Source organism: Mytilus galloprovincialis, chromosome 9, assembly GCF_965363235.1.
Source record: "Mytilus galloprovincialis chromosome 9, xbMytGall1.hap1.1, whole genome shotgun sequence".
NCBI classification, from domain to species: domain Eukaryota; kingdom Metazoa; phylum Mollusca; class Bivalvia; order Mytilida; family Mytilidae; genus Mytilus; species Mytilus galloprovincialis.
The window spans coordinates 16,950,139-17,052,422 of NC_134846.1; the positions used below are offsets into that span (position 1 = coordinate 16,950,139).

At 32.7% G+C, this 102,284-nt stretch overlaps 4 protein-coding genes across 5 annotated transcripts; 1 reads left to right on the forward strand and 3 right to left on the reverse strand.

The window, feature by feature from the left end:
* Positions 1-18,079: 18,079 nt before the first annotated feature.
* LOC143044521 (uncharacterized) lies at positions 18,080-89,786 on the reverse strand. 2 transcript variants are annotated; one of them, XM_076216576.1, is made up of 7 exons: positions 89,709-89,786; positions 83,711-83,770; positions 81,272-81,404; positions 77,648-78,357; positions 68,719-68,948; positions 68,106-68,202; positions 18,080-21,028 (listed from the first exon to the last, which is right to left on the reverse strand). In XM_076216576.1, the coding sequence occupies exons 4-7, from the start codon at positions 77,874-77,876 to the stop codon at positions 18,333-18,335; spliced, it is 3,252 nt and encodes a 1,083-aa protein (XP_076072691.1). In that variant the 5' UTR covers positions 77,877-78,357; positions 81,272-81,404; positions 83,711-83,770; positions 89,709-89,786; the 3' UTR covers positions 18,080-18,332. The 2 variants fall into 2 exon arrangements, with proteins under 2 accessions (XP_076072691.1, XP_076072692.1); XM_076216577.1 differs by lacking the exons at positions 81,272-81,404; positions 89,709-89,786 and having other exon boundaries at positions 83,711-83,764.
* Positions 23,403-27,100, reverse strand: LOC143046429 (E3 ubiquitin-protein ligase DZIP3-like). The gene is made up of 3 exons (XM_076219592.1): positions 26,862-27,100; positions 24,427-24,656; positions 23,403-23,525 (listed from the first exon to the last, which is right to left on the reverse strand). Exons 1-3 carry the CDS (start codon positions 27,088-27,090, stop codon positions 23,403-23,405), a joined length of 582 nt encoding a protein of 193 aa, XP_076075707.1. The 5' UTR covers positions 27,091-27,100.
* Positions 87,299-89,213, reverse strand: LOC143046660 (P2X purinoceptor 7-like). The gene is made up of 3 exons (XM_076219778.1): positions 88,608-89,213; positions 87,982-88,019; positions 87,299-87,819 (listed from the first exon to the last, which is right to left on the reverse strand). Exons 1-3 carry the CDS (start codon positions 88,955-88,957, stop codon positions 87,668-87,670), a joined length of 540 nt encoding a protein of 179 aa, XP_076075893.1. The 5' UTR covers positions 88,958-89,213; the 3' UTR covers positions 87,299-87,667.
* Positions 89,787-92,646: 2,860 nt separating the features above from the next.
* On the forward strand, positions 92,647-94,564 carry LOC143046661 (P2X purinoceptor 7-like). The gene is made up of 3 exons (XM_076219779.1): positions 92,647-93,252; positions 93,844-93,877; positions 94,040-94,564. The coding sequence occupies exons 1-3, from the start codon at positions 92,903-92,905 to the stop codon at positions 94,193-94,195; spliced, it is 540 nt and encodes a 179-aa protein (XP_076075894.1). The 5' UTR covers positions 92,647-92,902; the 3' UTR covers positions 94,196-94,564.
* Positions 94,565-102,284: the final 7,720 nt, after the last annotated feature.

Below are 102,284 nucleotides of genomic sequence, written 5' to 3' on the forward strand. Positions count from 1 at the left end.
CAACAGCGTTTTTTTCTTTATATTTTGTACAAATAATCAGTACAAAAAGAACGTGTCATTATGATTTGATTTAATGAAAACCTTGTGTATAGTTAAATAGTAATCAAAGGTAATTGTTTAAGTTCAAATTCCTTTCAATCATACATTTCTGTTCTATATATGATAAAAATACATAACGTCAAGATTAAGCTGTGTCTCTTCACTCCAGTATTATTCAAATATATAAACACTGAATTGTTTCATTTTGTTTTATGTTATTTTTTGTTTTTGTTTAAATTAATCAAAATTTTATTGCTCTTTTGCTGTTAACAATTTACTCAATCTTCAGCTTCAATTAAGTATCCCTTAAATTGATTATTGAATGTCTAGGGAAAAATATTCAATAAAGTATCTCTATAAAGTTAGTTATGTTTATTAAATACATTAGAGCAGTTCTACAGAGTACACTTTTATACCGGAATTGTTCCAGTTCTTATACATACTTGGCTTTTAAATATTCGCATTTGAGCGTTCCCGATGAAGGTCAATTCATTAAAGCGTTCTAAACTGTAGTCATAAGATGTTTTCACATGTAACAAAACTAACTGACATTAAAACTTTTTATAATTAAGAGTTTTGCAGATTTTAAAGACAGTTTTATATCAACAACCTGTCTCTCAAATTTCCTGGATAATTCGATTCAAGCCAATGAAATTAAAGAAAAAACATTTGGAAAACTAAAATAGGCATTTAAAACTTAGTATAGATGTATTATATATGATTCAGCAATTTAATGTATGATGTCATTATATGAATTTGGGAGCATGCATTTATAACGTGTTGTCCTTCATTTTTGATAAGGCTGTAAAGTGTTTACCTATTCCAGTTGATAGTGTAAAATTTCTTTCGAGCATTTGTTCACATGTATGCCTTGCAATCGATCTGATAGCCTTTGACTGAACCGGCTGTCTTTTTATTCTATACTTTGAAATACGCCATGGATTTTACAAGTAATTAACGACAGCGGTGAAGAATAAAATGTAATTTGAGCTATAATATATTCATTTGTGTGTTTATAAGTATCAGTGAAAACGAATTATCCAACAGCATATTTGTTTCTTTAATTTTGTACAAATCATAAGTGTAAAAAGAACTTATTAAGATTTGTTTCAATGAAAACCTCTGTGTTATCGTCTAGGTTCAAGATCCTTTTAAATATACATTTCTGTGTTATATATGAGAGTTGTAATGGGGGTAACCTCATGACGAATAACAGGTAATTTTTAGTGCATGAGGATAAAATATAAACTTTCTTTACGACGAAAAATAAATCGACTGATTTTGACAATCACGTTATTTTTTTCCAAAAAATAAGGGGATAACGTTAATGTTTTAAGACCTCTGACTAAATTGTTTCAGTTCTTATAAATACTTGGCCTTCAATTATTTGTTTTTTTGGCGTTTTCGATGAAGGTATTTACAGAAAAGAGCTTTTAACTGTAGTCAATGTCGATTAGTGATTAAAATCATTGGTTATAAGTGTAAGGAGCCAAAATTAAATAAGAGATTGGAAATAAAACAAATCAGAATTTTCAATGTTTATAAAGGAACATAGCTCATGAACGGTAAAAGTGAAAATCAGCATCCTAATGCAATTATTGTGTATCAATGGTTCTGATTGGAAGGCAGTTAGCGTAAAATTCTCTATCTCCTTGTCTGTAACTAAGGAAACCGATATTTTCAATTGCTGAATGTATTGGCATGTAATTTCTATAATAATAAGCCCAAAAAACTCACATGTTGCACCTAAAAATCTTCTTTATATCAAATTTTACTACATTCTGAAGCGGCACAGAAGCCAGAAAACGCCCGGTGTTTATGTTTGACGCCTGATGCATACCTATGACGCCACTTAGTGTAGGGACCAAAGACGATAACATCTTTTCGTGGAATTTTCTTTAAAGAATATTTAACACTGAAATAATGGTTGAAATTTAATTATGAACTTGTTTTGCATTAGAATAGAGATAACTGTATTGTATTTGAAGCTTTGCGGACGTCCATCGATAGTTTTACTGTCGCAAATACCCGTTTACCTGTCTCCTCTACGCGTCGCCAGGTAAACTAAATTTGCGACAGTAAAACTACCGATGGACGTCCTAAAAGCTTTAAATACAATAAGTTATCTCTTAGTTAACCACCGCCTTAGACCCTTGCTACGGTAAATGTTGCAACAAGCATGGCGAGCAGTTCTACACAACATTAAAACATTGCTAGCATCAATGGCGAGAGGTGTATCAGTATTTAAAAGGGAGACGAGGTCATACAAAGTACTTACTTTAATGACATCAGACGTTACTCTTATTGTGATAATTTGATTTATCTCGAAATAATTGACTGGCCTATTCTCAAACAAACATTTTGAGTGAATATCTTTACTATAAGATGAAAAAAACACTTTTCTACGAATCGGACGATTTCGGCTTTACAATAGTGACGTTGGAAGCTGAAATTATTACTTTGTAAATTACACGGACGCCATCGAGAGTTGGTTCACCGTTATGGAATATCTGACAAAAAGTTGATATCGGATATGTTCCTTATGTCATTACTACAATCTCGTTCCCTTTTCACGAATGTGAGCTACCGATTTATACTTTTTACCTTTATTTGCGACATTGTTACCGATTGTGACTGTTTGTTTTGTTCACGCATCATGATACCAATATTATCTAAATGGACGTGACTGTCGTACAAGAGAGAGGTCAAGCGCGGTGAAACCAGGTTCAATCCACCAGTTTCTACATTTGAAAATGTCTGTACCAAGTCAGGGATATGACAGTTGTTGTCCATTCGTTTTTTATGTTTTTCTGTCATTTGATTTTGCCATGTCATTCTCTCCGATTTTATTTTCCTCTGAATTCAGTACTTTTTGTGGTTTTACTTTCTAGTAATTCAATTCAAAATACATGTATTGATAATTTTTAAAAATACATTAGTAGTATACTATTTGTTTCTTTTTGAAGAGGGTATATTTGGGTTATGAAACATTCTGTGAGTGTTACGTGCTTTTAGTGGTTCCTTCAATGATATTGCTAATAATGAATTTCCGGTACTTTTAAACAATTGTATGAAATAGATGTTTTTGAATAAGATTTATTGGCCTTAAATGTCCAAAACGTTTTGACAATAAAGTTCATCGACAGGTTGTAGGTGTGAGCTCCAATTGCACTCTGTGAATAGTCAACACGTTAAATAAATATATATTGACTTGATTTTGCATGGATGGTGCTGCATGCATGCATAGCAGCAGACTCTATACCGATCGACTCCCAAGGTCTCTCTTTTTTTGGGTTCGTGTGATTACTCTGTTTTTTCTTGTTTCACTTATATCTTCTGAATCACGATACAAAACTTTAGTTCACTACTTTCACCTCTATCAGTAGATATCTTCAGTTGCAGGAACAATTCAGGCTGTTGAGTTTTGCTTTTTAATCTATTTCAATTGTTCAGGCTGAAAACGTTTATAGATAGCTATACGGTTACAGTTTTGCTCATTGTTGTAGGCACTACGGTGAACTATAGCTGATTACGTTCTCCGATCTCTCGTGGAAAAATCGTTCTGTTGACAGTTATACTTCTGTTTTTTTAATCTATAAATAATTCAACAAAGACAATTTGGCATCTTTTCATTGAAATGGATTTGTCACCTCTTCTTAATTTTAAAATGGTTTTGTTCAAAGAGTATACCAAATATATAATACTAGATGAGCATTAATATGCTTTTCATTCCTCCGCTACCATCGTCATATACGACAAAAAATGTTTGAAATTATAATTTGAAACTTTTGCTTGCTGTTTAAAATCCAAACACTCAAACATTTTTTAAAAAGTTTAGTCGACGAGTAGTAAAAAATAAAATAGAGAATGGAAATGGGGAATGTGTCAACATGACAACAACCAAAAAAAGGAACAGACAACAACAGAAGGTCACAACAGGTCATCAATGCAGCGAAATATTCCCGCACCCGAAAGGCGTCCTTCAGCTTGCCCCTAAACAAATATATTTACTAGTTCAGTGATAATGAACGCCATACTAAACTCCAAATTGTACACCAGAAACTCAAATTAAAAATAATACAAGACTTACAAAGGCCAGAGGCTCCTGACTTGGGACAGGCGAAAAATGCGGTGGGGTTAAATCCCTTTACTGATTGTTGTGTCAGGAATTGTAATTGATCAAACTGGCCCAGAATATTGGTCACTAGGATATGGTGGTGCAATGTGCTTTCCTAATCGGTTTCCTTCAAATGTAGCTTTGTTTTCCGGGCCCGTAGTTTTGGCAGTGGGAATATATTTTGTTTGTCTAACATACATTATTTCCCAGATTTGTAGGGTACGATTGGAGCTGAGACGTATACGTAAATTAAATTTATACAGAGATGCGCAGATTTACCTCAGAATTGTTGCCTTGTCGGGAGTTTTTTGGACAACCGGAATCATTTCTACAATCTATGAGATACAGTGGTTAGACATATTGTTTACAATTCTTTGTGGACTGCAAGGGTTCTTTGTTGCTGTTGCTAATTTAAACACAAGTCGTGTACAAAGTCTGAAGTCGGAACCAAAACAAAGTAAAACAACTGATTCAAAGTAGTACGCTTTATTGTTGGTGATATTTTTTATTTACAACAGTAACTGAGAAAAGAATAATAATTGATTGTAATATTTTAATAAATCTCATTTCGTGAAAAATCTTCATTTCTTGTGCCAAAGAAGGGACTTGACAAGAACGTTAGCTTATAAAGGAACGAGCATTTGATATGTAGTATAAGTGTGGGGTGAGGATGCGGGGCAGAAGAGTTGATTTTGCAGATAAACTATTCATATTCATCGGATGCTATACATTTGTTTTTTTTATATATCAATTCATATAAAAATAAATGGTCCACCATTTTCTACATTTGAAAATGCCTGTACCAAGTCAGGAATATGACAGTTGTCCATTCGTTTGATGTGTTTTATCATTTGATTTTGCTATTTGATTAGGGACTCTCCGTTTTGAATTTTCCTCGGTGTTCAGTATTTTTGTGATTTTAATTTCCATTAAGGAAACGACCATTTAACATTAAAGAGGCGGTGGTATAGAGTTTCCTAAAAATATTCGGATCCCCAATTTGATGGAAAAAAAAAAGAATATGCTGTCCAAGCAGATGACAAAAAAAAAAGAAATCTTACTCCAGATTTCCCCATCTAAACCTTATAGTATCAAGTTTTGAAAATAATAGTATGATGGATAACGTCGAAAAACTAAATAAAGATGTTGGCGCGAAAGAAATACTGACTCATAAAAAACCCTCCTACCCCTTTTAAGTGTATTGGTTGCTCCCAAAGTGTCATTATATACCTTTTGTCAATTTTTGGGGTTTCTAAAAAGTGTATTTTCAACGTTATAAGTTACAAAACACGTTGTCGACATCGACTGTATGCTAAATCAATATTCCACAACCTCTATGTACCTTTAGTAGTAGAACATTATGAAAAAAGAGGGCGAAAGATATCAGAGTGGCAGTCAAACTCATAGATCGAAATAAACTGACAACGCCATAGCTAAAAATGAAAAAAAACAAACAGACAAATAATAGTACACATGACACACAACATAGAAAACTGAAGACTAAACAACAACACGAACCCCACTAACAACTGGAGGTGACCTCAGGTGCTCCGGAAGGGTAAGCAGATCTTGCTTAACATGTGGCAGCTACGACAATATTGCTTCAAATATTACTTGTATTTTCAAAGTCACTAGGAGACAGTTCATTGACAGTATATTACGCTGATGAAATGATATGTTATCAGCTTCATTAAAGGCCTGTCCATTTTTAAAAGAACCATGCACAATATATTTCGCTTCAAAGAAATCCAAATACTTTGTTAATAGTGAATTCGTGAACAGCGAACTATTAAATGGTTTTAGAAGCAATTGGTGTATGGAATCTGTGCTCTGTGGAATATTTATGCCGTAAGATATTAGGCGATGTTTTTAATTTTACTTCGAGAAACTTCATGTTATATAAAGAGAAGTACGTATGAATAAGAATGTGACTCTAAAATTGGCGCACAGACAACTTCAAATATGTCAACAGGAGATTTTGGGATTGATGTTCGTCTATGATAGTAGTCTAACATTTCTTATAGTGAATTTGACAATATCAATATACAAATAAATAATTAAAAGACCGAACTCTGAAATATTTACGAAAAATCGTCAATGGGGTAAATGAATTGACGAAACGACTGAAAAACAACTGTTGTATTCTGAACTTTGAACATGCATTATCTGAGGAGAATGATCGGTTGAACACTCGGAAGGCCTCTTCAATACATACTTCATTGATAGGAGTTGGGTTCTGTAGCCGCATCCTTTTCATACGCTTTAGAATTTAGAAATGTAACCTTCTTCCATATTAGTGGGGTTTTGTGTAGCGTTTAAAAAGTTTAAAAAAATCCGTACAAAACAATACATTTCAAACATATGAAAACGAGTGTATATTTCGAATAACATAAATCTTCATAGGACATTGCAGAAAAAGTGTAGTTCACTTCCCTTACCTCCTACTTCGTAAAATGTCGGGGATTTGTTAAAATGCATGACTCCATTGGCTTGTCATCTACCTGGTAGCCTTTGACTGAACCGGTTGTGTTTTTATTAGGGATGTCAACGAGTAATCGAGTATCGCTCGGTAGTACCGAGTATCGATTACCAAAATGATACTCGACTAATCGGTTTCCTGTTAAAATGTTGTTACTTCTTAACTTTAAACAAAAATATGTTCATCGAGAGAGCCGATAAATTATATGATATATATCAAAATTAATAAGAACTGAAATATAATTCGAATGTTTGCTTTTAACTGTCATTTAAAATTTTCTCCAAACAGCTGTACAGTCATGTAGGACATATGAACACGAGCATTTTTCCAATTGCCTGAAACTTTAAACTATTAATAATCCTAGCAAAGAATTGTTTATTTAAATCTAATATATACAATTCCTTAATCCTAGTGACTCCCCCATCTGTATCGTCAGAGCATATATTTTCAACAGCAGAACTCTTAGTTACCTATTGAATTTGAGAAATCGATACGTCCCGGGAAAAAAAGTGGGCAAGATAATGTAATTCAAATAAGAACATATTTTTTATCCTGTATCAGCACTCAGAAAATTATTAATGACATCTAGTCATTCCCCTCTTTGTTGATCATTAAATGTTTTTTTTTATGGTTCCCAACTACTGTCACAAACAATATTTGAGTAATAATTTTTCTATAGATAATAGTTAATTACCAGTTTAAATAATTAGTACAAGTAGTAAATTAGCTATTAAGGTTCAAAATTCCTTTGTGATAATGTTGGGGTTTTTACTATCATTAGGCATCGGCACACAATACATAAAAGGGACATAATTTTGTGTTTTCCTTTTGTAAATGTTTTACCGAGCTAGTACTCGAATATCGCTCGGTAAATCCAACGAGTAATCGAGTAGTAAATTTCCACCAAGTTGACATCCCTAGTGTTTATCCTATACTTTGAAATAGGTCATGGATTTTACATGTATTCAATGACAAGCGTGAAGAATAACAGAGAGACAATTTAAGCTATAATGCATTATTGGTGTGGTTATCAGTAGCAGTGAAAATAATATATCCAAAAGCGACCTGGTAGCCTTTACCTGAACCGGCTGTCTTTTTATTCTATACTTTGAAATACGACATGGGTCTTTCAAGCTTTTTAACGACAGCGGTGTAGAATAAATGTATGCCTTGCCATCGACCCGATGGCCCTTGACTAAACCGTCAGTCTTTTTATTCTATACTTTGAAACACCATTGGGTTATTTAACGACAGCTGTGTAGAAAAACAGAGAGAGATAAATTGAGCTATAATGAATTCATTTGTCTATTTATCAGTAGCAGTGAAAATAATTTATCCAACAGCGTTTTTTTCTTTATATTTTGTACAAATAATCAGTACAAAAAGAACGTGTCATTATGATTTGATTAAATGAAAACCTTGTGTATAGTTAAATAGTAATCAAAGATAATTGTTTAAGTTCAAATTCCTTTCAATCATACATTTCTGTTCTTTATATGATAAAAATACATAACATCAAGATTAAGCTGTGTCTCTTCACTCCAGTATTATTCAAATATATAAACACTGAATTGTTTCATTTTTTTTTATGTTATTTTTTGTTTTTGTTTAAATTAATCAAAATTTTAATGCTCTTTTGCTGTTAACAATTTACTCAATCTTCAGCTTCAATTAAGTATCCCTTAAATTAGTTATTGAATGTCTAGGGGAAAATATTCAATAAAGTATCTCTATAAAGTTAGTTATGTTTATTAAATACATTAGAGCAGTTCTACATAGTACACTTTTATACCGGAATTGTTCCAGTTCTTATACATACTTGGCTTTTAAATATTCGCCTTTGAGCGTTCCCGATGAAGGTCAATTCATTAAAGCGTTCTAAACTGTAGTCAAAAGATGTTTTCACATGTAAAAAAACCTAACTGACATTAAAAACTCTTTATAATTAAGAGTTTTTCAGAATTCAAAGACAGCTTTTTATCCACAATTTGTCTCTCAAATTTCCTGGATTATTCGATTAAAGCCAAAACAAATAAAGAAAAAAAATGATAATTAATTTGAATGACTAAAATAGGCATTGTTTCTCTTTTCTATATAGATTAGACCGTCGGTTTTCCCGTTTGACTGGTTCAACACTAGTAGTTTTTGGGACCCTTTATAGCTTGCTGTTCGGCGTGAGCCAAGGCTCCATGTTGAAGACCGTACCTTGACCTAAATAAAAGCAACAGTAGTATACCGCTGTTCGAAACTCATAAATCTATAGAAAAAAAACAAATCCGGGTTACAAACTAAAACTGAGGAAAACGCATTAAAATGGTTTACTTTTATAAATTGTTTCTTGGATAGAGAGTTGTCTCATTGCCACTCATAGAACATCTCCCTATATCTATTTAAGTCTTAGTATAGATGTATTATATATCATTCATCAATTTAATGTATAAAGTCAATATTCATTTCTGCACGAATGCAATTAATTAACATGTTGTCTTCATTATTGAGAAGGCTGCAAATTTTTTACTTATTTCACATAATAGTGGAAAATTTCAGTTTGAGTATTTGTTCAAATTTATGTATTTCCATCGACCTGATAGCCTTTGACTGAACTAGCTGTCTTTTTATTCTTATACTTTGAAATACTCCATGGGATTTACAAGTATTTAACGACAGCGGTGTAGAATAGCAGAGAGATACATTAAGCTATAATGAATTCATTTGTGTGTCTATCAGTATCTTTGGAAATAATCTAACCGCGTTATTTTTCTCTTTATTTTTGTACAAATTATAAGTGTTAAAAGGACGTATTATGATTTGTTTAAATGAAAACCTCTATGTAATCGTCTAAGTTCAAGATTCTTTTAAATATATATTTCTGTTTTATATAAGGGTTGTAATGGGGATACCTTCATGACGAATAACGGTATAACAAATTGACGTAAACGATATTTTTAAGTGCATGACGATAAAATTTAAACTTTCTCTAAAGGGCACTAGCTGTCAAATTCATGGTCACCGATTTCACTCAAATTCTCATATTTGATTTATAACAATGTAAAACATTCATCAAAATTATAAAAGATCTAAAATAAACAATTTACATGGCATCGTCTCGATGTAGCTTCGACACAGTCATCTCAGTACCAGAATCTATGACAAACGAGACGATTTTAATTGTGAAATTGTAAATTTCCCCCACCTTAGTAGCAATATACTAACTTCACCTGCATATGGGATATATATATTTTTTCCCAACTTTTTCGATATTCAAGAGCATGCAGCTCCTACTCAGACTTTGTAAAACGTCATCAGTGTCTGAGTAGAAAGTTGATGAACCAGGGGTATGTCCAAGAACGTCGCGTCCTTTTTCTAAAAAAAAGTTCATCGGAAGGTGCCAAGACCTTGTTGATAAATAGTCCGTATCAACTTCACAAATAATACATGATGGTCTTGATGTATAGATTCTGCGTAGTGATGCTGTTTGTCATCTTAACAACGGGTTTTATTGTTCTTTCATTTGTCTTTGTTCTATTATTAATATTACTTTTAATGTTGGATTGTTTTATGTGATATTCATTTGGCGTGGCTCGGTCCTTAAACATCCCGTCAATGTGTTTGTATTGTCTGGTGTGTTTTGTATATGCGACCTTTTTTATTTCTTTTGTTCTTATAACGTGACTCTGTACTTTTTAATATCCCGTCAGTATGATATTGTTCTGTTTTATGTCATTATGATATATTTCTATTATAATTACAAAGTGCGTTGAACCACAAACGTCAAGATTATTCAATCGCGTAGTGGAATGAACTCTTTGTGAATTCTTATAAATTCTATAATAACTTTTGGACTGTTTTAAATCTCGGTCTATTTCTGAAATTAATTTTTACATACTTTTGATATTTTTAAACCTGTATGCTAGCATTGCCTATGTGTAATTTTAAAATTGTGTGTATAAACTTTGAACGACACATATCTGTGTCCTCCAAGTTCAGTTTTTTTGTGATTTTACTTTTTCGTATGCATTGTAGTCTAGACGCCATCTAATTAACTATCGAGACCCAGAAAACCACGGACTGTCAAATAACACGATATAAACATAAACGTAAATATAAATAGATATATGGACCTCGTGCAAATGGATTTTTCTATGTCGGTTTGATTTCAATATAAAGGTTAAAGAAATAAGTTTATTTTCGATTTTACCTGTATAACAATGTTTTTTGTGGGTCGAATCAGTCTATTAAATGATTAACCTTTGCATCACTTTCAAGGTTGACATTCTTTTCTTTTAATAGTCTAACACGCATCAATGATGCCAAAAGGCTAAATTGAAGTTCACATGAATACGGATTCAATAATGTCGAAATATTCATCATCGATGTTTCTTAGCTTATTTTGACAACATTGAATCATACTGGCTGCTAATAACGAATTAGTTCACTATTTCACGTTCATTAATGATTGAACAAAAAACAAAATCATGATCCTAATTGTTTGTGTATCTCGTAGCTAGTGCCCCTTTATAAAGACGATAAATAAATCGACTTATTTTGATGAATTAAATTTTCCAAAAATGAAGGTAGCGATAATTATTTGAGACGAATCATGAGAAGGACAGTTTGACGAATCATAATAACATTTTAACAAACTTGACGCTAATCGTTTGATGCCTGACGTTAAAAAAAGTCATTCTTATTCGCCAATAAATGATAAAAAAAAAAACAACAAAAAAACAACTTGTAAATACATAGCATCAAGAGTAACAGAGGGACGATAGATACCAGAGGGACAGTCAAACTCATAAATCGAAAACAAACTGACAACGCCTGGCTAAAAATGAAAGAAAACAAACAGACAAACAATAGAACACATGACACAGCAAAGAAAACTAAAGAATAAGCAACACGAACCCTACCAAAAACTAGGGGTGATCTCAGGTGCTCCAGAAGGGTACGCAGATCCCGCTCCACATGTGGCACCCGTCGTGTTGCTTATGTTATAACAAATCCGGTAAATAGTCTAATTCGGTAGGTCACATTGATGAAAGGGAAGGGGATTGTAGTTACGACGTAAGGAACATATTCGAAATCATTTGTGAAACGATTATTCCAAAACGGTCAACCAACTCGTAATGGCGTCCGTAAAATTAACAAAGGGATTTACAGTTAACTGTACAATGTATTATTCGAATTTAACTGTTGTCATATGATGTTTTTCACCTGTAAACAAAATAACTGACATTATGGTTTTTGTCGAGCCTGCAACTTTTGTTGCAGAAAGCTTGACATAGGGATAGTGATCCGGCGGCGGCGGCGGCTACGGCGGTTAAGTTTTGGTGGTCAAGTCCATATCTCAGATACTATAAGCAATAGGGCTAGTATATTCGGTGTATGGAAGGACTGTAAGGTGTACATGTCTAACTGGCAGGTGTCATCTGACCTTGACCTCATTTTCATGGTTCAGTGGTTATAGTTAAATTTTTGTGTTTTGGTCTGTTTTTCTCATACTATATGCAATAGGTCTACAATATTTGTTGTATGGAATGATTGTAAGGTGTACATATCTAGCGGGCAGATGTCATGTGACCCTGACCTCATTTTCATGGTTCAGTGGTCAAAGTTAAGTTTTTGAGTTTTGGGCTTTTTATCTAATACTATATGCCATAGGTCAACTATATTTGGTGTATGGAAATATATTATGATCTTTATGTCAGTCACGCAGGTTTTATTTGATCCTGACCTCATTTTCACGGTCCATTGCACAGTGTTAAGTTTTTGTGTTTTGGTCTATTTTTCTTAAACTATAAGTAATGGGTCAACTATATATGTTGTATAGAAGCATTGTTAGCTGTACATGTCTGCCTGGCATGTTCAAGGTTCATTGGTCTTTGTTTAGTTATCTTGGTTAATGTTAAGTTTATGTGACAGTTGTAATAAAGCTTAGCTTTATACCTAGGACTATCAACATAATATCAATGATTAGTATAGAAGGCGAGACATTTCAGCGTGTGTACTCTTGTTATAATTAAGAGTAGTTCGAATTTTATAAACAGTTTTATATTAACAATTAGTCTCTCAAGTTTCCTGGATAATTCGATTAAAGCCAAAAAAGTTAAAGAAAAAAATAATCATTTGAAAGATTAAAATAGGCATTTAAGACTTAGTATAGATGTATTATATAGTATTCATCTTTTTAGTGTATAAAGTAATTGTTTAAATCTGGACGCATTACATTTATAACGTGTTGTTTTATTTTTGTACATTGTACCTATCCGTGTTTATCATTCAAAATTTTAACGATGTGGCATCATTTTTAACGCTTATTTAATACGTCTAAGAATATGTGTTTATCGGTTTTAGTTAGGACCCAAAGTGGAGGATATGTTAATCAAGGATATTCCGCTCTTTAAGTTTTTTATAAACTTAAAACAAAATAGTGATAACACCTTTTATTTTATTCTAAACCAAAGCAGGATGAGTGCACATATTGTTTGTCTTAACTCACAAGAACAAACCAATCGCGTTAAAACTATGCTTTTACTTAGGATAATCAAATTATTATAATTATGAATTGATTGGTTGATTGTTGGAGCTTTAACGCAAATTTTAGATGCTACATTTGGGCTTCTTTTTGTGGCGTTAGTTTTTATTGGTGGAGGAAGTGGGAGTGTCGGATAAACCACCGACCTTCGATGAGAAAACTGACAATCCTAGTCAATAAAGATTGGAGTCGAGTGGAGCGGTGTTCGAACTCATTGTTGACTGGCTAGTGATTACAGTAATAGAACGAACTACCTAGACCACTTGGCCACCAATGCCCCCTTATTATAAATTAACTGAAAACAAAACGTTGAATACATTGAAATACTAAGCCTTTATACATTAGGAATAGATAATCTTACTAGTATTTGGCAATTTCTTTAGGAATTTTTAGTTCTTAATGCTCTACAACTTCGTACTTTATTTCAACTTTTTAACTTTTTTGATTCGAGCGTCACTGATGGGTCTACTGTAGACGAGACGCGCGTCTGGAGCAAATATAAAATTACAATCTTGGTATATATTAGTGTTGTCAACGAAAAACCGGTTTATCAGTCGAACGATTATCCGAGTAACTGGTTATACAATAGTGTACGATTTGACAACACTAGTATCTATGATAAACTTATTATTAACCGGTCGAACGACCGAATACCAAATACCAAAAAATCTAACTGGTTAACAGGACATTTTCTTTCAATTTTAATAGATTTGATATAAATTTGTATTGAAATCATTAAATAGTTATGTTTTATTTAAAAATTGTCGTCGTGGTAATTAATTTGACAGATCAATTGTCCAGTCTATTGATTGCTATTGTTAATCCGAAAAACATCAAATTAGTTAGAACTTGCCGCTCAGCTTGGGGCAAGATCTTGATGAAACATAATCAGTATGCATGCAATTTTAACAGTAACTTTAAATCAGTAATACGATTAAATTTTAAGATTTACTTCATTAATTATTTTTTTAATCTAATAGCGTGTAGACCTACTTTTAAATTGCAACCTCCGTCGTCTAAGGCTTTGATAAACTTTTAACGAAATGTTAACTAAAATATTGTGAAATGCAAACCATTGCAGCACTCCACATTAATTTCGGAGACAAGAGAAAAGGAAAAAATAATCTGTTTCAGACATATTCGCTTCTACGAGATCAAGAAGTTTTTTTTTATTTTTCAATCTGAAGTTGAAACAAACGCCATAGTTGATACGGTGTATCTGAATATTAAAAGTCAAACTTCGCAAGGAATCCTCACAGACAAGCCTTATAATGCTTAAGGATAAATTTCTTTTCAAAAACTTAAATTTATGACTTGGATGGAAGGTTGTCTCATTGACACTCATACCACATCGTATAGCTATGTGTAGGGTACTAAAGATATAAGGCTTTCAAACACCAACTTAAACTACCAGTTAACCTGTTAATCGGTCGAACGATTATCCGAATAACTGGTTAGACAATAGTGTACGATTTGACAACACTAGTATCTATGATAAGTTTATTATTAACAACTAATTGAAAATACTCTAGTGTATTTCAATGAGTGATTTATAAAAAGAAAGTTTCCACTACAAAGCAATGATCAAATAAGATGAGAAAATGTGATTTCTAGGGAAATAATTTCCCATAAGATTTTCTTTGGTTGTATTTCAGCATTTCAGTAGCGAACACCTTTTTCTGCATTCGAAAGATTAATATACAATGTAGTTTTCAGAATCGATATGTACGAAAGTTGAATAGTTGTCTCATCTGTAAATTAAGTTATTGTGTGCTATAACCGATGTGTCATTTTGACCGAGTGTGGATTCGCGTGTGATATAGCAAGAGTCGCTTAACCTGTCGATGTACCCGGTCTCTTTTAGTTCTTGCGATTCCATCAGTGGTTTGTGTGTCATCGTGTATAGTAAATAAACAGTTTACACAGAGATACCTCTAGCTTGTTAACTATTAACGTACTATAATCTTCTATGTCTCCTTTTTTATATAGATAAAGAACTTTTCACCAAAGTTCGTGTAAATTTTAAATATATTTTATTTGCAAAAATAGCAATAGGGATAAGACACTAGTTATAACAGCATTGGTGGCGTCCTCTCCCTAATGTTTGAAATAAAGCATATAACAAATACATATGCAGGATTCACGTAGTCAATGCCGATAATTTTTATGTGATTATAATAATTGTGTAAACGTTTCAATACATTTGTTGAAAGTTAGAGAACAAAAGGGAAAGCATTAGCATGTTTTCCATTTCCGAAAAAGGAATAATTCAAGAACGAAAAACGTGACGCCACTCAATTTCAATCCATTTGGAAAAGGCAAAATAAAGTGAAATAAGGCAAACAAAAAAATCATTATTTTTATGTTTATAAAGGGACATGAATCATGAACAGTCAAAGGTGACTCCACCCAATTTTGAACATGATCTGAGATTAATATAATTACGCATTAACCAACGCCTCAGCCGTTCATCATGTACGGCAAATTTTGCAACATGCATGTCGAGCAATTCCACAAAACATAAGAACATGGTTAGCATCCATGAAGAGGAGATGTGTTGCAGTCTTAGTAGTGAGAAGAGGTTATACACAGTACTAACTTCAATTGCACCGGACGTACCTCTAATTGTGATGATTTGTCTAATCTCGAAGGAATGGACTTTTCGTGGCCCTTTCAATTATATTGTCATAAATGTATTTTCGGCACTTTTGCACAATCGTATGAAATAGATGTTTTTATATGTGATTTATTAGCATTAAATAACGTTTTGACAATAAAGTTTGTCGTAATTATAGGCCAAGAGTCATTATAACGTTATGTTACGTAATTCTTTCCAGTACTTTCGTGCACACTATTGTTGTAACGTAACGCTATTGTTACGTATCTATTTATCTTACGATCATAAAGCATCCCAACTAGCAACACGTTATTTTCCTCAACACGTATAACAAAGTTAATAACCCTGCAGCTATTGGTGCCGTGACAAAAACCACAACTTAAGATAAGTACGAAAATCAGAACAGTACGAGCAGCACATGGACGAGCAGTAATGAAGTTATCTTCGGTGATGTAGTTCAACTAGAAAGTGAATCTGCACGACTAGATTAGGAACAATAGAAGACGTCATCAAAGTAGGATGGACTTATTTGGGCAGCAAAAGTACGGACTTCTAAAGGACTAGTTACCATACGACCAATTGTGAAGTTATATCCGTTAGATGTTTACACTTTGAGAAGCGAATAATCTTTGGCTACTTTATTTAAATATTGTGTAAAAACGTTAATTATGAGCTATGAAAGTCAAGTGGCTCTAGCATTTTACTGAGGAAGTTTTAAAAAAATGCAAAGAAATATTTTAACAGTGGGTTAGATTTCATTAGTCTTTACTATCTATAGATTAACAACTTTTGGTTATATTTGTAATTTAGAATCATCATTGAAGGTGGAGCGCGATTGCACAGTTAATTAATCATATTGATGTGCCATTTGTATGCAAGAGTGACATTCCGTTGTATTATGTGCCAATTCGAAAAAGTTATGCGAGTATTGTCTCCTTTTAACAGGTTCATTATTTTATAATTAAGTTTAGGTTTCTGATATAAATTTGAATAGTTACAAAATGTAGCAATTCAATATATTTCAGTTTTTGTTATTGGTGTATCAAAAACATTGATGTACGAATATAATTTCATAAATTTGAAACGTTTAAAATGATTAATAAAATTGAGAATGGAAATGGGGAATGTGTCAAAGAGACAACAACCCGACCAAATAAAAAACAACAGCAGAGGGTCACCAACAGGTCTTCAATGTAGCGAGAAATTCCCGCACCCGGAGGCGTCCTTCAGCTGGCCCCTAAACAAATATATACTAGTCCAGTGATAATGAACGCCATACTAATTTCCAAATTGTACACAAGAAACTAAAATTAAAATAATACAAGACTAACAAAGGCCAGAGGCTCCTGACTTGGGACAGGCGCAAAAATGCGGCGGGGTTAAACATGTTTGTGAGATCTCAACCCTCCCCCTATACCTCTAACCAATGTAGAAAAGTAAACGCATAACAATACGCACATTAAAATCAGTTTAAGAGAAGTCCGAGTCTGATGTCAGAAGATGTAACCAAAGAAAATAAACAAAATGACAATGATACATAAATAACAACAGACTACTAGCAGTTAACTGACATGCCAGCTCCAGACTTCAATTAAACTGACTGAAAGATTATGATTTCAACATATGAACATCAGGCACAATCCTTCCCGTTAGGGGTTTAGTATCATACAATCATAACATATATGAGAAGAACATAACCCGTGTCATGCCAACAACTGTTTTTAGAATAAATGTGTTTAGTTCTGATGCAAAGACCAATATAAAGAACCGTTCATCATTTTGGAAAAAGACTATGATTGAAATTCGTATTAATTATCTTCCCTTATGATAGATAGATTGGGAAATGAACCAAAGTTCTCTACAGGTAATCACAGAGAGGGACTAGAAAGCAATTTTTAATTGTAGCTTATTTAACGTTAAAACAACTTTCCACTATAAACAAATGTTAGTTTATACAAATATAAGGACCTTGTTAGCTAAATCTACAAATTTTATTAGATATTATGAATTTTTATTACAATAGATTAATATGCTAACTCAAGCACTCATACAAAACCCGTTTGTCTAGATCATGAGTGTTCTTATTGTTCTTAACGCATTTGTAACGGAAGCTATAATAAAATGGAACTATTATTATGCTACTGCTTCCTATATAAAATGATTTTGTGCGAAAGTCGCTTTATCAATGTAAACTTTTTATCTCCAATTCATTTGAGTGATCAGAGAGATGTACCAACACTAGTTTATTTCTTGTAACCTACTTCCTTTTTAATAACTCTTTGAATATATTCTTGTGACCATAAACAGACGTGTGACAATATGTAAGGATTCTCTATTTTAAATGCACTTATTTATGTCAGCCTCGTTGTCTAGTAACATCTGTACTCTGTTCAGACCTCCTCCAAGACAAGCAATAAAAAATGTTTAATTTTCCATCCTGATCATATTTATTAACGTCTGCCTTATATTCCAGTAATATATTAACTCAATCAACACGAGTGTTTTGAGCAACAAAACACAGGGGAGATACGTCATCAGTGTTACTTTAAAAAAGATCTGCATTGTTTTTAAGTAACATCTTAACTATTTCAATATTATTAAGATGACAAGCTATACGCAGAGGAGATAATTCATCTTCATAACATTTATTAACGTCTGCCTTGTATTGAAGTAACATGTTTACTATTTCAATATTATTCTTCTGACAAGCTATAAGCAATGGAGATATTTCATTCTTACTACATTTATTAACATCTGCCTTGAATTCAAGTAATATCTTAACTACATCTACATGATTCTTCTGACAAGCCATAAACAGGGGAGATAATTCATCAACATCACATTTGTTAACGTCTGCCTTGTATTCAAGAAGCATCTTAACTACTTCAACATGATTCTCCTGACAAGCTATAAACAGGGGAGATCCTTCCTCTTTATTACATTTATTAACGTCTCCCTTGTATTCAAGTAATATCTTAACTATATCAATATGATTCTTCTGACAAGCCATAAACAGGGGAGATACTTTAACCTCATTACATTTATTAATATCTGCTTTGTATTCAAGTAGCATTTTAACTATATCAACATGATCCTCCTGACAAGCTATAAATAGGGGATATACTCCATCAGTTGCACATTTATTAACGTCTGCCTTGTATTCAAGTAGCATCTTAACTACTTCAACATGATTTCTCTGACAAGCCATAAACAGGAGAGATTCGTTATTAGCTCTACAGTTATTAACATCTGCCTTGTATTCAAGTAACATCTTAACTACTTCAACTTGATTATTATGACAAGCCATAAACAGGGGAGATACTTCATCATCTTTACATTTATTAACGTCTGCCTTGTATTCAAGTAACATCTTAACTACTTCAACATGATTATTATGACAAGCCATAACCAGGGGAAATACTTCATCATCTGTACATTTATCAACGTCTGCCTGGTATTCAAGTAACATCTTAACTATTTCAACATGATTCTCCTGACAAGCCATAAACAGGGGAGATACCCCATCATCTTTACATTTATTAACATCTGCCTTGTATTCAAGTAGCATCTTAACTACTTCAACATGATTCTTTTGACAAGCTATAAACAAGGGAGGTACTTCATCATCATTACATTTATCGACATCTGCCTTGTATTCAAGTAACATTTTAACTATATCAACATGATTCTCCTGACAAGCCACAAACAGGGGAGATGCTTCAACCTCATTACATTTATTAATATCTGCTTTGTATTCAAGTAGCATCTCAACTATTTCAACTTGATTCGTTTGACAAGCCATAAACAGGGGAGATACTTCATCATCAACGCATTTAGAAACATCTGCCTTGTATTCAAGTAACAGCTTCACTGCTTCAGTATCACCTTCCTGTGATGAAACAAATACAGGACTTACACCATCAAATCTACATTGGTTAACATCTGCACCATGATAACAACACCACTGAATTAAGGAAAAGTCACAGATAAAACAACAATCCAATAATGCATTATGTTTGCATTCGATATCATTAGTTTGGGCTAACTGTTTTTGGAATGATAAATCAAGTGTTTCCACAAAATTTAGAAATCTCTTTCTGAAATCTGGTTTGACCATATTTTTGTTGTTGAACACTAGCATAACCCTACCATTAGACCAGTCATCAACCATTCTTTGAATGTACATTTGATGGTATTGTGGTGGTACAACGATGATAAACTGTTCCATATCTTCTTCTCTTTTGAATAAAAATCGTTCCCTGATAAACATACTTTGTGAATTCTTAATCAAACACTGAATTATCATTTTCCCAAAATAATAAGATAAAAAGTCAAATAGTTTATCATGTATTGTTCTGTAAACGCCATCTTCTTTTTTCAAAAAAGTATGTTCGAGTGTATCAAGTTCATCCAATAACAATAATCTTGATGTACGTCTTTCTAACCTACAAGCCTCACACGTGTTCTTTATGATCCTGTTTGTTTCTTTATCTATCTCTTCTTTTAACACTTCCTCCTTTAACTCGTTATTGAACATGACACACAATGCCAAAGCACAGTATTTTCCAGAAATTTCTTTTGTCTTGAGCTGTTCGATTTCTGCTTCATACACTGAAAATGGATTCTTGAAAAATGCTGTAATATTGGGTTCAGTGTTAACACGATAAAGTTTACATAGAAGCGGAAAACAGTCATATAAATGACTGTATTGGATAATCTCAGCAGCCTCTGTTGCAAGGTACATTTCTGCTATTAACGTCTTTTCAGCCTGTGACAAGCATAAATATTCTGATAACAAGTTACATACATTGGTTTTGAAAATATGCAGCGCTTCAAATTTGTTATCTTTGTATACTTGTATCCTACAGGCAACAATAATTTTTATGAGTGATTTATGAACTAGCTCTTCAATACGCTTCATAACTGGTTCCCAATTGTATAGATCAGACTTGTTAATAGAATATGTTCCACAAAAGTCATCAATAACAAACAATGTTTTCTGATTTGGATTATAAAACTCAATAATGTTCTGTGGATTGGTTACAAGAAGTACATCATACCCTTCTTCTGCCATTTTCAAAGCCACATGTTGTAGGGTTGCTGTCTTGCCAACACCAGAACTAGCAGTTATGGTGACACAACTATTTTTTTGGATACATTTTAGCACATGTTTTGCAGCTTTAGTCTCGACAAAGTATTCATCATTTTTCTGCCACTGATCCAATATTTGAAGGATTTGTACTAAAGATAAATAAATCAATATTATTGGTTGTTGATACAGTGAAAAAAAATATTTCCAAGTTGGTATTTAAATTATTTCTTACATTCTATCTAACGAATCATGTAAAGTCATATTGAACAACCAAAAGGAGATATGATAAATCAAAATACGGGAGTAACATGGACTGCAGATGCATTTAAAACAATGAGCTATAAAAGAAGATGTGGTATAATTGCCAATGAGACAACCGTCCACAAGAGACCAAAATGACACAGAAATGAATAACTATAGGTAACCGTACGGCCTTCAACGAAGAGCAAAGCCCATACCGCATAGTCAGCTATAAAAGTCCCCGAAATGACAATGTAAAACAATTCAAACGAGAAAACTAACGACCTTATTTAAATAAAGAAAAATGAACGAAAAACAAATATGTAACACATAAACAAACGACAACTTCTGAATTACAGGCTCCTGACTTGGGACAGGTACTTGCATATATAATGTGTTTGTTTCTAAGGGAAGATGCTTTAGAACCTATATCAAAATTCCATGTAAAATGTGAATCCTACAAAATGATTCATGTGTGCATTAATCATTTAACAAAATTATGCATATATTTTCATATTATATTTAAATAATCATTTCTAAATGACAAGTGATTGGTTTCAGAATTGCAATACATCCTATCTAAATTTAATTGAAACTTTCGAAAGTTTAAATATAGACTTAACTTCCGGACGTTTTTATGGTATTGTATTTAATGTCCACCAATATATGTCATAAAGTCATTTCAAGCAAGTATAATGTTCAAGAAATGAATGTATCTAATCTAATCATTCATACTAAATTTAGGTATTAATTCAACAGTTGTTGACACAAGTTCAAATGTCAATAATACATTAGAAAGACAAATAAAGGATACAAGAAAGAACCAACGTTATTCATGAAAAAACAAAAGGAGCAAAACGAATGCTAAAAGAAAACTGTGATGAAAAATGTAACACATGCAAAAAGAAGATAGTATGAAATAACTCTGAAATAAACTATGTCCTCTGTACTTGTTTTTTTTTACACTTGTTTATGAATCAATAACGTATAAATTGCAATTATTATTTCAATTGGTGATTTTGCCCAAATATTTTGAATGCTACTTATCTTTGCGGATGACTATCGTCTCAGGATTGGTAGAACTGTTGTTGAGATTAAATTCCAGCTAAGCTTGATCAGCAAGCAATTTAGAACATAACAAAAAAAAAATACCAACTGCATTTCATGGTTCGTAATTGTTTTGCATATTATCAGTTCAAATAGTTTATGGTTCTCAGATTTATTATGTATTTCTAAGGATTTACCTTCAGGATGTACTTAGGTAAAATAAAAAAATCTGCAATTTAAAATTGATAGTATAAATAAACACAACAGTAGTATGCCAGTTCGCTAGGATCATAAATCGATTGAGAGATAAAACATCCGGGTTCCAAACTAAAACCAAGGGAAACACATCAACTATAAGTGGAATACTAACGAACAACAGGAGCACCGAAGTGCATTAGATAAAAAAAAAAACGGTCACATATATAGAAACAAACTTTTTGATAACAACCGCAATATTTTAGGACACTTTAAGAAACATATGTGGGTTGAACCTGGTTTAATAGTTAGCTAGGTTTCTCGCTTCATAACAATGTTAAAAAATATCGGCGAAATGACAACTCCTATACAGCATAAACACACATAAGAACAGTAATCACAGAGAAATGCACAAACAAATAATATAATAGTTGAAACAATATGCAAACTGCAGAACAACAACGAACATATTCCATTTACGACAAACCCTACAGGATAAAAAAAAAACAGTGACGCGCTTAGGTAACTCACATGCAATCTCAAACTTTATAGAATAATTTTCATAATACTTGTCCAAGAATTTTCATGACAATAATGTTATGGAAAAGCAATTGTGAAATTATATTGGCTACAAACGATAAAACACAACAGATTATCCACCCAAAACCATAACAGAAACATAAAAAATGAATACATGAATGTTGAATGTACAAAATACTATGTCTTTTTAATCAAAAGAATATTACTTAAGAAAACAATTACATGTAGCAGAGAATATTGATGGACTATAGAGCTACTTTTCGATGTATTTATTTTTTTAAAAGGCTCGAGTTTATACTTATGTTTCCGATGTTTTATTTGGGTCTCAAATCGAAAGAAAATGAATCTAAAACCTGCTTAAGTTTTGGTAAATGACTTTTAAAGAGCAATTAAAAATGGGTGTCATGGGGCAAAAAATTGAAATGTCCGAACTATGACCATTATTCCTAAATCTCACATCCTCAGGTATATGATGATAGTTTTTATCACTAACACTACATGCTAAAGTTTTTTGTCCAATGTGTTACCTCTTATATTCCAAGGTACTGTTGATTGGTCTAAATGTTTTGCTCTTAGCTCTTTACATTCTTCCTCCATATCCAGACCACCAAGTCTCTTCACGGCCTATGAAAATTGATAAAAATAAAGGTATAAATCATATATTCGAATCCAACAGTCTAAAAACAAAAAGATGCCATTATAATTATAACGAGATTAAAAAAAAACTGAATATAAATTTGAACATTCAAACTGTAAATTAATAACTGTGGTTAATTCTTTATATTAGTAGTAGAAGATCGATCACTATAGATGATACATCATTTTGAAACCAAAACGACTGTTTTGGAATTTTGGTCAGATTTTCAGAATTCTCTGGTTTTATCCATTTGAATGCCATAACAAATTATTTCCCGGTGACCCACATTTTTCTTTTTATAATTCTTGTACATGTATAATGATAAACTGTCTGTTAAAGGCTTATAAAATTTAATTATTTTTTAATAGTTTTTAAGGATTTGAACTTGTCAATGACAAATCTATAAAAAGTCAAGAGAGAACATTTTCCCGCCAAAATTTCAACGTCTAATATCTCGAAAACAAGCATGGTGACCTATATATTTGTTTTGCTCTTTTGATTCCTTTATTAATCCCATATAATATATATGCTTGTGTTTTGAAAAGTGATTAATTTGAAACTGAGAAGCCAACTCCCTTAAATTTCAAGACTTTTTTGAAATCTGAACATTGAATTATGAAGTCAGGTTCAGTGTGCAAATCAATATTCATAATTATCTACATGCACTGTGATAAGTTTGTACTGTTCATGCAATTTGTGTATTCGAGTAGTCGTTGACATGACTGAATTAAGGGGTATCCCTCCATTGATATGACAAACAATAAAACAGAGAAAACTAGATAAGTAATTACAAGGAAAAATTTGTTTTTGGTATTTTCCTTCTAACTGTTTTATTAAAATCTGATTAAAATATCAAGGAGTGAAAAAAAGGTGAAAAGGTATTCTTACTCCACTGATATCTTCCCATGCAGTAACAAAGACTGAAGATTTGATCTTTCCGTTTTCAAAATGAGCTAGGCTATTTCTATAGTGTTTGATTCTTGCCAGGTCAGCCGTAGGTGTGGTATCTGAACTAAATGGTAGTTTGTCATATCCACCTGTAGGCGGAGGTAAATTTGTCAAATTCCTGAGTAATACCACCATTAATGTGACATCGAAAGTGTTAGAGTCGGGCACACCTGTAACACAAATATAGGTAAAGTCTATTAAATGAATCAATCAAAACTAATATAATTTTTCAATTAATTAAAATTAGAAGTTCTATAGGTAAATATTAAAAACGAACCGAACCCTTTCATATAAAGAGAAAATAGAAGCGGAAGATATTGTTACGGTGTAGGGAGTAAGCTGTAGGTTTGTTCATGCGAATCTTTAGGGCAACTTTAGTCCAATAATTATGACGTCTGGCAAGGCTATTCTAATTTTTTTCCGGGACGCCTTCCTACGACTTCATAACGCTGAAGCCATTTTTTACGGCTGGAGTTTAAGAGCAAATTTTGGGGGAAATTTGACACCTAATTTTGACATGAAATTTCCATTGCGTTTACGTAGTTACAAAGTCCTACCTTTTTGTGCTTAATGATGTAAAATATTTCCAGAAATATCCAAAAGAAATGATAAAATAAACTGCGATTCCATTTGAGGTGGGCAAATATTTATTTGTTTCAAGATGTTTTCCCACAATTACAAATGAAACGTCACTTGCGATGAATATAAAATTTAAAAAACGGTAAAATTTAATGGACCCGAAATTCCGGAACGTTCGATTTACATTATCCTAAAATTCGGGTCCGTCAAATTTTACCAATTTTAAAATTTAATATTTAAATCGACTACATGCTCATTTCAACTTTGTACTTAATATGGCTTTTTTACTTTTTTGGATTCGAGCGTCACTGATGAGTCTTTTGAAGACAAAACGTGCGTCTGGCGTATATACAAAATTTGGTCCTGGTTTCTATGATGAGTTTATATGCATTGAGATGTACGATCTCACCAGATCGCTGCAGTCATTTAAAAAGTAGAATTCCAGAGTAAAAAGGTTACCTTCAAGTGCCAGTTTGATTTCAAAAATTGACAATAAGCTACATGTAACTCCGTTCTTCAAAAGGTCGCTCCCGATGTCAATAACCTCCTCAGATATATCAAGATTAAAACGGTACGCCTGCCATTCTTTCAAACAGTTATTGCCATTCCCGTTTCAAAAACTGAAAAGTTGGGGATCTGTTCATTTATATTTATTACACGGAGCATGGTCGCTAGGATGTAGCATATTAGAACAAATAATTGTGTGGATACAGTTCAGTACATGTTTACATGGTAAGAAAAATATGTGTTTTGTATTAATGGTATTTTTACAGAATATGCAACATTCAAAAAGTAAAATCACAAAAAAACTGAACTCCGAGGAAAATTCAAAAAGAAAAGTCCATAATCAAATGGCTAAATTAAAGCTTAAACACATCAAACAAATGGATAACAACTGTCATATTCCGGACTAGGTAGAGTTATATCTTATGTAGAAAAAGGCGTATTAAATACAATTTTGAAGATAACTCTCACTAGTAAGACCATTGCATCAAATTCCATTATATTGACAACGATGTGTAAACACACCAAACAGACACAATAGGTTAAATGGTTAAATAGAGGTACAGCAGTCAAAATTCTGTACCAAGACAGGAATATGACAGTTGTTTTTCATTCGCTTGATGTGTTTGAGCATTTGTTTTTGCCATTTGGACTTTTCGTTTAATATTTTCCTAGAAGTTCAGTATTTTTGATTGTTACTTTTATGTAAAAAAAAAAAAGATGCAAAAAATGGCATACAGACCAAACATATTAGCAAAAATTAAAGACAACAATGCACATATTTACCATAGTACAATACCACAATGACGGGATGTATGAATACAGAGCCACGTCATATATGTATCAAAGAAACGTTAAAGGCATATATACAAAACACATAAACGAAAAATGAAAGACAACAATACAAAAATGTTTTACAATAGCACAATAAACTTTCCCATTCTCTTCCAAAATCCATGGTTGTATCAGTCCTTTATAACATTCACTTCTTTATAAGGCCTCCACAATATCTTGTTATTCATTTTTTATGTGCGCAATGTGTTTTAATTTTTCCTTAGTACATCAAAGGACAGTCTATGAAAACAAGAGCTTTGATTGATAGAAAAAAAACACATTTATTCCATGTTTCCTGCAACATTTGAAGTTATTAAAAGTCAGTTCAATGTTTCAAAAATTTCAAAGGCAGTAACTTCTATCAGAAATAAATGAATATCAGAAATATTAATGCACAAGTTGCAGACTTTAATCTTGAGTCACCCGAAATAAAAGTATCTTAAACATGTTATACATACCAACATGAGGAAACAGTAATCTCCATTGAGCTTTGTTTATAATATGTTTATTTTTCAAGTCAATTAGCTTCCCAGTTTTCTTTTTAATTGTAGCATCTACGCAGACAGGAGAAAACTCTTTGTCAAATAAAACTCGTACAGCTCTTGAAGAAATTCCAGTCATCAATAAATGCATTCTTAAATAGTTCTCTTCTTCCTCTGAAACATGTGGTATTTTGGCAGTTGACATCTTGTTGTGTTTTTTTTCTAGATCTAGAAGTTTTAATGATTGTCTTCCTGATTGCGTCGTTAAGGCAGCAATAACTGATAATAAGTATCCTTTTCTATAAATAAAGTCTAGCATATAATGATTCCTACTCTTGCATGCGTTTGATTCCCGATTTTTTCTGATATTTACGACGAATTATCATCAATCTTTCCATAAACTGAGGATTATTTTGCCTGTTGTCTGAATTGTTCAAATGTTTACTTGATCACTGGAGTATCTTTTTCGTTGTAATGAAGAATTTTCCTGAATCAATGAATAAGGTCTTGAACCAAATTCATGCAGGTTTACATGTTAAAACATTGTGCCTGATAGTTCCAATGGAAATTATTTCTCAGAACTGTCTTATCTGCTCTCTTGCTTACCCAGTTAAAATGATGGTCAAAATCGACTCCTTACTTATTGGTACTGCTATTTAGATTTATCTCACATGCTGATTTGTAATTCCACAATAAACTGTAAATTAAAAAGGTAATGTTAAAGATTGACACGTATACAAAAGAAGATATAGTATGGTTACCAGCAGATGTCGTTTGTATTCATGTATGTGTTACATATTTGTTTTTCGTGATTTTTTTGTGCATAAATAAGGCCGTTAGTTTTCTCGTTTGAACAGCATGGAAGCGTTCCACGAGCTCGCGTAAAAACAAACTGTAGCTTCGAAATATGAAGATCACAGACCATGAAATTATGCTACCATGTTAATATAGTATTTTGAATTGTTAATCTAACGTCCTTTAGACATTTATAATTCCAGAAACAATTATTTTCAACAATCTAGTACGGAAAGCCCCATACAACTCTGAAAAAATGGCTGGCATTCGTCACATCGAAATTATAAACAAACTCTCAGAAAGTGATTTGAATTTGACAAGTGTTTATTCAGACTATCCAATATCATGTGTACCTACAAAACTCGCGTTACCATCATCTGCAAAGGGTAAGCGTGCATTATTTGAAAATATTGATTAAAACTTGTATGAGGAGGGTGCGCACATGGTTGCATTTCGAACATCTGTCAACAAACTGGTCCAATGGATAAAATTCTTACAACTGTTATATTATGAACATTATGGGAAATTGTCTAACTATACAGTATATTGGTTTGATAAACCAGACAGTTGGTCGAGTAAAATGTCTGGAAATAGAAAAAAATTGCATTGAGTTATCAACTAAAGCAGACACAATGAACCCTTTTCTATACAAAATCACTGTTTTTGTAAACCTTAATAAAACAAAAGTTTTAATTTTGAACAAACCCGGAAAACATGTTGATTGCCCAGTGTATTTTAATGGGCAACAGCTTGAAAGTGTAAGATGTTAAAGTACCTAGGAATTACTTTTGTATCTAGTAGTAAATTTACACAGTGTAAAGATGAGCTATACAAGAAATCTATTAAAGCTTGTTTTGGATTACAACAATGTCTAGCATCATCAAATCCTAGTGTCTCAACTTTAATGCACCTTTATGACCATGAAATTTAACCTATTTTAATGTATGGCAGTGAAATATGGGGAATGTTTTCAACCACTTCAGTGGAATGTAAGAAGAATAATGATTATATTCTAGAAAAGGTTTATTCAAAAGACATATCTGAAAAGTCGCACACAAAATTCATGAAATATATTCTTGGGGTTAACAGAAAAGCAAGTAATTTTGCTGTTATGTCTGAATTAGGAAGATTTCCTGTATATTTTTCGATTTTATTGGCAATGTTAAATTATGCTCCTAGGTCAGAGAACACACAGGATGGTTTATCACATGATGCATATATTAGTCCGGCGGCTACAAGAATATTTCAGACGAATTGTGCACAACCTGCTACAAGCATGAAATTTGGCATAGACCTTCCTCAACTATTACTCTTTTCTTTCAGATAGGGAGGCATTTGAAAAAAATGTCGCACTTCCGGTAAAATCCAAAATGGCGGACTTCATACTTAAATCAGCCCAATATCAAATGCTAGTATCTGAAAAGGTGTTATTATCATGCTACAACCATAATATTTGGTACAAATCTTTGTTTTGTACTACTTTTGGATATATGATATTGTTTAGATGTCTGCAAAACTCCTACTTCCGGTAAATTCCAACATGGCGGACATTGTACTAAAATAAGCTTATTTTTTAGGGAGGGTAATTGAAATGTGTTTAAACGTATTGTTACTATCATTACATTGTGCAGGAACCTTTCTTTGGTGCTTCTAATGGATACAATGTATCAAAAATCTGTCTTTAAAAACCCTACTTCCGGTAATATTCAAAATTTTGGGCATAGAAATATCAATTCATTATTTAAATATTCAACTTTTTTTCAAAATGTAAAGAAAATGTTGTTTTTTGTGCTGGTCATTACTATTTTGGCTTTAAGTTATCCTCAAAACCCCTTATTCACATTAACAACGACCGAGACATCATTTCTTACATCCACAATGTACAAGCTTTTGATAAAATGATGAGGCCTCAGAGAGTGTTTTTTAAAAGGGATCCTCTTTGTCCCTTTGCCATCTATTAGCGCCTGGACTGGGTAGCATAAAAGCCAATCCAATGCTCGTCCCCCAAAACACCTCCCAAGTATATTGCACGTTTTACATGCTGGAAAAGAGTTGACCAAGTTGAGAAAATAGCCTCAATTAGCCTTCCCCTTTTTGCAAATAGTTATTTTCCTGCTTCGTTAACCAAGTTAGCCCCATCTGATAAGTTTTTGCGATCTTACAGTAAAACCCCGGTAAATTCGGTTGATCAATCATCATTCTTTATGTTAAAGTCAAATCTTCAAATGCAATCAATGACTCCCATGCAGTCTTTTTTCTTTCCAAACAAAGAGAGACCGTATAACAACCGGTAAAGGCATGGATCACAATAAGTGTGTGTGATCACTTATTGCCTAGTACATTTGAAAGACCATTGATAGATAGGAATTCAAAGTGTTTTGCCTTCCCAAACACAATCCATAGTTCGTCTACTCCTATGTCACGGAATAGCGAAACAGTTATGACAACATCATCAGTAACGACTGTTCGAAACTCGTTTAAGTTCGTGTTTCACTGCATCAGAAACATGCACCATGATTGTAGTGTCAGTCTCTTAATGTGAACATGGTGCTAAATTTGAAATACATCACGTGGTGGATAACACTGAAAATCCTGAGCATTTGTTGCTACAACTGCCATACTAATAAAAAATTTCAGCCACTCTTGTTACAGTTTCAAGGTATTTTATCAAGGTAAGGACATAAAAATCTGCATACTCGTTAGGAAACACCTTGAAACTGTAACAATAGTGGATGTAGTCTCGGATACGTACATAGAAAATACTGGTAGTTTGAAGGCTGCTTCAAGAATCAAGAGCTACATTTTGGGGAAAGAGAATATACAGACGAATCCAGGGTCAAAACAAATTCCTCAAAATTGGCAAAGTGTTCTGAGAGATGACGACAACAAGAAAGAAATTTTTAGTTTTCATTCACAGCAGCTTGCTCAATACGATTTTGAGGAAAAGGTAGTTGTAGCAACAAATGCTCAGGGTGTTCAGTGTTATCCACCACTTGATGATGTTTCAAGTTTAGCACCATCGAAACGTCGATACTGATGTCATTGCTGTATCGCTATTCCGTGACATAGGGGCAGACGAACTTTGGTTTGCATTTGGAAGAGGGAAACACTTTCGATATATATCTATTATTGACCTTTCAAATGCACTTGGCATTGAGAGATTACACGTTTGCCGTTGGTGACATGGATGGCGTTTGAAGATATGACCTAAGCATTTAGAACGAGTACAAAGCAAGAAAACATGCGTTTTTGGGAGAGGAATGACTTATTGAGGCTTTTCCAACGATTCGGTCTAGTCTTTTTCAGCATGTAAAGCGTGCAATATACCATGGCGGCTATTAATGAGTAACAAGCTTGAAATTGGTTCCTATGCTAACTAGTCAAGACGCTTATGTATGGCAAAGGAACAAATATCATCCATGGGAACCCTTTTGAACTCTTAGTGAGGCCTCTTCATCTTATCAGGAGCTTGTACATTATGGATGTAAGAAACAATACCAGTCTTTGTAAATGTGGAAAATCAGCTCTCCGATTGTGAATAAACATGTATTTGCGGGCTAACGAGTATGCTGATTGGGTATTATGTCCTTACCTCAATAAAATATCTTGAAACTGTAACACAAGTGGATGAATTCTCGGATGCGTATGGTAGTTGTAGCAACAAATGTTCACGATATTCTATCTTATCCACCACGTTATGTATTTCAAGTTTAGCACTATGTTCACATTAAGAGGCAGACACCAGAATCATGGTGCATGTATCTGATGCAGTGAAACACTTAAACGAGTCATGATTCGAACAGTCGTTACTGATGATGCTGTCATTACTGTTTCGCTTCTCCGTGACATAGGGGTAGACGAACTATGGATTGTTTTTGGGAGGGCAAAAAACTTTGAATTAATATCTATCAATGACCTTTCAAATGCACTAGGCAATGAGTAATCACACACACTTATTGTGACCCATACCTTTACCAGTTGTGATACAGTTCTATCCTTGCTTGAAAAGAAAAAAAGACTGCGTGTGAGAGATTGATGGCATTTGAAAATGTGACTTTAACATAAAGAATGATGCTTGATCAACCTAAATCACCGGGGTTTTACTATAAGATCGAACCACAAATTTAACAGATTGGGTTAACATGGCTAAAGAAGCAAGAAAATAAATATTTGCGCAAAGGGAAGGCTAATTGAGGCTGTTCCCTCAACTTGATCTAGTCTTTTCCAGCATGTAAAACGTGCAATATACTAAGACAGGTATTTAGGGGGACGAGCTTGGAATTGGCTCTTATGCTACCCAGTCCAGGCGCTAATGGATGGCGAAGGGACAAAAAGGATCCCTTTAAAAAAACTCTTTCTTAGGCCTCATCATTTTGTCAGAAGCTTGTACATGTAAGAAAGGATGATGTAAAAAGTGTCTCCCGTAGACTGCCTTGTGTGCATGAGGTGGTGATCGTGAATGAACATGTCTTTTTGGCCGAATTGGAGTAGTAGTTTTAAAAATGTTTTAGTACTTAAGTAATTTTATTTTGTTTTAATCAATCTATCAAGAACTCTACATCGAAGATATGGATTGAGGACTCATATTTGAAATTTACGCCAGATTATTTATTTTTTTACAAGAAGGGATAACTTTGTATTTAAACATTTACAGCAGAATAGAATAAGTGGTTTTGAGGATAACTTAAAGCCAGCACAATAAACAACATTTTCTTTACATTTTGAAAAAAGTTGAATATATAAATAATGAATTGATATTTCAGTGTCCGCCATTTTGGATATTATCGGAAGTAAGGGTTTTAAAGAAATATGTCTTATACATTGTATCCATGAGAAGCACCAAAGAAATGGTTCCTGCACAATGTAATGATAATAGCAATATCTTTAAACATATTTCAATTACCCTCCCTAAAAAATAAGCTTATTTTAGTACAATGTCCGCCATATTAGATTTTACCGGAAGTAGGGTTTTCAAGACATATAATCTATATAATATATCCAAAAGTAGTAAAAAACAAAGGTTTGTACCAAATATTATGATAGTAGCATGAATATAACACCTTTTCACATACTAGCCTTCGATATTGGGCTGATTTAAGTATGTAGTCTGCCATTTTGGATTTTACCAGAAGTGCGACATTTTTTTCAAATGCCTCCCTATCTGAAATAAAAGAGTAATAGATGAGGAAGGTCTATGTCAAATTTCATGCTTGTAGCAGGATGTGCATAATTTTTCACAAAGCCGCCGTACTATCGATGCTGTTCGACTTTGTGCTTGTTTCGGCTTTCAAACTTTTGTATCTGGGCATCACTAGTACATCTTGTGTGGATCAAATGCACTTCTGGCGTATTAAAATTTTCAACTTGTTGCCATTTGTTGGCTGTTGTTCGTATGTTTCTTTGTCAATTGTATTCTCCAATTTATTTATATTGCAGTCCTGTGGTGTTGAGTTATATGGCTATAAAAGGGGAGATTTGGCATGCCACAAAACCAGGTTCAACCCGCCATTTTTTTTCCTTTAAAAATGTCCTGTACCAAGTCAGAAATATGGCCATTGTTATATTATAGTTCGTTTCTGTATGTGTTACATTTTAACGTTGCGGCGTTTGTTTTCTCTTATTTTTGAGTGTAAATTCACATTGCGATAAGACGTGTCACGGTACTTGTCTATCCCAAATTCATGTATTTGGTTTTGATGTTATATTTGTTATTCTCTTGGGATTTTGTCTTTTGCTGAGTCCGTTTCGGTGTGTGTTACATTGTCGTGTCGTTGTTCTCCTCTTATATTTTATGCGTTTCCCTCAGTTTTAGTTTGTTAGCCCGATTTTGTTTTTTGTCCATGGATTTATGAGTTTGAACAGCGGTATACTACTGTTGCCTTTATTTGATGAAAAAGAAAATAAGGGCAATAACTCTTATGTATTTCAGATGAACCAGGGTTGCTTCAGACTAAAAAACTAAATATTTAAGCCCAAAAACATAAATGGTCAACATTTAAAGTTAAAAGAACTTAGTATTAACAATTATGAGTATCACCAAAATACGCTTTAATGAAATACAAGAGAGTTATAAATCCCATACATGCTCATTCACATTTAAGATGTACGATCTCACCAGATCGCTGCGGTCAATCAAAAAGTAAAATTCTCGGGTAAAAAGGTTACCTTCAAGTGCCAGTTTGATAAACTTTGTTGAAGATTTCATGAAATCAGGCAGCTTCCCAAGTACGGCTGTATGGAACAGATATATTTCCACTTCCATAGCGAATTTCGAAAACAACAGATGGCAACAAAGAATATCAGTTGACAGTGACTTTGTATTTTCTGTACAATTCACAAACACATTGTACCACACAGAGCTTGGGTTATTGCTAAAAGAAATCCTTCCTTCAGAGAAGGAGCTAAATATTTTGTTGACCTATGTTTCGTCATCCGACCAGAAGAGTCGCCTCTCTTATGCAATGAATGTGGACAGTTTTTTTATAACGTCATTGAACATATCATGTGTATGTGCGATTGTCTATCAGACTTAAGAGCAAGGACTTAATTAATATTAATCCGATTGTTTTCAGTGTATATCTAGACAATCTAACGTCATCCACATTCACAGCAACACTTTTGTCATGTTATACGAAATATGATCTGAATAATGATTATTTCTCAAAAACTTGTATTACACATGTTAAACGAATTTGCAGCGTCATTTATAACAGTTAACTTACCTTCAGAAATATTATCATTTACTTTAAAGTGACATTCGACTGATTCAATCACTCTAATTAATATGTGACATTTAAATCATTCAACCACTCTGATCTCTTGATCAATATGTTAATATTATCATTGTACAAGCATTGTTTAATGTAAGCAAAATCTTCGATAAGAAGGAAATAAAGTTAATATATATCTAGTACACTGTCCATGGTCGCTAGGATATAGCATACTAGAACAAATAAGTGTGTGGATCCCATTAATAGCATGCTAACACAATGAGAAAATATGTGTTTTGTATTATTGGTATTTTTAGGAACAAGCAACATCCAAAAGGTAAAATCACAACAATACTGTATTCAGAGGAAAATTCGAAAAGGAAAGTTCCTAATCAAATGGCTGAATCAAAGCTCAAACACATCAAACGAATGGATAACAACTGTCATATTGCTGACTTGGTACGTATACAGGCGTTTCCTATGTAGAAAATGGTGGATTAATCCTGGTTTTGAAGATAGCTAAACCTCTCACTTGTATGACAGTGGCAACAAATTATATTATATTGACAGTGATGTGTGATCAAAACAAACAGACATAATAGGTAAAAATGTTAAAAATAGGGGTACATCAGTCAACATTGTGTTATAATCTTAATCCCTATAAAACAAACAAATATGTCTTACTTTGAACGACAAAATTATTTTATATCTACCTGTGTGGCATTTAAATGCTGATAATTAATGAACGTCAAACGAGCGATTCTACGTCAGAGTTAATGATAACCTAACATGTGCCTGTCAGGGGAAGGATTTGGTCCCAGTTCTTAAAATCTTTCAATTCTTTATACCTCACGACCTATACATCCCGTCATTTTGCATTCTGTTCTTTCGTTGTTGCTATTATGCTTTGTTTATGCGCCTTTTAGTGTTGCTTGATTACAATGGTACTGTGCTTATACCTCTCGTCATTAATTTATGATAAGTTTTGTATTCTTGTTTTTTATTTTTGCTGATGTGCTTTGCTTGCCTTTTAATATCTCTTTTTTTGCATGTGACGTGGCTCTGTACTTCAACATCCCGTCATTGTGGTATTTTGCAATGGTAAATGTTTATGTATATATACGTTTATTTTTGAAGTGATTAAGAGAAAAACATAATGTTTACTGCTGTTCCTCTATTTTTGACATTTTTACTTAGTGTGTTGTTTTGTTTTGTTCACGCATCAATGTCAATATAATGGAATTTGATGCGGCTGTTAAGTGAGAAGTTTAGTAAGCGTTATAACCATATCTAATCCACCATTTATTTTCTACATATGAACATGTCTGTACCAAGTCAGAAATATGACAGTTGTTATCAATTCGTTTCAATGTTTTTGAGCTTTTGGTTTTGCCATTGGGACTTTCCGTTTTGAATTTTCTTCGAAGTTTAGTATTTTTGTGATTTTATTTTCTATGTAAAAAAGAAGCATACAATGGCATAAAGACCAAACATATTAGCAAACAATTAAAGACAACAATACATTAATTTACCATAGGACAATAACACAATGACGGGATGTTTGAGTACTGAGCAACGTCGTATATGTATCAAAGAAACCTTAAAGGCATATAGACAAAGCACATAAGCGAAAAATGAAAGACAACGATACAAAAATGTTTTACAATAGCACAATAAACTTTCCCATTTTCTTCCAAAATTCATGCTTTATTGTCCCTTTATAACATTCACTTTTTTGTGGGGCCGACACATTAATGTTTCATTCATTTTTTATGTGTGCATTGTGTTTTAATTTTTCCTTAATACACCAAAGGACAGTCTATGAAGACAAGAGCTTTGATTGATTACATTTATTCCATGTTGTCTGCAACATTTGAAGTCAGTTCGATATTTTGAAAATTTCAACGGCAATAACTCCTATCAGAAATAAAAGAATATCAGAAATATTAATGCAGACTAGAATATTGAGTCACCCGAATCAAAAATATCTTATACATGTTATACATACCAACACAGGAAACAGTAATTCCCATTGAGCTCCGTTAATAATACGTTTATTTTTCAAGTCAATTAGCTTACCAGTTTCCTTTTTAATTGTAGCATCTAAGCAGACAGGAGAAAACTCTTTGTCAAATAAAACTCGTACAGCTCTTGAAGAAATTCCAGTCATCAATAAATGCATTCTTAAAAAGTTCTCTTCTTCTTCTGAAACATGTGGTATTTTGGTAGTTGACATCTTGTTGATTTATTTTCTAGATCTATAAGCTGTGATGGTTGCCTTCCTTATTTCCTCGTTACGGCAGCAAATAACGAATGTTAAGTATCCTTTGGTATAATCAAAGTATAGCATATAATGATTCCTACTCTTGCATGCGTTTGCTCCCTGTTTTTTTCTGATATTTTCGAGGAATTATCATCAATCTTTCCATAAACTGAGGATTGTTTTACCTGTTGTCCAATTGTTCAAATGTTTACTTGTTAGGAGTATCTTTCCCGGTGTATTAAAATTAAAGTATTTCCTGAATCAATGAATTAAGTCTTGAATCGAATTTCTGAAGGCTTACATACTTATACATTTTGTCTGATAGTTCCAATGGAAGTTATTCCTCATAATTGTTTTATCTGCTCTCTTGCTAATCCAGTTAAAATGATGTTTAGAACCGACTCCTTACTTATTGGTACTGCTTTTTAGAATTTTCTCACATACTGCTTTGTAATTCCACGATAAACTGTAAATTAGAAAGATAATGATAAAGAATGACACATTTTCAAAAGAAAATATGGTATGATTGCCAGTGGATGTCGTTTGTTTATGTGTTACATATTTATTTTTCCTTCATTTTTGTACGTATACGTAAATAAGGTCGTTAGTTTTCTCGTTTGAATTGTATTACATTGTCATTTCGGAGCCTTTTATAGCTGACTATAATGTATGGGCCTTGCTCATTGTTGGAGGCCGAACAGTGACCTACAGTTGTTAATGGCTGTGTCATTTTGGTCTCTTGTGGACAGTTGTCTCATTGGCAATTATACCACATCTTTTTTTTTATAATTTATGTTGTCTTTTTAACGTTTTTGTTTCGAGCTTCAGTGATGATATTATTGTACACGTACAAAATGATCCTGGTATCTATGATAAGTTGTTTATTCCTGCAAAAACATATGTTCCCAAGTTTTGATAATTTATAATGTTAACTACAAAGTCAAATATTTTTTGTTTGTCTTTATTAATATTTTACTGTTAAATCTATTTGATGCATATGACGTAGCTCCGTACTTATACATGCCGTCGTTGTGTTATTGTTATATGATATTTTTTTCTTGTCTTTCATTTTTGCTAATGTGCTTTGTCTATATGCCTTTTATGTATTTCTCTGATACATTTGACCTGGCTGTGTACTTATACATCCCGTCATTGTGTTATTGTGCTATGGTAAATTTTTTAATTTTTGTCTTTACTTTATCTTATGTGCTTTGTCTATATGCCTTCTTTGTTAAAAAGCTTTGTTTTTATAAGGATTAATATTTTAACACAATGTTTACTGTTGTACCCTTATTTTGAAATTTTTACCTTTTATGGCTGTGTGTTTTGTTCACACATCGTTGTCAATATAATTGAATTTGATGCAACTGTCATACAAGTGAGAGGTTAACTAGCTATAAAATCAGGTTCAATCCATCTTTTTCTACAAAAGAAATTGCCTGTACCAAGTCAAGAATGTAACAGTTGTTATCAATTCGTTTGATGTGTTTGAGCTTTTGATTGCCATATGATTTGGGACTTTCATTTTTGAATTTTCATTCGGAGTTCATTATTTTGGGATTGTACTATTCAAAATACTAGTAAATAAATAAATATATATGAATAAGTTTGACTTAGAATGTCATTTTGTGTTCAAAGTACATGCATTGATTTGGAAGCATTAGAATGGTAAAAGTTTCTATTATACCATGGGTTTTTCACTTTTAAGTGATAAAATGTAAGTCATCCCTCTGCACATCACGAATTGGTAGATCGTTACAGAACACCTGTAACCAAATAGAAATTGAAATTTTCCTATCAGGAACAAACAGATGCAATGATATTAAATCAATCCATATTGTTAAAAGTTCTTAAAAGATATTTACTAGCCGGAGTTACTTTGGACCAAATTAATAACTTAATAAGGTTACAAAGGGCGTTTAAGGGTGAAATTGGTCAGTATTCTAACAAATCATCTCTTTAAAGTCTGTTGATTACTTGTAAATGTGATTGATATGTTCGTAATTGAGGGTCCTAAACAAGCTATGGTATTTAGTAGATAGAAGCTTATTGTATACACTTAATGTATAACCAAACCATAAACAAACTTCATTGGGACTCACACCACGTCTTCCTATATCTAATTATCATTTTCTTTCTTCCATTCATATTGATCGAAAATAAATGAATCATCAGTGACATTATAAACAGGGGTTATTAACTGTATTTGGCAAAACTTTTTTTAGGAATTTTTGGTCCTGAATGCTCTTCAACTGCGTACTTTATTTTGTCTATTTAACATTTTTTTATTCGAGCGTCACTGTTGAATCTTTTTTTTTAGACGAAACGCGCGTTTGGCGTCAATATAAAATTTCAATCCTGTTATATATGATGAGTTTATTTAATTCAACTTTAATGGTTTGATACTTGATTATGGGAGTATCCGTGTATTCCAGTTCATTTCGTTTGACTGAATTTCATGCATGAAGAGACAGTATTGCCAGGAAAACTCTATTAAACTCTATTAAACTATATCTACCCTATCTACCCCATAAGTTAAAAATGAATGGAAGTGTAATGAATGTGACTTTGTTAATTCCCCTTAATTTGAACATATCAGTTAATCATTTAATTAAATTTTTTTTTAAGTTTACTTTGATTTAAAACATGTTAAGATACTAGTAATGATTACTTTTACTGTTTTATTATTTAACTTTGATATTTCAATATTGTTTTTAGAATATTCATTTATTTTACTTTTCTTTAATACTATTTCTGTAAATGTTATCCTGATAAATGACAAGATTTAGGATTTTGATTAATATTCAGTCGGAGTCGGTCTTGCACAAGCCTCCAAAAACACCGTCGGGTTGAAATTCATCCCACTCGAGAAAAGAGTTAGTCACCACTTCAGGTGCAGTTCGTCAGAGATAGTCACCTTTTTTGGTGCAAGTTTTACTACAGTACTGAAATTACTACGCGAAGCACATTTACTTTACTTAAGACTAACTGTGGAAATATTTTATTTTTCATTTTATATTTGAAATTCCCTGTTTTTGAACTTCATGTTAGAAAGTTTCATCTTCTTGTTACATGCATTTATTGTACATTTGTGAACAAATTAATATAGTTTTATTTGATTTATTGTTTGTTGTTCAATCATTGGCTGATATCAGGCATGCAGATAGTCAAATAGGGACGAAGAACTCGTCACTACACGTTCCGTGAGTTGTCGTCACCAACACCCTCCCGTTACAAAAGTAAAGAAAAACATGAATTTCCCTCATAGCCCCTTTTGGAAGCCTGCCTTATAAAATATTTGAAACCTACGTTTTGCGAATTAGCATTGAAAAGTAAACCTATTAAGATATACGTACCTCCTTGTTTAACATACCCACTCAGATCTGTTTATGACAACCACTATTTACATTTAATTTCGCATTATGGTAACCTACACTGAGTTGGTCACCCGTTTTTATCTGATCAAGGTTAAAGTTTAATTACATTGTTAGTTTTTGTTTTAACTGTGACGAATAACCTGTTAATCATGATATCTATTCATTGTTATATTACCTTTTAACAGCGATTTAAATTCTATAGAAAGTCATGAATACGTTATACATAAAAAACGTGATTTGATGTTTATCCTGAACAATGTAAAGTCATGCTTTTTAACCTCATTGTCCTATAAATAATTCCAAATCCTACAACTTCTGTATGTTTATTTTAGAATTTCAGTTCAAGAGTAAAATCATTATACAACAGCTGTTTACACTTTCATAAATATTATTGAATACAGACAAACTTATGCAGTTTGAAACGTTTTAAGGTCTAAACATTAAAGTACAGTTTATGTTGTGCTTAAATTTTTTTTTATTTGATAATGAAGGATTTTTTTCTACAGAATACGTAAAAATTTAATAAGATAGATTGAATCTATTGGAAAAATCAAAACGACAAAGTCCTTTATCAAATGACAAAATCAAACGCTCAAACACATCAAACCAAAGTAAAACAACTGTCATACTCCTGACTTGGTACGGGCATTTCTTTATGTAGAAAATGATGCATTCAACATGGTTAATACCTAGTTACCTCTCACGTGTATGAAAGTCGTAATTTCACTAAAGTAACAACAATGTGTGAGAGAAACAAACAGACATATCTGTTTGAAAGTTTTGTTGTTTTGTTGAAAACATATGTTGTAAGGGATATAAGTAGATAACAGTCCATTTTGTAAAATATTGGACAGGTCTGTGGCCGCAGGTAGGAAAATTGATTTTTCTAATACACTTTTCGTACATTAAAATATATCCTACATGTTGACCCCTAAAAAAAACCCTATATTTACAAGTAGCATATTAACTATATAAACTTGATTCTCCTGACAAGCCACAAACAAAGGAGATACTTCATCCTTATTACATTTATTAACGTCTGCCTTGTTTTCAAGTAGCATCATAACTATATCAACATGATTCTTCTGACAAGCCATAAACAAAGCATCCCATTTATTAACGTCTGCCTTGTTTTCAAGAAGCATCTTAACTATATCAACATGATACTTCTGACAAGTTATCAACAAAGGAGAAACTTCATTCTTATTACATTTATTAACGTCTGCCTTGTTTTCAAGAAGCATCTTAACTATATCAACATGATACTTCTGACAAGCCATCAACAAAGGAGATACTTCATTCTTATTACATTTATTAACATCTGCCTTGTATTCAAGTAGAATCTTAACTATATCAACTTGATTCTCCTGACAAGCAATAAACAAAGGAGATACTTCATCCTCATCACATTTATTAACATCTGCCTTGTATTCAAGTAGCATCTTAACTATATCAACATGATCCTTCTGACACGCTATAAACAGGGGAGATACTTCTTCAGCTTTACATTTATTAACTTCTGCCTTGTATTCAAGTAGCATCTTAACTATATCAAGTTGATTCTCCTGACAAGCCATAAACAAAGGAGATACTTCCTCGTCATCACATTTATTAACATCTGCCTTGTAGTCAAGTAGCATCTTAACTATATCAACATGATCCTTCTGACACGCTATAAACAGGGGAGATACTTCTTCAGCTTTACATTTATTAACGTCTGCCTTGTATTCAAGTAGAATCTTAACTATATCAACTTGATTCTCCTGACAAGCCATAAACAAAGGAGATACTTCATCCTCATCACATTTATTAACATCTGCCTTGTATTCAAGTAGCATCTTAACTATATCAACATGATCCTTCTGACACGCTATAAACAGGGGAGATACTTCTTCAGCTTTACATTTATTAACGTCTGTTTTGTTTTCAAGTAGAATCTTAACTATATCAACTTGATTCTCCTGACAAGCCATAAACAAAGGAGATACTTCATCTGCATCACATGTATTAACATCTGCCTTGTATTCAAGTAGCATCTTATCTATATCAACATGATACCTCTGACAAGCTATAAACAGGGGAGATACTTCTTCAGCTTCACATTTATTAACGTCTGCCTTGTATTCAAATAGCATCTTAACTACTTCAACATGATCATTCTGTCAAGTCATACACAGGGGAGATACTTCATTCTTATTACATTTATTAACGTCTGTCTTGTTTTCAAGTGGCATCTTAACTATATCAACATCATACTTCTGACAAGCCATAAACAAAGGAGATACTTCATTCTTATTACATTTATTAACGTCTGCCTTGTTTTCAAGTAACATATTAACTATATGAACTTGATTCTCCTGACAAGCCACAAACAAAGGAGATACTTCATCCTTATTACATTTATTAACGTCTGCCTTGTTTTCAAGTAGCATCATAACTATATCAACATGATTCTTCTGACAAGCCATAAACAAAGGAGATACTTCATCCTCATCCCATTTATTAACGTCTTCCTTGTTTTCAAGAAGCATCTTAACTATATCAACATGATACTTCTGACAAGCCATCAACAAAGGAGATACTTCATTCTTATTACATTTATTAACGTCTGCCTTGTTTTCAAGTAGCATATTAACTATATCAACATGATACTTCTGAGAAGCCATAAACAAAGGAGATACTTCATCTTCATCACATTTATTAATATCTGCCTTGTATTCAAGTAGCATCTTAACTATATCAATATGATTCTTCTGCCAAGCTATAAACAGGGGAGATACTTGTTCATCTTTATCACATTTATTAACGTCTGTCTTGTATTCAAGTAGAATCTTAACTATATCAACTTGATTCTCCTGACAAGCCATAAACAAAGGATATACTTCATCCTCATCACATTTATTAACATCTGCCTTGTATTCAAGTAGCATCTTAACTATATCAACATGATCCTTCTGACAAGCCATAAACAAAGGAGATATTTCATCTGCATCACATGTATTAACATCTGCCTTGTAGTCAAGTAGCATCTTATCTATATCAACATGATATCTCTGACAAGCTATAAACAGGGGAGATACTTCTTCAGCTTCACATTTATTAACGTCTGCCTTGTATTCAAGTAGCATCTTAACTACTTCAACATGATCATTCTGTCAAGCCATAAACAGGGGAGATACTTCATCCTCATCACATTTATTAACGTCTGTCTTGTTTTCAAGTAGCATCTTAACTATATCAACATGATACTCCTGACAAGCTATAAACAAAAGAGATACTTTATCCTCATTACATTTATTAACATCTGCCTTGTATTCAAGTAGCATCTTAACTATATCAACATGATCCTTCTGACACGCTATAAACAGGGGAGATACTTCTTCAGCTTTACATTTATTAACATCTGCCTTGTATTCAAGTAGCATCTTACATTGTAACTATATCAAGTTGATTCTCCTGACAAGCCATAAACAAAGGAGATACTTCATCGTCATCACATTTATTAACATCTGCCTTGTAGTCAAGTAGCATCTTAACTAAATCAACATGATCCTTCTGACACGCTATAAACAGGGGAGATACTTCTTCAGCTTTACATTTATTAACGTCTGCCTTGTATTCAAGTAGAATCTTAACTATATCAAATTGATTCTCCTGACAAGCCATAAACAAAGGAGATACGTCATCCTCATCACATTTATTTACATCTGCCTTGTATTCAAGTAGCATCTTAACTACTTCATCATGATCATTCTGTCAAGCCATACACAGGGGAGATACTTCATTCTTATTACATTTATTAACGTCTGTCTTGTTTTCAAGTAGCATCTTAACTATATCAACATGATACTTCTGACAAGCCATAAACAAAGGAGATACTTCATTCTTATTACATTTATTAACGTCTGCCTTGTTTTCAAGTAACATATTAACTATATGAACTTGATTCTCCTGACAAGCCACAAACAAAGGAGATACTGCATCCTTATTACATTTATTAACGTCTGCCTTGTTTTCAAGTAGCATCATAACTATATCAACATGATTCTTCTGACAAGCCATAAACAAAGGAGATACTTCATCCTTATTACATTTATTAACGTCTGCCTTGTTTTCAAGTAGCATCATAACTATATCAACATGATTCTTCTGACAAGCCATAAACAAAGGAGATACGTCATCCTCATCCCATTTATTAACGTCTGCCTTGTTTTCAAGAAGCATCTTAACTATATCAACATGATACTTCTGACAAGCCATCAACAAAGGAGATACTTCATTCTTATTACATTTATTAACGTCTGCCTTGTTTTCAAGAAGCATCTTAACTATATCATTATGATACTTCTGACAAGCCATCAACAAAGGAGATACTTCATTCTTATTACATTTATTAACGTCTGCCTTGTATTCAAGTAGAATCTTAACTATATCAACTTGATTCTCCTGACAAGCCATAAACAAAGGAGATACTTCATCCTCATTACATTTATTAACATCTGCCTTGTATTCAAGTAGCATCTTAACTATATCAACATGATCCTTCTGACACGTTATAAACAGGGGAGATACTTCTTCAGCTTTACATTTATTAACGTCTGCCTTGTTTTCAAGTAGAATCTTAACTATATCAACTTGATTCTCCTGACAAGCCATAAACAAAGGAGATACTTCATCTGCATCACATGTATTAACATCTGCCTTGTATTCAAGTAGCATCTTAACTATATCGAAATGATTCTCCTGACAAGCCATAAACAAAGGAGATACTTCATCCTCATCCCATTTATTAACGTCTGCCTTGTTCTCAAGAAGCATCTTAACTATATCAACATGATACTTCTGACAAGCCATCAACAAAGGAGATACTTCATTCTTATTACATTTATTAACGTCTGCCTTGTATTCAAGTAGAATCTTAACTATATCAACTTGATTCTCCTGACAAGCCATAAACAAAGGAGATACTTCATCCTCATCACATTTATTAACATCTGCCTTGTATTCAAGTAGCATCTTAACTATATCAACATGATCCTTCTGACACGCTATAAACAGGGGAGATACTTCTTCAGCTTTACATTTATTAACGTCTGCCTTGTTTTCAAGTAGAATCTTAACTATATCAACTTGATTCTCCTGACAAGCCATAAACAAAGGAGATACTTCATCTGCATCACATGTATTAACATCTGCCTTGTATTCAAGTAGCATCTTATCTATATCAACATGATACCTCTGACAAGCGATAAACAGGGGAGATACTTCTTCAGTTTCACATTTATTAACGTCTGCCTTGTATTCAAGTAGCATCTTAACTACTTCAACATGATCATTCTGTCAAGCCATAAACAGGGGAGATACTTCATCCTCATCACATTTATTAACGTCTGCCTTGTTTTCAAGAAGCATCTTAACTATATCAACATGACACTTCTGACAAGCCATCAACAAAGGAGATACTTCATTCTTATTACATTTATTAACGTCTGCCTTGTTTTCAAGTAGCATCTTAACTATATCAACATGATTCTCCTGACAAGCCATAAACAAAGAAGATACTTCATCCTCATCACATTTAATAACATCTGCCTTGTATTCAAGTAGCATCTTTACTATATCAACATGGTCCTTCTGACACGCTATAAACAGGGAAGATACTTCTTCAGCTTTACATTTATTAACATCTGCCTTGTATTCAAGTAGCATCTAATTAACTATATCAAGTTGATTCTCCTGACAAGCCATAAACAAAGCAGATACTTCATCGTCATCACATTTATTAACATCTGCCTTGTAGTCAAGTAGCATCTTAACTATATCAACATGATCCTTCTGACACGCTATAAACAGGGGAGATACTTCTTCAGCTTTACATTTATTAATGTCTGCCTTGTATTCAAGTAGAATCTTAACTATATCAACTTGATTCTCCTGACAAGCCATAAACAAAGGAGATACTTCATCCTCATCACATTTATTAACATCTGCCTTGTATTCAAGTAGCATCTTAACTATATCAACATGATCCTTCTGACACGCTATAAAAAGGGGAGATACTTCTTCAGCTTTACATTTATTAACGTCTGCCTTGTTTTCAAGTAGAATCTTAACTATATCAACTTGATTCTCCTGACAAGCCATAAACAAAGGAGATACTTCATCTGCATCACATGTATTAACATCTGCCTTGTATTCAAGTAGCATCTTATCTATATCAACATGATACCTCTGACAAGCTATAAACAGGGGAGATACTTCTTCAGCTTCACATTTATTAACGTCTGCCTTGTATTCAAGTAGCATCTTAACTACTTCAACATGATCATTCTATCAAGCCATAAACAGGGGAGATACTTCATTCTTATTACATTTATTAACGTCTGTCTTGTTTTCAAGTAGCATCTTAACTATATCAACATGATACTTCTGACAAGCCATAAACAAAGGAGATACTTCATTCTTATTACATTTATTAACGTCTGCCTTGTTTTCAAGTAACATATTAACTATATGAACTTGATTCTCCTGACAAGCCACAAACAAAGGAGATACTTCATCCTTATTACATTTATTAACGTCTGCCTTGTTTTCAAGTAGCATCATAACTATATCAACATGATTCTTCTGACAAGCCATAAACAAAGGAGATAATTCATCCTCATCACATTTATTAACATCTGCCTTGTTTTCAAGTAGCATCTTAACTATATCGAAATGATTCTCCTGACAAGCCATAAACAAAGGAGATACTTCATCCTCATCCCATTTATTAACGTCTGCCCTGTTTTCAAGTAGCATCATAACTATATCAACATGATTCTCCTGACAAGCCATAAACAAAGGAGATACTTCATCCCCATCAACAACAACAACAACAACAATACTTTATTTTAAGAGGGTTACACAGTTAGCTATATAACTAATCTTCCCTGAGGTCCTCGACATGAGAAATCAAACAAAATGCAAACATATACATTGCATACATTAGTATAAAAAGTCAAGTATGATAATAATGTTCAATACAACTTGATAAAATGTGATGAAAAAAATAAACATGATGACATGATCAGTTTTTTTTTATATTATTGATACAGCTAGGTTGATTTCAATAAATGATCTGTTATTTTGTATTTGAAAGAATTAACATTTGTAATATTTCTTAACGGTATTGGTAAATTATTCTTCAAGAATGGTCCCGAATACATAAAAGATTTTTTGAACAATTCTGTTTTTGGTTTAGGGAGCATCACATTTATTAACATCTGCCTTGCAGTCAAGTAGCATCTTAACTATATCAACATGATCCTTCTGACACGCTATAAACAGAGGAGATACTTCTTCAGCTTTACATTTATTAACGTCTGCCTTGTATTGAAGTAAAATCTTAACTATATCAAGTTGATTCTCCTGACAAGCCATAAACAAAGGAGATACTTCATCTGCATCACATTTATTAACATCGGCCTTGTATTCAAGTAGCTTCTTAACTATATCAACATGATCCATGTAACAAGCTATAAACAGGGGAGATACTTCATCAGCTCTCAATTTTTTAACGTCTGCCTTGTATTCAAGAAGCATCTTAACTACTTCAACATGATCATTCTGACAAGCCATAAACAGGGGAGATACTTTATTCTTATTACATTTATTAACGTCTGCCTTGTTTTCAAGTAGCATCTTAACGATATCAACATGATACTTCTGACAAGCCATTAACAAAGGAGATACTTCATTCTTATTACATTTATTAACGGCTGCTTTGTTTTCAAGTAGCATATTAACTATATGAACTTGATTCTCCTGACAAGCCACAAACAAAGGAGATACTTCATCCTTTTACATGTATTAACGTCTGTCTTGTTTTCAAGTAGCATCTTAACTATATCAACATGATTCTCCTGACAAGCCATAAACAGGGGAGATACTTCTTCAGCTTTACATTTATTAAGAGCCAGTCTGTGATAAAACCATGCAAAATGGTCCAAATCCAAAATATTCCAATCAGGCTGATATTTTGTATTTTAGATACCTTATATGTAATAACTATTTGTGCAAAATATTTTGAAAAAATATTCAGCCATTATTTGTGTATGCCGAACATTCGAAAATTGTCCATTTCTGTACTGACAAATGGCCATTTTAAGCCTATTTTAGGGTATTTTGACCTGATTGTTTTTTTGTTTTATAGAAAAAATTTAGCTTAATGATAACATATATCTTAACAAACAACTTGAAATGAAAGGAAATTATGATAATTCAAAAAGTTGTGAGATTTCTCAATACCCCTACTGTCAGGTTGAAATTGCATGGTTTTGAAAAAGTGCCGATTCAGCAAAATTTGTATATTTTTAAAGGCTTGAATCTTGTAAGATCATGTTTTATTTTCAATAAAATGTGATATTTCATGAAGCTTATATATTCATCTACAAAACGCCACAAAATGGTGCTCGGCAAATGATACCTTATTACGATAAAATAATAATTAAAGATAGGCGTGATGGCCATTTTGCCGATTTTTTTATTTTTTTATCTGTTTCAATAGAAACTTTTCAAAAGTATGTGATAGTCAAAATATAAGAAAAATAATGACTGAACTAATGTTTACTGGTTATAATAATTGAATAAACCAAGTCCAACTAAGTTTAAATTAGAAAATATACTAAAGGAGTAAACCTGGGGAGACCGCTTTTTTGCATTTTTTGCCCCTAAACTGAGCATTTTTACAATGTAACCTATTCAAAAGAAAATAACTTTAGTAACTTAAAAATGGGCTGTTTTATTTACAATACTATGCACACTCATCGGGTAATATCACCACGAGTTCTTCACAAATTTAGCATTTTATAATAGTCTAGTTTTTAGACGCTTTTTGTCTAAATTCAAAGTGGCCACAATTGAGTTCAGTCTTAAATTTTTAAAACATGTTGTATTTGATAATGAATCATAAATGTGAAAGCCTTGTACATTCATGTAATTTATTTCCAGAAAAAAGGAAGATTTAATAGTTTTGTGAATTTCATAGAATTGTGCCTCTTACCTAGACAAGTACTATATTTTCTATATTATGATACAGCTTTATGCCAAATATAAAGAGACTACTCCTAGAAGTTCCTGATAAAACTGCAACTGAAATTTTGTGACGCTGACATGAACCAGTTAGTTATCCATATGTCAATTTTGGGAGAACAGTGGACATAACAGTAATGTCAAGTTTCCTCCTATAATGTAATCTCTAGCAATTCGAGGCTTGGGAATAAGACGTGTAAAATATAGTTGGCCTATTACTACCAGCTGAGACAAACACAAATATTTCAAATTGCAATAAAATTTATTTCATAACCACATGTAAAAACCAGATACTCCACAGGGCGCAGCTTTATACGACCGCAGAGATTGAACCCTGAACATTTGGGGCAAGTATGGACAGAACATTTAAGCTTGAAATAGCTCTGAATTTGATTTGGGATTAATTAGTTGACACAACACAATGAGTGTGGTCTAAGAACTTAAACTTAAAAATTTAATTTAACATTTACTTATTATGGTCCAATATCCAAAATCTAAATGCATGGTTATATTCAGCATATCATAGAACGCCAAGAATTCAATTTTTTGATGAAATCAAATAATTTTCAATTTTAGACCCTTAAGACCTCAATTTGGACCAATTTGATAACCGGTCCCAAATATCAAAAAACTAAATACATGGTTAGATTCAGCATATTGGAGAACCCCATATATTCAATTTTGTTGAAATCAAACAAAATTTAATTTTGGACCCCGATTTGGACCAACTTGAAAACTGGGCCCATAATAAAAAATCTTAGTACATTTTTAGATTCAGCATATCAAAGAACCCCAAGAATTAAATTTTTGTTAAAATCAAACTAAGTTTAATTTTGGACCCTTTGGACCTTGATGTAAACCAATTTGAAAACAGGACCAACAATTAAGAATCTAAATTCACTGTTAGATTTGGCATATCAAAGAACCCAAATAATTCATTTTTTTATGAAAGCAAACAGTTTAATTTTGGACCCTTTTTGGCCCCTAATTCCTAAACTCTTGGGACCAAAACTCCCAAAATCAATCCCAACCTTTCTTTTATGGTCATAAACCTTGTATTTAAATTTCATAGATTTCTATTCACTTATACTAAAGTTAGAGTGCGAAAACCAAATGTCTTTGGATGACGACGACGATGTCCAATATAGGACCAAATTTTTTCAATTTTTGCGGTTGTATAAAAACAAATATACACAGATAAATGGTTAAATTGTTGAGCAGACATACAATTACCCTACCACGTCCACTTGTATTTTTGTCCATCGGATGAGTTAAGCCATTTTCAACTGATTTTTATAGTTCGTTCTTATGATTTACTGTTATACCACTGTCCCTGGTTAGGGGGAGGGTTTGGATCCCGCTTACATGTTTAACCCCGCCACATTATTTATGTATGTGCCTGTCCCAAGTCAGGAGCCTGTAATTCAGTGGAAGTTGTTTGTTTATGTGTAACATATTTGTTTTTCGTTCATTTTTTATATACTTAAGGCCGTTAGTTTTCTCATTTGAATTGTTTTACATTGTCTTATCGGGGCCTTTTATAGCTGACTATGCGGTATGGACTTTCCTCATTGTTGAAGGCCGTACAGTAACCTATAGTTGTTAATGTCTGTGTCATTTTGGTCTCTTAATTGTAGACAGTTGTCCCATTGGCAATCATACCGCATCATCTTTTTTATATTGTCATTAAAATGGTAAGATTTTACTGTTCATATACATGTAATATTATTGTGGTCTACCGTAGAGAAAAACTTGCAAAATGGTCTAAATACAAGTTTTTAGTCATGAATGAACATGATGAAGGTATTAGCAAAAAAGAGTAAAAGTATGATAGATCTAAAAAAAAGTTTCACATAATAAAGTCATCAATGTCTATTTTAACTAAATATTAAACAATTTTGCAGCATCAGAGTTGAACATTTTTGATAAAAACAAGCATTCTGTGAGTAATACATGGCAATACATAGTCCCCAACCCGTTACAAATTCATTGTAATGGAATAAAAATTTGATCTATAATTTGTCATAATGTAAACTACATAAAAATATCGAGACAAAATCTTCCAGCAAAATGTAAAAACTTGTTGAATTCTCAGTGAATTTTCTATGTCCAAAGACAACAACTTTGCACACAGTTATCAGACTGGAATCACTAAATACCAAAGAAAAGAAAAAAAAATTCAAAATGTCATTTTGTCTTTAAAAAAATAAGTTATTTCCGTTTGAACAGAAGTCTTCTAATGAATAAGTATTTCATCAAAAATTTAATTCTAGAGAAAGGGCTTCAACTGAACAAAGAGAAAAGCTTAAAGCGTGAATAATGAATTTGACCTGCAACTTGTCATGATAAATCAAATCAAAATCTACAAGCACAAAAAAGTCTGATTTGCCGAACTGACAAATAGACAGACTGACAGACACGCAGTGCAAACCTAAGTCCACTTAGACGTTAGCCGTTAGGGGACTAAAAATCAAAATCTCAAAGTATCAACAAACACAAAAGAGATGCTCTTTGGAGAGGGAACATTCAAGATATTTTTGGAAAAGCTTTCGATTTTTGAAGAAGTAGGGTTACCTCAAATGTCTTTCTTTTATCTTGATTTAATCTGAGATATAAATCAAAAACTTTTATATGGCACCAGGGGCGTAGCTAGGCATTCATTCAACTGTAGGCACAAATCGGCAGGGGGTATGGGGGCCGCTTAGACCCCAGCAGGTCCAGGACAGAGCCCTGGTAGGGGGTTCAGGGGGGGGGAATGGATTTCAGCGTTTTGGCTGCAAAAATTTATGCACAAAAATATTAAATTTTCTGGTCATTTAATCATGATAATTATAATATATATGATGAAAAGTTCGAAGAATTATGAATAATTTACCATAACATCTGAATGGTGAATTAAATAACGCAGTACAATTGGAAAATCAAAAATTTTAAAATATTATTTACTGTACTGCCCATCATAGATCCGCGTAACCCTTTAATTAAGAGGTACACCCTGTTTGGTATTTTCAAATCTATTCTGTTATGATCGATATATACGTTTAACTTAATGGATAGTACATATTGACGATCCTTCATTAAAAAAAACAAATAGGCACGTGCATGTAAACACTGATATTATACTATATAATAACACTATCCTTTTGGCTAGAAAGACACCAACCATCAATATTTTGATTCTTAAACCTTCACCCTAGCCGCACAAACACATACACACATAGTCGATGCCTAATGCAAAAGTTCTGTTCTGTTCATACTAAAGTAACAAAATTCAAAAAATTCGTATTTCTTTATATCCCGCTCTACTGTAAAATCCCTACCTGCTTAGGCAGCAACCATTTGATTTTCTTGGGGGGGGGGCTATGGTTTTTTTTGGAAAAAAAAGTTTGTTTCCAGTTTTTGGAGAAAAAAATAATATGTTTTTGATTCTGAGAAAAATTTGTCCAGAAAAAAAAACCATAGCCCACCCCCACCCCCCCCCCCCCCGAAAATCAAATGGTTGCTGCCTTAGGAATTTGAATAATTGTGGTCATTACAGGTAAATATATACTCAAAACTACTGGAAGCTAGTTGATGGATTGATTTTTAAACATCCAATGTAAAATATTAATGCAAGTTTAGAACCAAAAAAACAAAAACAAATTGATTATTTACAATAAACACAACAGGGAACTTAGTCCTATAATAGGTGTTTTGCAAGGCGAAGGTCTGGAAATTTGAAAATGCCATGCATTGGAAAATGAGGGATTATTGGATAGGAGCAGAAACAAAAAATATTTGTGAAAAAATTATGTGTAGGCACGTGCCTAAAGTGCCTAACGGCAGCAACGCCCCTGGGCACATTATATATGCAAACATAATCTTTTTTCGTAGATAAAAAAAAATATGGCCACATTTTTTTTACATAAGCTCTAATAGACACAACTTTCTAATCAAGACACTCAAAGAGTGATTGGCCCTATAATTCACTGGGGTAAAGCTGATGACCGTAACTGCATTCACGGTCATCCCAAGATGTCGGATGAAAAATTAGGTCAGTTTCTGTATTGTCTGTTAAAGTGTTTCTATATCATTTTCTTTACAAATCATACATTGAAACGATGTAAATGTATAAAAGAATCACTCGGAAATCAATTATTACTACCAAGAAATGTGCATGAAACGGGAAATTCGATTTGAAAAAATTGTTAAGATGACCGTAAATCATAATCAAAATATTTTCAAGATGACCGTAACATATAACAAGGATGACCGTGATTGGTAAAAAGATAACCGTAACTTATAAAGGATGACCGTAATTTGTAAAGACTGACTGTAATTTATATAGGACGACCGTAATTTTTATAGGATGAACGTCAATTCTAAGAAATATCCGTATTTGTATTCAAAGCTTTTTGTTGAGTTTGTCGATCTCAAAAGGGGCTCGGTTACCGGATATAAATATGTTTCATCAATTTCTTTTTTTTAAATATAATATAATTGGCCGTATTTTGGATTTATGACAATCTAATTAAAATATTGGTCTCTGATTACGTTATACTCATATGTAGTATAACGTAATCATAGATCAATATTTTAATTAGATTGGATTTATGACAATGATAGTAAATTGCATATTTCTCGTAAACAATGGAATATTTATAGGTTTCATAACGAGTGAGAATTAGATATCGATTGATATCAACTCGAGTTATTTAATTTCAATAATAATAAACGAGCCTATGGCGAGTTTATTATTATTGAAATTAAATAACGAGAGTTGATATCAAGGATATCTAATTCTCACAAGTTGTTAAACCTATTTCTCTTATGGCAAAAAGTTGTATGTGCGTGGCCTATTTGTTGCGAGTTGTGTTGCTACGGCCGTTTTTCTTTGCAACGCGTACTGATCTTTCTCTTATGGTTGGAGCCTGTTATCTAATTTGTAACAAGTGTTTTGACACGTTATTTCTACAATAATTAACAAATAACTCACTTGTTGCGCCTTAAAATTTTCTTTTTATCAAATTTTATTACATTCTGAAGCGGCACAGAAGCCAGAAAACGCCCGGTGTTTATGTTTGACACCGGAAGCATACCTATGACGTCACTTAGTGTAGGGACCAAAGAAGATAACATCTTTTCGCGGAATTTTCTTTAATGAAGATTTTACACTGAAATTGTGATTGAAATTTAATTATGAACTTGTTTTGCATTAGAATAGAGATAACTGTATTGTATTTGAAGCTTTGCGGACGTCCATCTGTCGCATACAGAGGGAAATTGAAATTGGAAGTTGTGCCAGTTATAAGTAATGCCCTTTGCTCCGTTACATAACCGTACACGGGTTCCTTTCTTTATTTCTTCGTCCATGATAAGATTTATATTAGATAATGCAGACGATAAAGCAGACGAAAAATCGCGAAAACCGAAAGTAAACAATCAGTTGTCAAGAAAAAAAGTAGTCCCGGCATGACCTTTTCCAGTGAATAATGACCTGATCAACGACGTTAACATTTTATAAACACAAATTGACAGCGATACGACGAAAATTTGAAGAAACATGAATGTGTCCCTAGTACACGGATGCCTCATCTACACTATAATTGTTTATGTTTAGTGGACTGTGAAAATGGGATAAAACTGTAATTTGGCATTAGAATTAAAAAGATCATACCATAGGGAAAATGTGTACAAAGTTTCAAGTTGATTTAACTTGAAGCTGGACAAACGGACAAACGAACAGACGAACGGACGAACGTACGCACAGACCAGTAAAACATAATGCCCATAAATGGAGCATAAAAAACATTAATAATACATATGAAAATCGAGTCCATGTGTATGGATCCAGAGGAAGCAGATTAAAATCTTGATTTGTCTTGACATATGCAGGCAGAAACCCGGTTGAAATAGAACAAAAGAATCGAAGCTTTTTGTAAGGGAAGGTGATAAATGTTTACGGTAATGTTTGATATAGTAACACATTCTTTAACAAATAAAACGACAATTTTCTTCTCAATTACGAAGTGGTCAATTTTAAAAACACCATTTGCATAAGTTTTCAATTTATCTATTACATAGTAATACAGAACAATAAATATCAAGTCGACGACATGGGTATCTAGAAGTTGGATGTAGAAAATGCATAACCTCCGAATTTTTTTTTTAGCACGGACGGAGAACATATCTTTCTTTTAGTTCAGAAATTTTCGTGACTGCCCTTCCATTATGTGAATCAACAAAAAATTCCCAAAAATAGGTAACGATTGTATCGAAAAGAGAAAGTCGAGTGCACCTTTTTATGTTAGAGCGTGTTTGAGGGGTATATTTTGTCTTTAAAACGTACAAAGCAAGAGTATTTGATATAGCATCTCGCTTCAGATTCTATCATTTTTATATATCAAAGCTACAGGTTGACTTTATAACGTAAAAAAAGACAGTACGAAAAGATGAAATATATATGGGTCAATGAAATACCTATCTAATGAATCACAAAAACAGAGTAGGTGTGTTCGAATAGCTATTTTTTTTTTCTAAAAGTACTTGACGACAGTCTTTTAAGTTGGATGATGAAAATGCATATCTTCGAAAAAATATGTTTTTCTTGTGTGTGATAACTATGGTTCATAATCTTCAACCACTGAACATTTTTAGTCTGTCCTTCCAAGAAATATTTAATAATTTTTTTTTTTTAAATGCTGAGGAATTTTCGAAAATTCCACCTGACATCCGATCAGACAATATTTTTAAGTTGAATCAATGCAGACAAGATCATTAACTGATGCTCATTAGCTAGTAGATACATTTGTCTTTTAAAATACAACTGACATATAAGGGTCGTAATGGTGCTACGTGGAAAAATTTATCGTTTTTTCAAGAGCAAAATTGGCAGCGCGTCATCCCTACAATGGCTTCCATTTCTACGATTGTGAGCATGAACTGGCGTAATGGGGAGATAATTTTGACGAAGTAGAATCCTGACTGTATGAATAACATTTTTGTATATATATTCAAATTGACAACGTCCCCCCTTGTGATACGCTATTCATACAAGACTATTTTAAGGATCGACTTCACTAGTTTAGTCGTATGATATTTTCAAAATATTTTCTGTTATTTTATTTGCACGACGAAATGGAAGACGATATAATATCAATGGGTGTACATGTATTGGCCTTTTTGAAAAATGTGTATTTATTATATGTCATTAAAAGGAATCCAAGGAAATAAAAACAATTTTCAGTCGTGCAGTTGGAGGCTGTGCACCGCATGTTTTTCATTATACTTGTAAGGTGTCATTTTATCGCGCTTTTGTTGCATGTTTTCCCCACTTGTTCATGTGCATGTCTTTTTGCAAATTCATTAAAAAAATTAAACCCTCTACCGTAAAAAAGATACATATGGTAAGCTATGCATTTGAAGCACGTCTTATTTTCTTCTACCTATAGGATAATACTGTCATATTAATATGTTTATACCAACACGATAAATCATTTGATACAAAAAGGTAGTTATATAAATACGGATATTTCTTAAAATTGACGGTCATCCTTTAAAAGTTACGGTCATCATTTACAAATTACGGTCATCTTAAAACCAATTACGGTCACCCTTGTTATGAATCGCTGATTCTGTTACGGTCATCTCGATTGTGATTTACGGTCATCTGAGCGATTTTTTCAAATCGAAATTCCTGTTTCATGCACATTTCTCGGTGGTAATTAGTGATTTCCGTGTGAATCTTTTATACATTTACATCGTTGAAATGTATGATTTGTAAAGAAAATGATATAGAAACACTTTAACAGACAATACAGATACTGACCTAATTTTTCATCCGACATCTTGGGATGACCGTGAATGCAGTTACGGTCATCAGCTTTACCCCAGTGATAATTGGTTGCATTCCAATCAAAAGTTTCAAAGAGGAAGCTTTTTTGAAGTACAAGTATGTTCACAACTCTGTTTCATATAAAAAGCTTTTTAAAAGACTGTCATCAATTAAAAGTATGTGAAAACCAGGTGCTCCGCAGGGCGCAGCTTTATACAACCGCAGTGGTTGGACTCTGAACAGTTAGGGCAAATTAAATATGGTCACAATGTTCAAGCTTGATGCTGTCTGAATTTGGATTGTGATTGAATTTTTGACAAAAAAAAAGTTTTTGTTACAAAATAAATGTGGCCAAAGATCAACAAATCTATTGCACAATACTGTGCAATTGAAGATTTCTTCTTGAATTTTCAAAATTTGAAATTTGAAAAAAAAAAAAAAAAAAAGAAATCCCTTAATTTTTTTTAACAACCCCCCCCCCCCCCCCCCAACTTATTGAAATCCCCCTTTCAGCAATAACCCTTGAAAACAATCCCATCCTTTCCTTTTTAGTATAGAACCTTATAGTACAATTACAGAGAGATCCATATGCATGTACTTAAACCCAAGTTATTGTTTGGGAACTAGAAATGTGCTTCTTTTCTGCCCTTTTTTGGCCCCGTATTCCTACATATTTTGGGGCAATTAATCCAAAACTAAATCCAAACCTCCCCTTTGTTATATGGAGTATTGTGGTACAGTTTGAAAGAGATCCATACAATTACACACAAGTTATCGTCTTGAAATAAGAAAAATGCTGGTTTTGGGCCCCTTTTTGGCCCCTTTATTCCTAACTTTGATTCCATGACCCATTTAAAGGAATCCAAACCTTCTACTTGTGGTTTTAAACATTATGATACAATATCAGAGCAATTGAAATACTTATACACAATTTATTATCCTTAAACTATAAAATGCTTGTTTTGGTCCCCTTTTGGGCCCTTAATTCCAAAACGGTAGGGACCATCATCCCCAAAATCGTTCCAAAGCTTCCTTTTGTGGTATTGAACCTTCTGAAAAAAAATCATAAAGATCTATACACTTAAACTAAAGTTATTGTCCGAAATATAAGTCTACTTTGATCAGTTTTAGTTAAAATGTTAAGGGCCAAAAACTATTACAATAGTGCATTTTATAGATATTTGGGGGCAGTTTTTACTAACTTCCCATTATTTGCCAGGCTAAAATTTTTTACTTGTCTTAGAACTGATATGCACCTTTAAAAAAATTCTAAAAATTAAAAAAAATAAATATGATCTTGAGAGAAAACACCTACTGAGTACATGTACTACATGCAAGTTATCTAATACATCTGTTGCACGAATCTCTCTGGCAACCTGCCAAAAGGTAAAAAGTATGTCAAAATGCATTTTTTTCTTTTTTTTTATAATGTTCTTTGCAAAATATAACAAGATAATGCTATATTTAAGAGACATACCAATTATTCAGACCTTTAAAAAGTACCTAAATTTTGGTGATTTTTTTGCATTATTTTTTTATAATTCACAAATATGCAAATAAGGCTGTTAAATGGAAAATAGTGTGAATTAACCAAAATTTTTTTTTTATCTTAACTCCTAAATACCCAAAGATTTTGGAAATATATATAATGTTGCAAAGTTATTACTACCAATTTGGACGAAATTTGAGATTTTGCATGGTTTTATGGCAGACTGGCTCTTAACATCTGCTTTGTTTTCAAGTAGCATCTTAACTATATCAAAATAATTCTCCTGATAAGCCAAAAACAAAGGAGATACTTCATCCTCATCACATTTATTAACATCTGCCTTGTAGTCAAGTAGAATCTTAACTATATCAACATGATCCTTCTGACACGCTATAAACAGGGGAAATACTTCTTCAGCTTGACATTTATTAACGTCTGCCTTGTATTCAAGTAGAATCTTAACTATATCAACTTGATTCTCCTGACAAGCCATAAACAAAGGAGATACTTCATCCTCATCACATTTATTAACATCTGCCTTGTATTCAAGTAGCATCTTAACTATATCAACATGATCCTTCTGACACGCTATAAACAGGGGAGATTCTTCTTCTGCTTTACATTTATTAACGTCTGCCTTGTATTCAAGTAGAATCTTAACTATATCAACTTGATTCTCCTGACAAGCCATAAACAAAGGAGATACTTCATGTGCATCACATTTATTAACATCTGCCTTGTATTCAAGTAGCATCTTAACTTTATCAACATGATTCTCCTGACAAGCCATAAACAAAGAAGATACTTCATCCTCATCACATTTATTAACGTCTGCCTTGTATTCAAGTAGCATCTTAACTATATCAACATGGTCCTTCTGACACGCTATAAACAGGAGAGATACTTCTTCAGCTTTACATTTTTTAACATCTGCCTTGTATTCAAGTAGCATCTTAACTATATCAAGTTCATTCTCCTGACAAGCCATAAACAAAGGAGATACTTCATCCTCATCACATTTATTAACATCTGCTGTGTAGTCAAGTAGCATCTTAACTATATCAACATGATCCTTCTGACACGCTATAAACAGGGGAGATACTTCTTCAGCTTTACATTTATTAACGTCTGCCTTGTCTTCAAGTAGAATCGTAACTATATCAACTTGATTCTCCTGACAAGCCATAAACAAAGGAGATACTTCATCCTCATCACATTTTTTAACATCAGCCTTGTATTCAAGTAGCATCTTAACTATATCAACATGATCCTTCTGACACGCTATAAACAGGGGAGATACTTCTTCAGCTTTACATTTATTAACGTCTGCCTTGTATTCAAGTAGAATCTTAACTATATCAATTTGATTCTCCTGACAAGCCATAAACAAAGGAGATACTTCATCTGCATCACATGTATTAACATCTGCCTTGTATGCAAGTAGCATCTTATCTTCATCAACATGATACCTCTGACAAGCTATAAACAGGGGAGATACTTCTTCAGCTTCACATATATTAACGTCTGCCTGGTATTCAGGTAGCATCTTAACTACTTCAACATGATCATTCTGTCAAGCCATAAACAGGGGAGATACTTCATTCTTATTACATTTATTAACGTCTGTCTTGTTTTCAAGTAGCATCTTAACTATATCAACATGATACTTCTGACAAGCCATAAACAAAGGAGATACTTCATTCTTATTACATTTATTAACGTCTGCCTTGTTTTCAAGTAACATATTAACTATATGAACTTGATTCTCCTGACAAGCCACAAACAAAGAAGATACTTCATCCTTATTACATTTATTAACGTCTGCCTTGTTTTCAAGTAGAATCTTAACTATATCAACATGATTCTCCTGACAAGCTATAAACAAAGGAGATACTTCATCATCATCAACAACAACAACAACAATACTTTATTTTAAGAGGGTTACATAGTTAGCTATATAACTAATCTTCCCTGAGGCCCTCGACATGAGAAATCAAACAAAATGCAAACATATACATTGCATACATTAGTATAAAAAGTCAAGTATGATAATGTTCAATACAACTTGATAAAATGTGATGAAATAAATAAACATGATGACATGATCAGTTTTTTTTATATTATTGATACAGCTAGGTTGATTTCAATAAATGATCTGTTATTTTGTATTTGAAAGAATTAACATTTGTAATATTTCTTAACGGTATTGGCAAATTATTCCACAAGAATGGTCCAGAATACATAAAAGATTTTTTGAACAATTCTGTTTTTGGTTTAGGGAGCATCACATTTACTAACATCTGCCTTGTAGTCAAGTAGCATCTTAACTATATCAACATGATCCTTCTGACACGCTATAAACAGAGGAGATACTTCTTCAGCTTTACATTTATTAACGTCTGCCTTGTATTGAAGTAGAATCTTAACTATATCAACTTGATTCTCCTGACAAGCCATAAGCAAAGGAGATACTTCATCTGCATCACATTTATTAACATCGGCCTTGTATTCAAGTAGCATCTTAACTATATCAACATGATCCATGTAACAAGCTATAAACAGGGGAGATACTTCATCAGTTCTCAATTTATTAACGTCTGCCTTGTATTCAAGTAGCATCTTAACTACTTCAACATGATCCTTCTGACAAGCCATAAACAGGGGGGATACCTCATCCTTGTTACATTTATTAACGTCTGCCTTGTTTTCAAGTAGCATCTTAACGATATCAACATGATTATTCTGACAAGCCATAAACAAAGGAGATACGTCATCCTTATTACATTTATTAACGTCTGCCTTGTTTTCAAGTAGCATCTTAACTATATCAACATGATTCTCCTGACAAGCCATAAACAGGGGAGATACTTGTTCAGCTTTACATTTATTAACATCTGCCTTGTATTCAAGTAGAATCTTAACTATATCAACATGATTATTCTGACAAGCCATAAACAGGGGGGATACCTCATCCTTGTTACATTTATTAACGTCTGCCTTGTTTTCAAGTAGCATCTTAACGATATCAACATGATTATTCTGACAAGCCATAAACAGGGGGGATACCTCATCCTTGTTACATTTATTAACGTCTGCCTTGTTTTCAAGTAGCATCTTTACTATATCAAAATGATTCTCCTGACAAGCCATAAACAAAGGAGATACTTCATCCTCATCACATTTATTAACATCTGCCTTGTAGTCAAGTAGAATCTTAACTATATCAACATGATCCTTCTGACACGCTATAAACACGGGAGATACTTCTTCAGCTTGACATTTATTAACGTCTGCCTTGTATTCAAGTAGAATCTTAACTATATCAACTTGATTCTCCTGACAAGCCATAAACAAAGGAGATACTTCATCCTCATCACATTTATTAACATCTGCCTTGTATTCAAGTAGCATCTTAACTATATCAACATGATCCTTCTGACACGCTATGAACAGGGGAGATTCTTCTTCAGCTTTACATTTATTAACGTCTGCCTTGTATTCAAGTAGAATCTTAACTATATCAACTTGATTCTCCTGACAAGCCATAACCAAAGGAGATACTTCATCTGCATCACATTTATTAACATCTGCCTTGTATTCAAGTAGCATCTTAACTATATCAACATGATCCATGTGACAAGCTATAAACAGGGGAGATACTTCATCAGCTCTCAATTTATTAACGTCTGCCTTGTATTCAAGTAGCATCTTAACTACTTCAACATGATCCTTCTGACAAGCCATTAACAGGGGGGATACCTCATCCTTGTTACATTTATTAACGTCTGCCTTGTTTTCAAGTAGCATCTTAACGATATCAACATGATTCTCCTGACAAGCCATAAACAGGGGAGATACTTCATTCTTATTACATTTATTAACGTCTGCCTTGTTTTCAAGTAGCATATTAACTATATGAACTTGATTCTCCTGACAAGCCATAAACAAAGGAGATACTTCATTCTCATCACATTTATTAACATCTGCCTTGTATTCAAATAGCATCTTAACTATATCAACACGATCCTTCTGACACGCTATAAACAGGGGAGATACTTCTTCAGCATTACATTTATTAACATCTGCCTTGTATTCATATAACATCTTTACTGCTTCAGTATCACCTTCCTGTGATGAAACAAATACAGGACTTACACCATCATCTCTACATTGGTTAACATCTGCACCATGATAACAACACCACTGAATTAAAGAAAAGTCACATGTAAAACAACAATCCAATAGTGCATTATTTTTGGATTCGATATCATTAGTTTGGGCTAATTGTTTTTGGTATGATAAATCAAGTGTTTCCACAAAATTTAGAAATCTGTTTCTGAAATCTGGTTTGTCCATATTTCTATTATTGAACACTGGTATAACTCTACCATTAGACCAGTCATCAACCATTCTTTGAATGTACATTTGATGGTATTGTGGTGGTACAACAATTATAAACTGTTCCATATCTTCTTCTCTTTTGAATGAAAATCGTTCGCTGATAAACATACTTTGTGAATTCTTAATCAAACACTGAATTATCATCTTCCCAAAATAATAAGACAAAAAATCGAATAGTTTATCATGTATTGTTCTGTAAACGCCATCTTCTTTTTTCAAAAAAGTATGTTCTAGTGTATCAAGTTCATCCAATAACATTAATCTTGATGTACTTCTTTCTAACCTACAAGCCTCACACGTGTTCTTTATAATCTTGTTTGTTTCTTTATCGATCTCTTCTGTTAACACTTCCTCCTGTAATCTGTTATTGAACATAACACACAAAGCCAAAGCACAATATTTACCGAAAATTTCTTTTTTCTTGAGCTGTTCAATTTCTGCTTCATACACTGAAAATGGATTCTGGAAAAATTCTGTAATATTGAGTTTAGTGTTATCACCATAAAGTTTACAGAGAAGCGGAAAACAGTTATATAAATGAGTATATTGGGTTATCTCTGAAGCTTCTGTTTTAAGATACATTTCTGCTATTGACGTCTTTTCAGCCTGTGACAAGCATAAATTTTCTGATAACAAGTTACATACATTGGTTTTGAAAATAGACAGTGCTTCAAATTTGTTATCTTTGTATACTTGTATCCTACAGGCCACAATAATTTTTATTAGTGATTTTCCAATTAGTCCTGCAATACGCGTCATAACTGGTTCCCAATTGTATAAATCTGACTTGTTGATAGAATATGTTCCACAAAAGTTATCAATAACAAACAATGTTTTCTGATTTGGATTATAAAACTCAATAATGTTATGTGGATTGATAACAAGAAGTACATCATACCCTTCTTCTGACATTTTCAAAGCCACATGTCGTAGGGTTACTGTCTTGCCAACACCAGAACTAGCAGTTATAGTGACACAACTATTTTCTTGGATACATTTTAGCACATGTTTTGCAGCTTTAGTCTCGACAAAGTATTTATCATTCTTTTGCCACTGATCCAATATTTGAATGATTTGTACTGAAATATAAATAAATCAATATTATTGGTTGTTAATAAAATGAAAAAAACATAAGAAATATGTCCAAGTTAGTATTTCAATAATTTGTCACATCATGTTTTCAATCACATTGAACAAACCAAAGGGAGATATGATAAATCAAAAACAGGGGGTAACATGCACTGGAGATACATTTAAAACAATGAGTGGAATGAACTGTTTGTTCATTCGAAAAGATGTATCCAAAGCTCTTTCAAATTCTGTATCAAAACACAGAGTAAAATGTAAATCCTACAATGTGATTCATGTGTGCATTACTCATAAATAAACACCCTAAATTAGGCATACATTTTCATATTATATTTAAATAAAGAGGCAATTACATTTAAAGGCGATGTTGAATATGTGTGACCTATCATCATTTTTAAATAACGAGTGATTAGTTTCAGAATCCCAATGCATCCTACCCAAATTTAATTGCAACTTTCTAAAGTTTAGAACTGAACTTCTGGATGTTTTTATGATATTGTATCTAATTTGTTCACCTACATAATTATGTCATTATGTCATCTGAAGCATGTATAATGTGTACGAAATGAATGTACCAATCTAATCATTCATATTAAATTAAGGCATTAATTCGACAGTAGTTGACATAATTTCAAATGTCATTAATATATAAGGATGAGAAATAAAGGTTATAAGGAAAAAGGAAACAACTTGTGTTATTCGATTTTCATTTCCTTATTCGTTTTTTTTTTCGAATGAGAAAAAGAAACTGAATAAGAAATTGAAAAAATGAATAAGGAAATAAAAATCGAATAAAGAAATAGAAACCGAAAAAGGAAAAGGAAATCGAATAAGGAAAAAGAAACCGAATAAGGAAATGAAAATCGAATAAGGAAAAAGAAACCGAATAAGGAAAAAGAAACCAAATAAGGAAATGAAAATCGAAAAATGAAATAGAAAACGAATAAGGAAATGAAAATCGAAAAATGAAATAGAAAACGAATAAGGAAACGAAAAAAAAATAGAGGAAATATTTCTGAGGAAAAAAAAAATTTAAGAAAAAAAAAATTGGGGGAAAAAATTTATGAAAAAAAATTTTGAGAAAAAAAAAATTAACGTTGGACTATTTATTTGGTAACATTTTTCAAAATTTGAATATTGAAAAAGGAAAAAGGAAACCGAATAAAGAAATGCAAATCGAATAAGGAAATAGAAACCGAAATAGGAAATAAAAATTGAAAAAGGAAAAGGAAACCGAATAAGGAAATGAAAATCAAATAAGGAAATGAAAATCGGATAATGTAATAGAAACCGAATATGGAAAAAGAAACCGTATAAGGAAATGAAAATCGAATAAGGAAAAAAAAAACGAATATGGAAATGAAAATCGAATAAGGAAATAGAAACCGAAAAAGGAAAATAAACCGAATAAGGAAAGGAAATCGAATTAGGAAAAAGAAACCGAATAAGGAAATGAAAATCGAATAAGGAAATAGAAACCGAATAAGGAAAAAGAAACTGAATAAGGAAAAAGAAACCGAATAAGGAAAAAGAAACCGAATAAGAAAATGAAAATCGAATAAGGAAATAGAAACCGAATAAGGAAACAGAAACCTAATATGGAAATGAAATTCGAATAAGGATATAGAAACCGAAAAAAAAAAAATAAGGAAAAGAAAATCGAATTAGGAAAAAGAAACCGAATAAGAAAATGAAAATTGAATAAGGAAATGATAATCGAATAAGGAAATAGAAACCGAATAAGGAAAAAGAAACCGAATAAGAAAATGAAAATCGAATAAGAAAATAGAAACTGAATAAGGAAACAGGAACCGAATAAGAAAATGAAAATCGAATAAGAAAATAGAAACCGAAAAAGAAATGAAAATCGAAAAAGGAAGAAGAAACCTAATAAGGAAAATTGATGAAAATTGAATAAGAAAATGAAAATCGAATAAGGATATAGAAACGAAATAAGGAAATGAAAAAAAAAGAAACCGAATTAATAAGGAAATGAAAATCGAATAAGGAAATAGAAACCGAATAAGGAAAAAGAAACCGAATCAGGAATTGAAAAAAATGAATAAGGAAATTGAAACCGAATAAGGAAAAAGAAACTGAATAAGGAAATGAAAATTGAATAAGAAAATGAAAATCGAATAAGGAAATTGAAACCCAATAAGGAAAAAGAAACCGAATAAGGAAATGAAAAATCGAATAAAGAAATATAAACCGAATAAGGAAAAAGAAACCAAATAAGGAAATGAAAATCGAAAAACAAAAACAAGAAAATCACGAAATTTTACAAAATATGCGAATTAAGTCATGATTTGTTGCCATGGTAACTTGTTCAATGTCCAATATTGTTTTGTTTTTCTGAATACCTTGTATCTTAGATGTTGTACAGTAATTTAAAAAAAATGTATGATAACTTTTAAATTTGCAGTAATTTTTGGGCCAAATAAGGGCCTTATAGCCTCTACTCCTTTTGAGGAAAAGAATAATTTGAAAAAAAAATTGGAGGAAAAACAAAAATTTGTTAAAAAAAATTTTGAGGGAAAAAAAATCAGTTGTAATATTTTTCAAAATTTGAATATCGAAAAAGGAAAAAGGAAAAAGGAAACAACTTGTGTGTGGTGAAAGAAGAACCAACGTAATTCGTGAAAAATCAAAAGAGCAGGACCGAAAGTTGAAGGAAACTGTGATAAAAGAAAAGATAACACATGCTAAAAGAAGATAGTATTAGCTTATTCTGAAATAAACTATGTTCTCTGGACATGTTTTGTTCATATGTTTTTTTATGAACCCATAACGTAAAAACGCCAAACAAATATTGCAGTCGGTGAGTTTGTCGAAATAATTTAGATGCTATTACGGTTGACAATCCTTCCAAGGTAGATAGGTAGGTAGATGAGATAAGAATGTCTTATTCGAATTCCAACTTTGCAAGGGCAGCAAGCAATTTATCAAAAAAAAAAAAAAAAAAAAAAAAAAAAAAAAAAAAAAAAAAAAAAAAAAACCACTGTATTTCATGCTAAGTTATTATTGCATATTATCAGGTCAAATAATTTATGGTCCTCAGATTCTTATGTATTTTTGAAGATTTAATTTCAGGATGAAATTAAGTAACATAAAAAGAATCTACAATTTAAAATTGATGCTACAAAAAGGCAACAATAGTGAAACAGTGTAGTGAAACAGTGTTCAGAGGTCATACATCGAATGAGAGAAAACAAACTTAAACTGAGGGAGACACATCAACTAAAGAGGAAAATACACGAACAAGAGAAACACTGAAGTGCAACAAAAAATTACCCGCTAACATACATTGACACAAACTATTTGATAACAACTGTCATATTCCGGACTTGGTACAGGACATTTTAAGAAACAAATGGAGGCTGAAACATGTATTATAAGGTAGCCAAAACTTTCGCCTTATGATAAAGTTAAAACATATCGCTGAAATAACAACACTAGGTGATAGCAATACAGCACAATTATACGCAAGATCATTCGTCACAGGGAAAAGCACAAACAAATAATATAAAATTCGACACAACATCCAAACTGCAGAATTATAACGAACATATTCCATCAACGACAAACCCTACAGGATATAAAAATTAAAAAAAAAAAACAGCGCTGAGGTAACTAACATGCAGTATTAGACTTCATACAATTATTCTAACCATACTCGTCCAACAAAATTTCATGACAATGATGTTATGGAAAACCAGTTTCGAAATTATATGGGTAATCAACGAAAAGTCACAACAGATAATCCACCGAAATCATAACAGAAACATCAAAAGTGAATACATGAATGTTGGATATACAAACTATCGTGTCTTCTATACGTCAGAAGACCATTAGTTAAGGAACACAATTTGCAAAGAATATTGAGAGGTTATTGAGCTCTAATTCGAAACATTTATTAAATCAAAATGGCTCAAACTTAAACTTATATTTGCATTGGTATTACTCAGATCGAAAGAAAATAAATCTAGAACCTGACTAAATTTTGGTAAATGACATTTAATGGCCTGAAGTCTAACATGAAAAATAAGAATTCGGTTTTATGGGGTAAAATACTTTATCCTGTATAGTAGTGAAAAATTAAAATGTCCAAACATTAGACGAAAATTCCTAAATCTCACCTTAGTACACCCTTAGGTATATGATAATAGTTTTTATCACGACATGCTAAAGTTTTTTGTCCAAGATCTTACCTCTAATATTCCAAGGTACTGTTGATTGGTCTAAATGTTTTGATCTTAGCTCTTGACATTCCTCATCCATATCCAGACCACCAAGTCTCTTCACAGCCTATAAAAAATTGAAAATTACAGGTATAAATCATATAATTATTTGAAATCAACGGTCTATAAACAAGAAGATGCCATTATAATCATTACAATTTAAAAAGAACTTAGTATAAATTTGAACATTCGAACTGTATTATAATTTAATAACTGTGTCTTATTCTGAATAGTAGTAGATCGATCACTATAGTTAATACAGCATTTTAAAACCAAAACGGCTATTTAAATTGCAAGACCTTTTTTAAAAACTGAACATTGAGTTATGAAGTCAGGTTCAGTGTGTAAATCAATATTCATATATAATTATCTATATGTACCATGTTAAGTTCGTACTGTTCAGGCAATGTGTGTATTCGAGTAGTTGTTGACATAACTGAATTAAGGGCAATCCCTCCCTTATATGACGAACAAACAAACAGAGAAAACAAGATAAGATTACTAGGAAAAAATATGTTTTTTGTTTTTACCTACTAACTGTTTTATTAAAAGTTGAGTAAAAAACGTGAAAAGGTATTCTTACTCCACTGATATCTTCCCATGCAGCAACAAAGACTGTAGATTTGATCTTTCCGTTTCCAAAATGAGCTAGGAAATTTCTATAGTGTTTGATTCTTGCAAGGTCAGCCGTGGGAGTGGTATCTGTACTTAATGGTAGGTAGTCATATCCACCTGTAGGCGGAGGTAATTCTGTTAAATTCCGGAGTAATGCAACCATTAATGGGACATCAAAGGTCTTAGAGTCGGGCACACCTGTAAAACAAACATTTGTAAAGTCCATTTAATGAATCAATTAACATAAATATAAATTTTGCAATTGATTAACATTAAAAGGTATGTACGTAAATATTGCTTGAAAACGAACCCCTTTCATATAAAGAGAAAATAGAAGCGGAAGATATCAAATGGATATTTCAAATCATTAGTCAAAGACAATTTGACAACGCTTTGGTAAAAAAAAACGACAAAGAGCTATACACCAGTCTACAAAACAAAATTTTAAATTTAAAGACTGAGCATCATAAAGCACCAAGAACCGCTGTGATATCATGTGCTCCGGAAGGGTAAGCAAATTATGTGCCAAATGTGGCACCCATCGTGTTGCCTGTGTAAGTTCAGATATGTTGATAAGCCTAATTCGGTTATGTTATATAGCACAGTAGTATGGTTATGAATTCGTCATCTTCTTGAAAACAGATATATTTTAAAAACTGTTGACGCTTTAAAAATTTGTCAAGAAAATCAGCATAAAATAGATCATTATTAAAAAAAGTTTAATGAATATGGATTGAAAACTGTAGGAGGATCTTTCCTATATAGAATTTGTTCCTTTTTTACACTGAATCATTCATGTGTATAACCCTTTATCAGGCTGGTGCAACATCACATGTAATAAAACACTAGTAAACAGCAGAAACAATATCTAAATGCAGTTAAGTTGCTGCTGGTGTTGTTCTTTAATAAATAACTTTGATAAACCAACATAAGTCACAAGTTTCTGAAATGACCAAATTTTGAATTGTGTCTGATTATTTCGGAAAGTAATAATGTCCCGAAATAATCTCCACATTTTTTTTTTTTTTAATTTAAGAAGGTTTGCTACTCAGTTTCAAAATAACAATCTTTTCACAACACTAGTATATATTGATTGGATTATTAAAGGAACCAAAGAGAGCAAAAAAATATAAAAGGCTAATGTGCTTTTTTTTCGAGATATTAGCCATGAAATTTTGGTGGGAAAATGTTCTCTCTAGATTTTACATAGCTTTATTATTGACAATATAAAGGGATAAAAAAAACCTATTACGATGTGAAGTCTCATTACCGAAATTCTATGAGTATGGACTTTTAAATTATTATGTCCTTTTTTTGAATTCAAGGAATTCTTGAAATGCTCATTTTAATCTATTATGTCTCAAGGATGGGGGGTATTGGGGACAAAACAGAAAGGGATGTGGGATAAAGTGGGATTCAAAAAGTATATGTCTCGACGCAATAAAACATTTTGTCTCCATTAGTTAATAATATTTATTACATTCTATGTTTGTACTCTGATCGTTATCTATTCTACATATGTAACTCCATAAATGGGAATTATCGTAAACTCGATAACATTCATTTGTATTTAATTGAATTTAGTATCATCCCAAGATTGCAAATGCCAAAAAAGTTGGAACATAATATTGCTTGATCTTCCAAGTGCCCAACGAAACCTCTTTCTAAATTATAAACATCTATTTTATCAGCAATCAAAGAAGGGCTTCAAAGTTATTGTGAAACTGTCTATTCTAGAAGTGGCGTGAATCAGATTTGAATACTAAAAAATTCCAAAGACCTTTTAGAGTACATACAATCTAATTGTCTTTTATCTTGTAATAGTAATAAAACATTTGACTTTTCTACACTTAACACATTCCAAACTATAAGACAAATTGAACGAGTTGGTATGCTTTGTTTCACTAAAAAGAATTGCTTACGTAGATACAGTATCTTATCTTAGGGAGGGATAAGTCCTACTTTGTAAAGGATCACTCTGATTCAAAACAAAAATTCTCTGAATGATTCTATCATTATCAAGATGCTTGATATCTTGATTGACAACATATTTGTTACGTTCAGAGGACATGTTTTTCAACAAACTGTCGGCATTCCAATGGGAACAAGTTGTGGCCCATACTTGCCGATTTGTTTCTTTATTATTATGAGGCTGACTTCATACAGGAACTTCTTAAGATAAGAAGTTAGCGATATCCTTTAACTCTATTTTCCGCTATATAGATGATGTTTTTTCACTAATTAATTCAAAATTTGGTGACTATGTGGTACGCATCTATCCCATCGAACTAGAGAATAGCTAAAGGATACTACAGATACAGTTAAGTTGGCCTCATATCTTGACTTACATCTAGCAATTAACAATGAGGGTCGGTTGAAAACTTTACGACAAAAGAAATGATTTCAGCTTTCCAATTGTGAACTTTCCGTTTCTAAGTAGCAACATTCCAGCAGCACCTACATACGGGGTATATATCTCCCAATTGATACGATATTCCCGTGTTTGCATTTTCTATTATGATTTTCTTGATAGAGGGTTGCTACTCACAAGGAAGCTATTAAACCAAGAGTTCCAAATGGTGAAGTTGAAGTCATCTCTTCGTAATTTTTACGGACACCCTCACGAGTTGGTTAACCGTAATGGAATAACCATTTCACACATGCTATCGGATATATTCCTTACGTCGTAACTACAATCCCCTTCCCTTTCATGAATGTAACTTACCGAATTAGACTATTTACCGGATTTTTTTTATCACATAAGCAACACGACGGGTGCCACATGTGAAGCAGGATCTGCTTACCTTTCCGGAGCACCTGAGATCACCCCTAGTTTTGGTGGGGGTCATGTTGCTTATTCTTTAGTTTGCTATGTTGTGTCGTATGAACTATTGTTTGTCTGTTTGTCTTTTTCATTTTATGCCATGGCGTTGTCAGTTTATTTTCAATTTATGAGTTGGGCAGTCCCTCTGGTGTCTTTCGTCCCTCTTTTAAAAGATTTTTTTCGACAAATTTTAAACAAACTCATAATGTTAACATATGTCAGACAAATATCAGAATGTCAAGAATATGTTTTGACATGATCAGACAGTATTCATATTTTTTAGAATGAGTAGACAACATTTCAGACGATTTCAGACAAACATTTATCATTTCAAAATTTGTAACGTCAAATAACTGAAAACAAAACGAAATCATATCTATATCATTGAAACAATTTATTTAATTTTGACACTGTTGGAAGCAGACTTGACAACAAATTGTCGGTATTCCCATGGTAACAATCTGCGCGCTCACCTGGCGAACTCTTTTTATTTTCATATGAGTTGGAGTTCAGACACTTTTAAACACAAGAAGATCAAAGACGCCAGATCATTTAATTTTTCAAATAGATATATTGATGATGTTCTTTTCATTTTCATTCAGAATCCACACTTTTCTGATTGAGTTCCAATGATACGACTGTAGCGCCACCCAATTATTAACATTGCTATTGTTGCTGATAAAGCTTGACGACAACGGACGTTTCCAATGACTTGCTTTCTAACTGAATACATCCTCCAGAACTAGAATTTGAAGGCACAACAGACACATTGAAGACCTGTTGGTGACCTTCTGCTGTTGTCTGCTCTATGGTTGGGTTGTTGTTTCTTTGGCACATTTCCCATTTCCATTCTCAATTGTATTCCTCTGCCTCGTTTTAGACTTGTACCTTGAATATGACATAACCGATCATCTGACATGTCTGAGAACCAAAATCTATGACAAACGATACTGTTTTAATTTTGAACCTCAAAATATCGTAGCAGCAATATACTATTTCACCTGCATACTGGATATACGTTCCCCAATTTATTTTGTATACAAAAGCTTTCAGCTGATATTCAAACTTTATAAAACGTATCCAGTGTCTCACCAGAAAGTTAATGCTAGGATTATGTCAAAGAATATCTCGTGGTCCTTTTTTCTGAAAACAAACTTTATTGGAATATGCTAAAATCATCCGTATCAACTTCAAAATAATACATGATGGTCTAACATAGTTAATCGTCATATTAAAGTTTTCTTTTATTTGTCCTGTACATTTTACTTTTACTTGTTGGTCCATTTTGATAATCATTTGGCGTGGCTTGGCATTTATACATCAAGCCGGTGTGTTATTGTGTAATTGTCGATTCTGTAGTATTGTCTTTCATTTTTACTTTTGTAGTTTGTCATTACCAAACAATTATAAATGAATTTAATATTTTAACTTATTTCCTTTTTATTGACCTCTTTCTGGGTCAAATTTAAAGCAAAGTAAAAAAACAAGAACGTCGAATTTACCTTAAAATGTAATTAAGAACTAAACCGTCGTCCTGAGTCTTCTATTTGTTGTTTATGAGTTAAATAACCAACAATTTATATTATTTCATCACTTCAGAGGAGCGCACTCCTACAAAAGTATCATTTTAACCATGTTAAAACAATTTGTTAAAAACCATTGCGAAGTATATTACAGATTCTTAGTAGTAACTCAAGCAAGGTAAATCTAAATTGAGAACACATAGCTTACTTTGAGTACATAAATGATCTTAACTCGAAAATTCCGTAGTTATCTATTACTTCCGTTTTTATGAGTCAACATTATTATAAGGGTAATTATTTAAATAAAGAATAATCGGACCAGTTAAGCCAAATTGATAGAAAAAAACTAAGCTGATAATAAGCTCATTCCGGTTTTGACAACATAACGTTACTAACACCAGTTAAAAGCTATATCAATTAACGTTTATTTGAACATAAGTTTCAAGGTAAATAATTCCTATGACAATTCCTAGGTTTCGTTTCAGACCAAGGAACCAAATTTGACTATCACCAGTTTGTCCCATACATGCGATAACAAGCAAAATTTAAAAGAAAAACATGACTGTACTTTCTTTAATGTGAACAATATCTGAACTCAACAGACCAACGGTCTCTTTCACTTGCGATTTACAATTTACAATTACATTCCGAATACACAATATACCTAGTGACAAAACCGTGCGAGAAGAAAACAAATGGTGGCGAAAAATACACTGAATGGTGGAAAAAATGTTATCAAGGGCTTATAATTTGATACACCAGACGCGCGTATTGTTTTCATAAGACTCATCAGGGACGCTCGGATCAAATTGTTGTAAAGCCAAACAAATTCAAAGTTGAAGATCATTGAGGAACCGAAATTCCAAAACGGTGTGCCAAATACGGCTACGGTAATTTATGCCTGGAATAAGAAATCCTTAGTATTTCGAAAAATTCATACTTTTGAAGATTGGAAGTTTCTAAAAATGACCATATAATTGATATTCATGTGAGCACCGAAATGCTGACTACTGGGCTAGTGATACCCTCGAGGAAAGACCTAATATAAAATGAATGACCAGAGAACAAATTAATGCCTTTCCATCTTTTAATTCATTTTATCAAAATGCATTTTTTCTGGTTTAAAATTACCGATGTTTTCGATTTTTTTTGGTTTTCCTGTTCGTCAAATTCGTATTTGATATTGACTGAAAATCTACATTTCATATCAGCTTTACGTTCACCACTAAGATTTGGTTGACCAAAACGACTCGTCTCAACTCAATAGCTACTCGTTTTCGCGGTTTAAGCTACTTGAATTGTCCAATCTGTGATTTCAATGAGTGTTCCTTATTACGGAATGTGATATTTTGACTGAGTGTGGATTCAAATGGCAATAATGCAGCATAAACGCAGATAATTAATATGTCGACGTACCCGCTTGCGTACCCAATCACTCAACTCTTTAAAATCATGCTATTCCTGCGAACTAATCGTAACCTGGATTTGTGTCTCGTAGTCGATGTATGAGATTTCAACTCTTGGCTAAATTACAATAATATTTTGTTATTGATGATATCAATAAATAGTTACTTGGAGTAGGTGCAATATCTAAATATTCTTTTATTCAAGTCAATTCCCTTTTTTACTTCTTTTTCGAGATCAAGCATTTTTTATGAGGTCAAACATTATATCAAACCATATTTGCTTTATCGTTTCAGTTTCAATTAACTCTCAATTCATCTTTGACTTTTCAGGTTATTTATACATCTTTGATTTAAAAAAAAATAAGGGCACTAACTCTTATGTATTTGAGATGAACCAGGGTTGCTTCAGACTAAATAACAAAATATTTAATCTCAAAAACATAAATGGTCAACATTTGAAATTAAAAGAACCTTAGTATTAACAATTATGAGTATCACCAAAATACGCTTTAATGAAAATACAAGAGAGTTATAAATCCCCTACATGCTCAATCACATTTAAGATGTACGATCTCACCAGATCGCTGCGGTCAATTAAAAAGTAGAATTCTCGAGTAAAAAGGTTACCTTCAAGTGCCAGGGCAGCTTCCCAAGTAAGGCTGTATGGAACAGATATATTTCCACTTCCATAGCGAATTTCGAAAACAACGGATGGCAACAAAGAATATCAGTTGACAGTGACTTTGAAATTTTCCGTACAATTCACAAACACATTGTACCACACAGAGCTTGGGTTATTTTTAAAAATAATCCTTACTTCAGAGAAGGAGCTAAATATATTGTTGACCTATGTTTCGTCATCCGACCAGAAGAGTCGCCTTTCTTATGTGATAAATGTGGACAGTTTTTCTATAACGTTATTGAACATATCATGTGTATGTGCGATTGTCTATCATACTTAAGAGCGAAGCTTTGGGAGGACTTAATAAGTATTAATCCGATTGTGTTCAGTGTGTATCTAGGCAATCTAACATCATCCACATTCACAGCAACACTTTTGTCATGTTATACGAAATATAATCTGGATAATGATAACAGTATTTATTTCTCAAAAACGTGTATTACACATGTTCAACGAATGTGCAGCGTCTATTATAACAGTTAACTTACCTTCAGAAATATTATCATTTACTTTAAAGTGACATTCAACTGATTCAATCACTCTAATTAATATGTGACATTTAAATCATACAACCACTCTAATGTCTCGATCAATATGTAAATAATATTATTGTACAAGCATTGTTTAATACATGCAAAATCTTCGATAAGAAGGAAATAAAGTTAATATATATCTAGTACACTGAGCATGGTCGCTAGGATGTAGCATACTAGAACAAATAAGTGTGTGTGTCCCATTAATAGCATGCTAAGATAATGAGAAAATATGTGTTTTGTATTATTGGTATTTTTAGGAACAAGCAACATCTAAAAAGTAAAATCACAAAAATACTGTACTCCGTAGAAAATTCGAAAAGGAAAGTTCCTAATCAAATGGCTGAATTAAAGCTCAAACACATCAAACGAATGCATAACAACTGTCATATTTCTGACTTGGTACAGGCGTTTCCTATGTAGAAAATGGTGAATTAATCTTGGTTTTGAAGATAGCTATATGACAGTGGCAACAAATTATATTATATTGACAACGATGTGTGATCAAAACAAACAGAAATAATAGGTAAAAATGTTAAAAATAGGGGTACAGCAGTCAACATTGTGTTATAATCTTAATCCCTATAAAACAAACAAATATGTCTTACTTTGAACGACAAAATTATTTTATATCTACCTGTGTGACATTTAAATGCTGATCAATTAATGAACGTCAAACGAGCGATTCTACGTCAGAGTTAATGATAACCTAACATGTGCCTGTCAGTGTCAGTGGAAGGATTTGGTCCCAGTACTTAAAATATTTCAATCCTTTATACCTCACGACTTATACATCCCGTCATTTTGTATTCTTTTCTTTCATTTTTGCTATTATGCTTTGTTTATGCGCCTTTTGGTGTTTCTTGATTACAATGGTATTGTGTTTATACCTCTCGTAATTAATTTATGACAATTTTTATATTTTTTTTTTTTTTTATTTCTGCTGAAATGTGCTTTGCGTGCCTTTTTATATCTCTTTTTTTTTTTTGGCTCTGTACTCAAACATCCCGTCATTGTGGTATTTTTAAATGGTAAATGTTTGTGTGTATATATACGTTTATTTTTGTAGTAATTAAGATAAAAACGCAATGTTTACTGCTGTTCCCCTATTTTTGACATTTTCACTTAGTGTGTTTGTTTGTTTTGGTCACGCATCAATGTCAATATAATGGAATTTGATGCTGCTGTCAAGTGAGAGGTTTAGTAAGCGTTAAAAACATGTCTAATCCACCATTTTCTACATATGAACATGTCTGTACCAAGTCAGAAATATGACAGTTGTTATTCATTCGTTTCATGTTTTTTGAGCTTTTGTTTTGCCATTTGGACTTTCCGTTTTGAATTTTCCTCGAACAATGTCGAAGTTCAGTATTTTTGTGATTTTATTTCTTATGTAAAAAAAGAAGCATACAATGGCATATAGACCAAACATATTAGCAAACAATTGAAGACAACAATAAATTAATTTACCATAGGACAATAACACAATGACGGGATGTATGAGTAGAGAGCAACGACTTATATGTATCAAAGAAACATTAAAGGCATATAGACAAAGCACATAAGCGAAAAATGAAAGACAACAATACAAAAATGTTTTACAATAGCACAATAAACTTTCCCATTCTCTTCCAAATTTCATGCTTTATTCTCCCTTTATAACATTCATGTTTTAAGTGTGCATTGTGTTTTAATTTTTCCTTATTATATCAAAGGACAGTCTATGAAGACAAGAGCTTTGATTGATTACATGTAATCCATGTTGTCTGCAACATTTGAAGTTATTAAAAGTCAGTTCGATATTTTGAAATTTTCAAAGGCAATAACTCCTATCAGAAATAAATGAATATCAGAAATATTAATGCACAAGTTGCAGACTAGAATATTGAGTCACCCGAATCAAAAATATCTTATACATATTATACATACCAACACGAGGAAACAGTAATTCCCATTGAGCTCTGTTGATAATACGTTTATTTTTTAAGTCAATCAGCTTCCCAGCTTCCTTTTTAATTGTAGCATCTAAGCAGACAGGAGAAAACTCTTTGTCAAATAAAACTCGTACAGCTCTTGAAGAAATTCCAGTCATCAATAAATGCATTCTTAAATAGTTCTCTTCTTCCTCTGAAACATGTGATATTTTGGCAGTTGACATTTTGTTGATTTATTTTTTCTAGATCTAAAAGCTGTTATAATTGTCTACCTTATTTCATGTGAAGGCAGCCAATAACGAATGTTAAGGATCCTTTGGTATAATCATAGTCTAGCATTCTTCTCTTGCATGCGTTTGCTACCTGGTTTTGTTGATATTTTCGAGGAATTATCCTTAATATTTCCGAAAACTTTGAATTATTTTACCTGTTGTCCAATTGTTCAAATGTTTACTTGTTCACATGAGTATCTTTTCCGTTGTAATTAAGTATTTCCTGAATCAATGAATAAGGTCTTGAACCAAATTCACGCAGGCTTACATGTTAAAACATTGTGCCTGATAGTTCCAATGGAAATTATTTCTCAGAATTGTTTTATCTGCTCTTTTGCTAATCCAGTTAAAATGAGTTTCAAAGTCGACTTCTTACTTATTGGTACTGCTATTTAGAATTATCTCACATGCTACTTTGTAATTCCACGAAAAACTGTAAATTAAAAAGATAATGTTAAAGATTGACACGTATACAAAAGAAGATATAGTATGGTTGCCAGTGGATGTCGTTTGTTTATGTGTTACATATTTGTTTTTCGTGAATTTTTTTGTACATAAATAAGGCCGTTAGTTTCTCGTTTGAATCGTTTAACATTGTCATTTCGAAGCCTTTTATAGCTGACTTTGCGGTATGGGCTTTACTCATTGTTGAAGGCCGTACGATGACCTATAGTCGTTAATTTCTGTGTCAGTTTGGTCTCTTGTGGAGCGTGGTCTCATTGGCAATCATACCACATCTTCTTTTTTATATTGACAACTCTCCACAAGAAACCAAAATGACACAGAAATTAACAACTAAAGGTCACCGTACGGCCTTCAACAATGAGCAAAGCCCATACTATGTATTTATAAAAGCTTAAAGATTTGTATCATGAAACACAGAGCAAAATAAAACTCATCAATGAGACGAACAAATGCAATAGCACACATATATAATGTAATAGATTGGTCAATTTCAAATTTTAGTTGAGACAATATTTGGTCATATTTTACACTAAATCTATAGACTTGACAAAATATAGTTGACATCTAAGTAAGGATTTCTGAGACCATAATCATGAGAGGAAAATAAAAAGTAAGCTGACTGACACCATGAAATGAAATCTAGATCATGGGACCCTGGTTGTGGAATATTTATATACTTGTAACGAATCCTCAGGCTAAAGAAAATAAATGTGTTACTCGAGGTTATTGGAAATATCAATAATCATATTAAGATTCAAATCACAGATATTGCATACAGGAACTACTCAGTCAAAATTTTCTATAAATTTGTTTAGAAAAGATCATGAAGCTATGATAGCTGCCATGTGACCTTTAAAATGAAAAACAAATGATTGTTTTGAGTTATGAGGAAGAACAACTCAAATCGAGACTATTTCTGGAATTCATTCATACCTTTTTGAATATTCAAATTATCAGTCAAATTGTTTTTTACATTAAGCACTAATTGTTCATCTTTAATTTGATTCTTTATTTATCGGCGCTAGAATTAGTGGTTTTACATCTTGAAAAGTAGTCTATTCAAAGTATTTTGCAAATAATTTCGCTCTGTTAGGAACCGTCTTACACTTGCAGTGAGGTGAGATTTATTTTTCTCCTTAACAAAGGCATCAATATGACTTTGAAATGAAAAATAGTTAATGAAGCGCTGTTCCTTTTTGACGTGCATGTACTGACATTTTGTCATTAATGGATACCCACAATCCATTGTTTCTCCTAAATAAGTGTTACCGACAACCTCAAAAATCTATTGACCACAATAATAAGAACGAACTAGAGGTTACTGTCATCTACTTTTGGTAGTATGCTGATTTCAACATTGTGCAATTCTCTTTAACTTGATGTTCGAACTTTTTTGCCTTTTTAACTTTTTTGATTCGTGCGTCCCTTATGAGATTGTTGTTGTACGAAATGTTTCAAGTATCTTTAATCAGTTTAGTAATCCTCAAAAACACTACCAAAGTTTTGATTATTCCATTATTTTATTACAAAGTCAATACAAGTTAATAATAATAATGTTACTTCAGTCTAAATTAATGTCATAATAATAAACTCATCATTTATACCAGGATTAAAATTTCATATTTGAACTATATAGCTAGACGTACGTTTCGTCTACAACAGACATCAGTAACGCTAATAATAAGGTTCTAAGGATGATTTAGGGGTGAAATTTATAAGTAGTACTAAAACAAATCATCTCTCTAAAGTATGGGAATAAATTGTAATAAAATTAAATTTGATTGATATGTTCGTAATTAAAGGTCCTAAACAAGCTATAATATTAGTAGATATCAACTTACTGAATACATTAAAAATATATCCAGACTATCAACAACCCATAACCGAAAGCTCGTTCAATACAAAATTCTACTCGGGACAATAGTCCCCAATATTCATGCAATAACCCTTTTTAGTATAGCAATATAATATTTAAAGTAAAAATTGGTTTAAACTAAGATTTTGTGGTTGATGACGTCATGAATTTTGAAGATTTATATTGCACTAGTGTAATATTGGAATATATTGCACGCTAACTTTTGTTTACTTTCTGTCGGAAATATAATATTGCTATTGCATGAATATTGGGGAATATTGTCCCGAGTAGAATTTTATATTGCACGAGCTTGCGAGTGCAATATATGTTCTATGAGGGACAATATTCCCCAATATTCATGCAATAACCCTTTTATTGTATAGCAATATAATATATGAAAGTAAAAATTGGTTTAAACTAAGATTTTGTCGTTAATGACGTCATGAATTTTGAAGATTAATTGCACTAGTGCAATATTAGAATTTATTGCACGCTAACTTTTGGTTACGTTCTGTGGGAAATATTATATTGCTATACAATAAACAAATTTATTAGATTCTATCTTCCATTTATATTCATCGAAATAAAATGAATCACCTCTGACATTAGTTTATAAACTAATGATTTGAAACAAACATGAAATTATGGAAGTATCGGTTCATTCCAATACATTTCGTATAACTGAAATTTAATTCTCTCTGGAGCTTTGAAAAGACCGTATTTACTTAGTTAAAATTTATATGAATGAAATTAACGAAAAGCTTCAGCAAATTTAAACACAAAATATTTCATAACATTCTGATCAGAAACCCTCATAGACACAGGCACTTGTTTTCTATCCATGGGAAGATCTACTATCCCTATATATTACTTCTATTTATATGGATAGTCGACCTTCCTATGGATAGAAACAAGTGCCTGTGCTCATAGACCCTTTCGGAGACCTGCTTTATAAAATATTTGAAACCTAAGTTTTGCGAATTTACATTGAAAATTTGAAACGTAAAACCTATTAAAATCTACGTACCTCCTTATTTAACAAACCCACTCAGTTCTGTTTATGGCAACCACTATATTTCGCAACATGTTTAAATACGCAGAGTTAATCACCCGTTTATATCGGCTCAATGTCAAAGTTGAATTCTATTGTGGCGAATAACCTGTAAATAGGATATTTATTCCCCATAAATTTACCTTTAAACAGCTATTTAAATTCTATATATAGAAAGAAGTCATGGATACGACATGAACAGAACATTGATTACTTCTAAATTCTGAACTGTGTAAATAATTTTACATTTTAACCTCATTGCCCTGTAAATATTTATCGATCCTATATCTTCGTATTTTTTATTATAAAATTAGAATTCAACAACAACGCAATACATGTAACAGTTGTTTACACCTTCAATTATACTCTTGAACACAGACAAACCTGTGCAATTGGAAAAGTTTTAAGGTGTATTATCAATTAAACATAACAGTTCAGTGTATTGTGGGCTATTTAAAATCGTTTTGATTAGAGGCGTACAAATAAAATAACTAGAACCCTCGAGATCTCCTTCACTGAAAATAAAACCTACAAAAAATAACCCACAATGGAAGCTAACGGGTATCTTAAAATCATAATATTGGAAACCCCACCCCAAGCCGCTGCATGATTGTTGGTATGCAGCAAATGGAAGATTCAATATTTAAATTTAAATCACTTTTTTGTCGTAAAAGAAAATTAACAAAATTACCAAACTCCAAGGACAAGTCAGAACAGAAAGTCCTTTATCAAATGAAAAAAAAAGCTCAAACACATCAACCGAATGTAAAACAACTGTCATATTTCTGACTTGGTACAGGCGAGTCCTTTTGAAAAAAGGATGAATTAAACCTGGTTTTGTAGCTACCTTAACCGCTCACTTGTATGACAGTCGCATAATTCGACTATATTAACAACAATGTGTGAGCAAAACAGACAGACATACCTGTTAAGAAGTTTGTTAGTGCATGTAGAAAACTTATTTTAAATGTTGTTTACCGAGCCTGGAAATTTAGAGGCGATCTAGATAATCTGAGATCAATCCTTCAAATAAAAATTATTCTAAAAGGTTTTAACAATTAAACATTATAGTTATATCTTTTAATATTGTGTTGTTTTTGTATTGATATGAATATTGTTATCAATAGATTAGAATCAAACTAAATAATATTTTAATATCTATATACACATGCTTGCCTGTACAATCCGTCGATACCTGTATCTCGGAATTGTACTTTGTCATGTTTTTCCTTGATTGTTTTAAAATGACTTTTAACACTAAATCCATTGGATTTTGGCTGTGTACTGATTGATATTTAAATCTTAGATCCACTATTATCTTAATAACTTGTTATTGGCTTTGCACTTGGTGTTAGTAAATACGGGTAATATAAAATCTGTAGTTATGTCTTTTTGTTGTTGGGATGTATATGTACCCTGCTACGTCCACTGTGTGTTTTTGCAAGATGCATTTCTGCTTTTTATATATTACGAGTTCAGATCATTTCAATTGATTTTATAGTCATTTCTTATGTTGTACTTCGACACCGCTGTCCAAGGTTATGGGAGATTTAGTGTGCCTTCACGCAATTTTAACCCCGCCACATTCCGTATGTGCATGTTATAAGTCAGGAGACCGTATTTCATTGGTTTGCTTTTGTTTCTGTATATCATATTTGGTTTACATACATAAATCTATCCGTTATTTATCTAGTTGGAGCGTTTTACATTTGTCATTTATAGATGATTATGCAATGATTTTACTCATTGTTAAAGGCCATACGGTGACCAATGGATGTCACTTCAGAGACTCGTCTTGCTCAAATCAGAGTAGATGTTTTAGCATGAAAGTATTAATCATATCCTTCCCTTGACAGAATACTTTTGTTTCAAATTGTGTCAAGTTGGTTGATTGGCAGGAAAAAAAACTTGATAGAAGATACCAAAAGGATAAGAGAAGATTTAAAAAGAAAATTCGTTTAACTTACGACGGTGTCGACAGGAACCACGTAATGGCAATAGATGATTAAAAAAAGGGTCAGTTTAACTAATCAAAACCATCAAAACATCAAAGTTTTCAATTTAGGCGAATAGAATATACATTTTAATTTCAAGCATAGATGAAATGATATTAAATAATACTAAACAGGAAAACGAGCATTAAAAGGTACTAACCAGCTGGAGTTACTTTGGTCAATATCAAACTCGTTATAAAACTTCAATGAGTATTTAAGAGGTAAATGTGTCAGTATTTCATACCATCTTTATGAATGACATGGAATGCTAATATATGTGATTGATATGTTCCTAATTAAATGTCCTCTACAGTATGTACAAACAAGATTTCAAAGCTCTTAGTAAATATCACCATATTGTTCACCTTAAAAATCAAATATATCCAATCCATAAACAGATAAATATGATAAACAAACTTACCAATTACAATAGAAATTTCCTTTCTTCTCCTCATAAGATCGAAAGCAAAATAAATCATTTCTAAAATATTAAAAAGGGTTACTTCAACATTTTTATTTCGATACTTAATTAGGGTAGTATCCGTTTTGGGTGTCATTCCAGTACTTTTCGTTTGACAAAACGTTAAACAAAGAGACAGCATTTTTTTTTCTGTCCAGAGTACTGTATCAAACTCTGTCTTCTACATTTACTTAATCTTAAATCAAAGCGCATGAAGTATTAATAAACATAAACAATACCATTGATTTTTTTCTTCATTTTGCATAAAATTCTCAAGTTTCCGTATTCACCCCTGCTGAGACCTTTCTTATAAAATATTTGATAATAAAATTGAGAAAGGAAATGGTGAATATGTCAAAGCGACAACCACCCGACCATAGAGCAAACAACAGCCGAAGGCAACCAATGGGTCTTCAATGTAGCGAGAATTCCCGCACCCGTAGGTGTCCTTCAGCTGGCCCCTAAAATATGCATAATAGTACAGTGATAATGGACGTCATACTAAACTCCGAATTATACACAAGAAACTAAAATTTAAAATCATACAAGACTAACAAAGGCCAGAGGCTCCTGACTTGGGACAGGGGCAAAATTGCGGCGGGGTTAAACATGTTTATGAGATCTCAACCCTCCCCCTATACCTCTAGCCAATGTAGAAAAGTAAAAGAATAACAATACGCACATTAAAATTCAGTTCAAGAGAAGTCCGAGTCCGATGTCAAAAGATGTAACAAAAGAAAATAAATAAAATGACAATAATACATAAATAACAACAGACTACTAGCAGTTAACTGACATGCCAGCTCCAGACCTCAATTAAACTGATAGAAAGATTATGTCTTCATCATATGAATATCAGGTACAATCCCTCCCTTTAGGGGTTTAGTATCATACTATCATAAAATATATGAGAAGAACATAACCCGTGTCATGCCAACAACTGTTTTTTTAGAAATAAATGTGTTTAGTTCTGATGGAGACCCTATCAGTGAATCAATGTTAAAGCCAAAATATGCAATCTTTAATGACCTGACAACAGTATCGTAACTATATCCCCTTTTAATAAGTCTATTTAAAGGTTTTGTTAGTTTCTGAGGAGAATACTGACATTTTTGTGCTTTATAAAGAATATTTCCATAAAATTTTGGATGTGAAATACCTGAACGTATAAGATGTCTGCATGTTGAGCTATATTTACGAATTATTTCCTTATACCGGTGATAAAATTTAGTAAATGTTTTGACCAGTTTGTGATATCGAAAACCCTGGTGTAATAATTTTTCAGTAATACATAAATTTCTCTCGTTAAAATCTAATACATTGTTACATACACGAGCGAATCGTACAAGTTGAGATATGTAAACACCATAAGATGGTGACAAGGGAACGTCACCATCTAAAAATGGATAATTAACAATAGGAAATGAAAAATCATCTCTTTTATCATAAATTTTTGTATTAAGCTTCCCGTTTATGATATAGATATCAAGATCGAGGAAAGGGCAGTGGTCATTATTATCATTAGCTTTATTTAAAGTAAGTTCTACAGGATAAATTTCTTTAGTATACATACTGAAGTCGTCATTATTTAGAGCCAATATATCATCCAAATATCTAAAAGTATTGTTAAATTTTTGTATCAAATGTTGTTTTGATGGGTCTTTGCTAATTTTAGTCATAAATTGTAACTCATAACAATACAAAAACAGGTCCGCAATAAGTGGTGCACAGTTAGTCCCCATTGGAATTCCAATAACTTGACGATATAAGGAATCTTCAAAACGAACAAAAATGTTATCAAGTAAAAATTCAAGTGCATAAATAGTATCAAAGCATGTCCAATTGACATAGTTCTTTTGTTTATTGCTACTAAAAAATGATCTAAAAGAGTTTGAACATATGTACTCGCATTCCGACTTTTTAAATGCCCAGTTAATTAGGGATGTGAATTTTTTCTTAATAAGAATATGAGGCAAAGTGGTATATAGGGTAGAAAAATCAAAACTTTGAACAGATTCAAAATCACCAATATATGCATGCAATTTATCAAGTACTTCCAACGAGTTTTTGACACTCCAGAAGTAATTAATTCCACTATTTTCAAAGGCCTTATTTGAACAATTTATTATCAGGTTTTTTATTGTACCAAGTGTACTAGTAAGTAAAACAGACAATTTAGTAGTTGAACAATGGCTAGAAGATGAAATAAATCTATATTTGTAAGGTTTTTTGTGCAGCTTCGGAAGCCAGTACATAGTTGGGACTTTCATTGTGTTTGGTTCTGCTTGTAAAGAAGTAGCTAAAAGTTTATGTTTGTTACAGATGTCGTTTTCTGAAAATGAAGTCAGTTGGAATGTTGGTGAATTCGTGATTTCCTTTTGCAGAACCTCTATATAAAATTTACGTCAAACAATAATGATATTATTAGCAGCTTTATCAGCCGGGACAAAAACAAATTCCTTGGCTAGTTCTGTTAGTTTATTTTTGATACGCGAAATAGGGTTTTTATAGTTTTTGTTGAGGGTAAAATGTTCTTTAAAATGTTGTATTCGAATATCAACTATCTTCATTACTGAATTAAAAAAAGAGTCCAAAGATTTTTTGTCAGCTTTTTCCCGTTTTACCCATTTCAAACAGTAGGCACGGAGTGAGTCGTTGATGATATTACGACACTCATTCCAGTTAATAGTTGACGGGGGACGATATTTAGGTCCTTTACTGAGAAATGATTTGAACTCTCGGTCGCGAACGATGTTAAGGTCTCCTGTTATAACATGGGAAATTGGTACATAGGTGTATTCTGAATTACTGCAATTACACGACATAGGTGTATTTTCAGTGATATTTACATCTTTACACAATTGGCTATAATTAAACACATATTTTCGGGTAGATTTCTTGTAAATATAACAAATGAGAGGGAGTTCAGTATTATCAAAATATCCAGGAATTTGGTCTTTAACAGAATGGTCGTTAAAAATACCGGCAATATTTACAAAATCAAAACCTTTATTGACATACTTTATTTTAATAAAATGTTTTTTATGATCTTCAGGGCGATCAATTTTTGGAAACAGTTTAGAATAACAATATGCCATTATAATTTGGACAATTTCATACTTAGGACTGTAATATGAAATTGTGTTGCAGTCCTCTAAAATTTTATTTAATTTATTTATAGGTAAAGAACAAAGCTTGGTTAACAGATAATGTCTGCCGTTGTTTTTTGAAATGGAAATTAGGTCCGAAATATTTGTATGGTTGGTCCGAAATTTTCTTTGATTGCGATTTTTTCTGCGTCCATGAGAACGATTTTTACGAACAGTTTGAGAAACTATATCCAAAATGTTAACAGAATCGATTCTTGATATATTGCCAATTCCCATGATATTATCATTAAGACCGAGAGGGTAGACTGTCTGTAATTTTTTAATCCAATTTAATTCATTTATTTTTCGTGATCGTACAAACTTGGAATGAGATTCACCAGGCTGCTTATTTACTACTTCTAAAGGTTGAACTGTTAAAATAAGAATGGTCAATGCCCTACCCCCTATCCACCAGAAACAAAGGGGGAAAAACTCTATTTATAAATGATGGTCATCGCAATACATTAAATAATGATCAAAACATGTATCCAATAGTAAGCTGTAAGTAAAAGGACTTGAACAAATGCGGAACAATTTAAAAAACAGCTGGGAATATGCTAAAACTGAGTAAAATAATGGACAAAAAGACAAATACTGCAGACAGCTACTAAAGTAATTTGATTTCAATACATCTCCCGAGTCCAAGCTAATGACAAGCAATGGGTGATAGGTCCACTGAGTATTAATAATAAATATTCTAAAATACACAAAATCTGGAAAACATTTTTTTAATGATAACAAAGGTTTACAAGAAAAAAAAAGTGTAATGTTAAACAAACAAGTCCAGAACATCATCAATAGCCAACTTGAATCCAGTATAATCACCATCATCATCTAGGAAAGCATCTCTGATTTTTCTAACAACACAGGATGGAATAACTACTCTATTGCCCTTTCCCAGTCTCTCACCTTTCAGCATCAAACACAGTGTTCTCCCCAGGCCCTTAAAGGACCACGGGCCCGCGATGTATAATTTTCTGCCGCGGTGGTATCGTTCTTGCCGCGATGTATAATTTTTTTCCGTGGTGCTAAAGTTTTCGGTAAAAAAATCGTATTATCCAAAAATCCTGGGGAGAACACTGCAACATACAAATTGTCTGTAGGCAACTAACCGTGACTGTCTGAAATAGGATAAATACATATACAATGACTAATTTCTGTGAGATTTTACAGTTTGATATATAATGTGCATGGTAGACACACAAATGTTGGGTCAACCTTTAAACTTCACTTGTCTTATGGGATATTCTACTTGTCAATGAGACCTGGTACATGTATATACCAGCATGTTGGGTTTTTTTGTTTATAGTTGCAGGTTTCTGGTTAGTGTCTCATTGATATAAATATCGGCCTCTCATTTTTTTCAAATTAATTTTATACATGTAAATATAAATTTGTCAAATATTAATCCCTTCAGCATGTTTCAATATATTATGCTCTGTGTAAAATATTCTGCAAGTATCAAAAAGGCTAAGAAGAAAAACTTTTTCTTTGTGAAAAATGTCCAATGTTCCAAGATTGTTATAACGCTTATTCCCCCCCCCCCCCCCCACACACACACTCTTTTTTCCATACCAAAAGAACGACAATGATATCAGATAATATTATATGAAACGGCAAAACGGCATTTTCTGGTAGTTAAAAAAATCACCTACGGTAAAGTCCCAATGGTTCCTTCTCCCATTTTTTCGCATATTTAAAGTAATTACCTTGAGTTTAGCTGGTCAGGTGCACGACCACGTTGCCTCTTAAACATCATCATCTGTATAAATGACAGTGCCAATACATCGGGGTTTAAAATAAGATTGTCAAAACTCTCAATCTGCGTAATGCACTGATGGTCCTCTAAATTTGGATAAACAAACTCTGCATGTCTGCAACATACACATTCCTCTGGGGACGGCATTTGCTGGCAATTTCCACAGTCACACCATTCTTCCAGAGTCGGGAATGCCTGCTGTGATGTTGGCTCGGCTACGGAATTAGTGTTCATTTCCTCGACAGAATATTCTGGTTCAAAATTATACGGAACCAAGCCCATTTTATCTTCTCTATCCATGATTAATCGGTGAATGTTTTTGTTTTGCTCTGATGGTATTACGTAATCGAACGTTGGAATCCAAATAGACGGGGTGACGTCACTAATAAAAACAAAATGGTTTCTGCCATGTCGGCGGGAAATTTAAAATGGGTAAAATATTAATATCATTTTTACAGGTTTCTGACATTATTTCAAAGAGATAAGACGCTTTTTTACTATACAAATATAAAATAGATTCTTAACACAATTACATTTCAAGTGGGTTTCCTTCCCCTTTAATAGGATGACTGTGCTTCTTAAGATGTTGATAAATGATACTTTTGAATTTATTGGGTCTTTTAAAACGATACAGGTGTTCTTGCGTGCGTTTAGATAAATATCGCCCAGTTTCACCTACGTACTGAATACCGCATCCCGGTTTGTTTCATGTGAGTAAATAAATAATACTGTTTGTTTTTCAAGTAATATCAGTTTCAAAATTTAGAGAAAATGTGCGACCATTAAATGTGGACCTTACTGTATTGTTGGTGGAAAGACGGGGACACGTAAGTCATTTTTTGGCATGACACTTATCGATAGAAGGGTAACCACGATTTTTATTGTTAAAAACGTTACCGATGGTAGTATTTTTAGATAAGCGATTCTGAAGATTGAGACGTGTAGATACCCTTTGAACGAGTTTAGTATTTAATATTTTTCCATTTTACTTTAGTTTTCACAGTAAAATTGAAATGGGTTTTGTTAACCTATTTAATATACATATATATACCTCCTTACTTTATATATCCATGCTGTTTATATGGCAACCATTATTACGTTTACACTGCTTTTCCAAAATGGTGGCCTACTCGTAATTGATCAAACTCCATACAGCGTTATCGTTCGGGTCATTCTTCCCTTTCTCTACAAACACTGCCATCGGCCCTTCGGATGCTTTCGGTTATTTGCTGCGGATTAGACTGGAACTACTTTTTCCCAAACTCCGAAACAGTGGTGACATCTGGCTACGCTTCTTTACACCACTGCCATCAGCCCTTTTCAAAATCACAAGATTCTTGTGGTTGCGCTTGATTATCAACGAAATGATTCAAGATATTCATAGAATTGTCATTTTTATTAAACAATAAAAAAATGCATAATAATTTTGTTAACAATGCGATATATAGCAATGAATTAAAGCGAATTGTTTGGAACTCTTTTTTTGGGGTGTAGTGACTCAAATCGCACTACTTCATTATTCCCGGTACAAATGGATGACAAAATTAAGGAGGTGTGTCTGGAAATCTACCCAGATTTATCAATGAAAGGAGAACAGGTGGCTGGAATTGCAGCTATATTAAATAACAAAGATGTTGTAGTTAACCTTCCTGTTGGTTTCGGGAAGAGTGTTATTTTCCATGCTCTTCCAGGTAAGTGTCAACGTGAAAAACTGAGACGTCTTTATTAAAGAATCAAAATTATTTGATCTGAACGATCTCAGGATATAAACTTATACTAGAAGTTCTGTGATACTTTGTGTCCTTCTATCCACCTTGTAACATTTACATTCCAGTACAAGTACAATTATAGCTTTCCGAGAAAATATAGCCGTCTTTCCACTGATAATAGTGGAAACACGGGGGGGGGTCTCTTCCTATATAAAGGTATATACATATGTGCCGCTGGAATGGGTCCCTTTTTTGATCCGTCAAATATATCAATGGGGTGCAATTTTACCGAGGAAATATATCAATAGGTAGTAATTGACCGATTGTGATATATCAATGGGTGATAAATATATGAATGGGTTATGAATAATTAAAATGTCTTTGAATCAGATTTGAACTCTATAGTATAGTCACAATTAAAAACCGCAAAAAAAACTTTTATGATGAGAAAAAGAATTGTTTTGACAAGCAAAGCTTTACAACCATGTTTGAAGGATCAGTATCATCGATAAGAACCTTATTTGACACACAACATCAAACATATTAAAAGGCTTATTAAAGTGTGTGATAAAATTTAAAGTATGCAAGGTTAATTTCTGAATGAATTTATCTATGCAGCGAGAACACTTTCCACTCACGGGGGGGTCTCAACATGGGATTTTGGGTACAGGTGTGCAGCTGGGATTTTAAAAACACCCCCATTCATATATTGAATAATTGTGAAATCCCTACCTATACATATATTTCACAGCGAAATCATAACCCATTCATATATTTATCACCCATTGATATATCACAATCGGTCAATTACTACCTATTGATATATTTCCTCGGTAAAATTGCACCCCATTGATATATTTGACGGATCAAAAAAGGGACCCATTCCAGCGGCACATATGTATATACCTTTATATAGGAAGAGACCCCCCCCCCCCCCGTGTTTCCACTATTATCAGTGGAAAGACGGCTATATTTTCTCGGAAAGCTATAATTGTACTTGTACTGGAATGTAAATGTTACAAGGTGGATAGAAGGACACAAAGTATCACAGAACTTCTAGTATAAGTTTATATCCTGAGATCGTTCAGATCAAATAATTTTGATTCTTTAATAAAGACGTCTCAGTTTTTCACGTTGACACTTACCTGGAAGAGCATGGAAAATAACACTCTTCCCGAAACCAACAGGAAGGTTAACTACAACATCTTTGTTATTTAATATAGCTGCAATTCCAGCCACCTGTTCTCCTTTCATTGATAAATCTGGGTAGATTTCCAGACACACCTCCTTAATTTTGTCATCCATTTGTACCGGGAATAATGAAGTAGTGCGATTTGAGTCACTACACCCCAAAAAAAGAGTTCCAAACAATTCGCTTTAATTCATTGCTATATATCGCATTGTTAACAAAATTATTATGCATTTTTTTATTGTTTAATAAAAATGACAATTCTATGAATATCTTGAATCATTTCGTTGATAATCAAGCGCAACCACAAGAATCTTGTGATTTTGAAAAGGGCTGATGGCAGTGGTGTAAAGAAGCGTAGCCAGATGTCACCACTGTTTCGGAGTTTGGGAAAAAGTAGTTCCAGTCTAATCCGCAGCAAATAACCGAAAGCATCCGAAGGGCCGATGGCAGTGTTTGTAGAGAAAGGGAAGAATGACCCGAACGATAACGCTGTATGGAGTTTGATCAATTACGAGTAGGCCACCATTTTGGAAAAGCAGTGTAAACGTAATAATGGTTGCCATATAAACAGCATGGATATATAAAGTAAGGAGGTATATATATGTATATTAAATAGGTTAACAAAACCCATTTCAATTTTACTGTGAAAACTAAAGTAAAATGGAAAAATATTAAATACTAAACTCGTTCAAAGGGTATCTACACGTCTCAATCTTCAGAATCGCTTATCTAAAAATACTACCATCGGTAACGTTTTTAACAATAAAAATCGTGGTTACCCTTCTATCGATAAGTGTCATGCCAAAAAATGACTTACGTGTCCCCGTCTTTCCACCAACAATACAGTAAGGTCCACATTTAATGGTCGCACATTTTCTCTAAATTTTGAAACTGATATTACTTGAAAAACAAACAGTATTATTTATTTACTCACATGAAACAAACCGGGATGCGGTATTCAGTACGTAGGTGAAACTGGGCGATATTTATCTAAACGCACGCAAGAACACCTGTATCGTTTTAAAAGACCCAATAAATTCAAAAGTATCATTTATCAACATCTTAAGAAGCACAGTCATCCTATTAAAGGGGAAGGAAACCCACTTGAAATGTAATTGTGTTAAGAATCTATTTTATATTTGTATAGTAAAAAAGCGTCTTATCTCTTTGAAATAATGTCAGAAACCTGTAAAAATGATATTAATATTTTACCCATTTTAAATTTCCCGCCGACATGGCAGAAACCATTTTGTTTTTATTAGTGACGTCACCCCGTCTATTTGGATTCCAACGTTCGATTACGTAATACCATCAGAGCAAAACAAAAACATTCACCGATTAATCATGGATAGAGAAGATAAAATGGGCTTGGTTCCGTATAATTTTGAACCAGAATATTCTGTCGAGGAAATGAACACTAATTCCGTAGCCGAGCCAACATCACAGCAGGCATTCCCGACTCTGGAAGAATGGTGTGACTGTGGAAATTGCCAGCAAATGCCGTCCCCAGAGGAATGTGTATGTTGCAGACATGCAGAGTTTGTTTATCCAAATTTAGAGGACCATCAGTGCATTACGCAGATTGAGAGTTTTGACAATCTTATTTTAAACCCCGATGTATTGGCACTGTCATTTATACAGATGATGATGTTTAAGAGGCAACGTGGTCGTGCACCTGACCAGCTAAACTCAAGGTAATTTCTTTAAATATGCGAAAAAATGGGAGAAGGAACCATTGGGACTTTACCGTAGGTGATTTTTTTAACTACCAGAAAATGCCGTTTTGCCGTTTCATATAATATTATCTGATATCATTGTCGTTCTTTTGGTATGGAAAAAAGAGTGTGTGTGTGGGGGGGGGGGGGGGAGAAAATAAGCGTTATAACAATCTTGGAACATTGGACATTTTTCACAAAGAAAAAGTTTTTCTTCTTAGCCTTTTTGATACTTGCAGAATATTTTACACAGAGCATAATATATTGAAACATGCTGAAGGGATTAATATTTGACAAATTTATATTTACATGTATAAAATTAATTTGAAAAAAATGAGAGGCCGATATTTATATCAATGAGACACTAACCAGAAACCTGCAACTATAAACAAAAAAACCCAACATGCTGGTATATACATGTACCAGGTCTCATTGACAAGTAGAATATCCCATAAGACAAGTGAAGTTTAAAGGTTGACCCAACATTTGTGTGTCTACCATGCACATTATATATCAAACTGTAAAATCTCACAGAAATTAGTCATTGTATATGTATTTATCCTATTTCAGACAGTCACGGTTAGTTGCCTACAGACAATTTGTATGTTGCAGTGTTCTCCCCAGGATTTTTGGATAATACGATTTTTTTACCGAAAACTTTAGCACCACGGAAAAAAATTATACATCGCGGCAAGAACGATACCACCGCGGCAGAAAATTATACATCGCGGGCCCGTGGTCCTTTAAGGGCCTGGGGAGAACACTGTGTTTGATGCTGAAAGGTGAGAGACTGGGAAAGGGCAATAGAGTAGTTATTCCATCCTGTGTTGTTAGAAAAATCAGAGATGCTTTCCTAGATGATGATGGTGATTATACTGGATTCAAGTTGGCTATTGATGATGTTCTGGACTTGTTTGTTTAACATTACACTTTTTTTTTCTTGTAAACCTTTGTTATCATTAAAAAAATGTTTTCCAGATTTTGTGTATTTTAGAATATTTATTATTAATACTCAGTGGACCTATCACCCATTGCTTGTCATTAGCTTGGACTCGGGAGATGTATTGAAATCAAATTACTTTAGTAGCTGTCTGCAGTATTTGTCTTTTTGTCCATTATTTTACTCAGTTTTAGCATATTCCCAGCTGTTTTTTAAATTGTTCCGCATTTGTTCAAGTCCTTTTACTTACAGCTTACTATTGGATACATGTTTTGATCATTATTTAATGTATTGCGATGACCATCATTTATAAATAGAGTTTTTCCCCCTTTGTTTCTGGTGGATAGGGGGTAGGGCATTGACCATTCTTATTTTAACAGTTCAACCTTTAGAAGTAGTAAATAAGCAGCCTGGTGAATCTCATTCCAAGTTTGTACGATCACGAAAAATAAATGAATTAAATTGGATTAAAAAATTACAGACAGTCTACCCTCTCGGTCTTAATGATAATATCATGGGAATTGGCAATATATCAAGAATCGATTCTGTTAACATTTTGGATATAGTTTCTCAAACTGTTCGTAAAAATCGTTCTCATGGACGCAGAAAAAATCGCAATCAAAGAAAATTTCGGACCAACCATACAAATATTTCGGACCTAATTTCCATTTCAAAAAACAACGGCAGACATTATCTGTTAACCAAGCTTTGTTCTTTACCTATAAATAAATTAAATAAAATTTTAGAGGACTGCAACACAATTTCATATTACAGTCCTAAGTATGAAATTGTCCAAATTATAATGGCATATTGTTATTCTAAACTGTTTCCAAAAATTGATCGCCCTGAAGATCATAAAAAACATTTTATTAAAATAAAGTATGTCAATAAAGGTTTTGATTTTGTAAATATTGCCGGTATTTTTAACGACCATTCTGTTAAAGACCAAATTCCTGGATATTTTGATAATACTGAACTCCCTCTCATTTGTTATATTTACAAGAAATCTACCCGAAAATATGTGTTTAATTATAGCCAATTGTGTAAAGATGTAAATATCACTGAAAATACACCTATGTCGTGTAATTGCAGTAATTCAGAATACACCTATGTACCAATTTCCCATGTTATAACAGGAGACCTTAACATCGTTCGCGACCGAGAGTTCAAATCATTTCTCAGTAAAGGACCTAAATATCGTCCCCCGTCAACTATTAACTGGAATGAGTGTCGTAATATCATCAACGACTCACTCCGTGCCTACTGTTTGAAATGGGTAAAACGGGGAAAAAGCTGACAAAAAATCTTTGGACTCTTTTTTTAATTCAGTAATAAAGATAGTTGATATTCGAATACAACATTTTAAAGAACATTTTACCCTCAACAAAAACTATAAAAACCCTATTTCGCGTATCAAAAATAAACTAACAGAACTAGCCAAGGAATTTGTTTTTGTCCCGGCTGATAAAGCTGCTAATAATATCATTATTGTTTGACGTAAATTTTATATAGAGGTTCTGCAAAAGGAAATCACGAATTCACCAACATTCCAACTGACTTCATTTTCAGAAAACGACATCTGTAACAAACATAAACTTTTAGCTACTTCTTTACAAGCAGAACCAAACACAAGGAAAGTCCCAACTATGTACTGGCTTCCGAAGCTGCACAAAAAACCTTACAAATATAGATTTATTTCATCTTCTAGCCATTGTTCAACTACTAAATTGTCTGTTTTACTTACTAGTACACTTGGTACAATAAAAAACCTGATAATAAATTGTTCAAATAAGGCCTTTGAAAATAGTGGAATTAATTACTTCTGGAGTGTCAAAAACTCGTTGGAAGTACTTGATAAATTGCATGCATATATTGGTGATTTTGAATCTGTTCAAAGTTTTGATTTTTCTACCCTATATACCACTTTGCCTCATATTCTTATTAAGAAAAAATTCACATCCCTAATTAACTGGGCATTTAAAAAGTCGGAATGCGAGTACATATGTTCAAACTCTTTTAGATCATTTTTTAGTAGCAATAAACAAAAGAACTATGTCAATTGGACATGCTTTGATACTATTTATGCACTTGAATTTTTACTTGATAACATTTTTGTTCGTTTTGAAGATTCCTTATATCGTCAAGTTATTGGAATTCCAATGGGGACTAACTGTGCACCACTTATTGCGGACCTGTTTTTGTATTGTTATGAGTTACAATTTATGACTAAAATTAGCAAAGACCCATCAAAACAACATTTGATACAAAAATTTAACAATACTTTTAGATATTTGGATGATATATTGGCTCTAAATAATGACGACTTCAGTATGTATACTAAAGAAATTTATCCTGTAGAACTTACTTTAAATAAAGCTAATGATAACAATGACCACTGCCCTTTCCTCGATCTTGATATCTATATCATAAACGGGAAGCTTAATACAAAAATTTATGATAAAAGAGATGATTTTTCATTTCCTATTGTTAATTATCCATTTTTAGATGGTGACGTTCCCTTGTCACCATCTTATGGTGTTTATATATCTCAACTTGTACGATTCGCTCGTGTATGTAACAATGTATTAGATTTTAACGAGAGAAATTTATGTATTACTGAAAAATTATTACACCAGGGTTTTCGATATCACAAACTGGTCAAAACATTTACTAAATTTTATCACCGGTATAAGGAAATAATTCGTAAATATAACTCAACATGCAGACATCTTATACGTTCAGGTATTTCACATCCAAAATTTTATGGAAATATTCTTTATAAAGCACAAAAATGTCAGTATTCTCCTCAGAAACTAACAAAACCTTTAAATAGACTTATTAAAAGGGGATATAGTTACGATACTGTTGTCAGGTCATTAAAGATTGCATATTTTGGCTTTAACATTGATTCACTGATAGGGTCTTTGCATCAGAACTAAACACATTTATTTCTAAAAAAACAGTTGTTGGCATGACACGGGTTATGTTCTTCTCATATATTTTATGATAGTATGATACTAAACCCCTAAAGGGAGGGATTGTACCTGATATTCATATGATGAAGACATAATCTTTCTATCAGTTTAATTGAGGTCTGGAGCTGGCATGTCAGTTAACTGCTAGTAGTCTGTTGTTATTTATGTATTATTGTCATTTTATTTATTTTCTTTTGTTACATCTTTTGACATCGGACTCGGACTTCTCTTGAACTGAATTTTAATGTGCGTATTGTTATTCTTTTACTTTTCTACATTGGCTAGAGGTATAGGGGGAGGGTTGAGATCTCATAAACATGTTTAACCCCGCCGCAATTTTGCGCCTGTCCCAAGTCAGGAGCCTCTGGCCTTTGTTAGTCTTGTATGATTTTAAATTTTAGTTTCTTGTGTATAATTCGGAGTTTAGTATGACGTCCATTATCACTGTACTATTATGCATATTTTAGGGGCCAGCTGAAGGACACCTACGGGTGCGGGAATTCTCGCTACATTGAAGACCCATTGGTTGCCTTCGGCTGTTGTTTGCTCTATGGTCGGGTGGTTGTCGCTTTGACATATTCACCATTTCCTTTCTCAATTTTATTATCAAATATTTTATAAGAAAGGTCTCAGCAGGGGTGAATACGGAAACTTGTGGTGTAAAGAAGCGTAGCCAGATGTCACCACTGTTTCGGAGTTTGGTAATTGATAATACGTCTATACCAGTTCAAGGTTAAATTTAAACATTTAAATTACATTGTCAGACTATGTAACAGTCAGTTTTTAAAACTGTTTCGGATCGATAACCTGTAAATATGATATATATATATATGATATAACCGTTAGTGTTTTAAATTTTTATGAGTTCGTCATGAATAGAAAATGCATTTGTTAAAACATGTAAAAGGTATACTGTGTAAAATATATGCTTTTCAAACACATTGCATCGTGTAAAAAAGTCTCACTCTTACATATTTTAAATATAGATTCCATAACTGCAACGATTATGTTAGGATATGTTTCCACTCGAGACAGTTTAATTGAGATGTTTGAGGGGGAGGGATGCCGAGCTTTTTAGAAAAGTAAAATTATACTAAAACCAGAGTTATAGTGGTGGACTCTTCACGGGGGGTTAACTTCCTATTATTGGGTATACGGGGATGTGCCAAAAATATGGGTCATAATTTTGCGAGATTTTATATAAAAATGACCCTCCTTTTTAATGACATCCTATATTAAAATGCATTTACATTTGATAACTGTATATTATTTTGGGGTATGATCTACATATCATATATAAATATGCTATTGAAAATCTTACATTATTAATGGTCAATTATTATATTAAATAAAATCAATTCATTTTTAAATAAGTTCCCAAATGAACCCCGGAAATTTGTCTCCTGATTTGATCTTCAATACCGTTATGAATTATGAGTGATGATGAGTTAGTGCTTATATATAATATAAGCATGGGTCATATTTTAAATATTGTATATAAGTATAGGTCATTCTTTCATAAATATTTATATAACTATAGGTACTGAATTTCAGTGAATGTTATATTAAAATGGGTACGTTTTTTGAGGCAAAAATGGCACACCCCTACCAAAAAAATATCGAAGTTACCGGTGGGACTCTTTCTCTATAATATTGTTCTCTGTTGTTTATTGTAGTCCATAATGTAAATATGTGTGTGTTGCTATAGCATATAACTACTACTTTGCAAATAAAGAATTCATTCATTCAATGATGTGTCCTTCACAATCATTTACAGAAAGTTGTGTTCTTTATTTGTGACGATATCAGGCATTGTCGTTTTTTTTTCATGACGTCACAAATGAAAATGCAACGTGAAAATCTTAATCATTTAATTGGACCAATCATTTGCTGAAAGATAATATATTTTAATAGTGATGAGAAATATTTTTCTCACAACGCTCAGGTTAAGGAAAAATAGCACAAAGAGAAATGTTGATAATAATTTTAAAAATCATCATAAAAATAGAACAAATACAGCCGTTTCTTTTTATTTGTCTTGGTTTATTTTTTAACTTTTACTATTTAGTCCATGTATAAAATTGAGAATGGAAATGGGAAATGTGTCAAAGAGACCTTAGAGCAGACAACAGTCGATGTAGGTAGGTAGGTAGGAACAGTGGCGGATCCAGGGGGGGGGGGGGTTCCGGGGGTGCGCACCCCCCCTTTATTTTTGCCGATCAATGCATTTGTATCGGGACATATGTTTTGCACCCCCCCCCCCCCCTGCACCCCCCCTTTGCCCTGGGTTAGCACCCCCCTTTCGAAAATTCCTGCATCCGCCCCTGGGTAGGAATATCCCTCCGTTAACGAGAAAGACAAATGGAATTCGTGTACACTCCCTATCACTAAAACGGGAGATGTGTCAGTTGTCATTAACCTATAAACAACGCACCACAAGGAAAATCTCAACCCAATATTGTAAGGAGATTGTTATTTTGGCGGAGTAAGCGTAAGTACTTTGAGAGAACCACCAGGCTTCTTGACAGTTACAGATAAACCGAAGACATATATATGACTGATATCCATGGAGGGCCAAGTCGACCAACTGATGCTGCCAAATTACCCATTCTAGTTTAAACTCTGGTGTAAGTATCAGAGATGTGTGTGGGACGGTATTTTATTGTGTGATAAGGTCATTTTGTATTCTTTTCTTTAATTTTTGCTAGAGAGTGTTTATATGCCATTTGTTTTTCTTTGTAAAAATAGTAATTTGTTTCATAGATTTTAAGATAATAACACAATGTTGACTGCCGTACCTCAATTTTTAACATATTTACCTATAATGTCTGTTCAGTTTTGCTCACACATTGTTGTCAATATATTAAATGGAGTTCTATGCGACTTTTTTTATTTCCATTTTCAAAACGGTAATCTTTGCGTTATTGTCTAAAAATAATTTGCAGCTCAAAAGTTGAAGTGATGTCGTAATTTTTAACATTCTAATCATGTGGTATGCACTGAAACCCTGTTTTTTTACCTTAGGCAACGAATGTGGCACCGTCGAAGGCAATGCCTGCCTGCAACCAACGCCTAAGTGGTTGCCAGAAATGCCAACCAATTCAGCTGGGCATGCTTTGAGTTCTGCTTTGTGCCTTCTGATTTTCCTCGTGTCCCATGCATTTCAGTACCATTTCAGTGTTTCAGAAATTAAGTGGTTTGAACTTTAGCGTGCTCGCGGTTGGTCATCAACAATGTCTGCCTGTATCGTTGTTGTAAGGACAGTACAATGATTTTTTGACGTGAAATTGTCTGAGACCGGCACGACATAATCCTGCCTGCAATTTTCTTATGGCATCATTCTTATTTCCATTCCTTAGTCTCGGCAAAAAGGAGGTGCATTGTTTTTAATGATTTAAGTATGAATTTAAAGACTTGTTTCAAGAAATGTTTTTTTTATAAACAAATCATTTACGGGTTTAAAATTTTTGATTTAAGAAATTCGTGTAACTTCAATAATCCTGTATGTTCAATAACCCCAGGTAAGTCAAAAGTTAGAATTTTTTTGTAACCATAAAGAAGTATGGTAAGCATGCATAGCACTTCTATGACGATCCTTTCATATTTTGGTAAAAAAATAAACATTTTCTATTTAGTCCGTCAGAATACAAGTCAGGGGTTTACCTTGCTAGAAAGCCAGGTTTAATCCACCATATTCTTCAGGAAATATCTATGGTAAGTCAGCAAAATGACAGTTGTTTAAAATTCGTTTGATGTGTTTGATATTTTTGATTTTGCCATTTTATTTTTACTTTCTGCTTTGAATTTTTTTATAGAGTTCGATATATTTGTTATTTTACTTATTACACCTTGAAATGAAAATGACTTGAAAAAAGATAAACCTGTATAACTAAACATTGAAGTTAACTATATTTTGTGTTTCATGTAACATTTGTGTGTTCCTTTATCTTGGATTGTAAAATAGATAGTAATCGGTCTTGAATTTTGCCACATGAGGGGAGATAACTCAGATAGACTATAATATTTAAAGTAGAATTTATTATGAATTTAGCTGAAGAAAATATCTTTATTCAAGCAGGCAAAATAGCATATTTCAATAGAAATATGCTATTTACCGGCACCAGCAATATAGTGAATTTGTTCACTGCTGGTGGACGTTTCGTACCCGAGGGTTTCACCAGCCCAGTAGTCAACTCTTCGGTGTTGACATGAATATCAATAATGTGGTTATTTTTATAAATTTCCTGTTTACACAACTTTGCTTTTTTTTCGAAAAACTAAGGATTTTCTTATCCCAGGTATAGATTACCTTAGCCGTATTTGGCACAGCTTTTTGGAATTTTGGATCCTCAATGCTCTTCATCTTTGTACTTGTTTGGCTTTATAAATATTTTGATATGAGCGTCACTGATGAGTCTTATATAGACGAAACGCGCGTCTGGCGTACTAAATCATAATCCTGGTACCTTTCATAACTATTATTATGCAGGTTCTCTTTAAAGAGTAAAATTTAATATTTACTTTTGAAAAGTACTATGAAAATGTGCACTGCCAACATAAAAGAATCAAACAATTACTGATATGCCAGTAGTAAAATAAGAAAACAGCTCACCGTATTTGACACAAAAATCGTTTAAGGAGGATCGCGGGTATATAAGTTTCAGAAAAAAATTAAACAGTTTTTTTTTATTATTTTTTTTTTATTACTTTATTAGTTGTAACTTAATCATATGGAACAAAAATCATTAAACAAATCAATTCGTTTTGGCCCCAGATGACTTTCAAAATGTAGATATCATTGAAAAAGCTCCAAATTATCTCCCTTCGTTGAAAAAATGCAATTTTTTGGCATTAAAATTGAAATATCTTTTTTTTAACTCATTGGTGACCTATATTTTTTACTATTACTTTTTAATAAGCTGTACTTAAACATAACTATTGCAAAGGGAGTAGGTTCAGCCCTTTTTGGCCCCAAAATATAGCAGTTTTACAAAATTGTGAAAATGTAATCTTTTAGCTATTTACTGGAAAGTAGAAGGCTTCTGCTACATACATATGGCCTGTGTTTTACAATACAATGCACATATATCGAGTAC

What these genes read in the sequence shown, in the direction of transcription:
- LOC143046429 (XM_076219592.1), bottom strand. Translation starts at nt 27,090, where the DNA reads ATGTCAACTGCCAAAATACCACATGTTTCAGAGGAAGAAGAGAACTAT. An exon ending in ATTACTGTTTCCTCATGTTG is followed by an intron (nt 24,657 to 26,861) that starts GTATGTATAACA and finishes TTTGTGTTACAG; the next exon opens with GTGTGCCCGACTCTAACACT. An exon ending in CATGGGAAGATATCAGTGGA is followed by an intron (nt 23,526 to 24,426) that starts GTAAGAATACCT and finishes CAATTTTCATAG; the next exon opens with GCCGTGAAGAGACTTGGTGG.
- LOC143046661 (XM_076219779.1), top strand. Translation starts at nt 92,903, where the DNA reads ATGGATAGAGAAGATAAAATGGGCTTGGTTCCGTATAATTTTGAACCA. An exon ending in CCTGACCAGCTAAACTCAAG is followed by an intron (nt 93,253 to 93,843) that starts GTAATTTCTTTA and finishes ATCCTATTTCAG; the next exon opens with ACAGTCACGGTTAGTTGCCT. An exon ending in TTGCCTACAGACAATTTGTA is followed by an intron (nt 93,878 to 94,039) that starts TGTTGCAGTGTT and finishes GGGAGAACACTG; the next exon opens with TGTTTGATGCTGAAAGGTGA.
- LOC143046660 (XM_076219778.1), bottom strand. Translation starts at nt 88,957, where the DNA reads ATGGATAGAGAAGATAAAATGGGCTTGGTTCCGTATAATTTTGAACCA. An exon ending in CCTGACCAGCTAAACTCAAG is followed by an intron (nt 88,020 to 88,607) that starts GTAATTACTTTA and finishes ATCCTATTTCAG; the next exon opens with ACAGTCACGGTTAGTTGCCT. An exon ending in CTACAGACAATTTGTATGTT is followed by an intron (nt 87,820 to 87,981) that starts GCAGTGTTCTCC and finishes GAACACTGTGTT; the next exon opens with TGATGCTGAAAGGTGAGAGA.
- LOC143044521 (XM_076216576.1), bottom strand. Translation starts at nt 77,876, where the DNA reads ATGTCAACTGCCAAAATATCACATGTTTCAGAGGAAGAAGAGAACTAT. An exon ending in ATTACTGTTTCCTCGTGTTG is followed by an intron (nt 68,949 to 77,647) that starts GTATGTATAATA and finishes TTTGTTTTACAG; the next exon opens with GTGTGCCCGACTCTAAGACC. An exon ending in AGTACCTTGGAATATTAGAG is followed by an intron (nt 21,029 to 68,105) that starts GTAAGATCTTGG and finishes ATTTATCTTTAG; the next exon opens with TACAAATCCTTCAAATATTG.